This window comes from Erinaceus europaeus, chromosome 5 (genome assembly GCF_950295315.1).
Source record: "Erinaceus europaeus chromosome 5, mEriEur2.1, whole genome shotgun sequence".
In the NCBI taxonomy this organism is placed as follows: Eukaryota; Metazoa; Chordata; class Mammalia; order Eulipotyphla; family Erinaceidae; genus Erinaceus; species Erinaceus europaeus.
This window is the reverse complement of record NC_080166.1, coordinates 117,571,899-117,715,233: the sequence shown is the minus strand read 5'-3', so window position 1 is coordinate 117,715,233 and position 143,335 is coordinate 117,571,899. Positions and strand designations below refer to the sequence as shown.

The 143,335-nt window shown below is 43.4% G+C and overlaps 3 protein-coding genes and 2 long non-coding RNA genes across 8 annotated transcripts in view; 4 read left to right on the top strand and 1 right to left on the bottom strand.

Annotated features, from left to right (window-relative positions):
* The window catches only part of LOC132538726 (uncharacterized), a 14,782-nt gene extending 5,534 nt beyond the window's left edge, over positions 1 to 9,248 (top strand). The window contains exons 3-4 of the long non-coding RNA XR_009550082.1: positions 778 to 941; positions 8,478 to 9,248. This is a non-coding gene — a long non-coding RNA (uncharacterized LOC132538726). The remainder of the gene's footprint in view (positions 1 to 777; positions 942 to 8,477) is intronic.
* Positions 9,249 to 32,832: 23,584 nt separating this feature from the next.
* MEDAG (mesenteric estrogen dependent adipogenesis) lies at positions 32,833 to 57,303 on the top strand. Of its 2 annotated transcripts, none has more exons than XM_060191662.1 (5): positions 32,833 to 33,332; positions 47,878 to 47,987; positions 49,757 to 49,797; positions 50,271 to 50,556; positions 56,147 to 57,303. In XM_060191662.1, the coding sequence occupies exons 1-5, from the start codon at positions 33,049 to 33,051 to the stop codon at positions 56,269 to 56,271; spliced, it is 846 nt and encodes a 281-aa protein (XP_060047645.1). In that variant the 5' UTR covers positions 32,833 to 33,048; the 3' UTR covers positions 56,272 to 57,303. The 2 variants fall into 2 exon arrangements, with proteins under 2 accessions (XP_060047645.1, XP_007522465.1); XM_007522403.3 differs by having other exon boundaries at positions 32,842 to 33,332; positions 49,757 to 49,869.
* A 1,556-nt stretch (positions 57,304 to 58,859) lies between these two features.
* Positions 58,860 to 62,801, bottom strand: LOC132538647 (uncharacterized). The gene is made up of 3 exons (XR_009550008.1): positions 62,728 to 62,801; positions 62,398 to 62,435; positions 58,860 to 59,208 (listed from the first exon to the last, which is right to left on the bottom strand). It is a non-coding gene; the product is annotated as an uncharacterized LOC132538647 (long non-coding RNA).
* A 123-nt stretch (positions 62,802 to 62,924) lies between these two features.
* On the top strand, positions 62,925 to 107,827 carry TEX26 (testis expressed 26). Of its 3 annotated transcripts, XM_060191661.1 has the most exons (8): positions 63,112 to 63,130; positions 74,102 to 74,183; positions 75,784 to 75,849; positions 81,176 to 81,329; positions 87,648 to 87,798; positions 95,331 to 95,507; positions 98,206 to 98,367; positions 107,583 to 107,827. In XM_060191661.1, the coding sequence occupies exons 5-8, from the start codon at positions 87,723 to 87,725 to the stop codon at positions 107,642 to 107,644; spliced, it is 477 nt and encodes a 158-aa protein (XP_060047644.1). In that variant the 5' UTR covers positions 63,112 to 63,130; positions 74,102 to 74,183; positions 75,784 to 75,849; positions 81,176 to 81,329; positions 87,648 to 87,722; the 3' UTR covers positions 107,645 to 107,827. The 3 variants fall into 3 exon arrangements, with proteins under 3 accessions (XP_060047642.1, XP_060047643.1, XP_060047644.1); XM_060191659.1 differs by lacking the exon at positions 75,784 to 75,849 and having other exon boundaries at positions 62,925 to 63,130; XM_060191660.1 differs by lacking the exons at positions 75,784 to 75,849; positions 98,206 to 98,367 and having other exon boundaries at positions 62,925 to 63,130.
* A 10,510-nt stretch (positions 107,828 to 118,337) lies between these two features.
* The window catches only part of LOC132538725 (uncharacterized), a 31,180-nt gene continuing 6,182 nt past the window's right edge, over positions 118,338 to 143,335 (top strand). The window contains exons 1-4 of the mRNA XM_060191900.1: positions 118,338 to 118,514; positions 126,579 to 126,819; positions 140,984 to 141,037; positions 141,361 to 141,444. Of these exons, the coding sequence (XP_060047883.1) occupies positions 118,453 to 118,514; positions 126,579 to 126,819; positions 140,984 to 141,037; positions 141,361 to 141,444 (441 nt within the window). The 5' untranslated portion in view covers positions 118,338 to 118,452. The remainder of the gene's footprint in view (positions 118,515 to 126,578; positions 126,820 to 140,983; positions 141,038 to 141,360; positions 141,445 to 143,335) is intronic.

Sequence of the window (143,335 nt, the reverse complement as noted above, 5' to 3'; positions counted from 1 at the left end):
CAGAAGGGAAGGCCTGATCATCACACACACCCGAGGCTTCAGTCAGCCAGAAGTCAAAGACTGCAGACCAAGTTTGTCTTTGTGTTGCTGGTGGCTTCCATTTCAAAGGCTGCACCAGCAAATCAGAGTCATTCCTGGCACCTTCTGGAGTCTCCATGGTGATGACTCAAGTGGCCAGAGTGAAGCCAGCCTTCACTTTGCTTTCCAGCTAGTTCCTCTTTTCTGTTCCCCTTTTCAACAGAGAACAGAGCTGGCTGCAGTTTTAGCTCTAGGAATGTTTTTCTATTAATCACAAAATGGGAACTCCTGAAGCTCTATTTTATTTTATTTAAAATTTTTAAAAAATATATTTATTTCCTTTTTTGTTGCACTTGTTGTTTTTATTGTTGTTGTAGTTATTATTGTTGTTGCTGTCGATGTCATTGTTGGATAGGACAGAGAGAAATGGAGAGAGGAGGGGAAGACAGCGAGAGGGAGAGAAAGACAGACACCTGCAGACCTGCTTCCCCCCTTGTGAAGCGACCCTCCTGTAGGTGGAGAGCTGGCAGCTCAAACAGGGATCCTCATGCCAGGTCATTGTGCTTTGAACCACATGTGCTTAACCCTCTGCACTACCGCCTGACTCCCCTATTTTATTTTTTTAAAACTTGTTCCACAGTAATAAATATTCTGATTTTTACTTTGACTCTTGTTTAGTCCAAAAAAATAAAAAATAAATGAAAGATAAAATAAATAAAACAAAAACTATGCATTTCCTTTTTCTTTTCTTTCTGAAAGTGCTTTTAAGCAGGACCTGATTTCCTTGCTTACCTTAATGAAAAGATTCTGGGGAGAATGTTCTAGTCTGGAACTGATGCCCTCAGCATCAACCCAACATGGACAGCCTTTCCTCCTCCCAGTGCACACAGAGCCTAAAAATATCATCCAATCAATGACAGCAGGTGTGTGTGTGTGTGTGTGTGTGTGTGTGTGTGTGTGTGTGTGTCTCGCAGCACTGCTTTTTGTGCTAGGATGCGTACAGAAAACTCTAGCATCTTGGGCCCATTATGGAAGGAACACTCCCAATAATATTCTGGACATAAGACTCTGCGATAATCAAGGGGATTTTTCGGGGTGGAGGGAATTGAATGCTTATCAAAGTTTATCAGTTTGTAATGAGAAATGAGCAGTGCATTGGTGTAAGTAAAATCTTTGGGTTACACATCCTGAGTCATCCTAGTGTGTCACTGAAATGTTCTCAGGTCTATGGGGAGAAATGACCTGAAAAGACAGGACAGGGGGTTCTGACTGGCTCTGTTGTCTTACTACTGAGATGGTGATGGAATGTTCACCTCCTTGACACTCACTCCTGGCTCCCCAGAGTCTCCAGAAGCATCTCTTTTCTTCAGGGTGCTATGTAAAGGGGTAGAGAATGGTTTTCTCTGCTTGCAGGCTGCTTTAATCATAGTGATTAAAGTCCTGAACCCTCTCTCACATGAACCCCATTCACAGTCAAACCCAGTGAATCTAGGCTGGGGAGACAGCATAGTGGCTCTACAAAATACTTTCCTACCTGAGACTCTAAGTTAACTAGGTTCAGCCCCTGACACCACCATAACCCAGAGCTGAGTGGGAGTGCTCTGGTTTCTTCTTTCTTTCTCTCTCTTTCCCCTTCTCCTTCTCCTCCTCCTCCTCCTCCTCCTCCTCCTTCTTCTTCTTCTTCTTTTTTCCTTTTTACTCAGCTCTGGCTTATGGTGGTTAGGGGAATTGAACCTGGGACTTTGGAGCCTCAGGCATGAGAGTCTGTTTGCATAACTGTTATGTATCTACTCCTGCTCATACTCTGGTTTCTCTATCTTTCTCTCTGTATCCCTTTTTCATTAAAAATAGTAAATAAATAAATAAAATACTTTTTCAAAAGAAGACTTCTCACTTTCTCTCTGTCCTATCCAACAACAACAGCTGCAACAACAATAACAACATCAACAACAATAACAGCAACAACAACAATGGTCACCAGGAGCACTGGATTCCTAGTGCAGGCACCGAGCCCCAGAAATAACCCTGGAAGCAAGAAATAATAATTATTTATTTATGAGAGAGAGAGAGAGAATCAGATGGAACTCCAGACCTCATGCTTGAGAATCCAACACTTTATCCACTGTGCCACCACATCATTGGAGTATATATATATTTTTCTTTTTCTTTCTTTTTTTTTTTATACCAGACCACTGATCAGTTCTAGTGGTGATTGAACCTGGAACTTTGGAGCCTTAGACAATGAAGTCTGTTTGCATAACCATTATGCTATCTCTCCTCACCCCCTGCCCTGGAGTATATTTTTAAAGGCCATCCATGCAGTGAACTTTTTGTTCTATTTTTCCCTCCTTTGTTTTCTTTGCTGGGGAGAAGTCCCCCATAAAGCAGATTTTTTCTAGTTGTTCTCTACCTGAGGTTCCTAGATGTTGAGATGGGACCATATTCTTTCCCTAGCTCTGCAGTTATGAACTGCTATACATTTGGTGCCTGAAAGTGACAGACATTGTTCTCTAGTAGTCAGACTCACACTGAAGATTCCACAGGATAAACTGTCTTTGCTTTTTCCCAACTTTTGGAGGTTTCAGGTATCTTTGACTTGTGGCTGTATCATTTATCTTTCTGTTTCCATTTCTACATCACCACCTCCTTCTCTTATGTGTCTCTTTGCATGTATTTCTCTCTCTCTCTCTCCCTTTCCTCCTTCCTTCTTTTCCTGTCTCTCTCTTTTTCAACCAGAGCACTGCTCAGTTGTTATGGTGGTGCTGGAGATTGAACCTGAGACCTTGGAGCCTCAGGCATGAAAGTTGTTTATATAACCACTAAGCTATCTCCCCAACCATCTGTGTACATTTCTTATTAAGACATCTGTCACTGGATTTGGGGACCACTCACCCAATGCAAGATAATCCCATCTAAAGGTCATTTTCAGAGGTCCTTTCTGCAAATATCACAGGTTACAGGGATGAGCATGTGACCTTATCTTTGGGGAGGGATTTAGCCCGTCTCCATATTGTTTATTGATTCAGTATATCCCCAGCTTCTACTCATCCCAGGTTCGCAGTGCTTCCCGAGCTGTTTATGTATTTGCACTCAATAGTTTGCAATCTAAACTCGGACTGAGGCGCTCTTTCTGCTCACTTCTGAGTGAAGGTTTGTGTTTGGAATAAGCTCAATGCCTTAAGCATGACTCGACTATAGTAATAGCTAACAGACTGAGTAAGTCATCTTTCAGGGATTTCTGTTACAGTATTTTATGCATTGCATTTTAAATATGCAAGAATTATCTAGGAAGAGAGAAAATATACTCGAAGATCTCTCTGTTCTCTAAAGTGGGTTTGCTCAGATCCTTAGTATCTGAAAATACATTGGGTTGTATTTTATGAGATCACTTCTGATGAACATGTTTTACAATATTTGTTAGAGTAAAACATGCATTATAGATGTGCAACTACTTATTTATATCTGTCTGATCTTGTTTCTGGCATGTGGCATTTCATTGATACCTAATTTTAACTCAGATGTGTTCATATCGATGATGTGTGTGTGTGTGTGTGTGTGTGTGTATGAAGCAACATGTTTTTTCTTTCTTTAAAAATATAGCTGTTGTTATTCTCCTAATGTAGAATGAATAAATACAACAGGTTTTCCCCTAGTCTCCAATACAGAGTTTAAGCTTTCATATTCAAATGGACAATCAAATCACTTCAGCCTCACTATCTGGAACGGTTTCATTCGGTCAGATTGTAACTGGCAAAAAGACTGGGTTTCAGCAGCATTTTTTTTTTTAACAAGCTCTCCCTCTGTGTTTTCACATGGCACGTACCTTGCAATTTCATGCCTCTAGTCATATTTTATTTATGAAGTGTTTGGAATCTGGAATCCAAAATGAGAGAAGGTCCAAGTTCTTTGTTTCCTAGTCACAGGGTATTGTTTACATTCTATGTCCCTTTATCTGTAAGGCTAGGGGGATCTTTAATTAGTGCTTTAAAATGAGCACTTACTCACTCTTCAGTGAACAAGCACTAGAAGAGTCAGATGAAAACCAGAGGAAAAAGCAGGCTCCCTGTCTGCAACATTCCAAGTGTACCACATGTACTGAGCAACTGCACAAACACAAGCTAGATACTGAACCTATCAAGACACTCTGCCAGCACAGACAAGCTGAAATGGGAGTGTGTGTGTGTGTGTGTGTGTGTGTGTGTGTGTGTGTGTGTGTGTTCCAAAGTCTAAGATGCATTAGCATCAGGCCCTTACTTCAACTTCACACCGCAATAAAATACAGCGACAACACAACATCAGTCAGCTAAACAAGACTCCACTGCAAGAACCCTGAAGACAGATCCGGCTTCAAGTTGAAAGGACAGTTAACACTGCCTGCCTTCCCCTGGTTGTGCTCCCTTCTGCCGACACTTCCATTTCCTTTTTTTTTTTTTTTTTTTTGCCCCACCTGCAAACAGGCTTGGCTACCCTGAAAAAAAAGCCAGCTGACTTGTCTGCCACAGAGTTAGGAAGTCTCATTGGTTCAAAGTACTTCGCATGTGGTTTTTAAACTCCCTGACAATCCTCTGTGTTTTTAATTAGCTTCATTGAATCTGGTTATCTTAGATTCAAAGTGTTCCTGGATAAAACATGAACTTTGCCAGTTTGTGTCAGTGTGTATTTTAAACCTGTGCCAAGCTTCTTCTTTGCTATACACTGGAGGTGGTTATGTATCAAAGGACTGGCTTTTCTGCACATCTTTTGTGATAGATGCTAGCTGGGATGATTTTGTGTGAAGCTGGGCCTAGGGAAAGAACAACTGACTTTGACTTTCAAAATGAGCTGTGGTTGCCACTGCATGCTAGTGTCTACAGTGCTATAGTCCTCATAACTCTTAGCTAACATTGTGATACAGGCTTTTAAAAACATGACCCCTTAAATACCTTTAATGGCTAAATGTTGGGCCTTACCTGCTGGCTCTTACTATTTGCCAGGTGCATGGACCTCTTATGGATCCCAGACCATTACCGATGTCTTTTGAAACTCCCATGTGTGATGGAAATGTGGCTGAACTTCACCTTCTGGTGGTTCTCATAATTCCAGGAATAGTTTCTTCTTGGAGTCACCAATTACTTCCTTCTTGATTCATCCAACCTCGGCAGTTCACTATTTCAGATTCCAGAACTAGTCCCCCCCCACACACCCCTTTTGCTTACAGCATTCCTGTCTGTGGTTCCTATTTTTATTCATGAAGGTTCTAGTAATTTTTTAAAAAATTGCCACAAGGGTTATTGTTGGCTTGATGCCTTTACAAAAAGTCCACTACTCCTGGTGGCAACAACCCCTGCCTTTTTTCTTTTGATAGAACAGAGAGAAATTGAGAGAGGAAGAAAAAGGGGAGAGAGGGGCCAGCGGTAGTGCAGCAGGTTAAGCGCATGTGGCACAAAGTGCAAAGACCGGCCCCCGGCTCCCCACCTGCAGGGGAGTCGCTTCACATGCGGTGAAGCAGGTCTGCAGGTGTCTATCTTTCTCTCCTCCTCTCTGTCTTCCCCTCCCCTCTCCATTTCTCTCTGTCCTATCCAACAACAACGACATCAATAGCAATAATAATAACCACAACAACGATAAAAACAACCAAGGTGACAAAAGGGAAAAAAATGGCCTCCAGGAGCAGTGGATTCGTGGTGCAGGCACCAAGCCCCAGCAATAACCCTGGAAGCAAAAAAAAAAAAAAAAAAAAAAAAGGAAAAGGAAAAGGAAAAGAAAAAGAAAAAGGGGAGAGAAAGAAAAACACCTGCAGAACTTAACCATTTGTGAAGCTTCTTCCCTGCATGTGGGAACCAGGTGCTTGAACCAGTTTAGTGATTTTTTTTTTTTAAAAAAGATTTATTTCACAAGGTGTGTGTGTGTGTGAGAGAGAGAGAGAGAGAGGAAGAGAACGAGAGAGAAAGAGAGAGAGAGAGAGAACCAGAGTTTCAGTCTGCAATCGGAGGGACTGAATTTAGGGCTTCATGTTTGCAAGTCCAAGATTCTACCCACTGCACCACCTCCCTGGTGGCAATCCTAAAACTGTATTGTACCATTCCTGTGATGAAAGAGTGGCAAGAAACATTTTTCAGGGACTAAGCTCTGTCAGGGCTGCATTTTTAAGGCAGTTGCTTTCTATTTTGTTACATTTAATTTTTTAAAACATTTATCTATTTATTTATTCCATTTCGTTTCCCTTGTTATTTTTATTATTGTAGTTATTATTGATGTTGTTGTTATTGGATAGGAAAGAGAGAGATGGAGAGAGGAGGGGAAGACAGAGAGGGGGAGAGAAAGACAGACACTTGCAAACCTGCTTCACCGCCTGTGAAGCGACTGCCCTACAGGTGGGGAGCTGGGGGCTCGAACTGGGATCCTTCTGCTGGTCCTTGCACTTTGTTCCACCTGTGCTTAACCCACTGCGCTACTACCCATCCCCATTTTGTTACATTTTTATATGTAGCATCGTATTCAGAGCTGAACTGAGACCAAGCACAAATACTCAAGTACTGGAGTTAACAGTCCTTCTTGAATGGGTCAGCCTTATTTTAAATACTTCTCATGAGTCTTATTTTTTTTTAAAAAATAACATGAACTTTTTCATTAGTTTGATTAATAGTGGGTTACAAGATTGTAAGATTACAGGTTATAGTTTCACCCTGCACCTGCAACTCAAGTTCTGTGTCCCCTTCTCTCCTACCTCCCAAAGATAACCACCACAGTTCTCACAAATACTTAGAAAATTGAGGGCCGGGTGGTGGCGTACCTGGTTGAGTGCATATGTTACTGTGTGCAAGACGCAGGTTCGAGTTCCGGTCCCCACCAGCAGGGGAAAAGCTTCATGAGTGGTGAAGCAGTGCTGCAGGTGTCACTTTGTCTCCCTCCCTCTCAATTTCTGGCTGTCTCTAACTGATAAACAAATAAAAATTAAAAGAAAAAAAAGAAAATTGTTTATGTTGTTATTGGTTTTAATTTTTTAATATTTATTTATTCCCTTTTGTTGCCCTAGTTGTTTTATTGTTGTAGTTATTATTGTTGTCATCGTTGTTGGATAGGACAGAGAGAAATGGAGAGAGGAGGGGAAGACAGAGGGGGAGAGAAAGATAGACACCTGAAGACCTGCTTCATCACCTGTGAAGTGAGCCCCTGCAGGTGGGGAGCCGGGGCTCGAACCAGGATCCTTTTGCCAGTCCTTGTACTTCATGCCACTTGCACTTACCTGCTGTGCTACCGCCCGACTCCCCTGGTTTTTTTTTTTAACGTTTGCAAGTTCAAGTGTTTGAGTTCTCTAGATCCTACTTGTGAGTGAAACCATCTGTTCCAATCCATCCATTTTGTCTCATAGGACCCAAAGAAAACGCCATCATATGTTTTGATTGGAAAGTGGTATTCTGTGGAGTATATATCCTACAACCTCTTTAACTAGTCATCTGTTGATGGGCATTTAGGCTGCTTCCACTCTTTGGCTGTTGTGAATAATGCAGCTATGAACATAGGGGTATACATATCCCTTCAAATTAGTGTTTTGAGTGTCCTTTGAATAAATGCTTAAAAGTGGTATTGTTGGATGATAAGGTAATTCCATTTATATTTGTTTAAGGAATGATTCTTTTATTCTGGTCTTTCTACTGCATTCCTTGTGGAAATATTATTAGAAACAAGCATATAAAGAGGTTAAAGTCTACTTCCTTTAGAGTCTATTTCCTTTAGACTTTTAAAAATGTATTTTGATGGGATAAAGAGAAATTGGGAAAAGGATAATAGAGAAGAGAAGAGACACACCTGCATTGCTTCACCACCTGTGAAGCTTCCTCCCTGCCGGCGGGGACCAGGGGCTCGAACCTGGATTGTTGGGCATGGTAATATTTAAGCTCAACTGGGCACACAGCTTCCCAGCTTGGGAGATTAATGTCTTGCCATATTTGGCATTTGGGATGAAAGCAGACCAATGCTAATACTGGATATGAATGCTGTCTTTCTCCATTTCCGAATTGAGCATGTTTGGGTTGTGGAGCTAGAATGCTCATATTAAAGGCATGAGGTCCTGAGTTGTTCAAGCATATGGGAGCACCACAAAAGCACAGGGGTTGGTGGAGCAGTGCTGTGATGTCTCTCTTGTTTTTCTTGTCTCTCCCTTTTATCTCTTTCTCTCTCCTTCTTGAAATAAAAAAACCAAACCAAAACTGTGCAATCTTGTGCAAATTCCTTAACTTCTATGTGCCTGTAAGACAGGGGTATTAGTGATCCCTGCCATATCAGGTTGTCAGAAGGGCCGAGTTATCATAATATGATGTCAAGCACACAACTACTTAGTTTTTGTCATTGCTTAGGTTATACTTCCTATTTCACAAACTCTGGTGTGGTTTCTTTCTTTCTTTTTTTTTTTTAATGGTGTCACAATTTAAAAAAAAAGATTGTTGGCACACAAATACTAATGTTTGTTTTCCTATCAGTCCCTCTCGTGATGTCTCCTGGAGAATATGCCCTGAGGACTCAGGACCTTGACAGGACAGAATGACAAGACTGATGACTAGGCATCAGAGCACAGTAAGAAGGCCTCTGAGACAGGACGCAGACCCTCCTGTGTTCTGAAAGCCTAGCTGCTGGGTGTCACCTACAGAGCAGGTACGATCACATGGCCTTCATTTGTGGGTCTTCAGGGAAGTCAAGTCAGACTGGGAAAGAAGCATTCAGCCTCATTGCAAATGAGTGAAAAGCACTTGGTGTCAACGTGGCTGTGCACACCTGGCCAGGAACAGAAGGGGATTGTTGACAGAATTGTCTGATGTCCCTGAAAAGATACCTCATATTTCATTCAGTGGTAGTGAGACAGAAAGTGACAGTGACTGCAGGGAGGCAGAGGGACCCCAGACAGAAGGTCAAAAGGTTTCTGATTCCCATCAAGAGACATTCTCGACATGTCCCAATGAGTCAAACAGATAACACTTGTGGAGCTACGGAAGTTGCCACACACCCAGGTGTGCCGAGGACAAGATTTCCCCCTAACCCTTGGAGGGACCAGAGCAGAGGCTGACTGGGTGAATATGGGTGCAGCCTGAAAAACCTCCAGCTGGACCAAAGAGATAACTGAGCTCTTTATAAGGACCCCAGGTCCTTCCCCAGTATGGGCACCTCCCTCAAGGCCCCCATCCCATGTTTATAGGGGCTCCTTGCTTCATCTTCCCTCCTATCCCTTTCCTCCCAGGAAAACTCTGTTTCTAATAAACTTGCCCTGTAAAACCTCAATGCCTTGCTCTCTCTCTTTCACTTAATTCAACTCGGTAACCCCCACCATTCTTGAGGGCACAAAGCACATTAACTGAAGTAACCAGAACAGTATGGTAGATAACGTGGTCAGCTGCATGGAGGACACTCAACAGGCCACTGAATACAAAGCATGATCCCCTCATGAGAGACCTCAGTGGGGGGTACCTATCCCCTCTCTGTAAGTGTCTGGCACATGAAGGTCCACATCCATGCTGAGAGAATAGCCAGGCCCAGATACATACAGAAGTGACCATTAGCAACAGAGGTGATGTGCGGTTAAGAACAAAATCTCAGGCTGGAGAGACATAAGAAACCTCAGGACATGCCTTCTCTGAGGCCCTTCCAGGATAAAGGCTTAAAAAACTCCTCAGCTCTTCTTGGTGGGTTTGCTTGGTTATTGCATCTTGCACTGCTACTCTTTCTCACCCAAACTACAGGTGACACACAGCACAGGGTTGTTGTCCCAGGCAAAAAGGGTGTTCATATCCAGGTACATTTGTGCCTAGTGCACACCTTTGTCTTGTTTCAGGAATCCGCATCACTTTTTCTTGTCACTCTCTGCCACTAATTAGCAATATTTGGTTTCAGTTTATCCTTTGGGATATCCTTTAAGATTTGTGATTCTTAGGGGTCGGGCAGTGGCGCAGTGGGTTAAGCGCATGTGGCGCAAAGTGCAAGAACTGGCGTAAGGATCCTGGTTCGAGCCCCCGGCTCCCCACCTGCAGGGGAGTCATTTCACAGGCGGTGAAGCAGGTCTGCAGGTGTCTATCTTTCTCTCCCCCTCTGTCTTCCCCTCCTCTCTCCATTTCTCTCTGTCCTATCCTACAACGAACAACAATGGCAATAATAATAGCCACAATAAGGCTACAACAACAAGGGCAACAAAAGGGGGGAAAAATGGCCTCCAGGAGCAGTGGATTTATGGTGCAGGCACCAAGCCCAGCAATAACCCTGGAGGGAAAAAAAAAAAAAAAAAAAGATTTGTGATTCTTTCTTCAGCTCTGCTCATGGTGGTCTGTACTCTAAATAGTCCATCTCTGAGGGTCCAGTGGCTCAGCTGTTCTCAGTTAATTTTCATTTAGATCTTCTGAGTCCACCTCTACTTGGACTCTGGATATTAAAGTAGGAATAAAACTTCATGACCTTTAAACAGAGCTCTGGCTGCTTCTTCTCCACCCTTTCCCCTGAGGTCTAGTGAGCCATGCAGCCCACTTCAGCAATCTTGTTTCTGGATGGCTAACCTCTTTCCCAGCAGGGAGATGAGTAATACAAAAGCCACACATCACGCAGAGGTTTATTGGGCACATGAAATGCGCATTGGAAACTTGCTTTCAAGTGACTAGCTCTGTACTTGGAACCAAGGTTATATTGTGTAGATTAAAAAATGATCACTTTGCACTGACCCTTCTTCAGTTTCACCACCCCCTGTCACCTCTCCAGGCTGGGATGAGAAAGATTTTAGAAGTGAGAGGCATGTGATCTCAGAGTTCCACTAGTGCTATGTCAGAGCAGAGTGGAGGCATAAACTTATAGTCTAGATCTCACAATGGATTTCGTAGTGTTCCATGGTGTATATACAACACAATTTTCTCAGCCACTCATCTGTTGTTGGATGCCTGGGTTGCTTCCAGGTTTTGGAAATTATGCTGCTATGAACATAGGTGTACACAAATCTTTTTGGATATTTGTGTTTGGTTCCTTAAGATATATTCCCAGGAGAGGAATTGCAGGGTCATAGGGTAGGTCCACTTCTAGCCTTCTGAGAGTTCTCCAGACTGTTCTCCATAGGAGTTGGACCAATTGCATTCCCACCAGCAGTGCAGGAAGGTTCCTTTGTCCCCACACCCTCTCCAGCATTTGCTGCTGTTACCTTTTCTGATGTATGACATTCTCACAGGAGTGAAGTGGTATCTCATTGTTCTCTTTATTTGCATTTCTCTGATAATCAATGACCTGGAGCATTTTTTTCAGGTGTGTGTTGGCTTTTGGATCTCTTCTTCGGTGAATATTCTGTTCATATCCTCTCCCTATTTTGAATGGGGTCATTTTGGAAGCAGCTCTTCCTTGGCAGAAATAGCTGACTCCACTGTCCTTGTTCTAGTCACAAGGACTTCAATAGCAGCAACAGAGGGGTTACTAATGGGGTGAGGAGGTAGTTGGGGGAGAGCTTGCATCAGTGCTCTCTAGCTCTTTCAGCTCTGCTTTCCTCTGTGCTGCCCTTCCACCCAGGGACAGTGGCTCCGGTTTTGAAGTTATCACTACTCCCAATTTAATGGCCTGAAGGAGGCCAGGAAAAGGAACTCAGGAATGGTACAATCACTGTTTGATCAGTCTGCCAAACACTCCTGCTGCAGCCCAGCTAGTTGATGCCCTGCCATCCCCTTAGGAGGGAGAGACCTGGCTGAAGACATGCTCAGATGTGTTGTAGGAAATGGATGGAGCCAGGCTCAGAGAGAGGGAGAGAAAAACAGTGGGTTACCAGTTGTCTGAACAAATTGAGGGTGGATTTCTGGAGTGATGAACTAGGAGGCGGGCTGGAAATATTAATGGGCTAATTCCTTAAAGTGTGCTTTATACTGCAGGTCTTTTTTGGCTTAGAGAAACTTGAATAAAAGATTGGAGTTACTTTGATGAACGTTTTGTTCTCACGGTTGTGTCAGTTTCTCTGTGATGGTTCAGGTTGGGTAAAAACTACACTGATAGCAGATAGAGGGCTTTGCTCATCTCAGCAGGTGAACTGGAGGACAGGGCAAGCCTGGAAGAAGACTTCTCCCTGGACCGTGGGTTATAACAGCACAGTTAAAGGCCAGGGGGGATGGTGGGACTTGGGGTCAACTCACAATGGCAAGGAGTTGAGACAGTGGTAGTCTGGGTGGGGTGTGGTTCACCTGCGAATGTTTGGTATTAACTGAATATTTCTCTGTCAGGGCAGCTGGAGTTCTGGCCCATGTGGCAGTGGGACTTCACTTTATGTGCATCATTTTCTGTTCTTTTTTTTTTTTTAATATTTATTTTATTTATTTATTCCCTTTTGTTGCCCTTGTTGTTTTATTGTTGTAGTTATTATTGTTGTTGTCATTGTTGGATAGGACAGAGAGAAATGGAGAGAGGAGGGGAAGACAGAGAGGAGGAGAGAAAGATAGACACCTGCAGACCTGCTTCACCACCTGTGAAGCGACTCCCCTGCAGGTGGGGAGCCGGGGTTCGAACCGGGATCCTTATGTCGATCCTCGTGCTTTGCGCCACCTGCGCTTAACCTGCTGCGCTACAGCCCGACTCCCTCATTTTCTGTTCTAAGTGGCTAAAAACAGGAGGGAGCCATGGAAAAATACTAAAATTGAATTTTTTACATCGTTTTCATTGCTGGCATTGTCCTTCTGAAAAGAGATTTCAGTTTATGACTGAACAATTCCTATATGCTGAGGAGGAAAAGTCCTTCTGCTCCTGTGGGCCCTGACTTGTAGACTCTCAATTGGTTTATGTGGAAAGGAACGGATGGTTTCCACAGGCTGTTCCAAAAATGACTGAGAGAAATTAGAGCAAAAAAGTTACTGTTCTTCTGTCTGTCTCTTTCTTCCCACAGATGATTTTGAAATTCTTACTCTAGGCCATATGGAGTGGATATTCCAGAAGGAAATGATATATCACGCTCTCTGTTTCCACTCAACCACTTTTCACTTTGTCAAGTGGACCCTTTGAAGCAGGCTTCTCCTTTCCTCCAATTCTGACAGGAATAATTGTTTTAATTGCCTCTCAGTCTACACAAGATAAGGAGCCCTGTTTTAAAATTGTATAATTCTCTTAACTAAACAATAGCGGAACCACCCAGAGCAGTGTTCAAAGAAAGCAAAAGTATCCTTTACACATGTTAAGCATTTGATTCTTTTTAAAGTGCTTGGCTCTGCGTCGTTTTTGTTAAATTGGATAAATGTGAATGAAGCTCTGTGTAAATTATGTCATGTAGCCTGAAAGGAAGATTTTGTGACAATTACTGATTTAATTTTCCATATAAGGATCTGGGATGGAGGGGGAGGACTGCAGCCTAAATCACAGCAGTTAAAGGGGGTCCAGATGGTGGTCTGTATCCCCACTCTACGGTGCTTTCTGCCCCCATGGGCCTCCCTGAAAAGAGGACAAAGACCACCTAAAATCCACACTAGAGACCACCCTCCAAAAAAAAGGGTGGAGTCTGAAGTGGCTCTAATGGTATATTTCCTGGTCTGGGTTACCTCACCTTGATCTTGGTTTCTCTCCCCCACTCCCCCCAAAAGGCCTCAGGAAGGACTGTGTCTTCTTAATCATGCTTAGTTGCTCTCCATCATTCTTCAGTAGTGCACTTTCCCTCAGTCTGGGCAGAGAAGTTGTGACATTCTCTGGAATATGTGTGTGTGTGTGCGTGTGCGTGTGCGTGTGCGTGTATGTGTATGTATGTATGTAATCTTTTCCTTTAAAAAAAAATGTGTCCAGGGAGTTGGGCGGTAGCACAGCGGGTTAAGCATAGGTGGCGCAAAGCGCAAGGACCGGTGGAAAGATCCCGGGTTGAGCCCCTGGCTCCCCACCTACAGGGGAGTCACTTCACAGACCATGAAGCAGGTCTGCAGGTGTCTATCTTTCTCTCTCCCTCTCTGTCTTCCCCTACTCTCTCCATTTCTCTTTGTCCTATCCAACAATGACAACATCAATAACAACAATAACTATAACAATAAAAAAACAAGGGCAAAAAAAGGGAATAAATAAATAAATACTTTTTAAAAAAGTGTGTCCAGAAAATAAACTCACAATCCATTAAATATGTTTTTAAATTTGTTTGTCATTGCTGGGGATTCACTGCTCCAAGTTGACTTTTTTTAGATAGAAAGAAACACACACGGAGGGGTGGATCCACAGCACCAGTGTCCTCCAGTGCAGTGTGTGCCGGGCTTATACCCAGGTCATGCATGTGGTGGGTAAGGCACACTATCCAAAACAAAACCTGCTAGCAAATCCTCCTGGTAGGAAGCTGTGTAACTTCAGGGGTGTGAGGAGGATAGTGGAGGTGGCCCTGGTAAGGGACTGACATGACAGCAAAGCATTAGCACTCTGTAGTCCTCCCACAGCCAGGAAGGAGCCCACCTGGGAGGCAAGAGGACACAGGGCTGAGGAAGCTCCCAATCCAGATGGGATTCTGTAGGTTGCAGGGTGGCCTGAGAGAAGGAACTAGACACTACCGTGAGGTCTAGAAGTGAGGGCTTCGTGTGTATAGATGACACATGACAAAAAAGTGACAAAGTGGGAGTCGGGCAGTAGCGCAGCGGGTTAAGCACATGTGGCACAGAACACAAGGACCAGAGTAAGGATCCTGGTTCGAGCCCCTGGCTCCCCACTTGCAGGGGAGTCGCTTCACAGGCGGTGAAGCAGGTCTGCAGGTGTCTGTCTATCTCTCCCACTCTCTGTCTTCCCCTCCTCTTTCCATTTCTCTCTGTCCTATCCAACGACGGCATCAATAACAACAATAATAATAACTACAACAATAAAACAACAAGGGCAACAAAAGGAAATAAATAAATATTTTTAAAAAGTGACAAAGCAACCTGTAGAATTGGAGAAAATATTTGCGAATCATATACCTTGTAAGGGATTGGTATCTAAGATATGTAAAGTTTTTTTTTTTTTGTGGTCACCAAGGTTATAAAGGTTATCGTGGGGGCTCAGTACTGGTTCTACAACTCCACTGCTTCCCATTGTTGCTCTTTTTTTTTCTCCCTCTCCCTTTTGTTTTGTTTTTCTCTTTTTCTTTCTTTCTTTTTTTTTTTTACAGGACAGAGAGAAATTGAGAGTGGAGGGGAGGTATAGAGGGAGAGAAAAGTAGACACCTGCAGACCTGCTTTACTGCTCGTGAAGCTTCCCCCTTGCAGGTGGGACTTGAACCTGGCTCCTTGCTCATGGTAATGTGTGCACACCCGGATGTCCCACAGCCCAGCCCCTAAAGAATCCTTTCCCTTCAACAGCAAAATGACCAACAACCCAAATTTAAAAACCGTTCTTTCACTATACTTGTCAACTACAGATGGTAGACGTTTTTTGGATGAATGAGTAAGCAGAACTGTAATAATAAAAAGGATATCACACTTTGTTTTAATAAATAATTCATTTTCCCCACAAAAACCTATTAAGTAATAGGCATGCGACTTATGTGTTCAGATTAAATGCTTTTTGTGGTGCTACTTTTAGTGCAAAAGAAAACAGAGAACACTGTGTCTATACTATCCTAAAGGCCTCTAATTGTCAGGAGATGATTTGTATTTAAAGTTCTGCAATGATTTGCTAGAGAGGAACTTCTGTGTTTTGCAGTCTTTCCTTTTCCTCTTCCTCCCTCCCCTTCTTCTTTCCTCCTTTCCTTCCTTCCTTCCTTTCTTCCTTCCTTCCTTCCTTCCTTCCTTCCTTCCTTCCTTCCTTCCTTCCTTCCTTCCTTCCTTCCTTCCTTCCTTCTGTTTCCTTGTTTCCCAGAGCATAGACCACCTCTAATTTATAGTGTTGCAAGGGATTGAACCTGGGACAGTGGGGCCTCAGGCCTGAGAGTCTCTTTGCATAACCATTATGCTATCTCCCTCCTACCAATCTTCCCTTATCTACATCACAAAGTCATGGTTTCTGCCTTGTTCACCTGAGTGTGGATACTACTAGATAGGAAGCCACATCAGAATTTGTATGGAGTAGCAGCGGGGAAGCTTCGCGAGCGGAGGAGCAGGGCTGCGGGTGTCTCTTTGTCTGTCTCCCTCCCCTCTCAGTTTCTCTCTGTCTCTATCCAGTAATAAATAAACAAATAATTTATTAAAAAAAAAAAAAGAATTTGTATGGAGTAAGTGCTCAGTGTAGTTTGAACACCGTGAACATGTCGGTCTGTACACTTCTCCAGGTCTAAGTCATTCTCTAGCATTCTCTCATTCAGATCTCCAAGGAGTTATTAAGACTGAATTTTACCTTTTTATTTAAAGTTTTTTAATTATCTTTATTTATTTGTTGGATAGAGACAGTCAGAAATTGAGAGGGGTGGGGAGAGAGAGGGAGAAAGGGATACCTACATCACTGCTTCACCACTCAGAAAGCTTTCCCCCTGCAGGTGGAGGTCGGGGGCTCAAACCTGGGTCCTTGTGCATTATAACATGTGCACTCAACCAGGTGCTCCACCACCTGGCCCCTAAGACTGAATTTTACTCTTTTAGTAGATATCACAGCACATCAAAAATCCATGCTTCATGGATAAAAGCAGTATATAGATTTGAGACTGTCAGATTTAACTCTAACAAGAAATTAATAGAAAGACCACCCTGTGGGTGTGAGGCTGTAAACAAACAGGAAAATCCTTTGACCTGAAGTTCTTGAGGGAAATTAGATATGGCCAAGCAATTCAACTCTTTCTGTCTTGTAGAAACTCCCAAAGAACTTGTGCCGACTTTTATACAGCTCAGGACGACTGTGCCTTCTCTTTTCCTGTCTTGCACAAGAGCATGCTGGATGAATTTTTTCAAGCTTGGGAAAATCCTGAGTACTGGGAAAAGCAAAGGATTTGCATCTAGACAGAACAGGGTTCACAACCTACCTCAGAAAATTTAGACACATTGCTTAATCCTTCTGAGGTTCATTTTCTTCACCAGGAAAACAATGATGGTATTTGTCTTTATAGGATATTGCAACAACAAGAAACGAGTATATAAAGTGCCTCACATGTCATACCAGGCACTTAAGAAATGGCAGTCGTTAATTCGTTCTTTTTTATACAGCAGGACAAACTTGGACTCATTAAAATAGTCCTATCACACTCACTTCTTGCTTTTCTTATGAGGAAAAAGATGGATTTTCAGAAACTGTCCAACTGCACAGAGAGGAAAAAGCAAACACAAAACACATGGCACTTTTCTCAGAGAATCAAAATTTCTTACTCAAAATTCAGTCTCCATTGCCTAATGAGGAGGGAACACTGTTCTTTTGCATCTCTTGTTGCTAAATTTACTGGCATTTGTCTGAAAGAAAGAGGGAGGCATTTGTTCATATCTTTGAACACTGTTGCAAGTGTCTGATAATGCCCGGTAAGACCTTGAGCAAATGAGCAACGCAAGAGAGTCTCAGTATCTTTCCAGAAACTGTAAAAGCAGATTCCTAGATGCTCACTCATCAACTAGGTGCTGTTCCCCCATGGGTACAGGCTCTCATTTCTATAGCTGAGTTCACATCAGCTGTCAATGGCATGACTTCTTGTTAAGGACCAAAGGAAAGAGCAAAGTGATGGGGAGCTGTCGGCTGCCTTGGGAATGGATTCAGAGAGCACTGAATCCTGGTGACAGGCGCAAGGGTGGGTGCAGCTAGCTCTGAGCAGAATTAGTGGCCTAGGCTGGGAAAACACTTCCAGCCTTTCTTCCTTCCTTCCTCCCTTCCATCCTTCCTTCCTTCCTTCCTTCTGTCCCTTTTTTTTTTTTTTTTTTTGTGGCAGGTATGAACTTAGTGCCTCATGCAATCACATTACATCTGAACAGATTCTTGAGTCTAGAATTTTCATTGTTTTTGTACAGAGCAAGGGAAGAGAGAGAAAGAGAAGGAGAGGGGCTGGGTAGTGGTGCATCTGGTTCAGCGCACATGTTACAATACACATGGACCCAGGTTTGAGCCCCAGTCCCCACCTGCAGAGGGAAAGCTTTGCGATTGTTTTTTTTTTTTTAAGATTTTATTTTTATTTTATGAGAAAGATAGGAGAGAGAAAGAACCAGACATCACTCTGGCACATGTGTTGCTGGAAATCAAACTCAGGACCTCATGCTTGAGAGTCCAAAGCTTTACCACTGCGCCACCTCCCGGACCACAGCTTTGTGATTGTAAAGCGAGGCTTCATGCATCTCTCTGTCTCTCTTCCTCCCCTTCCCTCTCGTTTCTGACTGTCTCTATCCAATAAATAAATAAAAGATAATAAACAAATTTTAAGGGAGAAAGAAAGAGACAAACAACACCAGCCCAGCATCCACAATGGTCCTCTAGTGCCCGGCATGGAGTCTCACGTGATTCCTGGGCTCAAACCCAGAGCCTGGTACATGGGAGGCTTGCACTGTGCTGAGTGGGTTATTTCCCAGCTGCAATCTATTTCTTCTGTAAGATTTATTTCTTTGTTTTAATGGGGGAAAAGCCCAGAATACAGCTGAGCTCTGACATATAGTGGTGCCAGAAATTGAAACTGGAACCTCTGGGGCCTCAGACATGAAAGTCTGATGCACAAACCACTGTGCTACTACTCCACAGCCCCAAGAACTACACGTTTTGAAAAGCTACAAAGTTGTCACAAATGTTAAGGAAAAAATTATTCATACACACTCCCCCACCCCCAGCATTCTGTTACCTTGCTGACAGGCCTAGAGACTGGGACTGCTAGCCCTTCCTTGGAAAGTCTCACAAAGTTCCTTTCTTTCTTTCTTTCTTTCTCTCTTCCTTCCTTTCTTTCTTTCTTTCTTTCTTTCTTTCTCTCTTCCTTTCTTTCTTTCTCTCTTTCTCTCTTTCTCTCCTTCTCTCCTTCTCTCTCTCTTTCTTTCTTTCTTTCTTTCTTTCTTTCTTTCTTTCTTTCTTTCTTTCTATCTTTTTACCAGAGCACTGTTCAGCTCTGGCTTATGGAGGAGCAGGAGATTGAACCTGGGACTTTGGAGCCTCAGGCATGAGAGTCGCAAAGTATTCTTTTTTTTTTGTTTCATTTCTTTCCTTGTTTTCTTTTCTTTTCTTTATTTTTTCATTCTAGAAGGATTACTGTACTAGGCCTAGCATTCCAAAGACCTGAGTCTGGGATTCAAAAGTTCAGGCCTGATAGGTGACACTCCTCCTCCAACACTGTCCCCAGCCTGGCCAAATGCCCCATGTTTGCTCACAAACCCAGAGGATCTGGATAGAAGGAAAACACCCAGCCCACTTTTCTTTTCTTTTCTTCTCTTTTTTCTTTCTTTTTTCAAATCATTTTGACTCTCAAATTTTAAGAGATACTGGAGAGCCTAGAAATAATAGAGTGTTTCTGTTGGGGTCAGGGAAGATTTAGGGAGAGCCTGGAAACATGGACACTTTGCTGCACCACATCTACACACATAGGAAGTGGGAATTAGAGCACAAGATACCTTTGTACACTGTGGGAGGAGCTTAACAAGGTGGCCACACCTGGCAATTTCAGCAGGCCAATGGGAAGCTAGCCCAGGTGTGACATATAGGGTTTAAGAGAAGGAGGTGTTCACAGACAGAGGCCTTGTAATTATCCTCAGGTCCCCGACGACCTTTTCCCTGAGCTCTTCTCCACTGTGATTTCACTTCTGCACAGTTTCTACCTCACAACTACAGTAAAGAAGTTTGGGGGCCAGGTGGTGGTGCATCTGGTTGAGTGCATGTGGTACAGTGCACAAGGACCCAGGTTCAAGCCCCTGGTCCCCACCTGCAGGGGAAAAGCTTCATCAGTGGTGAAGCAGGGCTGCAGGTATCTCTCTGTCTCTCTCCCTCTCTATCTCCCCTTCCCTCTCAATTTCTGGCTGTCTCTATCCAATAAATAAATAAAAATAATTTAAAAAATTTAAAGAAAAAAGAAATTTGGAACTTGCATATCCACCAGGGAGTCCATCCTGCAATCCTTTCAAGGACTTTCCTGTGATGAACTCCTACAGGAGTGAACTGGTGGATGACCCCAGTTAGCTGTTTCCTGCCCCACAACATTTCTTGGCATTACAGTTTTAAAAATGAGAGAACATCATGAGGAGGAAGAAAGATTGTTGCTTTTTCTAAGTCTATATCAGCTCAGAGGTGGGCCTGATTGGATTCGTCAGAATAACACTGAGGCTACTGCCTCCCACAATTCCCTGGGGGCTGGTCTTTGCCTTGCCCAGAGCAAAGTGCTCAGCACACAGTCTGTTCTGACCTAACAGACAGAAGAGGGGTTCCAAGCACCTGACTGCTGGCAGGCCTGCATGGCTCATGCAGTTAAAGCTTAGAAGTGCCAGGACCCTGACCCAGTACAGTTATGGTCCCAAGTCTGTGCCTGACTATTCAGGCCAGGATCTAGGGCTAGAGGTAATTACTGTAGAACCCCAGATACTTTTTAGTCAATAAAGCATGAAGGTCAAGGGAATACATGAGCGCCTAAGTGAATAAATGTATAAATAGAACCACCATCAACTTCTCAAAGAAAATGCTATTTTTTATTTTTATTTATTTATTTTTTTGAGACAGAGGACTTGGAGATTCGAGGTCTAGGGTTCTGGGGGTTCTGTGAGTTTTATCCTCTTGTTATCTGAGTTGTCTTAACTGGGAGGGTATTTTACTTTTATTTTCTGAGCAAGTAAAGGTTTTTTTAATTATTATTTTATTTTTTTTATCAGTGATTTAACAGTGTTTTCCCAAATCTGGAAAATTTGGGTGTATAATCTCACAGCTGTTCATAATCACATGATCACTGTAAGTCTCTATACTCCCTCCACCAAAGTTCTCTGGCTACCTCCTCCTATAATATACACACAAGAACTACCATATTTTTCAAAGTCCAGGAGTCAGTTTGGTTACCTATTATTTATTTAGGCTTGTAAGTTCATTTGTTTTCATCATCTATATCACATGTATGAGTGAAGCCATCCAGTAGTGGTCCTTTACCTCTCATTTCACTTAATATAATCACCTCAAGTTAAATGATTGGGTCCTTCAAGCTAAGGAGAGAGTGAGGGGCAGACTGATTCCCAGAAAAAAGGAAACCACACTGGAGAGAAAGATTCAAGACAGCTATTCTGGGCTTCCAGGTTGGGACCTATACATTATCTCTGGAAAAAAAGCCAAACTATAAATACTCCAGCCTCCAGGGCTGCCGTAGGAACACAAAAGCAGCCCTATGTCAACAACTGAGTGTAACTGTGTTTGAATAAAACTTTATTTACATACGCTTAACGTAGAACATGCTATAATTTTGACTGCTAGTGAATTACTCTGTCTCTCTTTTTAGTTTTTATTTCCTGACTATTAACAAAAATGCCTGATGATATAAATACAAAATATGCTGTAGAGTCCAGACCAGTGAGAAGTGAGCTCTTCTGGCAAGTGTGTCAGCTCAGTGCCTGGGGCTGAGAAAAACCTGTGGAGAGTGCTTCTCTACTGCACCACAGTGTAGCTTGTGGGGAGTTGCTGGGTCTCTGTGTGCCTCTATTTTTCTCTCCCATAAAATGGAAGCAGGAATGTTCCTCGTTTGGAGGATTAAGTCAGACAATCCTCTGAAGGCACTGTGTCTAGCATAGAGAAGTCCTCCCTAAACATTAACCACCATCTGCTGTTGTGGCTGATGCTGTAACAGGTGCAGGAGGGTATGGAGATCTAAAACAGCCTGTAATACTAGCTTTCTCCAGCAGTAGCAATGATTTAAAATTCATTGTGGGGTTCCCAGGACCCTCTCTCAACTCTCACAATCTGAGTCATAAGTGTTGACAGTTGACTGCTTTCCACAGAGATTGGACCAATTTGCATTCCCATCAGCAGTGTGAAAGTGTTCCTTTCCTTCCACAGCCTCATCAATATATGTTGTTGCAATTCTTCCTAATGTATGAAAATTGAGAGCATTCTTTCTGAACTACTCATGCAACTTCTCATCCAAGGTGGGAATGCAACATCATTACATAGCCACCCCCATTCAAATGAGATCTCAACTGCATCCATTCTCATGAACAGCTCTGGAGAAGCCTTTGGTTGCTTTCAGCATCTAATCAACACTTGTTCCTGGGCTTCAAGGCCCTCTGTTCTCATGATGCCCCACTTAACTGACTGCTGTCATGTCCCATTCTCTCCCCTCCACACCCATTTCCTCCTACAATTAGTAGACTCTTATAGCTGTCTGGCCATATTTGAGGTCCTAGCCATTTTTATATTCCAGGCACCTAGCCTATCCAAGCACCTAGTCAGAGTCTATGAAATTGGATTGTACCTTTGTTGCCACGCTTGGTTCTAATCAAAAGAGTGCCTCTTCACCATCATGTGTGCTTCCTCTCTCCAGGTATGGATGTTTCTAGCTACATCCTAACCCACCTTCTCCTCAATGCCCACAGCACTCAGATCCCTACCAGCAGTGAGAGGGATGAAACTAAGGCACCAAAGAACTTTAACAGCCCCAGCCTGGGTAGGCATCCCTGTGTGAGGAGTGTTTACTTGAGTAGACAGGAAGTGGTGAAATCAGAGAATAACAGCCAGAGTGGATGAGGTCAGCACCCAGGGAAGGAAGTAAAACTTTCCATTTCAATTCAGCCATGACTAAAGTTGTCAGGAATCGGTGCACTAACCACAGCTGTCAGCTGATTTGCATGGGCAGCTCTCTTCACAATCCTGGCCTTTAATTTTCCCATGTGTTCCTGGCTTTCACAAGGCTTCAGCAGACACAATTGCAGGGGGGGAAATGATCTGAAGCCTTCTGACTATAATTATATTTACTTAATGAACACTGACAGTGCATATTATGTGTCGGGTACCACACTAAGAACTTTATAGAGAACCATGACAGTGCTGCCTTTCATTTACTTATTCGTTTGTTAGCACTAAATCAGATGTCTTCTCTGAGGCCATATTGCGGTAGAAAGAAAAAGGCCTCAGATACAATAGTTTGTTTTTGTTTTTCTATCTGTCATTGGTTTTGTTGGAAAGACAAAGAAATCAATAACCTCACTCTTGTACAAGGGACCTCATAGCATGTATTCTCTGTCCTGTATTCTCAAAGAGGTAGGGCATGCAGCTCAACTCCAGATGTTCATATCTAAGCTGCATCTGGAGAGGTGGCTCAGGGTCTGCAGAGTGAGGAGGGGCTGGTAAAACATACATAACCTGTGCACACTGAGGTCCTGTCTGCTTGCACCCTTTTCCCCCTTCCTTCCTTCCTCCTTCCCCCTCCAACCTCCCCTTCTCCCTCTCCTCCTCCTCCTCCTTCTTTTCTCTCTCTCTCTCTTTTTCTATCTCTCTCTCTCTCACTCTGTGTGTGTGTGTGTCTGAATTAGGGTATCAACATATGAATTTGGAAAGTGACACAATTCAGCCAGAAACAGGAGAGACTGTGTGCTGGGCTAGCATGGGGTTGCCTCTTCCCCAGGCTCGTGCTCTCTGGGTTGGAGAGAACTCAACCAGACTCAGCCTGGACTGCTACTCACTCAGAGAGGTGGGAGATAGATGACTCAGGAACTCGTGGCAGCGTGGTAATGCAAAAGGATCTATTGATCATACAGCCAATGCTTTTATAGGATAAAACCAGAAGTGGCAAGTCGGAAACGGAAATGGCTAGGTAGGAAAGGGGTGGAGAAAGGCAAAAGCAAGCTGGGAAGGTGGAAGCTTCCTTAGCAACTATTGCGAGGGTTTTAACCAGTGGGATTAATGTTACCCTGCAGGCGGGTCTCAAGGTAGAAAGAAGATAGATCAATGGGATGGGTGGGGATCTTTCAGGCAAAACAATGATTATGTAAATAGGCCACAGTATCAGCAATGCAAGATGGAGGGGGGTGCCTGGCTTAATGCCCGACAACTGTGGAAGTTGAGGCGGGTATAGCAGCAACTGTAATAGTCTAGGGGGAAAGGTGATGGAGGGCTGGTGACTGGGGTGAGGGTGGGGGTAGGAAGCAATATTCCTGAGCTTTGTGCAAGGCAGAATCTGTAGGTAGAGGTCATCAATTAACTGGGGGCCTGGAATTAAAGCCAATGAAGGAGGGGGTAGGTGGAGGGAGAATTTGAGACTGATGGTGCAATGAAGGAAGACTTCAAAGTTGTGGACAGAATCATGGGAGGCCCCCTGGAGTCAGAAATGGGGAGGAGACTATTTGGACCAGGAGGAAGGCAATGAATCAGAGGTGCCCATGGAAAATAACTTGGCAAGTTTAGCAGAGAGCTGTGCTTACTGTTCTGAGGATCAAGATTGAGATCTGGCCTGGAGGAGTGCTCAGCTCGCATGGGCTCATGGGGACAGTCACCTAGAGGAAGGAAAAGTGGCTAAGAACAGAACCCTGGGATTCAGGAAATGCAGTGACCTGAGAAGTAAGAGGAACCTCTGAAGGAGACTGGGATCTGGTTTGTATTAAATGCAGGTCTACTATGTGCCAGGCACTACGCTTGCATCTCATCAACTTCTTCCAGAAGTCCTGAGTGTGGGCATAAAGCGAATACTTGCACAGCACCACCACAAGATGGCCACTGCTCTGGGTGCTCTGATATCTTTATAGCAGTAACCCATTAAACCCTCATAAAGGCTGTCTTTCCAGGGAGAAAGTGAAGCAAGCATGTGTGGGTGCTCAAATCAGAGGCAAACGTAGGTCTCAAAACCAAGTGACAGGGCGGAGCTATTCATTGCCCACTCCCTACCTCCTGCTACCATGCCTCGTCTTACAATGAGTAGATTTTAGGGAGAAGAAAACTAAGGCTTAGAGAGGGTATGGCGTTTTGGTCAAGATGACATGGCTAAAGGCTTGGTGGTGGTGCACTTGGTTGAGTGTGCCTGTTACTCTGCTCAAGGACTTGGGTTCAATCCCTGGCCCCAACCTGTATGGGACAAGTCTTTCTGTATCTCTCCCTCTCTACCCCCTTCACAGCACTGGAAGAGTTGGTGCTGTAGTCTTTCCCTCTCTCCCTCTATCTGTCGCTCTCTGAGTGATGGCCAAGAGAATAAACCAAGTCAATCCAGACCAAACCAAACCAAACATGGCCAGTAACAGTCTGAAACCTGACTGTTTTAAACAGTCAGGTTTTAAAGTAAACCTTGTAAAGGGGTATCTGTAACAAATTCTAAAGTAAATCAATATATGTCTTCTTAGGAATAAATAAATATCAGGCTAGGTGGTGACATACCTAGCTGAACACACACATTACCATAAGTAAGGATCTGAGTTCAAAACCCTGCTCCCCACCTGCAAGGGGGAAGCTTCATGAGCAGTGAATCAGTGCTTTGAGTGTCTCTTTCTCTCCTCTTTCACCCCCTTCCCTCTCAATTTCTCTCTGTTTCTATCCAAAATAAATAAAATAAAATATTAAAATAAAAGGAAGAAGTAAATCCAAAGTAAAGCCTTGGCACTTGCCATTATTCTGTGCAACTTCTTCAAAAGCAGAGGAAGGAGAGAATTGTGGGGATAAATGTTATCTGTGACACTCATGTAGATGGAATCTACTAGCTGGTATCATTTGGCAATTATTAGGGACATGCCAGTCCGCTCCAGTGGTCTGATGGCGGAAGGCTGTAGGGTCCTGAGGAGTCAATAGCAGAGCGAGGATTTAGGTGACTCATTCAGGGAATTTGACTGCAGAGGTAAAGAGCCAGATGGGAATGGTGGTAAAAGGGAAGTGGGATGTAACACATATTCTTAAACACTGTGTTAGTAGAAAATTTAGAATATATATATATATATATATATATATATATATATATGAAATCCAATAATAGGGTCATGATCTTGGAGAATTTTTCTTTTCGGTCTGCTGTGGGTTTTGGGTAACTGGGATCAGGAATCTGATTCTGACAAACTTTGGATTTAGCAGAATGAGATGCTGACCCTATAATCTGGGGGTTTCTTGAATGCGCAGTAGCTCCTCTCCCCCAACTTGCACATGGCGGGGGGTGATGAGAACTCTATCTGGTCTTGCTTTAGCTGCGAACAACTCCACAGATCCACCAGTGGGTGACTGCTCTTCTGCAAAATCTAAATTTGAATGTCAGATCCATGGCCACTCTGTTAGCTGTATTTGCAACCTAAGAAATACAACTGGGATAAGAAGGGTACAGTTCCACACATTTCCCACCACCAGAGTTCTCCATCCCATCTCCTCCATTGGAAGCTTTCCTACTCTTTATCCCTCTGGGAGTAGGGACCCAGGATCATTATGGGATGCAGAAGTTGGGAGGTCTGGCTTTTGTAATTGCTTCTCCACTGGACATGGACATCAGCAGGTCGATCCATACCCCTAGACTATTTCTATCTTTCGCTAGTGGGGTAGGGCTCTGGAGAGGTGAGATTCTGGGACTCATTGCCCAGGGAAGTCAGGTTGGTGTCATGGTAGCATCTGCAACTTGGTGGCTGAAAAGCATTAAAACATAAAACAGAACAAATTGTTTAATAATCAGGAACCTAAAGGTAAGAGTATAGGAGACACAATTTGGGGTCTTCAAGTTAGAAGGAGCTAGGAAGTCTACTTGAGGTATATTCCAAGGGGCCCCACTACTTTGCTAATTTTTGCCTGAGCCCAATAGCTAACATGCAGGTGGGCTAGAAGAATTGTCTTGGGAGTTGGTGTCAGAGTTGGAAACAGGACTAGAAAGCTGGATCCGGGCAGAGAGTAGCTCCTTGGTATGGGAAATGTATGTAAATATTATTTATTTTTATTTAATTTTTAAGATTTTTTTACTGAAATCAATAAAAAAATCTTAAAAATTAAATAAAAATAAAATTACCTTATGACTCAGCAAAACCACTTTTAGGCATTTAATCAAGGGACGTTCAAACACTAATTCAAAGGGACATATGCATCCTTATGGTCATAGCTGCATTATTCAATAGACAAAGAGTGGAAGAAGTCTAAACGCCAGTCAACAAATGACTGGCTAAAATGTTATAGGATATATATCCCATGGAGTACTACTCTGCAATCCAAAAAGATGCTATGTGTCCTCTGGGACAAAATGGATGGAACTGGAGGTGATTATGTTTAGCGAAGTAAGTAGAGATGAAAGACAACTACCAGATGGTTTCACTCATATGGAATTTAGAGCTCTGATACACATAAACTTGAAAAACAAAACAAACAAAAAAACCAGAAGCAAGCAAACTGTTTTCTAAACTTGTGAGAACTCTGGTGGTTATCTTTGGGAAGTGGAAAGGTGGGGATATAAAACTTTGGTGTTCAGTGTGTCCTGGAGCTCCTCTTCCCCAGAGCCCGCCCCACTAGGGAAAGAGAGAGGCAGGCTGGGAGTATGGATCGACCTGTCAATGCCCATGTTCAGCAGAGAAACAATTACAGAAGCCAGACCTTCCACCTTCTGCATCCCACAATGACCTTGGGTCCACACTCCCAGAGGGATCAAGAATAGGAAAGCTATCAGGGGAGGGGATGGGATACCGAGATCTGGTGGTGGGAACTGTGTGGAGTTTGTACCCCTCTTATCTTATGGTTTAGTCAGTCTCCTTTTAAAAATAAATTTAAAAAAAAAAAAAAAAAACTTCGGTGGTGAATCTGGTATGAAACCATACACTGTGTTCTTACAGTTTTGTAACCTACTATCAATCAGAAACTTTAAAAAATGAAGACAAAATGAGCAAACAAAAAATCAAAAAGAAATTCAACTCTGCAGGAAGTGGGTGGCCAGGCAGTGGCGCGTGTGGTTAAGTGCACATATTACCACACACAAGGACCTGGGTAACCTCTGCTCCCCACTTGCAAGGGAGATGCTTCACAAGCAGTAAAGCAGATCTGTAGGTGTCTTTATCTCTCCTTCTCATTTTATTTTATTTTATTTTATTTTATTTTATTTTATTTTATTTTATTTACTTTTGCCTCCAGGGTTGTTGCTGGGGCTTGGTGCCTTGCACTATGAATCCACTGCTCTTGTGGCTATATCTTTGATTTTTTTGGGGGGTGGGGTGGAATAGGACAGAGAGCATTTGAGAGAGGAGGGGAAGATAGGGGGAGAGGCAGACCTGCCTCACTGCTTGTGAAGCAACCCCCTTGCAGGTGGGGGAGCTGGGGCCTTGAACTGGGATCCTTACGCCGGCCCTTGTGCTTCATGCTATGTGCACTCAACCTGGTGCCTATCACCCGCCCCCCCCCCCCCACCTACCCCCCATCCTCTCTCAATTTCTCTGTCCTACCTAATAAATAGCTAGGGAAAAAAAAAAAACAGAAAAAAATACAACTGTAAATTGTGGTGAGGTGCCATATCCTAGTACCAAAATTTTTAACCTTGAGAATCTACTGATGAAACGACAGTTTGGAGCAGCTCTTTTGGTAAATAGTGGTAAATATATCAAGAGCATTACACTTTGTCATGTCACTTGTACCAATAATTCATTTTCTGAGGGTGAAGACAGGATAAAATTAAAGATATTCAGTGTGGCATTTTTTAAAAAATAATTTATTTTTAAAATTTTTATTATCTTTATTTATTGGATAGAGAAAGCCAGAAATCAACAGGGAAGGGGGCTACAGAGCGGGAGAGAGACAGACAAACAACTGCAGCCCTGCTTCACCATTTGCAAAGCTTTCCCCCTGCAGGTGAGGCCTGGGGGCTCGAACCTGGGTCCTTGAGCACTGTAATGTGTACGCTTAACCAGGTGTGCCACCACCTGGCCCCCACTACGGCACTGTTTATGGTAAGTAAAAGCTGGAAACAAAAAGAGATTTAAGAGTAAACACATGTCTAGACAGACAACGGTTATGCATACTTGATAGAAAATAACAGTGTTTTAAGATACTTACAGTGGCTGGGCAAGGGCACACCCGGTTGAGTAAACAGAGCACCATGCACAAGGGCCTAGGTCGGAGCCCCGGTCTACACTTGCAGGGCAGGAAGCTTCCTGCGTGGTGAAGTAGTACTGCAGGTGTCTCTCTGTTTCTCTCCCTCTCTATCTCCTGATCCCCTCTTAATTTCTCTCTGCCCCATCAAATAATATAAATAAATCTTTTTTAAAAGCTACTACTTACAAAAGACCATTTTTGAAATGTGATATACACAGACAATTAAATAATAAAATCAGAGTGAAAGCTCTGTACTGTGGACACAATAATGTAAGCAAACCAACAGTATAAAAATGTCCAGACATATCTTCCCTAGTGGTGATTATTTTTTCCTGGTTGGTATTTTTATAATGAAAGGGAATTAATAGTGACTCTCTATGGTTCTCCACTGATTAGCAATGGCTGACATTCTAGTGAATGCTCCTTTTATTTTTTTCCTGTTCACTTTCTCTGGAAGCTCAGCAGTGCATAAATTGTCCTTAAAGAAATACAGGTGCTTTACTGACTGTGCATCAAATGAAACCTCTAGATAACTTCCCAGGGAAGCATCTTCACAATGTGTTCATTATTCTTGACATGATTTTTTTTTCTGTACAAAACAATACATACTCATTTGGAAAATGCAGGAAAAATTGTAAAAACTATGTGGCAACAGAGGGGGGAAAAACACACCTAATTCTTTTATTCAGATAATCAATGTTGTTATTTGGCTGTAAAGAGAGCAGATTCTGATGGGACTTCCATGTTCATTTTAACCAAGTGCATATAACGCTGACACAAAACTCTGATGTGACACTTGACTCCTTGAGAAGTCAGATTATCCACAGAATGTACAGACTTAAAGGCAATCAACTATATTGAGCTGGGCTGAATGTTCCTCTGTGATGGGTCTAGCTCGTTGATCTTGCTGTGTGGGAAAGGCACTTCTGTGGCTGTTGTAAAGAAAGTATGAAAAAAGAAAGAGGAGCAGGAGGAACAGGAGGAGCAGGAGGAACAGGAGGAGGAGAAGGAAGAGGAGGAGGAGTAGGAGGAGTAGGAGGAGTAGGAGGAGTAGGAGGAGTAGGAGGAGTAGGAGGCGGAGGCGTAGGAGGAGTGCAAGTTGTACACAAACAGAACTTGAAGCCAGCAATTAACCTAAACATGGTGCCAGGAAGCTCTGCAGATTCTGTGTTCTTCTTGCTCCTTTGGGGACAGGACCGTTTCTATTTACTTGGCTCTGAATCACCAGCACAGCACTGGTCCAGTGACATAGCAGGTGCTCAGTAAACATTTGCAGCAATAAACTCAACATTTGGCTTCATATTTCTACCTTTACACTTCTTAACTAGATAGGTGCTTCCATCCGGTTCTCTGGCTCCATCTTCCATTGTTGAACTAAGGCTGCCAGATCTCAACCCACAACCTGTCTTTGCTCCCGGAGCCAGCTAACTAGCTAGGCAGCTGGATGTTTCCACTGGGATGTTGCGTAAGTAGCTCAAGATCAGTTTGTCTCTACCTGCACTCATTACATTCCCTTTCCACATCTGTTCCTTCTCCCACAGGTCTATCTTCATTAATGGCACCATCTACATAAATGCCAAACTAACAGACTAGATGTCTCTTTCTCAGCCTTTCCCCATTCCCTCTTCTGTTTTCTTGCTCATGAAACCCCACCAACCCTAGCTCCAAAACATTCTGAATTCGTTATCCAGTCCCACAATGACCGTGAAAGGTAGTTCATACCCTCTTTCCATCTTAGCTGGATTATTACACTGATCTGCCAACTATTCTGCCTCGGACCTTCCTGCTTCAGATCTACTATGTGACCATAACCAAAGTTATCGATCTAAACTCAGGAATAATTCTAGCATGTCAAATCTTGAAAACATCCAACGAATCCATATTCTCTCCCCACTCAGAGCACCTGTTGCACCTGGCTCCAATTCCTCTTCTTTTTCATCTCATTGCTTAGGAACTTGATCCCTAGCACCCCAAGTAGGCATGATGGACATTAACCTTACAAAGCTTCCTACCTAGTTCCAGTTAGGCTATGCCAGTTCTCTTTTTCATAGGCTGCTCTAGATTTTTCTCTCTCAATTGCTTATTATTCTCGCTTCACCTGCGACCTCCTGCCTCATATTCAAAGCCCATTTGTCACCTTCTCTGATAAACCTCCCTGGGCCCTCCCAGAGAGTACTAAACGCCACCCCTTAGCCTTGCTCTCATAAAACTTAGTTCATACATCTCACACTTCATCCTAGTATTTGTCTCTAGTGGCAAATTTGGTTATAACTACAGGTGTGGCTATGGATACTGATGCTCTAAGAGAGCTTCTGATGGGGCACATAGCAGCAACTTCATTGAAATCTGGGACAAGGATAAACACCCACCCAGAGAATGATGGAACTAATGTCTGGCAAACCCTTTTCCTCCATGGCTGAAGACAGCTCCACTCACCCCACTCCCACTGCCTTCCGCTGTGGGGCGGTCCTCTGGGGCTGTGCTCTGCCTACAAAAACTCTCAAGTGTTTGCTTCAAGGGCAGGTTCCCTTTTCCTCTCTGTGCAAATCAGTTTGGTAGTGATCTACACCTGATGGGTGAGTTGGATTTGTTCAGAGCGACTCAACAATGGAAACTGATCCTGGAACAAAGGGAATCCCGTCTGGAGATAAGATCTGTGAATGCAGCACATTTATGACCTGAGATTTCCATCAACCAAAGCAGGACTCTTGCTTCATTTTGTAAAATCTATGCAAGGCACTCTGACAACACAGAGGCAACTGCTGGGTCAGTACTGTTCTAACTTCCTGCTCAGCTCCTCAACACAGGGCTGCCCCACCCTCTCATAAATATGTCAGGTTTCTCCTCAGTGGACCTCTTCCTTGAGTGCTTGGTGATTGCTGGCATGCTCCTTCATTTCTCCCTCTCCCAAGGAGCTGGGCAAGGGCAGGAGTTGTGTTGATTCATTCTAGTCTCAGAATCTAGCCTGTCTCCTAGGAGACATCTCAAAAATAGCTGCTTAATTAAAGTGAAAGAAGTTCCCCTCTATTCACATGTACCTCAGGTCACAATCAGTGTGTCCACAGCATGAGCACATCACCACACTCAAAGATGTGTAGGTAAGGGGCGGGGGGTTGGGGGGGGAGGAGAACACACAGGCACAATTCTGAAAATTGGGGAGCTCATGCTCTGGGGGAGATGAGGAGACAGGTGAGATGAGGAGACAGATGAGACTGCTAGGTCCTCACTACTCTGGACCAGCCCTTGCGGCCCACTGTGAAAGAGAAGAAATGAAGTGAGATCCACAAGGAACTCACAAAGGCTTGATGGAAAAGTGATAGGATAGGCAGGAGAAAGAGCATAATAGTTACCCAAAAAGACTTTCATGCTTGAGTTACATAGACTCCAGGTTTAATCCTCACCACCATCTCAAGCCAAAGCTGAGCAGTGCTCTCAAAAAAAAAAAAAAAAAGGAGGAGGAATAAACAAAAATAATACTAGGGTATTTTAATGCTTTTTGAAATTTCCTTTATTTGAGAGGACACAGAGAAATTGAAAGGGAAGGGGGATGAAGAGATAGACACCTGCAGCAGTGCTTCACCGCTTATGAAGACTCCTCCCTGCTGGTGGGGACCAGGAGCTTGAACCCCATTCTTTGCACATGGTGACCTCTGTGCTCAACCGCGTGCACCACTGCCCAGCCCTAAGGACGAATCTCTGTGTGGAAGGGACTCTCCAAGAAGAAAGTCGGAGAGAAGGAAAAATTCAGAGTGGAATCTGGAGCGGAAAAATGAGGTTAGCAATTGGCTCCAACTGGGGGTAACTGAGTGGGGGTGCATCAAGGTCCAGCGCTGGGCCCAAGGTCAGCTAGAACAAGTGGGTCAAGGGGTGCAAGCCCCCCTCCAATCGGGTCCGCAGAGCAGCCAGTCTTGCCAGGGGCGGGAGCTGGGCGCCCTCCCACCGCCAAGACCCCGCACCCCAGGACCGGCTCTGCCCAGTCCCCGTGGCTCGGGCGTGGCGCAGCCGACCCGAGGGGGATGAGTAACCCGGCTGCAGCGCGCCAAGCTCGGAGCCCTCGGGAGCCAGGCCGGGGAGCCTGGGGTCACGCCCGCGGGCCGGGAGGGGCGGCTGAGCGCCCGGGGCGCATATAAGGGCGGCGCGTTCTCCGCGCAGAGCCTGCGGCGCTCCTCCCGGGCGGGCGGCCCTGCGCAGCAGCTGCTCCCGGGGACCCGCAGCGTCCGGCCGGTGGCGGGGTGGCTGGGGGCGCCGGCGGGGCCCACGGACGGCGGGGTCATGGCGGGGGCGACGTGCGTGCCCCCCGCCCGGCCGAGCCTGACGTCCATCTCGTCGGGGGAGCTGCGCAGCTTGTGGACGTGCGACTGCGAGCTGGCCCTGCTGCCTCTGGAGCAGCTGCTGCGCCTGCAGCCCGGCGCCTTCCAGCTGCGCGGCGACCAGCTCGCGGTGCCGGGGCCCAGCGGGCCGGGGGCCTCGGCCGCGCGCGGCGGCTTCAACGTCTTCAGCGACGGCCTCGTGCGCCTCGACGGGCAGCTCTACCGCCTCAGCAACCACATCAGGAGGTGGGTGGCCGTGCCTGCCGCAGGGCGCGACCCCTGCCGGGGCGGGGGGGCACGCGCCCCACCCCCGCTTCTGGATTCTTCTCCTTGCTTACATTTTACCCGTGGGCTGCATAGCTCTCCCCACCCCTCAACCTACCCACCCACCGCGGGCTTTTTCTGCCGCTTTGCATTTTGCAGCAGTTATGGGAAGGCACCAGGGAGGAGGAGGCAGGGTGGGGAGCATAAGCAGGCGGAGGAGGCGCCATTCCTGACTCAGTTGGGTCAGATGAGCTCGAGTTGGGGGCACGCCTTGCAGGGGTGTTTAAGGAGTTGTGCCTCACTCTCTGGCTTTCAAAGAGAGCAGACAGGAAGAGGATGCTGGGCTTTGCGCCCCAAGGGGGAGATCAGTGCACAGAGTTAGTTCCGCGGATTCCATCTTTGGCCTCATGTAGTGCTAATAGCAAATGAATAAAGTAAGTATTTATCAATAGATGTCGGAGAGAAAGATACGGAGTGATAAAGTCCAGAGTACTGCCCAGCTCTGGTTTGCAGTGGTGCTGGGGATTGAACCGGGGACCTCAGGAGTCTCAGGCATGAAGTTCTTTTGCATAACCATTATACTCTCTCCTCCGTCCCACATAGCACTTTATAAAAAGAAAAACCATGGCTGTGGAAGAGCCAAAATCCATGAAGTCCAACCCAGAACAGTGTAGGTTGTATTGCGTGGATAAATTGGGGGTGAGGGAGGAAATAAGTTTATTGGTGTAGTAGTTACAATGTCTGGCTGATGCGGAGTTAGGACTAAAGCAAACTTGACAGAGGGCCCCAGGACAGTCCACTGCCGCAGCCCTGTGACTCTTTGATCAGAACTGAAGCTAAGGGTGTACTGCCTGAAGCTAGCTTTGAGGGTTGGGGGTTAAAAAGGATTCAGAGGTCACGGAAGAGTGTAGTGTGTGGAGGGGGTTGTTCTGCACAGCTGGTTCTGGGAAAAGGGCGCATAGCCTCGAGCTTGATTCAGGGGTGAGTCAAGGGTCAGCCACTAAAATCTCAGGCCGGTGCTATTTGGCAAGACAGAAGTGTGGGAGGGTCAAGCAGTCAAAGTGAGATATTTACAATGACCTCCCCCCGCCCCCCCCACACCGACCTCACCCCAGGGAAAGGCTTGTTTTTACAGATTTTTAAAAAAGAAATGCATGTTTTTCAGACCAGGCAGTGGTGCACCAGATTAGTACACATCCTGTATTTATGCACAAGGACTCAGGTTCAAGCCCCCACTCTCTATTTGCAGGGGGGATGCTTCACAAGAGGTGAAGCAGGTCTGTAGGTGTATATGTTTCTCTTTCCCACTCTATTTCCCCCTCCCTGCTCAATCTCTCTCTGTCCATTACATAAAATGGAGGGGAAGTGGCTGCCAGGAGCAGTGGATTCCTTGTGCTGGCACTGAGCTCCAGTGATAACCCTGGAGGCAATAAATAAATAAGTAAATGAATGATTTTCCAGCTTCTTTAGGGCTGCAGGTGTATCTTTGTCCCTCTTTATCATCCCTGTCCCTCTTGAGTTCTCTCTCTATATAAGTAAATAAGTTATTTAAATAAAAAAAACATATACAAAGGAAAAGTGATGATTTTTGCTCTTGTGCCACAGAGCTTTGTAGAATCACATGTGAAGCTTCCCCCTTGCAAGAGGGGACAGGGGGCTTGAACCAGGCTTCTTTTACATAGTAATGTGTGTGCTTAAGCAGATGTGACACCTCCTCATCCTTACCTTTGCTTTTCTGAAAATGGTCAAGGATTTGAGTGACTTGAGAAATGATTTCCCCAGAAAGAAGAAAGCTTTTCCTCTCCTCGTTGACAGTCCCAACCCATAAATATGGAACTATGGATGGAATTAAATTAAAAATCAGATTGAAAAAGACGCTATGTGTTGTATTTGAGTATGAAAGACTAAACTGTTCAGAAGTACTTAAAGTCCTAAGTTAGGTCTTTGACAGAGCAAACTGTGCTGCAAAATTTAAGATTATTTCAGAATTCAGTTATTGTATTGAATACCTTCCACATATAAAAAAATTAAGTGGTGTTGGTCTTCTGATAATAAGATTCTTAAATAAACAATGACCAGGTGACAGACCAGAGTGCCAATAAGAACCAGGAAGCTCAAAGTTCCCATTGTCTAGACAATCTTGAAAAATAGCAAGAGACATCTGAGAACAATCTCTGTGATGGGAGGATTGACTTATCTTTCTCTCTGGGGAGAAATGCTGGGGCATGGGGAATAGTTTCTAGAATGGGGCATTCTTTCAGTCCTAAAGTATGACTGGCAGGCTTCCTGGTTTGAATAGAGACAGGCTTCTAGGAAGAGACTGAAGACTGGGTTGGGGCTAGCAGCAAGAGGCTTGGTTTGCCCCAGTCAGAAGCTGGGTCCAGAGTTGGAATTCAGACATTTGTAGCTGTTGCTTCTCAGATCTGATATATTTGCCCAGCTGACTTTGGCTTTGGGGATTGAACACAACTTCATCTCTCAAAACATTGCTCCAAAGCAGTGATTTGTTCCCTCCCTCCATTCCTCTGCCCTCCTACTTTCCTTTCATTCTTAAACAAACTCTGGTGAGTCTCATTAAATCTTCATGATTTACTCTGTAACAGCCTGCTCCGGCTCCCTTCTAAAGCTAACAGAATCCCCAAGATCAGTTGCAGCCAGTGCACATACTGCAGCTCTCTGCATGCTGCTCTCCTCCCAGGATTCTTCCTTCTGTTGTGCTAGGCAGTGGATTCAGCCAGAGTGAAGCATAGTTCAGATTTCCTTCAGGTCATCAGTTGTTGGCAAGGGTGGCGCTTTGCTTTTACCTGGACTATCGTCATCTTCCAAGTCTGCGCCTATTAAGTATCTATTTCCCGTAATGTATTGGAACCTAGAGTTGAGAGGCCCCAGTGATATTTTCACCTTCTTTGCTGTCATATCCCTGCATTGGGTATGAAATGGCTCCCAACCAAGAGCAGCCAACATGATGTTTGGGGAGGAAGAAAAGAAGAGTGATGGAGGGAGCCGCAGCAACATGGAGTGGTGGCACTTATTCTGTAATGCACAAGGACTCAGGTTCAAGCCCCTGGTTCCCACCTATGGGGGGTGGGAAGGAGGTTGCAAATCTTCATAAGCACTGAAGCAAGGCCACAGGTGTCTCTCTCTCTCTTTCTCTCTCTTTCCCTATCACCCCTTCTTGAGTTCTCTTTGTTTCTATAAGTAAATAAATTAATTCAATAAAATATATAAAAAAGAAAAGTGATGATTCTTAACTCTGTTGAGCCATAGAGCTTTGAAGAGTCACATGTGGACTCCCCCACCCCAGAAGTATGCGAACATCCACGTGCCTGATCTTTGGGATGGGGTTACGAGGTTGGATCTTGGTTAGAACTCCTTCTTTAGTAATATTTCTCATTCAGCGTATGTTTTGGGTATGTGTAAGTCCACCATGGAAGCAGAGCTTCTTTTTTTGACCTCAGAAGTCTGTGCTGTGACTTTTGAGAGGTGCTTTCTAATGAACTCGATCCTGACAGTCACATAAGTCACTTGCTTAGAGCGAGAGGATGACTTGACAGCTCAGCTGACTATAGTTAGCTTCCTGATACTTGAATATTTTTCTACATTGATGCTTAGTGTATAAAAACTAAGAAAATCTTGAGTGACAGGGAGATCTTTTAAAAAGCCTTCAAGAGTTTGCTTTAAAAATATTTGTCCTGGGGGCTGGGCGGTGGCGCAGTGGGTTGGGTGCACATGGCCTGAAGCACAAGGACTGGTGTAGAGATCCTGGTTCGAGCACCCAGCTCCCCACCTGCAGGGGAGGTCTCTTCACAGGCGGTAAAGCAGGTCTGCAAGTGTCTATCTTTTCCTCCCCATCTCTCTCTTCCCCTCCTCTCTCAATCTCTGTCCTATCCAACAACAGCAATGACGACGACAACAACAACAACAATAAACAACAAGGGCAACAAAGGGAAAAAAAAAGCCTCCAAGAGCAGTGGATTCATAGTGCTGGCACTGAGTCCCAGCAATAACCCTGGAGGCAAAAAAAAATTGACCTGGGGCCCGGTGGTGGCACACATGGTTGAGTACACATGTTACAATGCTCAAGGGCCTGGGTTCAAGCCCCCTGTCCTCACCTGTAAGGGGAAAGCTTTGCAAGTGGTGAAGCAGTGTCACAGGTGTCTTTCTGTCTCTCTCCCTCTCTACCACTCCCTTCCCTCTCTATTTCTGGCTGTCTCTATCCAATAGATAATAAAGGATATATATATATATATCTGTAGGGCAGACAGTGGTGCACCTGGTGGAGTGCATATGTTACCATGAGCCAGGACCCAAGTTCAAGCCCAGTCCCCATCTTGTGTGCTGGTGGGGGTTTCACAAGCAGGAGTCTTTCTTTCTCTCCCTTTCTCTTTCATTACTTCCCCTCTCCACTTCTCTCTGTTCTATCAAATAAGATAAAAAGGAAAAAATAGCTGCAGGAGCAGCGGATTCATAGCATCAGTGCCAAGCCCCAGCTATAACCCTGGTGGCAAAACTAATTAATTCAATTTGAATTATTTGTCTTTGTGATACACACAGTTGAGCATTCATGTTACCCTCGTGAGAACCTGGATCGAGCCTGTGATCCCCACCTGCATGGGGGAACCTTCACGAGTACTATAGGTCAGTTTATCTGTATGTCTCTATTTCTCCTTCCCTCTCTGTTGTTAAAATTCGGAGGCTCCAGCTGGCCAGGCTAGCTTCACAGGCGGATAACAGAGACTACCAGAGACATACGGCTGGGCAGGGAAGCTGTATTTCTTTATTCAGGAACAATGATTCATAAACTAAACCAAACTAATCACCAAACAGAACTCTCCTGCCTCCTTCCCCCGCAGCGGCGCCAAGCACTCTCTAACTCTGCAACTCTGGAACTCTCTCGGGGTTCCTTGGGGCGGGGACAAGCGGGCCCGTGAAACTAGCAGGACTGAACCAATTTTCTTGGCAGGGGGAGAGCTAGAACAACCCAATGTAAAGCATACAACAATTTCCCCTTTTCTTTTTAACTAAATGACCACAGTATCAGTGGTGTGGGGTGAACAGAAACCTCTATCATGCAGGCATTTTTAAAAAAGAAACTGGCACAAACATGGAGAAACATGTAAGCAAGTAACAAGAACCAGTGTGCTGCTAAGGGAAGGCCTGGGGGGGCCATTTTTTGCCTCTGTGGGCAAAACTTTATCAGCTTAAAAAAAACATTTCTTGCCTCTGGGGGGCGTACTTGCCTCGACAGGCATTTGCATGGGGTGGGGAACAGTCTAGAGTCCCAAAGGCAGCTGGCTGCAATTTACTTACTATGAAACAAAACTTGTTATTAGCATAACCACAGCACAATCTAACGTTTCTAATAGAGAAGGAATTTGAGACTTTTACATATCAACAACGTCTTTTAACCTTTTTTTACACCCATTCAAGATGGAGACACACCCTAGGTGTGCACAGGAAAGGAAACCTCAGGCATGAGAATAATTAGCATAGCCATTGTGCGATCTACCATTTCTAATAGAGAAGGTAATCGAGAGTTTTACATATCAACAAGTCTATTTAACCTTTTGTTTAGACCAACTTAGTTAAAATATATTGATTGCTAACTAATTTTCACCTCAGACTTTAAATGTAAGTTAATTTTATCTTTATGAGAATTACGTTGAAAACCTTTTTCATTTAACTTTGACTAGTAAGAATTTAGCCTTAAAGTTACTGTTTACCAAACTTTAAACATACACATAAACATGGTCATTAATATACAAGGAGAGAATCCTTTGTTACGAAGACATGTCATTTCAAACACGAATTTAGATATGTACTGTCTTAGTTGTTGGGGGGGTGCATTGTCCAGTGGTGGTCTCTTGGGCAGCTTCACTTCTAGGAATTGCAGGTTGCGATCTCTGTACAAATCTCTGCATACTCCAGCTTGTCTGCCTTCAGACCGGACCAGCAGCTGGAGATCTCGTGTGCCCAGTTTCGGTAGGGAGCCCGGGGGTCCGGGAGGTCCGGGATCGTTCCAGAATTCATAGCACGAGGGCGGGCGGGCCAGCCTTATAGAAGGCACGGGCCGACGCGGCCCTGCCCCATGGCCCTGCCATGTCTGCTGCCCTGTTCACAGTGGCCGAGCAGCGTGGGAGGGATCACGCGTCCACTGCCCTGCGCCAGGCGGTGGAGAGCCGGCTCCTGTGGGCTGGCCTGCATGCTGGCATTGGGCTCCTGCGTGTTGGCATTGGGCTCCAGCGTGTTGGCATCGGGCTCCAGCGTGTTGGCATCGGGCTCTTGTTTGATGGCGTCAGCCTCCTGCAGGCTGTGGGGCTGTGGGGCTGCAGGGCTACAGGAGCATGGGGTTGTCTGGGCGCAGCCGGCTGGCTGGCTGTTCCACCAGGTGGAAAAGGCAGCTCCGTGCCTCGCCTTTTGCCCGCTGGCTCTTCCCGACTCATCTGGCTGTTTTGAGTGCACCCAAGCGCATAGAAACCACAGAGTGGTCCAGAGATAAATGTTCTAGAAACAGCGAAACAGTCTCGTGAAGAAAGAGCATTGGCCTTTGGAGATCTCTTCACAAGCAGAAGAGAAGGCCATAGTACATAGGTAGCCAAATTGTCTTCACTTATCTGAGAGATGTGCAGGTCAAGTCCACGTGGGCGCCATTTGTTGTTAAAATTCGGAGGCTCCAGCTGGCCGGGCTAGCTTCACAGGTGGGTAACAGAGACGACCAGAGACATACAGCTGGGCAGGGAAGCTGTATTTCTTTATTCAGGAACAATGATTCATAAACTAAACCAAACTAATCACCAAACAGAACTCTCAATTTCTCTGTCTCTAGCCAAAATAAAGTAAAACAGTAAAACAATGAAGTAAAGTATATCTCCACTTTGCAGTGGAAGTGCTTGCTTCTGTCTCCCCCCTACCCCCAGGGTGACCTCTTGAAGGGGCTGTTGTCCATCCATCTATGCCTGCAGTGCTGTCACCCTCAGTGGGCTCCTGGCTCCTGTCCTGTCCTTGTGACCAGGGCTGTACCTCTGCTCCTGTGTCTGAGCCTTGCACTCAGTGCCCTGCCCAGGACAGCAGTGCACTCACCAGGCACGGGGACACCGAAGAGGAGGAGTCATCAGGCACAGCCCGTGCTAGGGGGTTTTGGGGGCTTGCAGCAATGTGGACAGTCTGGCGTCAGGACCAGGCTACCCGCAGCCTAGTTCTGCCACCTACCATCTGACGTAGAAATTTCTGTCTCCCAGGCTGCGAGTATGGATTGACCTGCCAACGCCCATGTTCAGTGGGGAAGCAATTACAGAAGCCAGATCTTCCACCTTCTGCATCCCACAATGATCTTGGGTCCATCCATACTCCCAAAGGGTTAAAGAATAGGAAAACTATCAGGGGAGGGGATGGGATACGGAGTTCTGGTGGTGGGAATTGGGAATTGTGTGGAGTTGTACCCCTCTTAGCCTATGGTTTTGTCAATGTTTCCTTTTTATAAATAAATAAATAAGAAAATTCTGTCTCCTCAGTGATCAAAGAGGAATCACTCAACACCAACCAGCGTACAGGGTTGTCACAAATAATAGTTCATAAAGCTCTTAGAACACTCCCAGGCATATGCTCTAAGTTGACAAGTAGCAGTTTCTATTGTTGTCAAATTTTTTTTTTTTTAAGAAAGATAGGAGGAGAGAGAAAGAACCAGACATCACTCTGGCACACGTGCTGCCAGGGATCAAACTCAGGACCTCATACTTGAGCGTCCAAAGCTTTACCACTATGCCACCTCCCAGACCACTGTTGTCAAACTTTTGAAGGCAAAAATCTTGCTCAGTTTAATCTTGAATTTTTTTTTCCTTTTTATCATTTTATTGTAGGAAGCCTAATGGTTCACAATGCAATTGTTGACACATGAGTACAATTTCACATCTTCTTGTGGTAGATGTCTGCAATATACTCTCACGCCCAACTTGACCCCTTTTCCACTATCATGTAGCAGGACCCAGCATCTTACCCACACCCTTCCTTCCCTTCCTTCCCCAGAGTCTTTTGCTTTGCTGCAATATACCACACCCAGTTCAAGTCTTGCTTGGCGCTTTCCCTGTCCGTCGTTGTTTCTTAAGTTCCACCCATACGTGAGATCATCTGGTATTTATCCTTCTCTTTTTGGCTTATCTCACTTAACGTGATTCTTTCCAGTTCCACGCAAGATGAGGCAAAGGAGAGAACAGTACTGTTTTAAACAACTGAGTAATATCCCATTATGTATATATACAACAGCTTTCTTAGTCACTCATGTGTCTTTGGGTTACTTCCAAGATTGGGCTATTATGATTTGTGCTGCTATTATGAACACCTTTGGATAGGTGTTTTTAGTCCTTTGAGTAAATCTTCAGGATAAGAACTGCTGAATCATAAGGCTAGTGCATTTCTAACATTCTGAGAAATCTCCAGACTGTTTTCACAAAGGTTGGACTAATTTCCATATTAAGCAGCCCCAGAAGTCAAGCGCTTCACGTGTTATTTAATCTTGTAACCACTTTGTGTGGAGCCTATTGGGAGCTGATTTCCAAGCTGAGGAAATGAGGCTTGGCAAGGTAGAAACCCTTGCTTAGGTCACAGAGACAGAAATTCAACCCAGCTTGATGATTTGTAAGCCATGGGATCCCCCTCTTTTCCTTTGGAACTCCACTTAACCTGGCCACCTACTTCCAGCTCTCTTGTCCCTCAGACACAGTTACTCCATTGTCTCCCAAGCTTGCCCAAGCCATGACTCCTCCTGACAGATGCCCCTGTCTCCCTGCCTTTACACCCCTTGGCAGGAAGTTCGCCTGCCAGACTCTAAATGTTCCTGCCTAGTGTCGGGTTCTGCTTTGTAAATGGCTCTACCTCCCATCTCCTCCCTCACTTAAGTAACCAGGACATAGCTCCATGGAGCTCGCACACCTGGGTGGAAGCAACTGTGCTTTCATTTGGCATTTATCTATCAGTATGTGCAATAAACTAGACTTTTAGCCTCTGTGTGTGATGGACCATATCTTAGACCACTGCTTTTCAGACATTAAAGAAGCTTGCAAACCTTCCTGCTTATTAAAAGGCAGCTTTTGACAGAGAACTGGGGGGGTGGGGGGGGCGGAGGGGAGAGGCAACTGGGATTCTGCAGTTTTCTTATTTCTTTTTTTTAAATATTTTATTTATTTATTGGATAGAGACACAGATATCAAGAGGGAAGAGAGTAGTGGAGAGGGAGAGAGACAGAGAGACACCTGTAACACTGCTTCACCATTCATAAAGCTTTCCCCCTGCAGGTAGGGACTAGGAGCTTAAACCTGGGTCCTTGAGCATTGTGAGATGTACACTCAACCAGGTGCACCGCCACTTGGCCTCCTGCAGCTTTCTAAGTTCATGAGTAATGCTGACCAGGTGCCGGTGCAGCTGGTCTCCCCTTTAACACCACAGTGGAAAAGTGCATTTTCTTCCCTGTTTCTTCCAATAGGCTGCTTTTTGCATTTTGAGAGCAAGACTATTTCTCCTCTTGGTGTTCACAGGTCCAACACACAGTAGGTACTTGGTAAATGTTTATCACATGAATGACAGCACACTCATCTCTGCTTCACATGCACTGGACGTCAGTATTTGATGAGTGAGTGACTGAGCCAATGGACCTGGAGCAATAAGTATGAAAATGTTTCTTGGTTTCACTAGAGTTGGGAAAGGAGGAAGGAAGACAGTGAAAGAGGAGGAGCTGTTTGAACATTTAGGGCGATGCAATGCTATCGTGCTGACACTGGAAACAGCACAGTGTCCCATGTTCCGAAGGGCGTGACCTCACTGCTAGCTCGCCCTGATTGTCACAGCAAATGTGACGCCAAGTAAAAGCAATTTCTGGGCTTTCTACTCAAGGACTATTCTGATTTGCTTTCCTCTTTTTTTTTTTTTTTTTTTTGCATCATTTCCCATGTTTGTTTGTTTCTTGAGTTACTTTTATTCTTTTTAATTTATTTTAACCAGAGCACTGGTCAGCTCTGGCTGGGGATTGAACTTGGGGCCTCAGAGCCTCAGGCATGGAAGGGGCCTCAGAGCCTCAGGCATGGAAGCCTTTTGCATAACCACCATGCTATCTCCCTGACACATCTATCATTAGAGGAACCCTCACTCATACAAATACGCATGCACTCCTACCTTTGGATAGAAGTCATGGGTTTGAATTTTTATTTGTCTTTGAACATCAAACCATCAATATCCAGGAAAATTGGAGAAAGCTTTTCAGATCCTGATATAGATGATGTGAAGCCTGAAGGGACCTCCAGAGACAGGAGGGTGGTGTTTTTGCTTGTTTGTTTGTTTTTTCTCTACATTTGACTTTCTAGAAGCAGAAACATAGTATTATTTCTTGGCCCCATCTTTCAGAGATTGTATGTAAGAAGCTGTTTCTTACACCCTTTCAAGTTGAAAGGGTTTGGAAAGAATCTGAAACAGATGGGAAACTCTTGCTCACTTATTTTTTAGATAGTAATGTTATCCTCCTTATCTGGTGGCTCAAACAGGCACATCCTTGGTGTGTGTCAGGAGCTTATAGAACTCGTCCAAGGCCGGCAGAGTTGGTCAGGATAAAGGACATTCATAATGCCCATCAAGTGTCGCTTCTGGACCCAAGTGCACGTGTCCACACTGCATGAAGTGTACCGACTCATAACATGGAAAGCTGTCCTTTCCCCTTTTACAGATGAAGGAAAAAGCTCAGGCGGGTTAAGTAGTGCAGTCAAGGTCAGCGGGAGTTGTGGCTCTGGAACTGAGTTCACACAGCCATTCAATTAAGACCTGAACTGGATCCTCTAATTTCCATTTGCTCTGCTCTTCACCACATTGTTCTGCTTTTCAGTCTTTGGATTGAAAGCCAGGCGTAGAAAGCCTCAACCTAGAAACATTTTAGGGTCAGGGTAAAAGCAAGGAAAGAAGAAATGAGAGTTAATAGGCATGTCTCTAGCTGTTTGCTTTCTATCCCTAATGATAACTTAAGAAGAATATATATATATATATATATATATCTAACACACAGAAGTGATTTGTATTAGCAGCTCAAAAATGTGCATGACTAGAGATGAAAGGACTAGCCCCCCCAATGCAGCTAAGAAAGCCTTATCTCAAAGCCAGTGATTACAAATACCTGGGAGATATAATAACTAGGTTCTCAGTCTTTTTGCACATCAGTGACATATGAATCTGGATTTTCCCAAAGGTGAATTGAAAAGGAATGCACACAGTTACTTACTTTATAAGGCTTTTGAGGCCTTTCGTATGTGAGAGGCTAGGGATAGATGAATTAAGGTGTTAATTCTTACTTGTGACCTGGTTCAGATAGTGGGCTGATTAAACAGGACTCTCACCACCATCTCGTGTCTGTAAGTTCTGTACCAGAGTGCTCATATAAGCAGTGTTCCTACATATACCCACAGTGCTGTGATGATGTTTATAACCCCGTTAAGGTGCTAAAAGTGCCTCTAAATCATCAAAGGAAGATTAAATTATGCAGCACATTGTCTTATGATTCAGAGCATCATATTAAATTCAGGGTTCAGATAGAAAACTCATCTGTAGGCTATTTACTAGCTCAGCATCTGACTACTCATAAGCACTCCTCCAGCCTCTCCTCTGTTCATTCCAAATGATGGCTCTTTGAATGCTGGGGCATTCCGGAAAGCTTTCTACAGAATTCTGGGGACACCTGATTATTTTCTCAACCAGGGATAGTTTCTTTCCCCTGATTCTTCTCTTCCTTTCCTGCCTCTCTCCTCTCCCTCCTCCCTCCCCTCCCTTCTCCTCCCTTTCCCTTTTTTAGGTAGAAGCTGCTGTGAGGCAGAGAAAGCTTCCTTCAGTGCATTGGGAGTCAGACTTGAGTTGGGGTCTCACTGTCCAAGTGAGCTCATTTTCCTGCCCTCGGGGATCATTTCTAAGTCAAGATTTTTGTCTTTCCACCGTAAGCTGTAAATTCACTGGAACAAGTTCAGTGATGCCACCAAGATGATGATACCTTGAAATGACAACTGATTGTACAGGGAAGTGTTGCTCTGCCATTTGTGTCATCAGAAAAAGTGATGCTTCTTGCAAAGGCCATGTGCATGCCCTGGAGAATGACATTCAGGCTGTGGGTATCCAGAAAGCAGGGGGGCGGGGAATGCCAAGAGGAAAACATGAAGTGTTTACATGACCATAAATTGACTCCACAGAAAAGAAGGTGGAGAAGGGGAGAATCCACTCTGGATTAGAGATAGTTCCTGGCTCCAGCTGTGGGATTGGACATCTATCTTTTTGATGTTTACTCCATCCAGACAGTTACTCTCTGTTGCTACAATTCTTTGCTTCCCCCTCCTTTCCTCTGCATCTCTCCACCTCCTCACCCCTGCAGTTAGAGAAGTCTCAGCCTCTCCTCATGCCCATCCTAGGTCATGCTTGCCTCCCCGAGCCGGGCCCTGGGCATGCCAGAACGGACAGGAGTTCCTCTCTCCTGCCAACCTTTGCCTCATTGCCACTTTCTTGAGCTCACTGGCTGTCAGAAAGGAGGTGAGCATGCCTTGTTGGTGCTTAGGGACACATGCTGAGTGTCGGTGAGTGAATGAATGGAGAGAGGAATGAATGAATGCGAGAGTGCACGAGCCCAACATGGTGATCTTCTTCTTTCTTCTCCCTTGTTGGATAGTTAGGAGATAAGGAAAACCCTTGTCTGATATGGAACACAAGCACCCCTCACTTGCAGTGAGCCCAGCTCACCCCATTCTCACTCCACATTGTTCTCAGGTGAGAGAGGTGTGGGGAGGGAGGAAAGAAGAAGAGCCTGATAATCCTGAAGTCCGACCCAGTTCTCCCTTCCCTCAGTAAGACACTGGGTACCTTGGCTCTGCACCTGCCTTCCTCTCCCACTGCCCTGAGCTTCAACCCTGTACCCCCTTCCTTCCCAGAAAAGGGCCATCTCTGTGTGTGCCCCCCCCCACCAGTGCCGATGGTTGACAGATGGGGACTGCATTAAAAGCCTAGTGAAATAGATGGCAAGAAGGATTTCAGAAGCGCCATCAGGGGTCATATTTTAAAAGCACTCCAAATTAGGTTTGACAAGCCCGGAAAAGAGATAATGACACAAAATTTGAAGAAACCAAGCTGGGATGACAGACAGTTGGAAGTTGTGTTTGCTGACCTGGGGGGAGGGGGTATTCAGTTACCTGCTTTTGACCCAGACTTGGTTCATTGTGCTGAGCTCTGCCCCCCCCCCCCCCCCCCCGCCATTTGATTGTGGGGTCAGGTGGGGGAGGCTGAGAGGGGACCACAGCTTCCTGCAGTGGGGGCACTTGCTCAGGCTGTGATTTTCCTGTCAGGCATTGGAATGACAAGGAGCCGGATAGAATCCCTGGTGTTCTCTTTTCCTCCCGATTATCTGTGACTAGAGCAGGCTGTGCTGCCAGCTGGCCAGCCCATCCATTCACTCCCTGCCTCTCACTGGGGAGGCAGCCACTGCAGCAGTGGTGTGGCAGATGTGTCCTCCAGCCTGCCGGATGTCACACAGCCTGCCTGTGTCCTGTGGCATCTGAGCCTGGACTGGATGAGGAAAAAATATGGCCAGCTCCTTGAAGGATGCTCATTTGCACGTGGATATGACTCTTTATAGACCACGTGGGTAGACAAAACAGAAAGGCTGCTTTGGGAGAGGAAGAGGGGGCATGGGTGGGGGAGAGTGAGCTAGCTTATGTGCTGGATGACAGAGCCAGAAAGCAAAACAGGTGGCATGTCCAGTTGTGCACACACATTACCATCTGCAAGGACTTGGGTTTAAGAGCCTGCTCCTGACCTACAGGGGAGAAGCTTCCTGAGTGGTGAAGCAGTGCTGAAGGTCTCTCCCCCCTCCCCATTTTCCCACTCTCAATTTTTCTCTGTCCTATCAAAAATTTATATATGTCAAAGCAAAATAAGAGCAACAAAACCAAAAATCAGATTTTCCCTTCCTTGCTAAGCCCAAGGAAGCTAAATTTAATAGGGCCATTAGTAAATTTTTCCCTATTAGTTGCTTTTGTTTTTCAAGTTGTGCAAACTCAAAATCAGCGAGATGTGACTTCATATGAATACTAGCTGATTGTGGTGTGTGTGTGTGTGTGTTGGCCTTTGAAAATCAAAGAGTAGAGGAGAGGGAAAGGAGACTGTCAGATTGACCAATTAGACAGCTGAGTGCCTTGGAGAAGACTCAGTTAATTCCATTTAGTAAGTATAATCCATTCTCGATCCAGGGAGACATAGAGCTCTGACAGCCTCACATGAATTCCTGCAGCCCCAAAGAGAAATGATGTTCATGATCACTGGAAATGGTTACCCCTGAGAGCTGAGCACTGATGTCAGGTTATCCAAAGGACCAGGGTTACATTACACTACATGCAATGTGGAATATGGCTGCCTCCATAAGGACACTCAAAGGACAAAGGTGGCAGTCACAGGTACATCCCTTCCTGACTTGATAGCGGTTACCATATATTTACAATTATCTCTGCTTTTTTTTTTTTCTTTACAGATATGTGGAACTGACCAATTATTGTGATTATAAAGACTACAGAGAAACTATATTGAGCAAACCGATGGTGTTCTTTATTAATGTACAGACTAAAAAAGACACCACAAAAGGTAGGTATAGAATAATCTTTGGTTCCATGCTACCTTGTTAGGTGGTAGGGTGGCCTGCTGATGAAATAGAAGCTGAGCCTGGAGAATGTGGGGTGGTTGTGAGCTGGTGACAAGGCTGTGAGCAAGAAGCCTGGCGAAGGAGACCATCTGGAGCACGGCACAAGCCTACAGAACAATCCTCTAAATGAGCTAGTGGGAAAGTCGTCTGTCTCCGAGATGTTTTTATTTTTTCTTATTTGTGATTAATAGTAGGTTACAAGATTGTAAGATTACAGCATATATAGTTCCACACTACACCAACCACTGAAGATCTGTAACCCCACCTACCACCATAAGCGAGAGCTAAGCAGTGTTCTAGTAAAATAAATAAATAAATAAATAAATAAGCAAGCAAGGAAAACAGGTAAGAAAATTGAGATAAGGTTAGCTGAAAAATATATTCAGGGGCTGAGCAGTGATGTGCCTGGTTAAGTGTCCATGTTACTGTGCATAGGACCTAGATCCAAGTCTTCAGTCCTTCCTTGCAGAGGGGAAGCTTGACAAGCTATAAAGCAGTGCTTCAAGTGCCTGTATCTCTCCCTCTCTGTCCCCTTTCCCATTAAATTTCTCTCTGTCCTGTCCAATAAAATAAAATAAAAGTTAAAAAAATAAGCCAGGTAGTCAGGTGGTAGCACAGCCTTGTACCCTGGTCTTTGTCTTTACTGGCCTAAGGATCCCTTTTTGAGCCCCTAGCTCCCCACCTGCAGGGGAGTCACTTCACAGACGGTGAAGCAGGTCTGCAGGTGTCTGTCTTTCTCTCCCTTTCTTTGTCTTCCCCTCCTCTCTCCACTTCTCTCTGTCCTACCCAACAACAATGACATCAATAGCAACAATAGTAACTACAACAATAAAACAACAAGGGCAACAAAAGGAAGTAAGTAAATAAAAAATTAAAAAATAAATAAACCCAAGTCCTTTTAAAAAAGAAAAATATATTAATTCCTCAAATTTGTTACACATGTCATTGGTGGACCACAGACTTGTCTAAGTCAATGCAAAATGTTAGTTCGCAAGCTCACACTATAGCTGGCCTGTGATCTTTAAATGGAGGATGACAATGAGTAAATAAAACCAAGGAAGTTAATTCTAAGGGATGGGCCATTTTGGAAGTGGGGCAGGAAAGAGGTCCATCTCAGACTGTCAAATCAAATCCTCACTGGGTCCAGATGTGTCAGTGCTCTAGACTGATCCTTTGACAGAATGGATGCCAGATCTTTGGAGATACTGATGAGAACTAGAAAGATAGGAGGAGACATGAGACGGCCTTGCACCCTGGTCTTTGCTGATTTGCTGCTTTGCAAAAGGGGACGTGTTGATGGGAAGCTGAGAACCAGGCTGAAGTGTGAACGATCTAGCAAAGACAGTGACATGAAAAGCAGTCACCTGAGCTTTCACTTCAGCTGGACATGTGTGACAGAGCACGGGCCTCCTCCTGCTAGTGACAGTGTGGGGCGTGGGATTTCTGACACACAAGTGACAAACTGCTACCATGGTTTTTCCAGGCTGTGTCTATAGTCTCTCTAAGCTGCTCTCAAGACTACAACATCTTCAGAAATGTTTCTGGAAATCTGTCTAGGCCTTGTGGTGAGGGCCCAAGGGAACAGCGAGGTGGGTTCCAAATGAATAAAATCGCCAAATAAAGTTGGAAACATGACTGGATCAAATGCTAGAAATCTTGTCTGTCCCACACATGCATACTTCTTTTGTGAAGTCTACTTCTTAATTTCTAGAAAGAACATATGCATTTCTCGTGAACACAAGACATCCCAAGGTAAGAAGACAGATAGAGCAGGGGATGGACACTGTCATTTCCTCTGTGATTGGAGAAAGCTACCGACTCCAGGTAAGCCTTAGCCTGTCTCAGTCCAGGGCTGCTGGGCACAGAGTAAGGGGTCAGTGCCTGGACCTCACTGGGTCCAGACGTGTCAGTGCCCAGTACTTCTTTATCACACCAGTGCAGGCAGCTTCGTTTCTACCAACTACAAGTCATTATTCAAAATGTGGTGTAAATAAATACAATTTTAGCCAAGTAGTTCAAGGTCAAGACTAGAATGGAATATGATTCAGGTGCAAAGACTTTTGTTAATAAAGGGAATGATTTTTATTATTTTTTTTTTAAAAAAAACGTCAAATTGAAATAGAATTAAAGTTTTTTTTTTTTCACAGTTGGGCAATTAATTCTATTGATGACATGAGGTCATAGTTATATCCATGAAATTAATTAAATGCTTCTCTCTCTTGCAGTTTGATTTTCAAGATGCAGTAAAGAATTTTTTCCCTCCAGAAAATGAAGTGGTTAATGGAGAGAATTTGAGCTTTGTGTACGAATTCAAAGCTGATGCATTATTTGATTTTTTCTATTGGTTTGGGCTTAGCAATTCTACTGTAAAAGTGAATGGGAAAGTAATGAACTTGTCAAGTACAAGTCCAGAAAAGAAGGAGACGATTAAATTGTTTCTGGAAAAAATGAGTGAACCTTTAATCCGAAGAAGCAGTTTTTCTGACCGAAAATTCAGTGTGACTTCCAGAGGTGGGTTGACATTCTAAAAAACCCAAGGGCAGTAGTTGGGCAGTAGTTGAAAGGCAGAAGGATAAACAGGAAAGAACAGTCAATTAATTGAAATAAAAAGGCCTCTTGATAAAGGGAAAATATTATATTACATAGTTCAGAAAGTAGGAAGGGAAAAATATTTGCTGCGCAAAAGTTATATAGAAGCTTTTCCTCTGGGACCAGGTGGTGGCTCACCTGGTTAAGCACCCACATCACAGTGTGCATGGATGTAGGTACAAGCCCCTGGTTCCCACCTGCAGGGGGAAAGCTTCACAACTGGTGAAGCTGTGTTACAGGTGTCTCTCTGTCTCTCTCCCTCTCTATCTCCCCCTCCCACAATTTCTATCTATCCAATAATAAAAATATTTCTTTTAAAAAGAAGCTTTTCCTCTTAAGGCTTTTTAGTTTTCTAGCATAGCATTCATATTATACTGCATGCCCAGAAAAATTATATTTTTCTTTTTAATGAATTTATAATGAATTGCTAATCAGATGCACGTTAATATTTGTTTATATATTTACATATGCTGCCATCAGAGTTCTCTCTGGGGCTTGTACCTGCACAGTGACCCCACTGTTCCTTATACCCATTTTATCTCCTTCTCTTCACCATTTTCTTCCTCATCCTCCTCCTCTTATTCTTGTTCTTATTCTCCTTCTTATCTCCCTCTTAAAAAATAGAGACAGAGAGGAGTTGAAGGAAAGGGGAGGTAGAGAGGGAGAGAGAAACAGAGATACCAGTAGCACCGATCCACCACCAGTGAAGCCTCCTCCATGTATGTGGAGAGCGGGGGCCTGAACCCAGGTTCTTCCATTTGGTGACTTGTGTGCTCTGGCAGGTGTTCCGTCACCCACTCCCCACAGTAGCACTCATTTAACTCTTAGGAACAGTAATTTAAATATTCAGAAAGAATGATGTTTCCCTTATGTGCACATTTAAGGCAACAGGATATTAACTTGAAGTTCAGTTCAAGATGTCTACATGGTCTAGAGGTAGTTCTTTCTTTTTTTCTTGCCCTGCAGGCTGTTTTTTTTTTTTTTTTTTAATTATCGTTATTTGTTTATTTATTGGGTAAGGACAGCCAGAAATCAAGAGGGAAGGGGGTGATAAAGAGGGAGAGAGACAGACACCTGCAGCCCTACTTCACCACTTGTGAAGCTTCCCCTCTGCAGGTGGGGACTGGCGACTTGAACCTGGGTCCTTGTGCATTGTAACATGCATTCAACCAGGTTTGCCACCACTTGGTCACCTAGGTAGTTCTATCTTTGAAAATATTTGAAAAGGTTCTCGAGAATCTGTAAGACCCAAAAAAGAATAAATTTGAGGCTGCCTCACTTAACAAACTACAAATTCCTGATAATGGGTCCTGGGCTTTCATGTCCAGGCCGTGCTTCTCAGGAATTGGTGAGACTTTCCAGTCTTGTGACTGAGACAGAGTCTGTGACTCAAGCCTTGCCTGGATTTGACTTCCGCTGAGCCCATCTCTCTGATCTGTGCCAGTCTGGGCTGGCAGGTAACTTCTTTGAATAAAGACTCTTGCTGTTAGTTATAAAAAATAAATATAGAAGGGGGCAGACAGTGGTGCACCGGTTGAGGGCACACATCACCATGCTCAAGGACCCAGGTTCCCGCCTACAGGGCAGAAGCTTCACAAGTGGCACAGCAGTGCTGCAGGTGTCTTTCTCTCTCCTTGTCTTTCTTCCCTTTCCCTCTCAATTCTCCTTGCTATCAAATAAATAATATGGAAATATTTTTTAAAATACATAGATAAGTAAACCAAACTACACAACAAAGATGCTCACCCTATGAACCTGCAGTTTTCAGGGACTTTTGATATGAATGTCCTCATTATTTATATTTGATGACTCTTATTATATTTTCCTATATCTGTAACAAAAAAATGTTAACTCCTACTTATTAGCTCCTATGGTGCTTTAAAAATTTATTAGTAAAAAATTATTAGTGATTTCTAAAATTATAAGATTAACAGACATATAATTCTGCACCATTCCCACCATCAGAGTTCTGTGTCCCTATTCCCTCCACTGGAAGCTATAGCAGTTCTCCTAAGGTTACAGATACAGGTTAACTATTATTTCTACAACTATCGGTCTATACTTGTATATATTTGCCCATTTTTTTCTCATGGTACCATCTTCTCTTTCTTTCCAAGTCATGCCTATTACTACTTTCAAATGTCCCTCCCTTTTTCCTCCTCTCTCCGGGTCCTGATAAGAGTTGGAGTTCAGAGCCCTCTGGTCATGTTCCCCCTATCATTTCTCCCCTACTGGGAGTATGGACCAAAATTCTTTTTGGGATGCAGAAGGTCAGAGTTGTGGCTTCTATAATGGCTTCTCCACTGGACATAGGTGTTGGCGGGTGGATCCATTACCCCAAGCTTGTTTCTGTCTCTTCCTAGTGGAATAGGGCTCTGGAGAGGCGAGGTCCCAAAACATATTGGTGAGGTCGTCTGCCCAAGGAAGTCAGGATGGTATCATGGTAATAACTGTCTGTAACTTGGCTGAAAGGTGGCAAGATATAAAGTATGACAAAATGATTAATGAATGGGAACCAAAAGTAGGAATAGAGCAGCTGAGAATAGGGATCTTTGGGTAGAAAGAAGTAAGGAAGTCTATTTTAGGTGTGTTCTTAGGGGTCCATGACTATCATTTTTGCTTGAGTTTGATGGCTGGCATGGAGTTGGACAACAATATTGTGTGAGAAGATGCTGTCAAAATTAGACTAAGGCTAGAAAGTAGGATTAGGGCAGAAAGTAGCTCCCAATCTTGAAGAAAATCTATGAATGAAATTAACTGTTTATCCCATCCACCTGGCTCAGGACCCACATATATGTAGCACAGGAGCTTGTATAACCTCTGAGTCCCTGTGGTGTTGTTTTTGCCGGGCTGGCTTCACGGGCGGGTAACAGACGACCAGGGACTCATGGTTGAGCTGTAGGCAGTGATGTTGTTGAGCCAGATGTTGTTGTGCGTGCGCGGGCCGCGGAGAAGAGAGAGGGGGTCCGGAGCGAAGAGGAAACACAAATCTTTATTTGCGCTGGCACCTCAGAGTTGGGTGCTAGAGAAGCAGGTTGGGCCACGTGGAGGTAGTGAAAATGGCCGCCTCACGCAGTAACCTTTCCTGCGTCTGAACACCGGAGTGAAGCGCCGGCAAGAGAGCGAGGTGCGGAAAACAAAGGGTTTTTATAGGAGTAGCTTTCACGAGAATGGGAAGGGGGAGGAGTAACTAGAGCACTCCAGGATAGGATGATAACTCTCGTGAGAATGGGAGGGGGTGGAGTAACCAAAGCACTCCAGATATCCCGGGGATATAGACAATGCCCTGAGGGCATAACATGGCGGAACAGGCACTCCGAGAATGTCCCAACTCTCGTGGGAACTAGCAGTAGCCTGAGGAGACAACATGGCAGATGTGACTGCATGGGCGTAATTTCCCAGCACTGTGGGTCTGAGCTCATAGTCCATGGTCACAGCTGGAACGTTCTAGGCTGCCCTCATTTCAGGACCAGTCTTCCTCCAGTGACAGGGCAGGCTGACCCAGCCTCCATCAGGAGAGTGGAGCAGTCCCTACCATTGCTGCTTTATAGTGAGGGCGAGATCCTGGAGAGGCCCACAGGAGGGCTTATGCTGATGTTCCTGATGGAAGTGGCCACTGATGGCAGAGAGAGGGATCTATTAGAGGTCTAGGCCCATCATATCTGTGTGGGAATCCAAGGATTCCCTAACTCTTCCTAGGATACTTCTAAATAAGGTACTCTCTCATCTCTTTTCTTACTCCTATATTTTCCCTTTTCCCCTTTATTCCTCTTCCCCTTTGCTTCTTGTCTTCTCATTTTTTTTTAAAAGTCTTTTATTTATTTTATTTTTGAGAGAGATGCAGAGAGAGAAAGACACAGAGAGAAACACCAGAGCACTGCTCAGCTCTGGCTTATGGTGGTGCGGGGGATTGAACCTGGGACTGCAAAGCCTCAGGCATGAGAGCCTCTTTGCATAACCATTATGCTATCTACCCCCACCCCTCATTTCTCTTTCTTCATCGTCTCTGTGAACAGCCTAGGGCCCACCTCTCTTCCCTCCACACCACTTTAGCTTCTGTCTGCTGGCTCATTCCAAAAATACCTTGTTGTTGCACTCCCCTGAAACTAAGTGATGGGTTGTGGCTGATCCTTTCTCAGGGAATTAATTAGCCCAGTTGCAATCCAGTCTCAGGTGTCCCATCCTTCCTCTGACATCCCTCCAACCTCACTCACTGGCCCCAAGGACTTGGGCAAATTTGACTCTTTCACCACTCCTCACCTTCTGTTCTGTAGGCTGCCTAGGGTATCCCCTAGTCCCTCCCCTGTCATCTCAGGAACACCAAGAGGTGCTGAAGTCAATCACTGCTTCCTAGTAAGTTGACCCTGGACCAGCCCTGAGGCCACGTGCACTCCCAGCTGTGGGGAAGGACTCTTCCAGGTCAAGTTGAGCTGCCTTCATGCTCTGCAGATGTCACAGCTAGAGTGTATCTGCTGCTCAGGCCTCACTACTCTGTCCTGCTGAGTCAGGTAGCCTATCCCAAACCAATCTTTGTACTAGGCATCTGTTCCCCAGATGTGGGCCTTTCTGTCATCATGGGGGCAGGGGCAAGTCCTTGCAACTCACTGAATACCTTACTCCAGTTCTTGGAGAAGAACATAGCAGGGAACAGGCAGTGGCACTCTTGGTTATGCGCACATTATCATATGTAAGAATCAGGGTTCAAGCTCCCAGTCCCCACCTGCATGACAAACGAAACAAGGCTACAGGTCTCTCTCTTTCTCTCTCCCTCCCTCCCCTTTAAATTCTGTTTATCCTGGGCCAGGTGGTTGCGCACCTGGTTGAGTGCACATGTTACAATGTGCAAGGACCCAGGTTTTAGTCCCCATTTCCCACCTGCAGGGAGAAAGCTTCACAACTGGTGAAGCAGGGCTGCAGGTGTCTGTCTTTCTCCATCTCTATCACCCCCTTCCCTCTTGATTTCTGGCTGTCTCTATCCAATAAGTAAAGATAAAATAAAAAATTGTTACTCAATAAAGAAAAATATTTTTAAAATATTTTAAATAGGTCAGTCTCCCGGCCGAGGACAGTTTCCTGACAGCAAAAAAAAAAAAAAGAAAAAGAAAAATATTTTTAAAAATTTCTCTATCCTATTGAATAAATAAGTAGAAAAATTTAAAAAACATTAATTTTTTTTTTTTTACAGAAATGGAGAGAGGAGGGGAGGGGAGAGATGGGGAAAGACCTTATCCCGGTCCTTGCGCTTAGTGCCACAAACATTTAACCTGCTGCGCTACCGCCCAACTCCCGAAACATTAATTTTCTACAAGTACAGAGCTATTCTTGTCCTCCTGGTAGAGAAATATCAGCACATTTCTGTTTAGCTGTTTCTGTCTTCCTAGGGAAGCCAGGATTCTCTGTCACTTGTTGCCGTGGCTGCTTTGTGTTGTCAGAGTCAGACAGGTGCTGCTGGGCCCTTTCTGTTGTATTTTCAGTGGCAGTGATCATGTGTGCCTTTTTTTGATTTCTCCAGGTTCAATCGATGAAGTCTTCAACTGTAATCTGTCCCCCAGATCATCTTTGACAGAGCCTCTCTTGGCAGAATTGCCATTCCCAAGTGTTCTGGAATCTGATGAGACACCCAACCAATTGATGTGATTAGACTGAATGTTTCACAGTGATTCAGCTGCACCTGGAGGCTGAGGGGGCAGGAAGGCTGTTTGGCGGTGCAGTTGGAGGAAACAGGAGGTCCACGCTCCTCTCTGTCTGTCCATCTTCTGTTTCTGGGCAATACCCTGGCAGGTTGATGCTGCTGGCTTCAGAATGGGAGGATGTTGAATTTATAAGCTGTGTGTATGTAGTGGAGGGGGGGCAGGAGGAGGTGGGTCCCTTTTTACACTTCTCCGAAGTAACTGAGGAGAGTGGCAGAGCTCTGCCATCCTGAGTTGTTGTTCAGACACCCATTGATGGAGAAGGTGGACTGGTGGGGGTGACCTAAATTGGAGTTTCATCTTGTGCTTGGGACTCAGCAGGCATGGAGTGAGAAGTGCAAACTGGGCTGCACCAATGTCTGGGGCATCTTTCTACTGGAAGGCAAGTCCATTTCTCTGGCTATTTGTTAGAAGAATCATGCATGCAGGGTAAGGTTCCCTAGGGAAATGGCTGCCAGGCTGATGGGATGGTAACCCTGCCAGTTTCCATCTACAGTCTCAGCTCCTGAGACTCCTTCCTAGCAAAGTGACCTGTGCAGAGAGGGGCCATGTGATGGGGCGCCACACAGTGACAGGGGAGGGCAATGTATGCAGCACTGCCCTCTTTACTGAAAGCATATTACGTCAGTCGGGCATTTAAAATAAAACAAGCTTTTAGCAGTCCTGACACTAAAAGCAAAATAGAAGAAAGCTTTAGCATTACCATAATACATTGTTACAGCACCACATTTTCATCTCACAGCCACATTGGAATTCTTTAGAAAAAGAAAAAAAGAGAGCACCCTATCTACATATAAAAACCAGTCTGAATGAATGGCTATATACATGTACAATGAGGAAGATTTATGGGTCTTGAGTGTAATTGTCTATCCTTTTCTCCCCAGTGTCTTTGTATTATACCTTTTGATAGCACTACTGTCTTTTATATTTGAAATGTTGCCGACTACATTTGTGCTATTAAAACATTTTTTTCTGAGCATTCAACAAAGAACTGATTAAATTTGTCAGTGTGTGTGTGTGTGTGTGTGTGTGTGTGTGTGTGTGTGTGATCTTTTCACTGTGGTTTGCAGAAGTCTGTGACACTGAAGTACAAGAATTGTGGCTTTCATCGACACTTTCTTAAGAAGTGTCGGTGAAGAGCTTGAAGAAACACATTTACAGGGGTCACTCAGGAAAGAAAAGTGGAATACTTAAGAACAAGAAGATAAACATTTATTATTTGATTCAGTGAAATATGAAATTAACAGTAATAGTAATGTTTTCCCAGTACAAGCAAACCTTAAGGAAAGATTAAATATTAAAGGATAGGCTTACAAACATGGACAAAGAAGTTTTTTTTTTCTTTTAAGTAACTGAATTGAGACTAATCAACAATAGTCAGAGGCATAGAGTAAAAATCTGAAGAGTTTTGTTTGCTTTTTGTCATTCAACTTTGTTAACTCTGAACCAAATGCATTCAGTATTGACGCAGCAAAGTCTTAGGGTTGCCTACCAGGAAATAAATACTGTGCTAGTGTATTTTATTAGCAAGTATTTTGGATATAATGTCGGGTGATCTTTAAAATGAATAATCCAGGGACCGAGTGGTGGCACACTAGCTAGAGTGTACACATCATCATGCTCAAACACCTGAGTTCAAACCCCTGAACCCCAGCTATAGGGGGAAGATTCACGAGTGGTGAAGAAGTGTTACAGTTGTCTCTTCTCTCTGTCTCTCATCCTTTGTCACAGAAATAGAAGAAAATAAGAACACTGTGAGAAGTGGAGTCATCGTGCAGATACGAAACCCCAGTGACAATAAATAAATAAATAAAATCCTGGTGGCAATAAGTAAATAAATAAATAAAACCCACAGGTATGCATCTACATGGGGAAAACAGGGTTCATATAAAGGTGGCCTAAATACAAAATGTGAACAGTTTAAGATCATGAAAAGTCTAAGTATCAGAAAGCTAGCTCACCAGGTAGGGTGCCTGCCTTGCCCCAGCACCAAATGACAGGTGTAGTGGCAAGGAAGGAAGGTTTTTGTGCTGTCCTGCCTCCCCCTTTCTGTCTCTCTTATCTGAATGAAAACAAACGGTGACATATATGCAAGACCCTACTTACCCCCCCTTCAAAGAGATCCATAGGAGAACAAACGTAAGTCATTCATCCATTCATCGATTCATTCACTCAACACACATGGTTACATGCAGAGCCCGGGCAGGGTGTTGGGCTTGGTGCTGATGGAGGGAGGCGCCTAAAGCAGGGGCTTGCCTTTCAAGGAGCTTTTAGGCTTGTAAAGGGTGACAGGTATGCCAGCTAATAAGGACAATAAGTGCTGTGAGAGGACCAAGAAAGGGAAGCATCAGAGACCTGGGATCTGATTTTGGAGATAAAGTGTGAAGTTAAATCTTAGTTTTATAACAAATGTCTAAGACTTGATGTAGCTAAGTGATTGAAGCTGTCAGTGACCTTGGAGGCAGTCTATCCCAACAAGAACGTGAACTTGACATTATCTATGGAAGGAGGGAGGATTCTTCTTCTTACCTCATGGCTATAGTTTGATTTGGGGCTTAAAGATAGCAGCCTTTTTGTTTGTTCCTATTGTGGTCACTGGGGTGTCACTGCTCCAGGTTGACTTTTTCATACAGAAAGAGGGAGAGGGAGAGAGACAGGCAGAGAGAGGAGAGGGAGCTACAGCACAGCACTGAAGCTTCCCCCGTTGCCATAGTGCTCCTATGTAGTGTACTGGGAGCTCAAACCTGACTCACCCACATGGCAAAGCAGGCATCCTCTCAGATGAGCTATCTCACCAGTCCTGGCAAAGTCCACCTTGGTCCCCTACAGTGGTTATCAGTTTGAATGTCTTCTTTGTGTGCTCATCTAAGGAATTCCAAAGAATCTACATCAATTTGTGGAGGATATTTCAAAAATTTTAACACGTTTTAGGCACATTTAATGGGGGTATCATTAACTTAAAGTGAAGAAAAGAACATTATTTTGGATAGATAAATGCTGGTAATAATAGATGTTAAGTGAGTGTTGACACTTGACAGCCACTGCCTGAAGAAATATAAGCAAAGGAAAGATACAAAGGCTCTAAGTTAGGAACGTCGATCTAACAGATTAAAGAGTGGATAGGGTGCGCTGCAGAGTAAATGAGGCTTCAGTTGAATTGTCTGACTAACTCTTTGGCCATTGGCAATTGAAATTGATGTCCAGGGGCTGTATTAAGTGCAAGGATCTACATAAGGATCTGGGTCCAGGCTCCCCACCTGCAGGGGGATGCTTCACAAGCAGCAAAGCAGGTCTGCAACTGTCCTCTCTCCCTTCCCTCCCCTCTCAACTTCTCTCTGTCATATCCAATAAAAAATAGAAGAGAAGGGGGAAAAAAGAAAAAAAAAAAAGGCCACTAAGAGCAGTAGATTCATAGTACAGGCACTAAGATCCAACAGTAACACTGGAGGCAAATAATAATAATAATAATAATAATAATAATAATATCCAGCTCCCCTTCCTGAAAGTGGAGAAAGTGGGAGGATGGGGAGTCAGGCAGTAGTGCAGCAGGTTAAGTGCACATGGTGCAAAGTGCAAGGACCAGCTTAAGGATCCCGGTTCAAGCCCTGGTTTCCCACCTGCAGGGGAGTCACTTCACAGGTGGTGAAGGAGGTCTGCGGGTGTCTATCATTCTCTCCCCCTCTCTGTCTTCCCCTCATTTCTCCATTTCTCTCTATCCTATCCGACAATGATGACATCAACAACAATAATTACAACAACAATTAAAATAACAAGTGCAACAAAAAGATAATAAATTATTTTTTAAAAAAAGAATAACTGGATGGGGAGTTGGGCAGTAGCGCAGCGGTTAAGCACAGGTGGCGCAAAGCACAAGGACTGGCGTACGGTTCCCCACCTGCAGGGGAGTCGCTTCACAGGCAGTGAAGCAGGTCTGCAGGTGTCTTTCTCTCCCCCTGTCTTACTCTCCTCTCTCCATTTCTCTCTCTCCTATCCAACAACAATGATATCAATAACAACAATAATAACTACAACAATAAAACAACAAGGGCAACAAAAAAGGAAAATGAATAAATAAATATTTAAAAAATTTTAAAAAAAAGAAGAACTGGATGGTCTGAGGAAGGAGTCTGGGATAGTGATCTTTTAAAGATAGTTATTATTATAGTGATTATTTAAAGATAGTTGTTATTGATGTAATTGTTGTTGGATAGGACAGAGAGAAATGGAGAGAGGAGGGGAAGACAGAGAGGAGAGAGAAAGAAGCTTGAGAGCTCACTAAAGTAGGTGCTATAGTGTGGCTTTTTTTACTGGTCAGGAAACTGGGGCTCAGAGAAGTATCTGCCCCACCCCAAAAACCCCAGATTGAAAGCATAGGAAGACACTCTGGCTTTCGGTGCATTGGTTATCCTGCCATTTCACAGCTTTCCAAGAGGAGACAAATGCAAGATATTAATAACAATGCACTTCTAACATTCTGTATAGTCACTGCTCCACTTTAAAAGTATACATCTATTCAATTAAGCTATGCTAATTAGTCCTACCACTTCCAGACAGTAATCTGTTATTGGGTGCTTGCTGCTTTCTTAATTTAGTTGCCACTAGAGAATCCTGATTTAGATACCTTCCTTTTAATAACATTGCCAGAAGACTGGCTTAAAATGTGTTCCACCAGTCATTCATGACTTTAGTGCCTGAGAGTCTAACAAGTCTTATATTCATTCCATTATATGGATAGGAACATACTCCCAGGAAATTCTAGTTCATCTCTTCATTTTTTTTTTCCCTCCAGGATTATTGCTGGGGCTCAGTGCCTGCACCATGAACCCACTGCTCCTGAAGGCCATTTTCCCCCCTTTTGTTGCCCTTGTTGTTGTGGTTATTATTGTTGTTGTTGATGTCGTTCATTGTTGGATAGGGCAGAGAGAAATGGAGAGAGGAGGGGAAGACAGAGAGGGGGAGAGAAAGATAGATACCTGCAGACCTGCTTCAAGGCCAGTGAAGCGAGTCCCCTGCAGGTGGGGAGCTGGGGGCTCCAACTGGGTTTCTTAAGCTGGTCCTTGCGCTTTGTGTCACATCTGCTTAACCCACTGCACTACCGCCTGACCCCCAGCTCTTCATTTTTAAAGAAATTATTTGGGGAGTCAGGTGGTAGCATAGCGGGTTAAGCACAAGTGGTACAAAGCACAAGGACTGGTGTTTGGGTCTCAGTTCGAGCCCCCGGCGCCTCACCTACAGGGGAGTCAATTCACAAGCAGTGAAGCAGATCTGCAGGTGTCTATCTTCCTCTCCCCTCTCTGTCTTCCCCTCCTCTTTCCATTTCTCTCTGTTCTATCTAACAACGATGACATCAATAACTACAACAACACAACAAGGGCAACCAAAAAAAAAAGGGGGGGGGCTGGAATTATTTTCAGGGGCCAGGTGATGGCACACCTGATAAGAGTATGCAGGCTGCCATGGTTTGGAGCTCCTCTTCCCCACACCTACAGTGGGAAAGCTTCATGAGTGCTAAGCAGAGCTGCAGGTGTCTTTCGCCCATGCTACCTCCCATTACCCCCTCAATTTCTTTCTGTCCTAGAAAGAAAGGAAGAAAGAAAAAAGTGAAGAAAGAAATGGGGGGGGGGGGGAATGACAGAGAAAGAAAATCTTAGCATATATGCCTGATGCCTTTACTTTGATGCTTATTCTGTCTTCTTTGAAAGTCCCCTTTTGTTACACTTGACTGCCTACGCAAGACTGTAGACCGGCCCCTTTAAAAGTTAAGTTTTCCTTTTTTCTTTTTCTTTTTTTTTTTACCAGAGCACTGCTCAGCTCTGGCTTATGGTGGTGTGGGGGACTGAACCTGGGATTTGAGAGCCTCAGGTATGAAAGTCTCTTTGCATAACCACTATGTTCTACCCCCACCCTTAAGCGTAAGTTTCTGGAAAAGTACCATCCAGTTTTTGGCTTCTTCTAGTATCTATGTGGGACTAGCTGCCTCCCCATCTAGAATTATTCATAAATGCTAAATACTTATTCCAAGTCAAGTGACCAGGTGGCCGCCAAGAATATATATGAAGAGAATTGATGCTACCTGTTCATAACATACATGGGGCTGAGAGACCGGTTTACCTGCGGTGGGAGAGGAAAAAGTAGATGGACAATTACACATCATGATTGTTTGTGACAGGGATACGGGGAGTTGAGGAGAAAAACATCATCCTTGCATCTCTGTTCACTCCTCCACTCCAATTTCCAAGCACTGGCTCCACTGTCCTGCTGTTCTCAGCGCCCCTCCAGGGGATATGGGGTGTGTGTTGGGGGAGCGAGGCGCGGGAAGGCATCCTCTGGTCTGAAAGCAGGAAACTCTGGTTCTCATGCTACTTCTACAGGATAATTTCTGTACCCGTCCTCTAGCTGTTACCCAATGACTGCAGGATCCGAGACAACATGCGTCCCAGGTTCACTTAAGCTGAAAGTGGTGGACAGATGAAAATGTGCAGCTGAAAATCTGACAATATTATTTTTCTTTTCAGTCTACTCTCCTTTTCGCACACAGAACAACGTGTGCGAGAGGTTCATTCCAAGAACAGCGCAGACACCCGAAAGTGGAGTGACTGCACCCTGAGAATCCGAGCCCGCGTCTGCACTCCTGCAGCCCAGGGGCCCGGGAGCCTGGAGCCCAACCTCGTCTCCATGCGACACGTCACAAAGTGGCCCACAGCTCAGCGCACTATAGCTGGCGGCCCCCGGGCCTCTGCAGGCAAACATGGCTTGGCGATGTACCGAGAATCCATGCTCTGTGCACCAGCGCAAGTTCCGGCTAAGTAAGGAGGGACCTCAATCAGCCTGTGGGGGGTAGGGACGCGCCCCTTGGGGTCCTGTGAGCTCTTGAGCTGAAGCCGCCTCCGTCTGTAAGGGGTTCCTCTCCTCTCCGTGGCTGGGACTCAATTATTTCCCCCAGCTAGCTCATTTTCCTTTTCCTTATCTTTTTTATTTTACTTTTTCATTTTGTGGGGGCGGGGTTAATGGTCTAACATAGTAGAATTTCTCATCCCCCATGATAGGTGTCTGCAGAGCACTGTCGCCCAACTTGGGTTCACTTCCACTATCATGCGCCAGTACCCAAAGCCAGAGACAAAAAGGGAAAATACAAAGTAAGTGTGGGGCTGGCTTCAGTGTATCGCACCCAAGCAAAGGGAGGCCGAGAGTCGGGGAGAATGAAAGGGAATTCTTGACCATCGTCTTTTCCACCCCTTCACCTGACTTGCTGCCACGCCCCTTTCTAAACAAACAGATAAGCAAATAAACAAAACCTTCAAGTGCCTTTGAACCCTCCCAGGAAATACTTGCCCAGGGGACAGAAGAAGGCAGAGTCAGCTACTTGCCAAAACAAAGGTGGGGGGGGGGGCGGGGGAAGTTGAGGGGGATGGGACAGAAAGGTTTGCATAGTCCTGGGGGAGCAGACCCAGTGGGAAGCACCGCAGCGCACAGGATCTGGGCGGCAGCATCATCTAAAGGGAGGAGGCACCAAATGCAGAGGACACCAGCCCCAAGTGGATGCCTAGGCCGCCTTTGACAGAATCTTGCCGTTCATCTCTGGCTTCTAACCTTGCTGGCTTTTCTTTCAAAGTGATTTGTATTTATTGGATGTCCTGCATTTCCTACTGCTTTTGCATGCAAATGCAGCGAGTGTGCTGACTCAGCTGTTCGTAACCCGGAGGGATTGCAGCTGTAATTGTGATGTTCTGCCAAGGGTTCCTTCCAGTCAGTTGCAGCTGTACTCACCCATCAGAGCAGGTCTGCTTGGCCATTGTGGTTCCACTGCGGTTACAGGATGGTGACAATTGTTCAGTGCAATTTCCCAGAAAATGCAACTCCACCAGAATGAATGAAATGTATTTCCCCATTCCATTCATCCCATCTTAAGTGACGGCTAGTAAAAAAAAATAAATAAATAAAAACAAATGTAATTTGAACAAAAACTATTTTGTACGAAGACACCCAGCTTCTATCTGAGGGCCAGTCAAAGAGGGGAGAGGAAGGAGGGAGAACCCCCCCACCCAGGAGCTCCTGCCCCCTTCAGAATTCCTCCCTTTCTGGTCACCCTGTAAGGTCCTTTTGCTTGAATGGAATTGTAGGAGTCCTTCTAGACTTGTCTTTCTTGGTTTACAATTCTACGTGAGTGACCACATCCCACCACACCTTTCAAGTCTATATAACACTGCCAGTAACTTTGGAATCTTTTGTTAAAACTCAAGCCATTCCTTCTAATTTTCCATCAGGACCCAGAGAGTGAAGAGGAAAAAAGGAAGGAAATTCAGAAGTAATAATAGGTGTAGGTGTGACTTAGAAAGGAAGAGAAGGTAGTACCATAGGAAAAAAAAAAGTCATATATATATATATATATATATATATATATATATATATATATCAACCTGTTAAGTTTGCATTCTACCCCTCCACCTCTTTGAGTCTCTTATGCCCTCCCACTCTGGCAGCTTTAGTTCTCTGACTCAAATCCTCCAAGGATAAATTTTGAGCTGGTTTTGTCTGATCCCTTTCTTTGTCTCTTTATATCCCACATGTGAGAGCAATCTTTTTCTTTCTGACTCGTTTCACTCAGCATTGAATCCTGCTGCTTCATCCATTTTACCCCAGATGGCAAATTTTTTATCTTTGTTTATTTTATTTTATTTTATTTTTTTATTGCCTCCAGTTGTGGGGGCATGATGCCAACACTATGAGTCCACTGCTCCTGGCAGCCGCTATTTTCATTTTTCCCCTCATCTGATTCAATAGGACAGAGAGAAATTGAAGGGAAGGTGGAGATAGAGAGGGAGAGAAAAAGACACCTGCAGACCTGCTTTGCTGCTTGTGAAGTGTACCCCCTGCAGGTGGGGAACCAGGGGCTCAAACCTGGATCCTGGTGCTTAGTAGTATGTCTGTTTAAATGGGTGTGCCACCACCTGCCCCCCATTTTTGTTTATAGCTGAGTGGAATTCAACTGTGTATATTGACCACCTCTTCCTGAGCACGTGGGTTGTTTCTGTTTCTTGACCCTTGTAAATAGTGCTCCAATGAACATAAGGGCACCTAAGTCCTTTCAGTAGTGCCATTATATTCTTTGGCTAGATACTTAGGAGTGGAATTGCAGTTGGCATTCTTGGCTGTGACCCCCTCATCCAGTCAGTTTCCATGGTAACACTTTTTTCCTCTTCTGTATTACATCTCCCTCTGCTTCTCTCTTAAAAGGCATTAGAACTGTGTGTGGGGTCTGCTTTATAATCTGAGATGTTGTTCTCATTGTCAGGAGCTTTAATGATATATGCAAAACCCCTTTTCCAAATAAGGTGCTGTCTATAGAAACCAGGGACTAGAAGTGGAGGTGCTTTAGGGGCTTGGCCGAGTGCAAGTGCTTCACACTGACCTCTTGCTATAACCCTCGCAACAGCAATGTAGCCTCATCATGTCCTGCCTTATTGTGAGAACAAAGTGAGATAATTTGTAGAAACAGTCTGAAATGTGTTATACAATAAAGATAGGTTAGTTACTGTTTCATAATTTTTTAAATGTTCTTAACTGCAGACACCTCCAGAGGGTCCCTGGATTTAACAGAAAGTAGTCTGAGGTTATAGCAAGACAGACAAGATCTCACTGAGCTGCTCTTGGCCATTTCTCCCTTCCTTCCCTTCCTTCCCATGAGGTATGGAAGTCTGTGTGCCTCAGACTTCCATACCTCATGCACGGCCTCTGTAGAATACTTCCTTCCATGTCTTCCTTGTGAAAGTCAGTAAGTACATTACCTTTCAGCTCAGGTGCTGTCTGCTCTCTGATGCCCCTCCCTTGCTGCTTGCCTTTCATCTAAGCAGAAAGAATTTCATCCCCTTTGGGGCTACAGGACATTAGTATTTCTCACATGCTCCTCACTGGATATTTGTTCTCCTCTGTTTTCGACGGGCTGGCTTCAGCAGGCTGGGCTAGCTTCACGGGCAGGTAACAGAGACGACCAGAGACATACGGCCGGGCAGGGAAGCTGTATTTCTTTATTTAAGATCAACGATTCATAAACTAAACCAAACTAATCACCAAACAGAACTCTCCTGCATCCTTCTCACATGGCGGCGCCAAGAAGTCTCGAACTCTGTCACTCTGGAACTCTGTCGGGGTTCCTTCCTGGGGCGGGGACAAGCAGGCCGCCAAACTAGCAGGACTAAACCACAATCAGCTAGAGATGGGGGGGGAAGGGGACCAAACCACTATGAAGAATTGTTACTCGCTTACATGTTTCTCCATGTTTGTGCCAGTTTCTTTTTTGAAAATGCCCGTATGATATAGGTTTCTGTTCACCCCACACCCTTGATACTGTGGTCACTTAGTTAAAAAGAAAAGGGGGAATTGTTGTATGCTTTACATTGGTTTTGGTCTAGCTCTCCCCCTGCCAGGAAAATTGGTTTAGTCCTGCTAGTTACTGGCAATCAAACTTGTATCCGATATCTTTAGATAGCCAATGTGTTGGAATTGGGGAGAGGAAGGAAACTCGTAGCTCTCTCTCTCTCTTAAGGAGAGAGAGAGAGATCCTAGAAGCACCCACCATGTCCTCCTGTTCTTGCTGTCTTTTGGAATAGAGACTCAGCAGTAAGAGCTGCCAGCCACCAGCCACTGGCCTGCCCTCAGAAGGAAAAAAAAGGCCCATTTAGGGGCACTGATGGATGGGGAGATTGCTACCTATGATGCTTTTGAGCCAAACCTGACCCTGACAGGAAAGTAGACTAGGCAAGTGCAGTTTTGTTTTTTGGGGAGGTGAGGGGAGTGGGGATGGCTAGGGGGAGATGGCCAAACAATGTGTGTTCTCTGTGTAGAGAGTCCTTCCTGACTCTTCCAAGAGTCAAACACCAATTCGAATTAGGTGACATCAAGGTTTCTAGTCAGAGCTACACTGATCTCACAATTTCTCCCCACATTTTTTGTTGTTGTCGTTGTTTTAGTGAGGGGGTTGTCACTGACACATGCATCCAATTTCATAATGTACCAGGCCCCTGAATTTTTCTTATTTTTAAGTTTCCTTTTAAAAAATATTTTTATTTCTGTGATTGGATAGAGTCAGAGAAATTGAGAGGGGAGGGGGATATAGAGAGGGAAAGAGACAGAGAGACACCTGCAGCCCTGCTTTACCACTCATGAAGCTTTCCCCCTGCAGGTGAGGAAACCTAGGTCCTTACACACTGTGTAGTTTGTATGCTTAACCAGGTGAGCCACTGCCTGGCCTCCACCCCCAAAGTTTTTTTTTCTCCCCTCCCTCCCCAGAAGCCTTTCCTTTGGTGCAATACATTATGTCTAATCTATATTTTACTTTGTGTCCCCCTCCCTGTCCCTACTTAAATCCAGCTAATAATGAAGTCATTTAGTATTTGTCCTTCTCTTTTTGGTTTATCTCATTCAGCTTGATGTCCTCAAGTTTCATCCAGAGGATGCAAAGGAGATAACTTCATATTTTTCCTTTCTATTTTTTTATTTATAAAAAGGAAACATTGACAAAACCATAGGATAAGAGGGGTACAACTCCACACAATTCCCACAATCAGAACTCTGCATCTCATCCTGTCCCCTGATAACTTTCCTATTCTTTATCCCTCTGTGGGCATGGACCTAGGGTCATTATGGGGTGCAGAAGGTGGAAGGTCTGGCTTCTGTAATTGCTTCCCTGCTGAACATGGGCATTGACAGGTCGATTCATACTCCCAGCCTGTTTCTCTCTTTCCCTAGTGGGGCGAGGCTCTGGGGAAGTAGGGCTCTAGGACACATTGGTGGAGTCATCGTCCAGGGAAATCTGGTTGGCATCATGGTAGCATCTGGAACCTGGTGGCTGAAAAGAGAGTTAACATATAAAGCCAAACAACTTGTTGACTAATCATAAAACTGAAGGCTGGGGTAGTGCAGATGAAGAGTTGGGGGGGGGCGTTCCATTTTGTAGATAGCTAGTAGGCATATATTAGTTATATTCCAAAGGGCCTGTGGCTATACTAGCTTGTTTTTGTTTTTGTTTGTTTCTTTGTTTGTTTTCCCCTGAGCCTGAAACCTGATATGCAAGTGGATCCAAGTTATTTTCTGGGACGATGATGTCATGGATGGAAAAAGGACCAGAAAGCTAGATCAGGGAAGAGAGTAGCTCCCAAATATGGGAAAGGTATATAAATATTGTTGACTATAAACTCCATTGATTTGATCTGATCTGGGGCCTATATTCAGCTTAAGAGCCTATGTGACCTCTGCATCCCTGTAGATCAGAGCTCACATTCTGTGGTCATGAGTAGGAACGTTCCAAGCTGCCCCAATTTCAGGACCCATCTTCCTCAGGTGTAGCATAGAGTATGTTGTCCAGACTCCCTTCAGAGGATGTAACATTCTCTACCATTGTTGGTCCACTTTGAGAGCAAGGTCCTATGGGTGCCCACAAAGTGGTATGTTTTGTTGTTCCTGATAAAGATGACCGGTAACAATGGAGAGAGAGATCTATTTGAGGTCTAGGCCCGTCATGTCTGTTGGGGAATCTCAGGACTCTCCGAATAGGACCCCAGCTGATGGGGTGGCCTGATAATGACTAAAGAATCATTATTAAAGGATGCCTGTCTCTTGCCCTTATTCAGCTTTTGCAGTCCTTGCTTTGATAAGGTTAGCTTGGGAGTGAGTGAGGGAAGTATAATAGGAAATAAGTGAGGAATAACTTCATCATTTTTAACAGCTGAGCAGTATTCCATCCTGTATATATACCACAATTTTTTTTAGCCACTCATCTGACACTGGGCATCTGGGTTGCTTCCAGGTTCTGGCAATTACAAATTATGTTGCTCCTGAGATTCCCAAACAGACTTGATGGGCCTAGACCTCAAATAAATCCCTCTCTCCATTGTTGCCAGTCATTTCTATCAGGAACAACAAAATAGGCCCCTCTGTGGGCCCCCATAGGACCTTAACCTCAACTTGGATCAATAACAGTAGAGAATGTTCCATCCACCAAAGGGAGGATGGACAACATACTCTTTGCTACACCTGAGGAAGATGAGTCGATACTACTGGGGCAGCTTGGAGTGTTCCTACTCATGACCACAGAATGTGAGCTCAGATCTACAGGGATGCAGAGGTCACACAGGCTCCTAAGCTAATTATGGGCCCCAGATCACATCAAAGCGATGGGATTTACAGTCAACAATGTTTATACCCCTTTCCTATATTAGGGAGCTACTCTCTTCCCTGATCCAGCTTTCTGGTCCTTTTTCCAGCCATGACATCATCTCCCCAGACAATAATTAGGATCCACCTGCATATCAGATTTTGGGCTCAGGCAAAAAAAAAAACAAAAACAAACAAACAACAAAAAAAACCCACTGCTAGTATATCTACAGGCCCTTTGAAATATAACTTAAATATGCCTACTAGCTATCTACAAAATGGAGGACCCCCAACACTTAATCTGCACTATTCCAGCCTTTAGGTCCCTGATTGTTCAACAATTTGTTTGGCTTTGTATGTTAACTCTTCTTTTCAGCCACCAGGTTCCAGATGCTAGCAGGATGAGACCAGACTTCCCTGGACAGCCAACCCCACCACTGTGCCTTGGTGCTCAGCCTCCCCAGAGCCCTTCCCCACTAAGGAATGAGAGAGACAGGCTGGGAGTATAGATCGACCTGTCAACGCCCATGTTCAGCGGGGAAGCAGTTATAGAAGCCAGACCTTCCACCTTCTGCATCCCACAATGACCTTGGGTCCATACTCCCAGAGGGTTAAAGAATAGGAAAGCTGTCAGTGGATGGGGATTGTATACAGAGGTCTGGTGGTGGGAATTGTGTGAAGCTGTACCCCTCTTATCCTATGGTTTTGTCAATGTTTCCTTTTTATAAATAGAAAAGAAAAAGGAAAACAAATTATGCTGCTATGAACATACGTATACACAGATCTCTCCTGATAGGTGTTTTTGTTCCCTTTGGGTAAATCCCAGGAGAGGAATTGCTGGGTCACAGGGCAAGTTCATTTCTGTTTTTCTGATAAATCTCCAGATTGTTTTCCACGATGGTTGGACCATTTTACACTCCTACTAGCAATGCAGAAGTGACCCTTTTCCTCCACACCCTCTCCAACATTTCTGTCAGAAAGATGTATGACATGTTCACAGGTGTAAAGTGGTAGGTGTCTTGTTGTAATTTCTCCCCACTTAATTGCTCAGACTTAAGATTCCCTTAAGAACGTTTACTTCCACTATTGGAATGAAAATGCTTGCTGGCAGAAGTAACCACCCCCACCCCCACCCCCCATTAAAGCAGAATGTTAAAGTCTAATGTCTTTTCCCTTTGGGTGGGGTCAGGCACCTGTGTTCATAGCAGCAGGGGTGGGGCATGCAAGGACTAAGGCTTTAGTGGCCTGGGCAATCTCTGGGCAGAGGGGATCCTCCACCAGTGCGAAAAGCAGCTGGGACAGAGTCACAGATAAGCAGATCCAGCTGCTTGGCTGTATCTTTGGATCCATTCAATTAAAAACAAAGACCTGGTGGGGAGAGGTGGGGAGATGAGCAGTGAGAAGTGCACAGATGGCGAAAAGGAAGCGTTTGCTCAGCTCTGCGTATGCTAGCCTGGCAGGGAGTTTTTAAGGCCATGTAGAAATCGCTTTACAGCATGTGGGAAAGATGCTTTACAGTGACTGTGTTTAGGATGTGTGCAGGAAGGGGGTGGCTCTGTGTTCTAGAGGTGAGATGATTGAGCCCAGGCTGATGATTATTCAAACATTGCACCTTCTCTTTCATCAGTGGTGGTTGGGAAATCGGCTTGGAAAAACGCCACGTGTCTGTGTGCTTTGATTCAATTGATTCAAGCTCTACTCATCAGACTTGTGTGCCCGAGGTTCCCAGTTTAATCCTACCAGAGTGATGCATTGGCTTGTCTCTATCTGTCTCTTTTTTCTGTCTCATGTGAAACTCTCTCTTCCTCTCTCATGTGATAAATCTTTTTTTTTCCTCCAGGGTTATTGTTGGGGTTCACTGCCTGCACTATGAATCCACTGCTCCCGGAGGCTTTTTTTTCCCCTTTTGTTGCCCTTGTTGTTTATCGTTGTTGTTGTTTTTGTTGTTGCTGTTGCTGTTGTTGTGGCTGGATAGGACAGAGAGGGGGAGAGAAAGATAGACACCTGCAGACCTCCTTCTCCGCTTATGAAGCGACTCCCCTGCAGGTGGGGAGCTGGGGGCTCGAACCAGGATCCTTATGCTGGTCCTTGTATTTTGTGCCATGTGCGCTTAACCAACTGCGCTAGTGTTTTACTTTTAACGAGAGAGATAGAGAAACCCCAGAGCACTACTCAGCTCTGACTTATGGTGGTAGTGGATATTGAACCTGAGACCTCAAAGCCTCAGGCATGAGAATCTTTTGCATAACCACTATGTTGTCTCCCTTGTCCAAGAAAACTTTTTAAAAGAAGAAGAATTAAACTTGAAATTCATACTTTCAGGAGATCTGATAGTAATCTTAGCAATGGAAATTGAGGTGGGTAAATTTTGTTGCCCATCTCTAGCTTACTGGGGGATTCTGTCCTTATCTTCCTGGACCCAGCAAGGAGCCATAGATGTCCCCACCCTCCCCTCCCCTACCCCTCCTTACCCCTGCTGAAATACTTTCTTCCTTTGCTTTCCAGACACCATCATTGTCTCCTGCCCTTCCCCCTCACCGATCCTTCTTCTCATCTTTCACGGGCTTCTTCACCTCCCCAACCTCTGATACTGGGGTGCCCTGAGCTCTTCAGCCTGTGGACTTTACTGCCTCTAGATATGCTCTCTCTCTCTCTCTCTCTGTTGTTATGAAGAGTCATTACAAAGAATGAATCAGAGCGGGAGTCAGACGGTAGTGCAGTGGGTTAAGTGCAAGTGGCGCAGAGTGCAAGGGCCAGTGTAAGGATCCCAGTTCAAACCCCCAGTTCCCCACCTGCAGGGGAGTCGCTTCACAGGTGGTAAAGAAGGTCTGCAAGTGTCTGTCTTTCTCTTCCCCTCTCTGTCTTCCCCTCTTCTCTCCATTTCTCTCTGTCCTAACAATGAAGACATAAATGACAACAATAATAACTACAACAACAATAGAAAACAAAGGCAACAAAAGGGAAAAATAAATAAATATTAAAAAATTATTTTCCCTCCTACCTTATGCTTTTGTTCACTAATCCTTTCTTAAATAAAAAATTTAAAAAAATAAAAATAAAATAAAATATTTATTCCCTTAAAAAATTATTTAAAAAAAAGAATGAATCAGAGCTATATCCAGTGACTTGGAGTAGGTGTCATATGGCTCTGCCAAATGACAGAAGCAAGGGACATGTCATGTAGTATGAACCCAATTTTTTTTTTAGTAGAAACAAAATAGCAAGAACCACAACCCTCTATGTCAGTGTATTTATATATGTCTATTTGAATCCAAATCTGATTATATCAGCAGGTATGAAAATAGGGCAGGAAAGTTAGAATTGTTTGCTTGGGCTACCTGTGAGGATGGTGGAGGGCCAGAGGAAGAGGAGAAATAGGGGGAAGAAGAAGCAAGGAGCAGGTGTCCAGAAAAACAAAAACAAACAACAACAACAAAAAACCCTGACATGTAAAATAGGAAGCCTTTTTAATAAAAATTTTTCACGTGTTTATAGGTGTATCAAATATGACATATGAATAGGTTCTCCCTAAAACAATAATAGTGAACAATCTAAGATGAAAGATTTTTAGATGTAATTTCTGCTTTACGCCCCCCCACCCCCAGTGAATCACCAGCTTCTGGGAAGGATAGGTTTTGAACCTGAAAACTGTCTATCTCAGAGTCCACAGGCAGAGCCAATACTCCAGCCTGACAGTGTGATCTGCCTTATATTTTATGTAGTGCTTGAACTCCTTAAAAAGAAAAATAATAGCATGTATGAATTCCCAAGAAAAACAATAGAATTATTTTAATTTAGGGGAAAACTCAAATAATTAAACTGAGCTGGATGGGAAAGATAACACAGTAGCTATGCAAAGGATTTTCATCCCTGAGGGTCTGAAGTCCCAAGTTCTATACCCAACGCCAGTATAATCCAGAGCTGAGCAGTGCTCTGGTTAAAAATAACAGCAACAATGAAAAGACAAACCAAAGTTTCAATCAAGCTTCCCTCTCCTAGAGGCCACAAGCTGACCTTTGTTTCACGAGACTCAAATTACAATGTGAGATATTTCCTCTTGTAAAAATGATTCTTGTTATTAAAGCGTTTGATCAGAAGTGACAGGTCTGCTTCCTTTAAAATTTGTGTTCTATACAAACAGCGTCAACCAAAGAAGCATGCACATTGGAAAAGGGAAGACAAAATGATCAGAGCAATATGAACAATATTGGTGAACCAAGGCCAAATAATGAAAGACTAGATACTAGACTAGAAACTCTAAAATCCTAGTTTTCCCCTTCAGATTGGAACCTGAAGGAAAAGTGTTGGGTAGAATGAGTCAGGAAGAGAGTGATAAATACCAATTAACCTCACACATAGGTGAAACTCTGGTGACAGAGTCAGAAAGGGTGAAACTTGGCCTGGGGGTGGGGTGCTACAGAGAAACAAGGAACTCTGGGGAAGGAACAGAGAAGGCAGTTTAGAGGGGGGAGCCGAGGCTGAGGTCCTAGGCTGGGGGTTGGAAGTGTATTGCTGACACCCATGATGCAGAGCTGGGAAAATGGTGCCAATGTGTAGACAATTGTGCTGTAAACCATTAACCCTCTAATAAAATGGAAAAAACAAAACCTGTGTTCTACTTTTTGCAGGTGATAACAACTGGGATTCATATACCACCACCATGAAAGCTGCATTCACACCAAAGACAGGAACCAGGACCACCTCACTTCGGTAGGATCTTTGAGTCAGACTGACGTACATACTCTTTGTCTTCTGCTGCCTTTTGCTGTCTTCGGCCTCCAAACTCCATGGAAAGAGGAAACAGCAACGACTGGTGAAATAAGCTCTCAGATAGGACCTACTGTGTTTGCAGTTTTCCTCTAAGCATCAGAGAGAGCCTCCTCCTCTTCCTCCTCCTCCTCCTCCTTTTTTTTTTTTTTAACCTACAGGGTTATTGCTGGGGCTGGGTGCCTGCACTATGAATCTATTGCTCCTGAAGGCCATTTTTCCCCCTTTTGTTGCCCTTGTTGTTTATCGTTGTTGTTGGTGTTGTTACTATTGTTGTTATTGATGTCATTGTTGTTGGACAGGACAGAGAGAAATGGAGAGAGGAGGGGGAGACAGAGAGGAGGAGAGAAAGATAGATACTTACAAGACCTGCTTCACCACTTGTGAAGCGACCCTCCTTCAGGTGGGGAGCTGGGGACTCCAACTGGGATCCTTATGCCAGTCCTTGCGCTTTGCGCCATGTGCGCTTAATTAACCCATTGAGCTACCGCCCAGCCCCCAAGAGTACCCTTCTTTAAACAGTATTCAAGCCTACTGGAAAACTGCCATGATTAATACAAACCGACAAGTTACACGTGCCATATAATATAGTCAAGTCTTATAACAAATCTATGGACTCTATTAATAAATGTGCTGTTTAAACACTGAGTATGAATGAATCTGTTACTTGATAGCCAGTAGTAGGTAAGTAGACACAACTGAATCAATGGATGATGTGTTTAGCCCTTTCTTCATCAGCACTAGTCTTGGCAGCTGGAATAAGGCCCTAGTCCTTTTTTCATTATTCTTTTTATTGCTTCCTAAAACAATGTTGACTTGTAACTTTGGCAGTCCCTCCTGAGGTGAAGGTGGTAGGGATTCCCTACTACCAGTTATTTCTCTAAACTCCCGGGTGCCAGGGGGCATAGGGTAGGGCGATCAGAAAATGAGAGAAGGAAAGTGCTGCCATCTTCCATGGTATTGATGGTGACTGGGGAAATCAGCATAGAGAAGTGTCACTTGCCTATTTATGCTCTGTGAATCGATTCCAGTTAAGAGGCTCTTTTTCATCTAAAGGGTTCAAATTCTTGAGCAGTTGATTAGCGGATTGGCAAGACCCTGGCTACTGGGTCAAGCATAAATGGGTTCTAGCCCCACTGTCTACTCCCTTTATCAGGCAAGTAATAAGCTATCTGTAGCTTTGTTTCATGGATGACCAAGTGAGAAGGATGATGCCAGCCTGAGGTGGCTGTTCTGAAGACAGAATGAGAGCATTAATACGGTGACTAGCACAAAACACTTAACTAAAAACATTCCCCCTCCCAAGCACATGATAGACTTCCAAAAAGTGCAGGACTGCAAGTCTTCAGACTGACTATTCAACCTTGTCACATTAAGTCCCTTCACTGGGTGACTTCTCATAGACAGTAATGCTTAGCCCAGCTTCCCAGGCAGTAATAGCTGCCAGAAGAAGAAGCATTTGGGCTTGAAGCCAAAACCAAATGGGCTTACAGAATCTAGGTCAGTGGACTTCAAGGTCAAATATTTGTTTTTAACTTTACAGAAAACATTTCATCATAAATGCAAGCAGTTTTTAAGAGATTCAGCTTCCATCTCACCCAAATTATTGGTATGTTGAAAGTAATCTGTTTGATAGTACACAGGATTTACCAACTTGAGGCCCTAATTTGATCCCGGACACAGCATATGCTAGAATTGAACAGCTCTCCCTCTCTCTTTCTTTCTCTCTCTTTCTCTTTTAAAGATTTTTTTTTTTTTGCCTCGAGGGTTATTGCTGGGGCTTGGTGCCTGCACTACAAATCCACTGCTCCTGGAGGCCATTTTTCCCATTTTGTTGCCCTAGTTGTTGCACTTGTTGTAGTTGTTATTGTTGTCATAGCTGTTGTTGTTGGATAGGACAGAGAGAAATGAGAAAGGAGGGGAAGACAGAGGGGGGGAGAGAAAGATAGACACCTGCAGACCTGCTTCACCACTTGTGAAAGCAACCCCCTGCAGGGGGGGGAGCAGGGTCCTTATGTTAGCCCTTGCACTTTGTGCTATATGCGCTGCACTACCACCCAGCTCCCCTTTTAAAGATATTTAAAAACTTTTATTGATTTAATTTGATAGGATAGAGAGATTGAGAAGGAAAGGGGTAAAGAGGGAGAGACCGAGACATACATGCAGACCTGCTTCACCACTTGTGAAGCTTTGCCCCCTGCAGGTGGGGACTGGGGCTTTGAACCCAGGTCCTTGCACATGGTAATATGTGCACTTAACTTGGTGCACCACCCAGCCCTCCCTCCCTCTCTCTCTTTCATAAATATAAAAAATAAATCCAAAACATTGTTAAGAAACCATTAGGCCATTTCTTTAATAACAGATAGACAATCTAAACACCAATTTTTATAACAGACCTGGTATTAACAGTCATATTTTACAACATATGTAGTCTGCAGATTAGTAGAATATACTACTGTGAATTGACACTCATTATGACCCTTTAAAAATACAAAAACCAGCTCTTAATTTATTTCGATTGTTTTCCTCTTTACATTCTTATTCCCAGTCCACTTCCTCCATTGAATTTTACCCTGCTATAATATATTTTATGTTTGAAAGCAATTTATCGATCACTCCATTATGTCTTTGCAACTCTACTAATATATTAATTGAGATTAATTTTTAAACCTGGTATGTGACCCAAAGAATTAAGTTACCACAGTCATTTTCAGTATGCAGTTGCTCAAAGCAATAAATACACTGAAAATGTAAATAATTGCTAAATACGAGAATGCAGAGTCTCTGCAGCTGCAGCCCAGAGAGACAAACGGGGCTGCTTTGTCTTCAGTCAGTTTGTGCTTCCAATCCAGAATGTTTCCACTTTGGGACTGAGGCTGCATTCACAATCCATTTTTTTCCTGCCTTTTTATTTCAGTTTTTAAGTGTGAATGTTGAAGAATTTTGTTCGTCTAGATAAGCAGATTCAAACAAAAGGACTTTCAGTATTGTAATGGAATATTCTGGACTCTCTCTAAAGACTTATATATCAAACATCTCAAGGTGATTTTTAATGATTGATCGGCTGTCAACTTGGTTGGGTATGCTTTCAATTGTATAGAAAGCAAATAATTAGACGATTTGTCATTCAGTTATTGAATTATTTCCTATCTCATTTCCTAAGAAGTTTACTGAAAAAGCAGTTCTAACAAATGCCCATTGTATTATGTCTATTACTCTTTCTCTTGGAGGTAGCTTGCCACTGTTATATACTATGGAAGGGCTTAGAAAAATGAAAACGTTGCTTTCAATAAATGTCTCCCAAGACATTTTAAATACATTATTATCAAAATCTTGGAGCCAATAATTTAACTCATACAATTTATATAACATTTACTTAATTGATAAAATCAGTCCCTGTTGTCAAAACAGCATGCAAAATATGTTATAGAATCTGACTATATTTCTAATGCAAATAAATGTTGATATATGCTTTAAGATATAAACATTACCAATAAATTATGGAGTGCATATTTCAGAAAGGCTATTGAAAGTATGTAGATACATATAAAAAGATTTGATTCTCGATGTAATTATTTATATCCAAGTAGTAACTCCATGAGGGGCTGAGCAGTGGTGGACCCAGTTGAGTGTTGACATTACCATGTGTAAGGATTCTGGTTCAAGCCCCCAGTCTCCACTTGAAGGGGGGATGCTTCACATGTGGTGAGCAGATCTGTAGGTGAAGTACAAATAGTACATCACTATTATGAAATAATTGATTTGGTGGAGGAAAGTTCTCTCTACAAAAGTATCCTAGTTAACGAAAGGGAGAAAGATAAGAATCAGGCAAGTACTGGTTTGTTGGTTTATAATGAATCATACATACAGGCTTATCACTCACAACTCAAGGAGAAAGATCACTAGATAATATGTTTCTCTTTTTCTCTTCCTCCCCTTCCTTCTAAATTTCTCTCTAAATTATCAACAAATTTTAAAAAGAAAGGGGTAAAAATCTGCCAGCAGCAGTGGGTTCCATGTGCAGGCACTGAGCCCTAGCAATAACCCTGTTGACCGAGTGATGATGATAAGAGATGTGTAGCTAAATACATGTTATCTGTGCCAGGGGTGGATGATTAAAAATATATGGGAAGGTGAAAGATAGCTTGCCAGGTAGAGCACATGCTTTACCATACACAAGAACCCTTGTTTGAGCCCTCAGCCATTGGGGGGGGGGGGGGGACACCATGCAAAGGAGAAGCTTCACAAGCAGTGGAGCAGAGCTGTGGTCTCTCTCCCTCTCTCTCTCTCTCTCCCTCTCTCTCTCTCTCTCTCTTTCTCTCTCTCTCTCCCTCTCTCTCTCTCTCTCTCTCTCTCTCTGTAAAAAAGAAAAAGAGTCCACTGTGGAAGTAGTGGAACTGAATAAGCACAAAGCTTCACTGACGTTCTGGTGGCAAAATTAGCTCATTAATGGCTAGGAGCTAGCCCAGCAGGTAGGGCATGCGCTTTCCCACTTCTTATAATGCTATTAGTGATACACTTCTCGTGTTCTTATAAATTGATGTTCAGAGATTTCATATGATTATGGCTGGGTCCTTAGGTAAACTAATTTAATAGGTGATGCTAAGTATGCTCACCTACAAAACATTATCTAGTGATCTTTCTCCTTGAGTTGTGAGTGATAGGCTTACATGTATGATTCATTATAAACTTGCATTATTCTTATTTTTCTCCCTTTCGTTAACTAGGATACTTTTGGAGAGAGAACTTTCCTCCACCAAATCAAGTATTTCATAATACTGAAGTACTATTTGTATAGGAAAGCACTCAGGCTTTTTTTTTAGTTTAAAATATCATTGATTTTCAAATGTAGTATACTGGCTTCTCTTTCATTCTAGACCTCGTCTACTTTTGTTAAGAGTTATCCTAAGACACATTATACAGGATAGAGAGCTTATTTTTATTTATTTATTTATTTATTTATTTTTAAGATTTATTTATTTTCCCTTTTGTTGCCCTTGTTGTTTTATTGTTGTTATTGATGTCGTCATTGTTGGAGAGGACAGAGAGAAATAGACAGGGCGAGAGAAAGATAGACACCTGCAGACCTGTCTCACTGCCTGTGAAGTGACTCCCCTGCAGGTGGGGAGCCGGGGGCTCGAACTGGAATTCTTCCACTGGTCATTGTGCTTTACGCCATGTGCGCTTAACCCGCTGTGCTACCACCTGACTCTCTATTTTTATTTTATTTATTGATTCATGAGAAATGATAGAGAGAGAAAGAACCAGACATCACTCTGGTATATGTGCTGCTGGGGATTGAACTCAGGACCTCATGCTTGAGAGTCGTGCCTTATTCACTGCGCCACCTCCTGGACCACTATTTTTATTTTTTTTATTTTATTTATAAAAAGGAAACACAAAACCATAGGATAAGAGGGGTACAACTCCACACAATTCTCAATTCCCACTACCAGAACTCCATATCCCATCCCCTCCCTTGATAGCTTTCCTATTCTTTATCTTCTGGGAGTATGGACCCATTGTGGGATGCAGAAGGTTGAAGGTCTGGCTTCTGTAATTGTTTCCCCGCTGAACATGGGCGTTGACAGGTCAGTCCATACTCCCAGCCTGCCTCTCTCTTTCCCTAGTGGGGTGGAGTTCTGGGGAATCAGAGCTCCAGGACACATTGGTGGGGTTGTCTGTCCAGGGAAATCTGGTTGGCATCATGCTAGCATCTGGAACCTGGTGGCTGAAAAGAGAATTAACATATAAAGCCAAACAAACAAGTTGTTGACTAATCATGGACCTAAAGGCTGGAATAGTGCAGGTGAAGAGTTGGGGGGTCTCCATTCTGTAGATGCCAGTAGGCCTATTTTAGTTCTATTCCAAAGGGCCTGTGGCTATGCTAGTTTCCTCTCTCTCCCTCTCTCTCTCTTTTTTTTTTCCCCTGAGCGTGAAATCTGATATGCAGGTGAATCCAAGCTATTGTCTGGGGCGATGATGTCATGGATGGAAAAAGGACCAGAAAGCTGGATCAGGGAAGAGAGTAGCTCCCAAATATGGAAAAGGTGTATAAATATTGTTGACTGTAAACCCCATTGATTTGATCTGATCTGGGGCTCATATTCAGCTTAGGAGCCTATATGACCTCTGCATCCCTGTAGATCTGAGCTCACATTCTGTGGTCATGAGTAGGAACGTTCAAAGCTGCCCCAATTTCAAGAACCATCTTCCTCATGTGTAGCGGAGATTATGTTGTCCAGACTCCCTTTGGAGGATGGAATATTCTCTACCTTGTTGATCCAAGTTGAGGGCAAGGTCCTATAGGGACCCACAAAGGGGCCTATTTTGTTGTTCCTGATAGAGATGACCGGTAACAATGGAGAGAGGGATTTATTCAAGGTCTAGGCTCATCATATCTGTTTGGGAATCTCAGGACTTCCCAAATAGGGCCTCAGCTGGTAGATAGCTCCTTTGGAGGGGGGCGTCTGCAAATCAAAATACTTCTGTCATCAGTTATTTTTCCTACTTATTTATGTACTTAATTATTTGATAGGACAGAGGGAAATTGAGAGGGTGCCGGGCTAGTGTGAGGGAAGGAGAGAAAGGGGGAAGGGAGAGGGAGAAGAAGAGGGAAAAGGAGAGGGAAAAAGAGAGGGAGAAGGGAAGAAGAGGGGGAGAGCAGAGGGGGAGGGAGAGGAAAAGGGAGAAACATACCTGCAGCTCTGCTTCACTGCTTGTGAAGCTTCCCCACCTGCAGGTGGGGACTGGAAGCTTGAACCTGGGTCCTTCTGCATGGTAATGTGTACATTCAAGCAGGGGCACCACCTCCTGCCCCCACCAATTCTTAAGTCAAATTTTAATTAATATATGAGTAAATTTATTGTTGTGTGCACCATTGTGAGATCTGACATTTAATTCCTCACTCTAATTTCCACTGTCTTTTCTTGTAGCCCCAAAACTATCAGATCAGAAAATCCATATACATTTGGTTTCAACCAGACACATTACAATGAAGAATATGTTTGGAAAGCACGTTCTAAAGAAGATTGGATCAAAACAGGACCTATAAGAACCATCAAGTATCAAACACCTCCCTCTAAACAAGTAAGATAAGTACATACTTGTTAAATTTATCAACAACTCATAAAAGTGAGATGATTTTTATTTTAATACATCACAAAGACTGTTAATCTTCTAGTCCTTACTAGACTATTTACTGGCCACTCTATAATATCTATTTTTAATTACTTCTCCACTATCCCCACCTCCATTTAAAAAATTTTTTTTGTTATTGGATAGAGACAGAGATAAATTGAGAGATAGAGAGGAAGAGAGACACCTGCAGACCTGCTTCACCACCTGTGAAGCAACTCCCCTGCAGGTGGGGAGCCGGGGGCTTGAACTGGATCCTTACACAGGCCATGGTGCTTTCGCCACGTGCGCTTAACCAGCTGCACTACTGCCCGACTCTCCCACCTCCATTTTAAAGACTTTCAAAAACTGCTGTTGGGTGTGAGAGTGTTTTGCAGACAACTGTCCTGGCTAGATAAGAAATTTTGCCCATGTGCCAGCAACTGCACTGTAAGCAATTAACCCCCCTACACATACACAAACTGAAATGAAATACACGTATGATAAGATGAAATATTTCAACCTGAATGGCTTCCTGGCAATTTGTACATTCATAATTTTGTGTTCTATCTCATTCTAAAAAAATGTCCAGCATCCCCAATGGATTTTTTTTAAATTTTTTGTGTTTATTTCGTGATTCATAGTAGGTTACAAGATTAGTGTTTGCATTATTGATTTGGAATGCCTTATTCTAGCCTGCCACTCAGAGCTTCTGTGTTTGTCTCTTTTCAGTCACTCTTTTGTCTGGTGAATTTCAACCATTCACATTTAGGGTGATTGCAGATAACTATGGTTTACTTATGACCATACTGACTTCTTGTTGAGGTTGTTTTGTGTTCTTGTTGACTCTTCCTGTTTGTTACTTGATGTGGATGGCTTTCTACAAGTCTTGCCTGCTGTTTATGTGTTTCCTATTTGTCTTTGTGCTGCATCTTGTTTTGTGGTTATCATGAGTACTATGTCTAATCTATAGTATCTACAACAGTCTTTTTTTAAGTTGGCTCTGGTTCACCAGCATTAGACTATCGCTCTGTGAGTTTTGCTTCCCCCTTTTCTGGGCTTTCCTGTAGTGTTCCTGGTTCTGTTCTAATACTGATCATGTCATTAAAAGTTGGAATTTAAAAAAAAGTTGGAATTCCTTTGCTGCTTCTTTTCATGTAGGGACTCAATAATTCTTATAAGGCAGAATTTCATAGTGGTGAATTATTTCAGTTTCTGAACGTTGAAAAAAAAATCTTTACTTCTCCTTCATATTTGAAAGGTGATTCAGCAGGATACAGAATTTCTGTCTGGAAATTCTTATCTTTTAATGTTTTGAATATGTCATTCCAATCCCTCCTTGCATATAGGGTTTGGGATGAGAATATGATGAAAGCCTGATGATTCTGCCTCTGCATGTGTTTATGCCTTTCCCTAGTAGCCTTCAATATTTTCTCCTTGTCCTAGGTTTCAGATCATTTCACTAAGCTGTGTCTTGCTGTATGCTGTTCTGGGTTCAGTATTTGGTTGTGCATTCATTCAGCTTTCTGTATTTTATTTGTTTGCTTTGATTTGAACATTGTTCATGTATGGAACATTTTTCTGCTATAGTTTCTTTGAATACGTCCTCTGTTCCTCTCTCCCTCTCTTCTTCCTCAGGGATTCCAACTGTCACTTTTGCCTTTCTGATAGTTTGCTGTTTTATTGAGAAGTGCTTCATTTCCCCTAAACCTTTCCTATTGAACCACTTTAAATTCACAGGATGTGGTGGTTGTGTTTCTAGTGTTAATATTCTCTCTTCTACTTAACTTAGTCTGCTTCCTAGGCCTCTTACCTGAACCTTGACTGTATTCAAAGTGTCTTTCATACCCTTCCACTCTGTTTGAAGCTTTTTTTTTTCCTTCTATTTTGCATTTCTTTGGTAAAATGATCTCCGAGTTCATGAATTTGTGTCTGTACATCAAGCTCAGTTTCTTGAATTGATTTTGTAATGAGTTTTATGAAGTACAACTCTGTCATTTTTTCCATATATGTGTCTGTGTGATCATTGGAGTTTCTGTCATTGCTGCGTTTTTCTCTGTTTCTGCATATAGTGTGGCTTTTGTTGTGCCAGCAGGAGGTTCTGTGGCTAAGGTGTTGAATTTCCCTTTTTATATATCTTGGTGAGGCAGAAGAGATTATATTCTGTGTCACCAGGCCAGCTTAGTGTCTGTGATGTCAATATAGGATCTACCTGCTATAGTTCTAGCCTCTGAGGGGTAACAGCATGGGAGAATTCCTTTCTTCTGAGTGTTCAAAGAAAAAGCAGGATTTGGGGGCCAGGCGGTAGTGTAGCGGGTTAAGCGCACATGGCGCAAAGTGCATAAGGATCCTGGTTTGAGCCCCCGGCTTCCCACCTACAGGGGGGTCACTTCACAAATGGTGAAGCAGGTCTGCAGGTGTCTGTCTCTCCTCCTCTCTGTCTTCCCCTCCTCTCTCCATTTCTCTCTGTCCTATACAGCAACAACAACAGCAATAACAACAACAATAAAAAAACACAACAATGTTAAAACAACAGGGCAACAAAAGGGGAAAAAATAGCCTCCAGGAGCAGTGGATTTGTGGTGCAGGCACTGAGCCCCAGCAATAACCCTGGAGGCAAAAATAAATAAAAGAAAACAAAGAAAAAAGCAGGATTTATTTCCCTACTTGAATGATAGTGCCTATGTAGCCCATCAGGATAAGTTCTCAGTCAAGTTTTTGCCATAAATCCTGGTCATCTCTGTGAACAGTTCAGTATCTTGGTGCCTCTGAGTTCAGAGTTTAAGAACCCCCAAATTCCCTGTCTTACTTATACCAACTGTGTTTTCTGTTTTATAAGCACCAAAATGGTACCAGCTGTCACCAGGCATGACTTGTTATATTTTGAGGGCCTCTCCCTCATTTCTAAGCATATTTGCCTGTACACACCTGTGGCTAAGTGAGTTACTTGCATCATAGTTGTAAATTGGTGAGTTTTTAATCCTAAAAACCTGTTTTAAAACTAAAAACCTGTTTGTGTTGCTTTAACTTGATTCCAGGAGTAACATCATCTTATTGCCTTGCCATGCCACTGGAAGTTGGCTGGGGTTTATTTTTCTAGCTAGCTGTGAGAGCCTGAGCAGGGCTTTAATTTCAGCCAGATTTTTCCTTTACACACTGTGGGACCCACTGTGTAGTGGGTCCTTGTGGGAAGTTCAATTTCCTATTGCCACTAAGTTCACAGATTAAATACCCAGACCTACTTCCTACCACCAGCAATGTGCTCTGCTGTGTAAGTTCCAGTTTGGTGCCAGTCGTTACGGAGTACAGCTTTCTGACTCCTGAGAATCTCGTGCTCCTTTTTCCATCTCTTCCTCTTTCTATCCACTAACCACGTGTGTTTGCACTCACATGTGATTTAGCGAGCTTCTGAAAAAATCCTGGTTGTATTTTGTTGAGTTTTCAGATGATGTTTTATTGCTTTTTCTAGTTGAACAGGGGAGAGATGTGAGGCAGCTGTTAATCCACAGCTATGGCTCCAGAAGTTCCAAAAGGAAATCTTGACTCACAAGAAATTATTCCCTATTCTCTTCTCCATTACCCCCTGGAAAACTCTCAATTCCCTTTTTATCTCTGTAGACTACCTTTTCTGGGTGTTACATATGTAAATCACATAACATGTGACCTTCTGTCTTTTGTTTCTTTCACATAGCATAATGTTTTGAAGGCTCATCTATGTTCTCCTTCAAGTTGTTAGTCCTTTTTTTTTTTTTTACTTTTAATGGCTGAATACTATTTTATTGTATAAAACACTATTTTTTCATTCAGTTATTCACCGGAGGGAATTTTGATTAGTCCTACCTTTTATCTTCTATGGACAGTACTGCTATAAAGAGATATTTGTGTTTTATTATTATGTGTGCTTGTCAAATCATCAGATCATTGCCCATTTCCTTAATTCTATTCAGAATAAAAATAAAACAAAAAATACTGCTAATTTACTATATTAAAATTAAGAGGTGTCACTGGCCTAAGATAATTTGAACTTAAGTGAAGATACTATATGTTTTAAAAATTGGGCCATTTACAGAGGATGGCAGGAATCTAATTATCTTAAATACTAATAAAGGGGAAAACATCAGGCTTTTTTTCTTGATTTTTATATAGAAACTGTGGTATTCGTTTACCAAAAGGTATATAATGGGACATGTCTTTTTCAAAAGATATGCTAACTAAAAAAATAAAAATATTATAGTATTAGGTTGTCATTCCTTTGCATCTTTTAATATAGACATTGAACATTAACCGCAACTAATGTCACACAAAGAGAAACAACTATGCACTTTATCTTCCTGAAGTTTTGTCAAAAATCACTTAGAGTTTTGTCAACATGACCCAACATGAGTTTAAGTCTGTTTTAGGAGCTAGTTGCCAATCTTCAGTAAACATAGGAGACAGAGGAACTTGTTAAACTGCTCACTGAGTGTGCAATCAACAAAATCCAGATGATTGACCCTCTAAGCATCAAACAACTTGGTTTCTTTGGTACAAAAACTGGAAGGGAAAGAAGAGGATAGTGGGGGCACTTGAAAACCAAGAGAAACTTAAAGATCAATTTAGTACAATGAATACACAGAAATGTATGGGGGGGGGGGGGGATTGGGCGGTGGTGCAGTGGGTTAAGCGCATGTGGCGCAAAGCGCAGGGACCGGAGTAAGGATCCCGGTTCGAGCCCCCGGCTCCCCACCTGCAGGGGAGTTGCTTCACAGGCAGTGAAGCAGGTCTGCAGGTGTCTATCTTTCTCTCCCCTTCTCTGTCTTCCCCTCCTCTCTCCATTTCTCTCTGTCCTATCCAACAACGAATTGCGTCAACAAGGGCAATAATAATAACCACAACGAAGCTACAACAAGGGCAACAAAAGGGGGAAAAATGGCCTCCAGGAGCGGTGGATTCATGGTGCAGGCACCGAGCCCAGCAATAACCCTGGAGGAAAAAAAAAAAAAAAAAAAAAAGAAATGTATGAGGGGATTCCAGTGTAAAGGGAAATTGAGAAATACCTTTGTAGGAGAAAGTAGGATGAAAAGATGGGTTCTTTTTTATCTTTTTTTTTAATGACAAGAAATAAAAACAAACTTGGGTTGTGTTGCAGTGACCCAGTAGAAAGGAAGAATTGGAAGTAGCAATGAGGAGTGAAGACCCTTGTAATGATGTGCTGGAGTAGGCTAAAGGCTGTGGGTTCTAGTCATGAGTATATGGCCAAGGTCCTGGTAGGAACATCTGTGCCCTCCCCCCATTCCAGTGGTGGTGTGGTGAGGGCTGTCTTCAGATAGTTTCATTTTCTTTTTTTTTCTTTTTTCGTTTTCTGCTAGGACCTTGTGTATGTGAGACAGCACTGCTCAGTGGTGCCAATATGCTCACTCTTGTATTTTAGAGAGGGAGCATGATAGAGACAAGAAGGAGAGACTGGGAGTCCGGCGGTAGCACAGCGGGTTAAGCGCATGTGGCACGAAGTGCAAAGACCAGCGTAAGGATCCCGGTTCAAGCCCCTGGCTCCCCACCTGCAGGGGAGTCGCTTCACAAGCAGTGAAGCAGGTTTGCAGGTGTCTGTCTTTCTCTCCCCCTCTCTGTCTTCCCTTCCTCTCTCCATTTCTCTCTGTCCTATCCAACAACGACAGCAATAAAAACAATAATAAAATAACAAGGGCAACAAAAGGGGAGAAGAAGCAAAAATTAAAAAAAAAGGAAAGACTGAGATGCAGGAGAGACATCATAGGATCACTCCACAGAGTTTTTCCATTGCTATCTATGGAGCTCTTGTGTGGTGCTGGGTCTCAAACCCAAGGCCTTGAGCATGGCATGACATATGCCCTTTGGGGTGAATCATCACTTAATCTCTATTTGTTTGTTTGTTTGTTTTACTTAATGAGAGAGAAGGGAGAAAAGAAGAGCACTGCCTTGCTGGGGATCAAGCCCAAGGCCTCATATGTACAGAGAATGTGCTTGACCCACTAAGCCAACTCCTAAGGCTGCAGGATGGCTTCCGTTTTTGTGAGAAAGTAGGAAGCAGTATCAAGAGAGAAACAATGCAAAGAGGCAGGGGGGTGTTTCAAGCTTTATTACCCAGAAGTCACCAAGGACCCATGTTACAGTAAACCATGGTGCTTGGTGGCCGTCCCCTAAATACATGGCAACTCCTGTGTGCTGACTAGGTGTCAAGATCTCATAGGAAGGCTTAGACACAAACACACTTCCTCCTTATTCTGTTCCGTGAGTCTGTGGGGCTCCCCTTGAAAACTGTGTTTGCATTGATAGGACTTCTTTCTCTGGACACTGCCTCAAGGCAACTCAGCATCAGTGAAGAGCACGTGCCCTTGGAAATTTGAGACTATGGAGAAGATTAAGAAGGCAATAGCTAACCAGTTTGTTTCCCACACTCGGAGGGACTTTGTGGACAGAGCCAACGGTAGGCACATTCACTCATTTCTTTCTGTTCCCTGGTGACCTGCTGGGTGTTGTGGTCTTGCTCCTCCTTCAAGAAACATGCTACCTTGGCAGGGCAAAAAGGCAGCCAGGCAAACAAGAGCAGACAAGGATGAGCAGGTGCACACTGTGAGGCAAGCAAGGTGCTGTGGATGCCTGGAGTAGGTGCTTTGTGGAGGGAGGTCAGGAAAACTTTCTCAGTCCAAGGATGAGGCTAAATTAGCCAGGTGAAAATAAATGTGCTCTGGGGTTGGGTTTTCACAGTATATCAAACTTAGGATCGCATGCACACACATAGACTCCATGGCTGAGCTGCTTCCTTTTTTTTTTTTTTTTTAACTTTTTTTTTGCTAAAATAGAGATAGAGATAGGCTGGGCGAAAGAGATGGTAAAATATGTTCCCATCCCTCATGGAGTTATTTTTTAAAAAACAAGTTATTTAGTTACTTATTTATGAGAAATTGAGAGGAAAAGGGAAGATAGTGAAGGACAGACACCTGTAGCTTGACTTCACCAGTCATGAAGCTTTCCCTCTGCAGGTGGGCTCTGGGTGCTTGCATCTGGGTCCTTGTGCACTATAACATTCACTCTACCAGGGGCACCACAGGCTGGCTCCCTGTACAGAATTCTAATAGATTTTTGTCTTGATTGCTGCTGTGCTGACTCACTTCCACTGAGCTCATGCTTTTGTTTCTCCTCCTCCTCCTTCTTCTTCTCCTTTTTCTCCAGAGCCGGGACCTTATGCATGTGTGATCTCACCCCTTTCAGAACAACTTTTTCAGTTAGGTAGAGAGAGATGGAGAGACACCACATCACTGGAGCATCCCCTGGTACACTGGCACCCCCAAGTGGTGCTGAGGCTCCAATCTAGGTCACACATATGGTAAAGAGTGAGTCCTACTGGGCAAGCCGCTTCTCTGAGCTGTTTTCCCAGTTCTTACCTGCTTATTTGCCATTTCTAACAGTTGATACTTTCTGTTAAGCCAAGGCAGACATGTATTTAAGTGTCTCCTAACAGCTCATGCTCCTTAGTCTAGCTCTCACCACTCCCAGGCCTACTTCCCACTAGTGAGCCATGTCAATCTTTTTAACTATTTCTCCTTACATGGCCATCCCTATTTTAACACAATATGCTTAGACTTATATTTGGGATTTATGTCAAATCATGAACATTCCTGGTGTGGTGGTGGAGGAATTGCCTCTCAGTTCCCCTTCACCTACCTTTTCAATATGACCACACTGCAAGTAGCTGGTGTTTATACTGTGATATGGTAGATGAAGTGATATACATGACAGTGATGTGAGCATTCACTCGCAAATTGCGATTATATAAGCAGCCACTGCTGAGCCAGGTGGTGCTTTGTGATTGTTCCCTTTCCCTTTTTGTCTTCTTGTTCTAACCAGATCTAATAAATGATTCATATATATTTAGTTTTTGGTATTCCTGTCACTTTTCTATTCAAAGACTTTGTCACATATCACTACTTGCCAAGATTTCCCCCCCCAAACATAGCTTCAAATATTCTTATCAGTTGTGACATTTTCTCCCTGGGGACCATCTTTCTGATCCCACCCCTCATTGTCCTCTGCTCTTGGTAGATCTGCTCCCCAACAAAGACTTCCTTTGTCAGCATTCCCGGACTTTCTTTGGCTTCTCTCTGCCACAGATCTGTTTCCTCAGTCCAGGCCTTCCTGTCCTTTGTTCTCCTTCCTTGTTTTACAGAAGCACATCTTCCTGTAGTTTCCTAGGAACTGGTGCACGGAGGTATTTTGCTTTGTTTTTTTAATCACTTTCTTAAGGGAAATGATGATTTACAAGACTTGTTGTCACATGTGCATAGTTTTAATCTCTCCACAGCAGGTGTCTGGCCAATCTTGTTTGAGTGTGTTCTTTCTCATCTGGAAGCACACCTTATTTACATTTAAACAAATGGTTGCTGGAAATGGAATTCTGAACAGCAGCCATATTTTCTTCAGAATGTGTTCCTTCAATTACCTTCCAGCATCCAGGATTTCTGTGAACAAGACTGGTGCTGATCTGATGTCTGACCCTTTCTGTATTTGTTGCATGGAAGTCTTTAAGATCTTCTCATTATCCTGGGGTGGGTTGGGGGAGAGTACAGGTCCTGGAAAAAGGATGACAGAGGACCTAGTGGGGGTTGTATTGTTATGTGGAAAACTGAGAAATGTTATGCATGTACAAACTGCAGTATTTACTGGCATTACATTAATCCCCCAATAAAGGAAGAAAAATGTAAAAAGAAATCTCATTACCTATGATGTTCTGCAGTGCCACGATTCATGAGAACCTTCTGTAATCATGCGTCCCATGCAGATCAGGCTCCTTCAGTCTTAGAGGCTCATGTTCTACAACACTGGGAATTGTCTAATTCCCTGTGTAATTCTTAATATATTTTCAATATTTATTTATTTTGTGAGAAATAGAAAGAGAGGAAGAGAGAGACAAGGTGAGGGAGAGTGAGAAAGAGAGAGAGGGACCAAGACCAGAGCACTAATCCTACACGGTGGTTCAGAGAATGGGTTGGGGTCTCATGCATTTGAGTACTGACTCCACCTGCTAAGCCACTTCCCCAATGATCATTGTTCATGAAATTATTGTTCTGCCTGTTTACTCTGCTTTCTTTTAAGATTTCTCCTAGTTAGACCGATCCTCCAGTTCTCTTACTTTTTCTCTGATAGTACTGTTTTTTTCCTTTGTATATTTGTTCTGTTTATTTGAAAAGGTTTTCTTTTATTTTAACTTTTTGATTTAATTTCCTTTGAGCTCTCTTTGTCTTAAAGGAACATCCTAGTCTTCCTGTGTAAAGGCAGTAAGTTTCTTTTCCATCTTAAGATATGTATGATATATTTGAATTTCATAGCTTTCGTCTGTTCCTTGCATTGTATCTGTTTTCTCTGAGAAATGGTCTAGCAAAAATTTACTTTTCTTTCTGTATTTTCATGGAAATGAAAGTAGATTTATTAAGAAGCTATAAAACTTGAGTCTCTTCTATGGACTCTTCTGTATTGTTTTGCCTCCAAGGTTATTGCTGGGGCTCGGTGCCAGCACTGTGAATCCACTGCTCCTGGAGGCCATTTTTCCCTTTTTTTTTTTTTGTTGCCCTTGTTGTGGTTGTTATTGTTATTATAGCTGTTGTTGTTGTTGGACAGGATAGAGATAAATCAAGAGAGAGGATGGGAAGACAGAGAGAGAGAGAAAGATAGACACCTACAGACCTGCTTCACTGCTTGTGAAGTGAACCCCTGCCAATGGGGCTCGAACCAGGATCCTTATGTCGGTCCTTGCGTTTTGCACCATGTGCGCTTAACCCGCTGCACTACCGCCCAGCCCCCAACTCTTCTATATTTTTAATACAATTGTATCCAGAATGTTATGCTCTTGGGTTTATAAAACCTATGAGAGAAGTACTTACATTTGCATAGAAGCTACATAGAGATGAAGATTTCTGGCTGGTGCTTGACTGAGATGTGTTTGTAGATGTTTCTCCAGAGAGGTGATAGAACAAACTGGGGAAAGAAGCTATTAGCCTTTCTCTTTCTGGCTCACCATTTCACTACCCCCACCTTCTTCTACTCTGTTTGGCACCTCCAAGTCCAGAGATTGTTTATTGGTTCTGAAGGGAGAGTGATCTGGTGTCAGGAAGATAAGAAGGTGTTCTAGGGAATGCTCACCATGCTTGAAATCTCTCTATCCCGGCTTCCACTGGGCTTCTTGTTTCCCGTCCTGAATCTCACCTGAGTTTCATTCTACTGGAGTTCTGTGGTGTGGAGTGTGGTTCAGATTAATTGCTAATCCATAGCAATTAGGTTTCTAAGTTTTTCTTTTGTCCACTCAGTAGTAAATATTTAATGAACTCTAATGCTGTTGATCAATGAAAAAGAAGACAATCTATATCTCCAAAGAAACTCAGAGTAAGTCTTGATATATTATTTTTCTTTTTCTTTTTGTCTTCATCTTCAGTTGTTTCACTTCTGTGCTAGTCCATCCTAGTCCTCAGGGCCAGCCCCTCAAGATGCTTCACAGCCTGGTTCCTAACTTCCTTCTCCTTCATCCCCCAGGGACTCCTTCCTGTCACTGTGCAGACTCACATTCCCACCAATCACCCCACTTGCTAGGAGCCCTTTTGGCCTCCCTGTGGCCCCACTATCAGAGCACACTCTGCACTATGACTATCTTTCTTTCTTTTTTTTTTTTTTTAGCCCCCACCCTGCCCCTATGATCATCTTTCAGCTTTTGTCTGCCTTCCCTTCCCTGAGCACAGCTTAGCTCACTCTCTGGGCCTGCCCAGCACCTTACATAATGTTCTGAGTGAATGATTCTTAAATATATTGGAAACCTGTTCATAAGGGAAGTGTCTGGGACCTTTTCTGAAGATTCACCATGTCCAGGACAGGGCTTAGCAGGTGTATTTCAGAAAAAAATGAGCCAAGCCTTTCTGGTATCCATTATCCATGTGGGACCCATGGTCGCTGTATCACAGTTGCAAGACGGCACAAAGTGCAAGGATTGGCATAAGGATCCCGGTTCGAGCCCCCGGCTCCCCTGCGGGGGAGTTTCTTCACAAGCTGTGAAGCAGGTCTGCAGGTGTCTGTCTTTCTCTCCCCCTTTCTGTCTTCCTCTCCTCTCTCCATTTCTCTCTGTCCTATCCAACAACGAACAACATCAACAATAACAATAATAACCCCAACAAGGCTACAACAACAAGGGCAACAAAAGGGGAAAAAATGGCCTCTAGGCAGACTGGGAGTATGGACCGACCAGTCAACGCCCATGTTCAGCGGGGAAGCAATTACAGAAGCCAGACCTTCCACCTTCTGCAACCCTCAATGACCCTGGGTCCATGCTCCCAGAGGGATAGAGAATGGGAAAGCTATCGGGGGAGGGGGTGGGATACGGAGATTGGGTGGTGGGAATTCTGTGGAGTTGTACCCCTCCTACCCTATGGTTTTGTTAATTAATCCTTTCTTAAATAAAAAAAAAATTTTTTAATGGCCTCTAGGAGCAGTGGATTCATGGTGCAGGCACTGAGCCCCAGCAATAACCCTGGAGGCAAAAAAAAATGTATCTTGACTTTAACCCCTGACTTTTCTCTTTTCTGTAGCCTTGTCTTCCTATTGGCACATGTATGAGTCACTGGGTACCCAGGCCCTCTCCTCCTGAGTCATTTCTGGTCTAGACAGCATTTTAAGTGAATCAGTATGAAAACACTTGTGTGCCAGCAGATGACATCACATAGGGTTTGAACTACAATGTGTATCTGAATTGATTTGAAAAGACGTGTTGAATACCTGCTTTGGAGCCAAACTTAGCATCAGTAGCTCCTTACTGTTGGGACATTGCTTATCAAATTCTTGTTTTTACCCCTTTTTAATATTTTATTTATTTACCTTCCTTTTCATTGCCCTTGTTGTTTTTATTGTTGTAGTTATTATTATTGTCGTTGTTAGATAGGACAGAGAGAAATGGAGAGAGGAGGGAAAGACAGAGAGGGGGAGAGAAAGACAGACACCAGCAGACTTGCTTTACTGCTTGTGAAGGGACTACCCTGAAAGTGGGGAACTGGGGGCTCGAACCCAGATCCTTACACCAGTCCTTGCACTTCGTGCCACGTGCACTTAACTGGCTGTGCTACCGTCCAACTCCTGTTTTTACCCTTTTTGTCCTGAATAAAGTTGGTATTGTGTGATGTACTTCTGACCCTGCAAAAAAGACAATCTGTAGCTCGAGTTAGGAGTAAACCCATTTGAACTCAGGGGCATTGTGACTCCTTTGTAACCAGATAGTGCCATGCAACCTGGCAGTTAGTCGGGTTTTCAGAGGTGCTTCATGCCTATATATTTCATTACTTTTTATCAGAGTTAGTTCAGGGAAATAATGATGTCACTGTTCACAGATGACAGTGGCGTTACGTAATCCTCAAGCACAGGGGATAAGCTTCCAGTGGGTCTTTTACAGGGATAGTGGATAAAATGTGCTGCCCTGTCTGTGGTTGCCAGATGTGACAAACACAAATAATGAACTCAGTACCTGCATGACTCTACCACTTCTTACGGATATTTTTTTTATAAAGGGCAAAAGATAGACATACAAAGAAAGAAAGAAGGAAGTAGAGACACCTGCAGCACATCTCTGCTTTATGTTTACAAATGTAAAGCACACCCCCCCCCCCGCAGGTAATGAGCATGGTAATGTGTGCATTTTACCAGATGCAGCACTGCCCTGTCTCTTTATTGTACTTGTTTATTTACTTTGGCACTGGAGTTATCACTGAGGCTAAGTGCCTGCACCACTCCATAGCTCCCAGTGACAATTTTTCCCTTTCCTCTACAGAGGGAAAAGGAGAGGGAGAGGGAGACAGAGGAGAGATACTGAAGATACTTTGCCTCTTATAAAGCTCCCCTCTTCTGATGTTCCTCTGTTGTGACTCTAGGTTTGAACCCAGGTTCAGATAGATGGTAACATGTACATTTTCTGAAGTGAGCCACCTGTTAGCCTCAGTGCCCTGTGCTTTATCTAGTAACCCTACCTCTACCTAAAACCTTTCACTCTGCCTTCCCCTCCACCCCAGGGGCAAGACAGGTGCACCACAAAAGGGCTGTCTCTTCTGTCCAGTGAACAGAGGAAGAGGACAATCCTGACATGAAGTCTGTTCCATGGAAATGACTTCTAATCATGTGAGCACATACTTCTTGTGCTCAAAAAAGTGGACAGTTATTTCTGGGTTAATATATCTTCTTAAAAAATGCACACTGGACTGGTGAAATAACTCACATGGATAGTGTGTGGGTTTTTTTTTTCAGTTATTTCATTATGAACTTTATACTGACTCACTACAGCCTAATGTGCACTTTTGCTTTCAGATACATATATTCGCCCTAGTTTATGGATACATGTGAACATAGGCTCTATCTCACGGGACCTGGTCTATATCTAGGTTTTGGGACTTTGTTAGGAAGTGAACCTCCTGGAATGGAATTAGAGAATCCTATGAAAGGAAAGGTCTCACCCGAGTAATAAGGTTGAAGGGTTGACAGTCCACGCCTGACATCTCTGGACACAGTCTGAAGTGAAGCATGCTGAGGTGGTACTTGTTGGGTTGATTAGGTTGGCATCAGTGGATGCAATTTTATTTGGTATGATTGAGAGAAGCATGCAGGAAAGTGAGCCCCACCCTAGAGGTTCCAGGACTGGGGGAAATATAGGCTCTATAAGTGTGTGGTTTTATCATGGGCTCAGTCCAGGTCGTGGCCTGGCCTCTGCCACATTGAAAAAAACTTTCAGGGCTACGGTGCCCTCCTCCCCCTCCCTCTCTCTCCCTCTCTCCTTCCATCTTTTTTAAAAAAAGTAGAACATTGACCATTCTTTAAATACAAGAAGCATAAATTTTAGTGTGATTCGCTGGAAGATACCTACCATCAGAAGCAAAGAGAAACAATAGTTAGAAATAAGCCACGAGGGTTAATTATTATTTTCCATTTCTGCACCCACCCCAGTTCAGAACATGAAGAAAATACATCAGAAATTTCCAGATTGGAAAACGTTAATTCCTCGACCTGCAGAAACTGAGTTCCGACGGAATTACCAATTTCCACCTCATGTCCCTGAGTTTCAGGATTTCAGTCTTAAATATGGGTGCTACTCAAGCCTGCAGTTTCCTTCTCGGGGTGCAGGTATGTACAGCTGGGGCTTTTAAAACAGCTTCTTCACAGGTTCTATCTTCTTGCTCCAAGATTCCTCAGCACAGAGGGACATGTAGACAATGCCACTGATCCTTGCTTGAAAGTCACACTATGCCTCAATGCCCCCTAGCCTTGAAGCCAAGAAATGAGTAAATCTGAGGAGAGAATGAACTGCAGAATGTGTTATGTTGCAGAATGAGTATGTGTTCTGTCTGGAAGGGACAGCTGTAGGGAATCAAAGTCAGTCCTCCTTTGTAAAATGAAAGGAAGGATTCAGTTGCTATAAAAATGATGGAAAGGGGAGTTGGGAGGTAGCACAGCGGATTAAGTGCAGGTGGTGCAAAGCGCAAGGACCAGCATAAGGATCCCGGTTCAAGCCCCCGGCTCCCCACCTGCAGGGGAGTCGCTTCACAGGTGGTGAAGCAGGTCTGCAGGTGTCTGTCTTTCTCTCTTCTCTGTCCTCCCCTCCTCTCTCCATTTCTCTCCATCCTATCCAACAACAATGACATCAATAATAACTACAACAATAAAACAAGGGCAACGAAAGGGAATAAATAAATATTTAAAAAAAAATTTTTTAATGATGTACAGAAGGGAGTCGGGCGGTAGTGCAGTGGGTTATGTGCATGTGGTGCAAAGCGCAAGGACCAGCGGACATAAGGATCCTGATTCAAGCCCGGGGCTTTCCACCTGCATGGGTGTCATTTCACGGGTGGTGAAGCAGGTCTGCAGGTGTCTGTATTTCTTTCCTCCTCTCTGTCTTCCTCTTCTCTCTCCATTTCTCTGTCCTACCCAACAATGATGACATCAATAACAACAACAATAAAAAACAAGGGCAACAAAGGGAAAATAAATTTTGAAAAATGATGTAAAGAGTCCACTTGACAAGTACCCTCATATAGCACACCCTTCAAGGACCTTCCAGTTTAGTACCCATTCGATGTACATGTTCTTTCAGAATCTGGGTTCCTATTGTTTTCAGCATAAATATATGTATATATTAACACACTACCTCCAAGCTATTGGTTTATCATTTGGTCTCTGTCTTAGATATTCTCACTTAGAATTTGAATCCAGTAGTACTTTGGTATCAGAGAATAGAAGCTCAGCATGGAATCACCCTAGAACTTACCTAGTCTAGGTTTTTATGCCATGTGGAGTCCTTTCTACCTCAACCTCCACTATAGGGTGACATCAGCCCGGCTTAAACTCCTCAGAGGAATGTCCCATCCTGGAAGGTGGCCCCTTTATTCCTAGATACTCCAGCTGTTTGAGAGATTTCAACAGCTGAATCTTGCTGAATCTTCTAGCCATTCAGTTCTACTTTTCCAGAGGTTAACTAACATATTAATCTGTTATTCTACGAGAACTTTATCATATGTCTTCTGACTCTTCCCCACTTCAGCCATTTCTGGTCCCAGCACACACTCTGATCAGGCTGTAGAAGCTAGTTCCTTTACCAGGCTCCTGCTCTCTGGACAATGGTTCCTTTGAAAGGACCCCTGGAACTGAAAGCAGTACTTACAGGGGTTTTTTAGTTCACAAAAATTGGGCAATAAAGGTGTGAAACTATATTCTAAAAATCTTGCAAATATTGTAAATCCATATCACATCAATAAAAAATGATAAGTAAGGTAATAATTTCATTTCATTGGAAAGTAAAGCAAACATCAGGGAAGTATTAGAATTAGGTTTGGGGGCTAAGGAGACAGAATAACGGTTATGCAAAAAAGCCTTTCATGCCTAAGGAGGCTCTGTGGTTCCAGGTTTAATCCATAGCATCACCATAAGCCAGAACTGAGCAGTGCTCTGGTCTCACTCTGTGTATCTCTCTCTCTCTCTCTCTCTCATTAAAAATGACAAAGACTTTTTAAAAAGAAGAAATTAGGTTTTGTATTATATCTTCATTCATTTCTTTCATGGTAACCTTCTGAATTATAGAACCCACAGGCAACTGAGTCACACTTACTGTGGGTGAGCTTGGTTTTGCCTGTGCCTCTGTTAGTCTGGATGGCAATGATCCCTGTAGATATCATCACTCTTCCAAAGAGCTCACCCTAGGGGAGACCTCTTACCATGTCACTCCAGCTCAGCACACGAAGTGGCATGAAAGGGAAAGATATGTCTAGGGATATATATATATATAACATATTTATTTATTGGTTGATTGATAGAACAAAGAAATGGAGATGGGAGGGGAAGCCAGAGAAAGAGAGAGAGACACCTGCAGTCCTACTTTATCGCTTGTGAAACTTCTTCTCTATAAGGTGGGGACTGAGGCTTGAACCCAGTCCTTGTGACATATGTGCATAACTGGGTATGCCACCACCTGGCCCCAGTCCCTATATATTTTTAACAGAATCTTTTTTTTTTTTTTTAGCTAGACAGAGAGTATTTCTCTCCTGACATGCTGATTGCAAATTAGTCCATCTTAGGGAAGAATTTCTGGTGGTCAGTCAGCTTTCCTTCCACCATTCTCTAATCACACCCATCCCCTAATGATGGTGACAGTAGAGCGCCATGGTTCCTGGGAGGAGTCCGTTCCTGCAGAGCCTCACTTTCCCACATCGTCATTAAGAATGAAGCTCCATGTTGGACTCAGTGCGCCCAGTGGCCTCTCTAGCAAATAAGGACGGGAGTGCCTTGCACACTGGCCCCCTCCAACTCTGCTTCTCTTGCATTTCCCTAGTGCCTTCTGTGCTCTACAGCCACATGCGGACTCAGGAGCTCACAAAAAGGCAGACTATTTACCAAAGCGATTACGGGAAAACCTGCCTGGATCTCTTAACGATTTTGAACACAGTTACTCCCTCCCAAGTCCAAGCATACCTTCAGAGTGTTTCCTACAGGGGTAAGATGAGATCCTGGGTTTTTTGTTTGCTGAAACTATGGGTCATACTATACACTGCTTTCCACCAAACAGAAGTCATCCTGGCTCTCAACTGCATTGGAGCCAAATACTCACAGAATTTAAAAATATTACCAAAAACAAACAAACAAAAAACCCACAGTTCTGTGCAGAACTCAATTCCCATTGAAAACTTTTTTCTATGTTGTTTTTTTCTTCTTTATTATTATTATTATTATTATTACTCCCCTTCACCACAGGTTTGGGTTTGTACAATTCCACCTCTCTTGGCAGGATTTTTTTTTTCAAGATAGAGGGTGAGAGAGAGAGAGGGACCAAGAGACATATAAAGAGAGACACCACAGCACCACTTACAAGACTTCCCCTATGTATGATGTTTCTATGTGGTGTTTGGGGTCTAGAACCTGGGTCCGTCTATATGACAAAGTGTGTGCTACACCAGGTGAGCTATCTCCTGACCCACCTCTCCACAACTGGGACGAGATCTAGTTGCAAGCAAAGTAACTAGCATTTGTTAAAAAAAAAAAAAAAAAAAAAAAAGAGTTGCTAGTAACTATATCCCATTGGCTAATAGGGAAATATGTCTCCTTTTTGCTCATTCCTTGATCTTCCCTTGCTTGTGGTTGTATCACTCTAGGATGACCTCTCTTTGCAGTTTATTAACTTCTTTGGTGGAGTTTATACTGTCTCCTGGCATTATTTTGACTAGTCTTTATTTTCTACTTGCTGTTACTTACACTGTGACATGAGAATCTTCATGTAGCACATCCTTAAAAAAACAGATGCCATTGCCAGGACACAACCTGGCCAGCACAAGTCACAGCAGTGATAAGAATGATGACCTGAGACTCGGATGGAGAAACAGGAAAAACAGGGGAGGCAAGTGGTGGAGAACTGAGTGCTTTGACTTGAGTTTTTATACTATATTTATTAGAATCAGAATCTTAGAATCAGTGTTTATACTTATTACTATATTATTTCTAAAGGCATGTTTTGCAGTTCCACTTGCCCTATACTGTGACTTCCTGCTAGCTAAACAATATTTGTTCTATCTGGCTTATCTAGTTAATAAGCAAAGCAAAAGCACACTATGTATTTCTGCTGTCTTCAGCAAAGGAAAAACAACCTATTGTTTCTATCTGGGCAGTCTTCTGCCTGGAAAGAGCAAAGCACTGCAATTTCTTTATCCAAGATGACTTCCGTATGTTCTTTTTCTTAACTTCCACACTGTGCTGTGCCTTGTCAGACTTCCCTCAGACACTCAGAAACCCTCCAGCTGCTGCTCTCCATCTCCTACCTGATTCTCTCAGGTCTCTAGACTCTGTGCTTTGCTTGTCCCAGTCACCATCAGAAGAGGCTATTCCTACAACATTCTTATCATAACCTTTCTATTCTGCCCTCACAAGGCATGGTGTGTGTGTGTGTGTGTGTGTGTGTGTGTGTGTGTGTGTGTGTGTGTGTGTTAGGGGAAAGGGTGTTTGCCACTTTTACAGACCAAGAGCCAATGGCTCAAAGGCCAGAAATGCTTGAATATTGGGATTTGAGGAAGTCAAGAAGCAGCTGCCTTAGTTCAGACTGAGGCAGGTTCTAAAGTCCCGGTTTCCTCCAGGGAGCCCCATTCCCATCAACAGAAGCCTCTGGGCCATTTTTGACACTTGAGAGGGAAACTGAGCGGTTGCCTGCAGTTGGCTGGCCAGACCTTCCCTGGAAGCTGTGTGTTCCTCCTCCCAGTTTGCACACAGTAAGGGAAAGCCATCATCTGCATTTATACAGTGCTTTTTGCACAGACAGACCCACATCTGCTTGATCTCTCTGAGAATGTTGTAGTCTCACCCAGCAGTTGCTGATGTCTGCCCAGGGGCCCATGCTACAGACAGAGCTGTCACTTCTCTGCATGTGTGGGCACCCAGGTGGCTTCGGGCACCTCAGCCTCTCTTATCTGTATGCCATTTGTAGTACCAGCTCCAGCTTGGTCCCATGGGTGGGGTGGGGGGGTGAGCTAAGGGTTCCTTGGAGCTTTCTTGAAGCCTCTGCTCAACTTACAGCTCTTGCTTCTAAGATTCCTAGGTTATATGATCTTTCACATGAAAGCACTGTCCGTGTGTCCCAAAGCCAGACAATTGGAACAAGATCTAGTTGCAAGGAAAGTAACTAGGATTTGTTTTGAACTTATTTTTATTATTTTTGTTTTTACCAGAGCACTGCTCAGTTCTGGCTTATGGTGGTGTAGGGGATTGAATTTGGGTCCTTGGAGCCTCAGATGTAAACACCTTTATGCATTACCATTTGTTGTTACAATCAGCCCGACACCAGACCGCCACAACAACAACCATTATGCTATCTCCCCAGCTAGTTTGTTTTGTATATTCTTAGTGTTCCAGCTTCCCTGGTGCCCTCAGGCAGTGTGTGTGTGTGTGGGGGGGGGGGGTGGAACGGGACAACGGGACAGGTAGTTGAGTAGCCACTCCCAGAACCTGGCCCATGTGGGGTCTGCTTTCATGGGACACTGCTTCTCTGTCCCAGTTTGACTTTAGAACTGCCTGCTCTTCAGGCCAGCTCTGCTGGGGGCTGACTAGAAACTAGGAAGTTCTTTATGAATTCTTGCCCCACAAGCCTCTTGTCATTTTGCCAGGGACTGGGGCAACAAGAATGAGTTTCAGCTGGTGAATATCTCAGCTTCGTCTGCTTGTGGTGGGGCTGAGTGGGGATATAGGAATGAAAAGCAGCAGATGTGTTAGGCTGAATTCTTACCACCTCAACTTCACTTGGTTTACTGTACTGTCTGGCTTTGACAGTACAAGACTCAAGCAGGTACATTTTAGAAGAGAGAGGGGAAGGAGCAGATACGGCACACTGGTCTAAATCATGGGGACAGAGACACAGCAACGGAGGAGAAGGGATGGAGGAAACACTGTTGGTATACATGAGACCCTTTCTGTTTCATTTGGTTTAAATCCCCCCTGCTTAACACTATTCTATTTACATAACCACTGTTAACAAGTTCCACCTCCCTCCAGGGCATTTGTGGTTCAGTGATAGGATTCTCGCCTGCTCCACCCCCTCCTTGTCACAGCCTGATCCCTTCTTTGTCACACTCTGATTTTCACCAGTCACTTTTCTCTCCACCCTCTCTATGTCACATCCTGTTTCCACCTTACTTGGCAAGTACATATAAAGACAGCATTGTGAGTTTTACTGTACTTTACCTTGAGTTTAGCTTAGCTCGTCTTAGATTGTGCTGTGTCCTGCATGAATAAAGAGATACTGCCTACAGCTCAACTATGAGTCCCTGGTCGTCTGTTACCTGCCTGTGAAGCCAGCCCGGAAAAAACAACCTAGCCCGTTGAAAACAACATATGGCGCCACAACGTGGGACCAGACCTGCGCAACTCCCAGATAAGTGAAGACTTTGCCTACCTATGCACTATGGTCTTCTCTTCTACTTACGAAGAGGTTTGCCAAAGCCTCTACTGTTTTATTATGAGACAGTTTCTCTGTCTCTGGAACATTTTACTCTGGGCCACACTTCGGTTCCCTCACCGGGAACTTTGGTTTCTTATGACCGGGATCATAGAGCTTGGGAGATGCACAGAGATTTCTCCTTGGACTTTCTGGATTCCCTCTCTCATGTTTCCCGAGGAAAAGGACTACATTTTGCTCCAGGCCATAATTTCGTTCTTTATGACCATGATCGTAGACCTTGGGATATGCATGGGGATTTCCCCTGGAACTTTCTGGACTTCTTCTCGAATGTTTCCCATGGAGAAGGACTACTCTAATTTGAAGAGCATTCTCCAGTACCCTGGCAGTTCCCAAGTGTGGAGTCACGTGGTTAGTTCTACTCTCCTGATTGGATTCTTTCTTCGATGGGAAGACACTTTGAAAAATGGGTGCCTGAAGCAATCCAGCAGGAACAGTCCAAAGCACCCTAAATGGAATTTCGAAGAGCTTTTTGAACTAGGTCGCCCTCCAGGGATTCTTAATCCTACATGGTGAGATCTTGATAATCTGGTTCAAGTTGCGTTTCATAAGAGAATGATTTGAATGAATTTTTGTTTGACATTGACTTAAAAAAAAAAAAAAGCTGGACGCAGCCATGATTTCTAGAGACATCCAGAAACAATCCAAAAAGTTGTTTTTTCCCTCCTTTGATTTCTCTTTTATGTCTTGACATGAATCTGAAACATTTAATCCTGAAAACTGTATGAGTTATGGGTGGGGCAGATAGTGCAATGATAATGTTAATTATTCTCATGCCTGAGGCTTTTAACCGTGGTTCTTCTGTTTACCTTTCCACATTTTATTGAGTTTAAACTGTTTAAACAACCTTAAAATCATACTAGAAACGACTTCCAATTATAATGGAGTTATCAATTATAGTAAACTTCTAATCTGCTACAAGTTTTGTTTGACAAGTAAGTAAATTTCAGCTGTCAAAGTCTTCACATGAAAAAGCATCTACTCAAATGGAATTCCTGGAAATCCATTTGGATCCTGTTCTCTGACATCGCCCCTGGAAACCAATGAGGTGACCTGGCACGACCTGAAGAAACAGATTCACAGACTCCAAAGATCACTCTCTACAGAAAAGCAAAATTCTGGTGGCCAACATTCCCCATCGAGACAGACGTGCAGCGTTTCATCCTCCGGCATTTTCTTCTGTGGTCAGCTACTTTGGACTGACACCTCCATCGGACTTACTGGTACACGCTGCTGTGTTTCTCAAAGACTAACTTCAGCCAATTGCCTTGAGACTTTATAGACCATGTCCCCTCGCCTGCAGGCTCTGTCCCAGAGGCAGAAAACTCCCCCTCCTTGTTAGGTTATGCCCACAGAGGCATGAAGCGCCCCAAGAGGCAAGAGATGCCCACAGAGGCAGGAAACGCCCTTTGAGGCAAGAGATGCCCCCAGAGGCATGAAGCACTCCAAGAGGCAAGAAATGCCCTTTTGCCTGCTAGGCCTTGCCCTTTGAGGCAAGAAAAGCTCCCCTTGGCATCACACTGGTTATTGCTGTTCACCTATTTTGTTTTCCATGTCTTATGCCAGTTATTTTGAAAACGCCTGTACGATATACGTTTCTGTTCACCCCACAATGGCCATTAGTTAAAAAGAAAGGGGGAATTGTTGGTATACATGAGACCCTTTCTGTTTCATTTGGTTTAAATCCCCCCTGCTTAACACTATTCTATTTACATAACCACTGTTAACAAGTTCCACCTCCCTCCAGGGCATTTGTGGTTCAGTGATAGGATTCTCGCCTGCTCCACCCCCTCCTTGTCACAGCCTGATCCCTTCTTTGTCACACTCTGATTTTCACCAGTCACTTTTCTCTCCACCCTCTCTATGTCACAACCTGTTTCCACCTTACTTGGCAAGTATATATAAAGACAGCATTGTGAGTTTTACTGTACTTTACCTTGAGTTTAACTTAGCTCGTCTTAGATTGTGCTGCGTCCTGCATGAATAAAGAGATACTGCCTACAGCTCAACTATGAGTCCCTGGTCGTCTGTTACCTGCCCATGAAGCCAGCCCGGAAAAAACAACCTAGCCCGTCGAAAACAACAAAACACCAGGACCTAGGACCCTTGTCTGAGGAAGACAAGCCGTGAAAAATGAGTGTTTTGGCAGCCTCACCTGATTGTTAGTGTTTGGTATTGAGTTTGTGTGCTCATCACTTGAGCAAATTAATCTAAATCTCTGTTATTTTTATTTATTTATGTTTTTGTAGTGCAGTGCTGACATATTTTAACTCAGGGCCTCCCCTATGCATGATGTTATTCAACAGCCTCCCAGATAAATTTTCTAGTCTAGTTTTCTAGTCTTACTCATTCCCAAACTTCTCATTCCCTCTAATAACAACCTTAGTTTTCACAAAGTCTGAGTCAGTTTATTATTTGGGCCAGTTTGTTTGTTGCTGTTTCTAATACTCCACACATGAGTGAAACCTTAATTGCCTTTTACTTTTTATTTCACTTTGCACAGCTACTTCTAGTCCCATCTGTTTGTTTCAAAGAGCACAATGCCATCTTTTTTTTTTTTTTTTTTTGGTATTCTTTGTTTTTATATATTTGTAAACATTTTTTTAATTTAAGAAAGGAGACATTAACAAAACCATAGAATAAGAGGGGTACAATTCTGCACAATTCCCATAACCCGATCTCCATATCCCACCCCCTCCCCTGATAGCCTTCCCATTCTCTATCTCTCTGAGAGTATGGATCCAGGGTCATTGTGGATTGCAGAGGGTGGAAGGTCTGGCTTCTGTAATTGCTTCCCAGCTGACCATGGGCGTTGACTGGTCGATCCATACTCCCAGCCTGCCTCTCTCTTTCCCTAGTAGGGTGGGGCTCTGAGGAAGCAGAGCTCCAGGACACATTGATGGAGTCGTCTGTCCAGGGAAGTCTGGTCAGCATCCTGCTGGCATCCGGAACCTGGTGGCTGAAAAGAGAGTTAACATACAAAGCCAAACAAATTGTTGAACAATCATGGACCTAAAGACTGGAATAGTGCAGATGAAGTGTTGGGGGGTATTCCCTGCATGCTCTTGTACTTCTGCTTTCAGGTATATATTTTTCCCCTAGTTTATGGGCACGTGTGAACCTATGCTCTATCTCAGGGGACCTGTGCCGGGCTGAGCTTCACTGACGGGAGACAGACGACCAGAGACTCATGGCTGAGCTGTACGCAGTATCTCTTTATTCATGCAGAACGCAGCACAATCTAAGCCATTTAAAACTAAACTAAAACTAACAATCCTGTCCTTATATATACTTGCCAAGTAGGGTGTAAACAGGATATGATGTAGAGAGGGTGGAGCAAAAAGAGATTCGTGAAAAATCAGGGTGTGACAAGGAGAGGGGGCGGAGCAGGCAAAAATTCTACCACTGAACCACCAATGCCCTGGAGGGAGGGTGGTGCTTAGTTAACAGTGGTTTATGTAAATAGATGGCAGCTTTGAGTGGGATCAAACCAGTGCCATGCAGGCATGCCAGTGTTTAGTTAAGCAGGATTAGAGATAGAAGCTTTAAGCCAGGGGAGCTGCCATACTACCCAACAGACCTGGACTATATCTAGGTTTGGGGATGTTATTGGGGAGTGGACCACCTGGAATGGAATTAGAGAATGCTATGAAAGGAAAGGTCTCACCGACTGATGAAGCTGAAGGGTTGTCATTCCACACCTGAAGTCTCTAGACACAGAAAGTGCAGCATGCTGGGGTGGCACTCATTGCGTTGATTAGGCTGCCATCCGTGGATGCAATATTATTTGTTTGAATTGAGAGCAGCATGCAGAAAAGTGGGCCCCACCCTCAGGTTCCAGGACTGGGGGAAATATAGGCTCTATAGTGGAAATGTGAGGTTCCTGCTGTCTTAGGATTCAAGAAGACAATGGGTAGTTATTGTTATCATCACATTATTTGGTGATTGGGTTAACTTTGGAAAGTCCCTTTGTTAGGGTCCGGGGTATAGTACCCAGCATCTTGTATATAGCTGTGCTACCGGTTGCTTCTGTTCTCCCTGGTCTAGGCTTTTGGGAGAGACAACATATCAAAGACTCAGCCTATGTATCTTCTAATGAACATGTAGTATCCCCTTGAGTATTCTGTTACCAATTAATATATATGAATAGGTCCCACAACTTCTCTATCCAGCTATGAACAGTTAGCTTGCTTCTACACTTTGGCTATATAGTAAATAGTGCAGCTGTCAACATTGGGTACACATAGCCTTTTAAATTAGTGTTTATGTTCATGACCTCTGAATATGTGCCTAGTAGCGACATTACAAAATCATACGGCATTTCTGTTTTTATTTGCTCAAGGACTCTCCATACTGTTTTCCAGGGGGGGGCTGCACCAGTTCTCATTCCCACCAACAATGTGCCAGAGTTCCTTTTCCCCCATATAGTCACCAACAGTGTTTTTCTTTTTTAAATAAGTGATTCATTACCAGTGATTTAACATCCACACATCAGTTTACAAAATCATCCGATTTCAGGAGTAGTTTCACACCTACGTATTTGTGTGCTTAATTCACCACACGTATCACCCAAGTTCCTGTGCCCTCTCTCTCTTTCTCTCTGATAACCAACATGGTTTGCACAGTCTGGTTACTTCCCCCCACCTCCCACCCTCAAGATTTTGCTTTAGTTATGTATATTACACATAGGAGTGATGCCATTTAGTATTTATCTTTCACACTTCTTCTTACTGCACTTAGCATAATCACTTCCAGTTCCACTCATTTTTATCCCAAATGATTTTTTAAAAAATATTTATTTATTCCCTTTTGTTGCCCTTGTTTTATTGTTGTTGTTATTGATGTCGTCATTATTGGATAGGGCAGAGAGAAATGGAGAGAGGAGGGGAAGAGAAAGATAAGACACCTGCAGACCTGCTTCACCGCCTGTGAAGCGCCTTCCCTGCCAGGACTCGAACTGAAATCCTTACACTGGTCCTTGTGCTTCGTGCCACGTGCGCTTAACCTACTGCACTACCTCCGACTCCCTATCCCAAATGATTTTTAAAAGTTCAACAGCACTTGTTTCTAATCTTTTTTTGCTGCAGGTTACTCTCACTGGTGTAGTGTGGGATCTCCTTGTGGTTTTAATTTGCATTTCTCTGATAACAAGTGTTGTTGGACATCTATAAGCATCTATTTGTCTTCTCTGGGGAAGTATCTATCAGATCTTTTGCCCACTTATTTGGTTACTTGAGGTTTTTGTTTTTTTGTTATTATTGTTTCATTCCAAAGTCTACACTCTTCTTTTGAATATTAAGCTAGCTTTTAAAATAAATGATTACATATTTGCCCTTTATTTAAGCTATTAAAGAAAATGTTCTGGGACTGGGTGGCAGCGCACCTGGTTGCGCACACATGTTACAGTGCTCAGGGACTCAGGTTTGAGCCCCCAGTCCCCACCTGCAGGGGCAAAGCTTCACAAGCTGTGAAGCAGGTCGGCAGGTGTCTCTCTTTCTTTCTCCCCCTCTACCTCCCTTACCCTCTCGATTTCTGGCTGTCTCTATCCAATAAATAAAGATAATAATAATAATAATAAAGAAAATGTTCTTTGATTATTTAGGTCTCATCGGATTTGTATACAGAGCTCTATTATCAATATGTTTGTCCTTTCTAGAATTTATTTGACATGTAGATAGTTAAACAGCCGTTTTCATCATGTTTTTCTTAATTTTCAGACAGAGAAATTCTTAATCGCTTTATCCGCTCTCACTGTGACTTTGGTGAAAAAGTGAAATGAAAAGGAAAATAGTTCAAATGAAGCAAATCTGAAAAATCAACAGAAGCACTGGGGCCTTCTGATTCATTTTCTCAAAACTTGGGAAAAATAACATACAGATTATTACAAATATGCTGTGATATTTATGTCTTTGTGTAAATTTATTTTATTTTCAAGCAATAAAATTATTTAAGGTTATAGGTTTTCCTTTCCCCCACTCCTAGTATACCTTTAACAGATTTCATTCTAATACAGTATCTTTTTATTATTTTGTGGTTTCAGTTTTGATTTCCTCTTTGAACCAGAAATTATGTGGAGGTTGTTTATTTTCCAATAACTAGGGGATGGAAGTATTTTTATTGTTGACAATGAGTTTGAAAATAAAAAAGAAATTTCTGTAAAACTTAGCAAATTTTTCTTTAATGCCAAGTATATGATTATTTTGTGTGTTACATGAATAAAAGAAGAAAAAAAGAGTTGGTGAACTGCACCAAAGTGAAAGACTCTGGGGTGGGGAGGAGGGTTCAGGTCCCAGAACATGATGGCAGAGGAGCCTCTAGAGGGGGTTGAATTGTTATGTGGAAAACTGAGAAATGATACACATGTACAAACTACTGTATTTTACTATTTACTGTAAACCACTAATCCCTCAATAAAGAAAAAAAGAAAGAAAAAAACATATATCCTTTTATGTTTTCAAGTATTGTTATTTTTACCTTAATTATATACTTGAACTATTTAATCTGAAAAAATATTATTAAATAGTATCCCAGTATCTTCTAGTATTTACGTGATATTTAGGCATATACTCAAGTGTGTATATATATGTATATATAATCCATATTGACTTTGAGGTAAATATTTTTACATTCAGAAGGAGAAAAATATCACAGAAAATAACAGAAAAGTAACATTTTAAAATAAAGTGAAATAAAGAAGTTTATTGAAATTAACGTAAGATATACAATGAAACTGAACATAGATCTGAGAAATTACTAGAATACTTCAAAGGTAAAGAACTATCTTTTGAACTTTCAGAGGAAAAAAAGAATCAATCATTATGGCAATTAATCAGACTAGTATCTGATTAATTATACTTTAAATGAAAAGACAATGGGTTGACTGTTGAGAAAATTTGAACAAGATCCAAGAATTCCATTCCCAGCTAAGATTGTACTTAAAGAAAAAGAATGACATTTTGAGGTCAGAAAGGATCTAATGTGTTGCCATCCTGTAAACCATCAGAGGAAATATATGGAAACTGTTCTAACCAGATGAAAACCAATCAGAGCCTGGAGCTAGTCCTGCTTTGGGAAAGCCAGATTACGCAAAAAGCAGTGAAGGACGATTATGGACAATGATAGATTGATGGTATCAGGCCCGGGTGGTGGCTCACCTGGTTGAGTGTACATGTTACAATCCACAAGGAACCAGGTTTGACCCCCTAGTTCCCCACCTGCAGGGTGAAAGCTTCACAAGTGGTGAAGCAGGGCTGCAGGTGTCTCTGTCTCTCTCCCTCTTTCTCCCCCATCCCTCTCAATTTCTGATAGTCTCTATGCAATAAATAAAAATAAAGATTAAAAACGAATAAAATTATAAACTGATGGTATCAACACTCTGGAGATTTTTAATGTTCCTTAAGCTCTTTTTATTTTATTTATTACTGGATAGAGACAGTGAACTTGAGAGGTAAGGGGGAGTTAAGAGGGAAGCCCTACTTCATGCCACTCATGAAGCTTTCCCCCTGCTAGTGGGGACTAAGGGCTTCAACCTGCGTCCTTGCACACTGTAATGTCCTTGTACGCTTAGCCAGGTGTGCCACAACCTGGCCCCTAACGTTCCTTAATCTCTTTAACCAGAAAAATAATGCTTATTAAAAGCTTGAAACAAAATTCCAAATTATCTCAACAATGAAGTGTGTCTGTGTATAAAAGAGAGAAGAGAGAGAATGTGTGTGTATAGTTGTTGATGCAGACATGCTGAGAATGGAGTAGGAAGTATACTTTGAAATAGAGAAGCAGCAGGTGCCCTCTCAGTAAGTGGGGGTGGGAGGGACTGTGAAGGAAAAATTACTGGGGGGGGGGGCAGTGGTGCACCTGGTTAAGCAAACATTTCACCATACGCAAGGCCTTGGGTTTGAGTCCCCGCTACCCACCTGCAGGGGGCTTGCTTCTCAGGTGGTGAAGCAGGTCTCTCCCTCTCTGTCACCCCTCCACTCCCAATTTCTCTCTATCCTGTCAATAATATGGGGGAAAATGGATAAATTACTGCCAGAAACAGTAGATTAATCATGCAAGCACCTGGGAAAACTGGGTTGAAACATATAGAAGAATGAAACTGAACCACCTTATCTAACCAGAAACAAAAATCAACTCCAGATGGATCAAGGACCTGGATGTTAGAACAGAAACTGTTGTTTTCGCCGGGCTGGCTTCACAGGCGGGTAACAGACGACCAGGACCTCATGGTTGAGCTGTAGGCAGTATCTCTTTATATTCATGCAAGACGCAGCACAATCTAAGCTGAGCCAAGCTAAACTAACAACTAACTAAAACGAACAATGTTGTCTTTATATATACTTCCCAAGTAGGGTGTGAACAGGATGTGATGCAGAGAGGGTGGAGAGAAAAGTGACTGGTGAAAATCAGGGTGTAACAAGGAGAGGATCAGGGTGTGATAAGGAGAGGGGGTGGAGCAGGTGAGAATTCTACCACTAAACCACCAATGCCCTGGAGGGAAGGTGGTGCTTTATGTAAATGTAAAAGTGATTTATGTAAATAGATGGCAGTGGTTATGTAAATAGAATACAGTGGTTATGTAAATAGAATGCTGCGTTAAGCAGGGGGGATTTAAACCAAATGAAACAGAAGGGGTTTTTAAAAGCAGAATTAGAAGATACCAACAAGAAACTACCAAATACTTAGAGGAAAACATTGGTGGAACACTTTCCCATCTAAACCTCAAGGACATCTTTGATGAAACAAACCCAATTGCAAGGAAGACTAAAGCAGAAACAAACCAATGGGACTACATCAAATTGAAAAGCTTTTGCACAGCCAAAGAAACTATCACACAAAGAGACCCCTCACAGAATGGGAGAAGATCTTTACATGCCATACATCAGACAAGAGACTAATAACCAAAATATACAAAGAGCTCAGCAGACTTACCACCAAAAAAGCAAATGACCCCATCCAAAAATGGGCAGAGGATATGAACAAAACATTCACCTCAGAGGAGATCCAAAAGGCTAACAAACATATGAAAAACTGCTCCAGGTCGCTGATTGTCAGAGAAATGCAAATAAAGACAACATTGAGATACCACCTCACTCCTGTGAGAATGGCATACATCAAAAAGGACAGCAGCAACAAATGCTGGAGAGACTGTGGGGACAGAGGAACCCTTCTGCTCTGCTGGTGGGAATGTAAATTGGTACAGCCTCTGTGGAGAGGAGTCTGGAAAACTCTCACAAGGCTAGACGTGGACCTTCCTTATGACCCAGTAATCCCTCTCCTGGGGTTATACCCCAAGGACTCCATTAACACCCAATCAAAAAGAGGTATATACTCCTATGTTCATAGCAGCACAATTCATAATAGCTAAAACCTGGAATCAACTCAGGTGCCCAACAACAGATGAGTGGCTGAGAAAGCTGTGGTACATATACACAATGGAATACTATGCAGCTATTAAGAACAATGAACCCACCTTCTCTGACCCATCTTGGACAGAGCTAGAAGGAATTATGCTAAGTGAGCTAAGTCAGAAAGATAAATATGAGTATGGGATGATCCCACTCATAAATAGAAGTTGAGAAAGAAGAACAGAAAGGGAAACTAAAAGCAGGATCTGACTAAATTGAAAGTAGGGCACCAAAGTAAAAACCCTGTGGTGAGGGGGAGGATGGACATTTGGCTTCCCGGATGGTTGGTTGGGGGTGGTTGGGGGTGGGAGGGTGGGAGAGAACACAGTCTTTTGGTGATGGGAATGGTGTCTATGTACACTCCTATTAAATTGTAGTCATATAAATCACTAATTAATATGAGAGGGGAAAATTAATTGTATATCTCGAAATTTTTAAAACACAGACTAAGTCTTTTTAATGCATAGGCTGAGTTTTTGATATGTTGACTCTCTCAAAAGCCTAAACCAGGGAGAACAGAAGCAACCAGTGGCACAGCTAGATACAAGATGTTGGGTATTGTACAGCAAATCCTAACAAAGAGACCTTTCAAAGTTAACTCAATTACCAAATAATGTGATGATAACAATAACTATCCATTGTCTTCTTGAACCCTAAGACAGCAGGAACCGCACATTTCCACTATAGAGCCTACATTTCCCCCAGTCCTGGAACCTTAGGATAGGGCCCACTTTCCTGCATGCTTCTCTCAATTCATATCAAATAATATTGCATCTGCCGCCGATCACAACCTAATCAATGCAACGAGTGCCACCTCAGCATGCTTCACTTCGGACTGTGACCAGAGACTTCAGGTGTGGAATGACAACCCTTCAGCTTCATTACTCGGGTGAGACCTTTCCTTTCATAGGATTCTCTAATTCCATTCCAGGTGGTTCACTTCCTAACAAAGTCCCAAAACCTAGATATAGACCAGGTCCCGTGAGATAGAGCATATGTTCACACATATCTGTAAACTAGGGCAAAATATATACCTGAAAGCAAAAGTACACAATAGTCTGCAGTGAGTACTCCCCCCCAACACTTCATCTGCACTATTCCAGCCTTTAGGTCCATAATTGTTCAACAATTTGTTTAGCTTTGTATGTTAACTCTCTTTTCAGCCACCAGGTTCCAGAGGCCAACAGGATGCTGACCAGACTTCCCTGGACAGATGACCCCACCAACGAGTCCTGGAGCTCTGCTTCCCCAGAGACCCACCCTACTAGGGAAAGAGAGAGGCAGGCTGGGAGTATGGACCAACCAGTCAATGCCCATGTTCAGTGGGGAAGTAATTACAGAAGCCAGACCTTCCACCTTCTACAACCCACAATGACCTTGGGTCCATATTCCCAGAGGGATAGAGAATGGGAAAGCTATCAGGGAAGGGGATGGGATATAGAGATCTGGTGGTGGGAATTGTGTGGATTTGTACCCCTCCTATCCTACAGGAGGGATACAAATCCTTTTTAAAATAAAGAATTTTTTAAAAAATCATGCAACCTCCAAGTCCCAGAAATCACCTTGATGGCAAAAAAAAAAAAAATTACTGGAAGCCTAGGGATTTTGTAGTTTATATATACTAGTGGAGAAACTCAAATGAAGTTTGTATTTAAATTTTGTATGGTTAAAAAAAACTAGTATAATAAAAAATATAATTTGGGGAGGCAAGCAGAGGTGTACTTGGCTGAGTGCACATGTTATCATACTCAAGGACACTGGTTCAAGCCCATGGTCCCCAACTTCAGGGACTAGGAACCTTCATGAGTGTTAAAACAGTGCTTCAGGTATGTGTCTCTCCCCTTCTCTGTCTCTTTCTCTCCTCTCAGTTTCTATCTTATCAAAAAACAAAAAATATACTTTTTAAACTAATTGTGTAAGAAAAGATTTGGAAAATCAAGAATAGCGAGACAAACACAGCAGTAAATAAGATGACATCATAGTACATCAAGCTCCGTAAGTACTGTGTACTGACTGATTTCTCTCACCAAATGATGATACTTACTGTGTAACTATAAAACCCGGGTAGCAGGTACTTCTGGAAACACACCACAACACAATGAAAAAGACTGGGAATTAAAAAGGGGTAGAGATAGAGCCTTAGAGACACAGAGGAAAATAACTCAGCATGTTTGCAGCATTAAGACCAATTTAAAATATACTACAAGGTTCAAAGTATTGAGGAGGCTAAGGAGGAGTAACATATAACGAAGGGGAAAACATCAAGGACGCATTGTGCAAATCAGAAACTTTGGTAGATAATAGGTCAAGTCAGCCCAAAGAGAAGGAGCCTTAGGGGAAGGTTAGAAGGTTCCTCTAACAGGCTGAAAGAGGTTTCTTGCATCAGTGCAGACCCTGCCAAGTCTTGTGTACTACTCAGCTATTAAAATGGTGGAGTCACCTTCTTCATCTCATCTTGGCTGGAGCTTGAAGGAATCATGTTCAGTGAGAGAAGCCAGAAAGAAAAGAAAGAATGTGGGGTGATGTCACTCATAGACAGAAGTTGAGAAATAAGAACAGAAGGGAAAACACAAAGCAGAACCTGGACTGGAGTAGGTGTATTGCACCAAAATAAAGGACTCTGGTCCTGGAACTTGATGGCAGAGGAGGACCTGGGGGGTGGGGAGGGGAGAGCTGTGAGAATCTTAAGCCGGAAACTGAGAAATGGTACACACATATAAGCTACTGTATTTTACTGTTGACTGTAGACCATTAATTGTTGATATGCTTCTGGATTCTGCTTGTGAAACCTTCTGTTTTTTATCATCACATTGGATTAGCTTGTGTTGCTTGCGATGTGTTCCATTTGCACATCCACTGTTGGCTGGGTACCCCCTGCCTCCGGGATATTGGTTTGGTCTTCCCCACCCACCCCCCCACCCTACCCCCCACCTCTGGGACATTTGGTTTAGTCATCATTGGTTGGCGCTTCTTCTCCCTGCTCTCTATCCCCTATCATACATATTTCCTTGGTTCCTGACTCTTCCACTGGGGGAGCGAGATGCTGGACAGAATTGGGTTGTGATTAGATTAGATTAGTTTGTTGAACTGCTTCCCCGATCGTGAATAAAGATTGATCAGTGTTCTCACCTCAGCCATGAGTCTCTGGTCGTCTCTGTCTCCCTCCTGCGAAGCTAGCCCAACGAAAACGACAATTAATCCTGCCAATAAAGAAAAATAATAATACTCTGCAATGAAAAAAAGATGATGTTGTATCCTTTGGGATGAAATAGATGAAACTGGAGGTTATTATGCTTGGTGAAATGAGAGATGAAAGACAACTACAGAATGTTTTCAATCATGTAGAATCTAGAGAACTGATATACTTGAAGTTGGGGCAGGGGGAAGGAAACAGCAAACAGTCTCTCCAACTTTGTAAAAACTGAACAAGAACCCATGTTCAAGGCCTAGCTCCCCACAGGGGGAAGTTTCATGATCAGTGAAGCAGTGCTGCAGGCATCTCTCTCCTCTCTCCTCTCTCTCTCTCCCTATCTCCCCTTTCCCTCTCTATCTAATTTCTCTCTATCATATCTAAATCAAATTTCCAAAATATATTTAAAGTATTTTAAAAGAACTATAGTAATTATTGTTGGGAGGGTGGGCATAAAGCTTTGGTGGTGAGTGCAGTGTGGAACTATACCCTATAATCCTACAATCTTGTAACACTATTAACTACCAATTTAAAAAAATGTTATTAAAAAGGAAAAACTAAAAGTAAAAAAAGACTACATGTCCCCAAAGAAAAGCAGAGTTCTGAGACTACAAAATAAGTTCCCTGGATTCTTTGGGGTAAAAATGGTCCTGGCTCAACAAGCAGAGCACAGGACCCACATGTGTGAGGTCCTGGGTTGCTCCCTGGTGCTCTGTATGCCAAAGCAGGGTCCTGGGCAGTTCTCTCTTCCTCTTGTTTCTTGCTCAAGAAATGTATGAGGAAATCTTAATAAATAAATAAATAAATAAATAAATAAATAAATAAATAAATAAATAGGGGCCGGGTGGTGGCGCACCTGGTTGAGCACACATGTTCCAGTGCACAAGGACCCAGGTTAGAGCTCCCAGTCCCCACCTGCAGGAAGAAAGCTTTGCAAGTGGTAGAGCAGTATTGCAGGTGTCTCGCTCCCTCTCTATCATCCCTTTCCTCTTGATTTCTGGCTGTCTCTAGCCAATAAATAAATAAAGATAATCAAAAATCAAGAAGAAAAAAAATAAAAAGCAAACATAATCCTTTAAAACAGGTGAGTGCAGTAGTGATTCCTATATTTTCAAACCTGCCAAAGAGTGAAGGCGCTTTAAACACTGAACATTTCAAAGATCCTCAGGGGGCCAGTAGCCTCTACTTATTTGAATATGTCAAAGGATATGAGTGATAGCTTTAATAGGGTTCTTTCTCAGAGCAGATTGTCAAGATCAGATCAGTCAGTGCACTTGACATGAGTTAATTATGTAGTACTAGAGCCTCGATTATTATATTTCAAAGAGAACAATGTCTCATTGCAGACAATGATTCAGAATTTTTTCTCTTGTGGCAGTCCCTGATGGCTCTTTGATTCCCATTCGAGCCTCCTGCGAAACTTCCTTCTGCACACACACCCAGTCAGAAAAGCACATTTCTGTGTTTTCCAGAAACATCTGCTCTTTGTTTTTCATCTCTGGAGGAAACACATGTAAATATGTTTTAACTTATTCTATTTTTGTTTTGTTTGCTTGTTTGGTTGGTTGGCTTTTATGTGGCGCTGGGAATGAGTCCAGGAACATATATACTGCTGAGTGGTTTCCCCGGTCCAATCTTTCTTCCATTTCTTTCTCTCTTTCTTTTTCTTCCTTCCTTCCTTCATTTCTCTCTTTCTTTCTCTCTTTCCTTCTTCATCTTCTTTTTTTCTTTTTTTAATTTGAAAGAAAGGGAGAGAGGTGTGAAAGGAGAAAGAAACAAAGGAGAAAAATCATGGCACCAGTCCCTCACAATCCCCGGCAACACACATGCCAAAGTGGTGTCTGGTTCTTTCTCTCTCACCTGTCTTTCTCATGAATAAATACATAAATTCTAAGAAAGAAAGAAAGAAAGAAAGAAAGAAAGGAAGGAAGAAAGAAAAAAAGAAAGAAAGAAAGAAAGAAAGAAAGAAAGAAAGAAAGAAAGAAAGAAAAAGAAAGAAGGAAAGGCCACAATGGAGCAAGAGTAGCTGAGCTTTCTTTACATGCTAAAGTCTCCTCTGGCCAGGTGGTCAGTGAACAACAGAAGTGCTTTTCAGCCACACTGCACTAGCTAGCTTGACCTGCAGAGAGTTTCTTTTTACAGATTAGCCTATTTATCAGTGGAAAACAAGAGAAGAGAGAGACAGAGAACCAGAGCTTAACTCTGGTACATGGGATACCAGGGATCAAACTCAGAACCTCCTGTTTTTAAGTTCAGCACTTTAGCCACTGCACCACCTCCCAACCCCCCCCCCCCGCAGAGATAACCCTGGAGGCAAAACAAAACAAATTAAAAAAAAACTGCTGTGTACTACATATGTAATAAACCACATGAATATAAAATGCAGCTCTATGTTCAGGACTGTGAGTAGAAATGTGGCCAGCTAAGGGACTAAGACGTGGGAAGTGCTGTTTCTGGAAGGGTAGTCAGAAAGGTAGTCAGTCTATGAGACTGAAGTCACTGCTGACTGATGTGAAGGAGGAAGGGGCTTTCTGGGGGAGGGACCTTCCAGGGAGAGAGAACAAGAGCAGAGGCACTGTGTGTTCTAGCAGGTCAGTGGGTTCCCAGAGGAACAAGGAGAGATGGAATGAAAGGAGGTCAGATAGGTCAGAGGGTCCGAGGGGGAATAGTGGAAACTTGAGGCTTTTTTATGGGCTTTACTATCTATGGGCTTTACTTTGAAGGAGATGAAACATACAGCAGCGTGTTGATGGATGCACGTATTTGGGAGAGGTAGTGAGATGACACGAAGGGTTTTTCTTTGAGCCCTTTAGAGGATGGAATCGCTATCTGTGATTCAGAAGGTGGAGAAGTAATGGGATGGGTAATCAAAGTTCAGTTAGGAACAGCTGATAGTACCCAAATATAATTATTAAATGCACCATGCCAGGGTGAGATGATTAAGAGAGTGCCTTTAACATGTGTGCTCAATCAGGTATGCCACCACCTGGCCCTTTAAGAGAGTGCCTCGAATACCAGAGTTGTGTCCTATGGCAGTAGCACACTCAGCTGAGTACATATATCACCATGTGTAAGGAAGTGGGTTGTTGTTTTCGACGGGTTATGTTGTATTCGCCGGGCTGGCTTCACGGGCGGGTAACAGACGACCAGGGACTCATGGTTGAGCTGTAGGCAGTATCTCTTTATTCATGCTGGACGCAACACAATCTAAGACGAGCTAAGCTAAACTCAAGGTAAAGTAAAACTCACAATGCTGTCTTTATATATACTTGCCAAGTAGGGTGGAAACAGGATGTGACATAGAGAGGGTGGAGAGAAAAGTGACTGGTGAAAATCAGAGTGTGACAAGGAGGGGATCAGGGTGTGACAAAGAGGGGGCGGAGCAGGCGAGAATCCTATCACTGAACCACCAATGCCCTGGAGGGAGTGCTTTATGTAAAAGTGATTTATGTAAATAGACCAAAGCTTTGAATGGGATTAAATCTATCCCTATATAGGCATATGGTTAAGCAGAAGCCAGGGGGAGCTGGCATACTATCCAACAGTGGGTTCAAACCCCGGTACACCCCCTCAGCAGGAAGCTTCACAAGCAGTTAAGCAGTGCTGCCAGTATCTCTATTTCTCTCTCCCTTTCTACCCCCTCCCAATTTCCTTCTGTCCTAGCAACTAAATAAATAAAATTTTAAAAAGAAAAATTTTAATGCCAAAGTTATCTTCCTCTTTGCTCACTCTTGGCAGTTCCTCGCCACTTCATACATGGGATTACTGTCCACTGGGGAGGGACAGAGAGAATGAGCTTCCCTGATGCTCAAGTTACAAACTTTGGCCCAGGGGCGGGGAGCCACCAGTGGGCAGAGCTCATCAGCACTGCTGCTCCCAACAAGAGAGCAGCAAGGTTTTTCGTCCCGTAATCATTGTCAAACGCTGAAGGGGACCTAAGAGACACGAATCTAGCACGAAAGAAGTATCTGGCAAGCTGTTCTGACTGATACCATGAACTGGAGAGGAAGAGCAAGCTCTGCTTTGGGGAGGCTAGAAACTTCTAATGAACCCAGGTAGGAGAAAAATGATTTTCATTTTGTGTTTAAAAAATCACATAGGGGGAATCAGGCGGTGGCGCAGCGGGTTAAGCGCACATGACGCGAAGCGCAAGGACTGGCATAAGGATCCCAGTTGGAGTCTCCAGCTCCCCACCTGTAGGGGAGTCACTTCACAAGTGGTGAAGCAGGTCTGCAGGTGTCTGTCTGTCTCTCCCCATCTCTATCTTCCCCTCCTCTCACCATTTCTCTCTGTCCTATCCAACAATGATGACACAATAATAACTACAATAAAACAACAAGGACAACAAAAGGGAGTAAATAAATACTATATTTTTATTAAATTACATAGGACTTTGGAGAATTCTACATAGGCTAGATGGAGAAAGGTGTTTGTTGTGGAAATGGGCATTGTGAGGTAACTGTTGACATTGTCAAGGAAGCAGATTCTGTTCCTCAGGAGGAAAGTAAAGGCTGTGCCTCTCCACCTCCCTCCCCAGGCTTGGCTTGACCGTCTGTACAAAGCACTGTGTGGGGTTCCCTGAGCTCCACCACCTGTTGCTATGGAATTTATCCCTGTAATCAGAGCCTCTGCCTTGATAAATTACCTTTAAAAAATACAGCGAATTTGAGTAATTCCAGAGATGATCAAGAGAGTGTTTGATTAATGTAAAATTAAAACTTTCAGAAATATTAATCAAGTAAAAAGAATACTGCCTGAAAAGCTGTAAGGACATCCCAAATCATTTGAAAATATAAACGCTACCATCTTTTTCTTCAAACCTGGCCAATACATACCATAAAGGCCATGGTGCCTATTCTTTTCCTTTACTGGGGGGATTAATGGTTTCTAGTCAACAGTCCAATACAATAGTCAGTACATGTGTAACACTGCTTGGTTTCCACATAACCTCCCACCTAGGTGCCACCATACATTTTTACTCTATCTTTACAGACATTGATGTTTCTATATGGTTTTCTTATGGTCCTGACCATGAGACATGCCTTCTTTCATCTAATATGTCCTTATCATGAATCTTTTCTTTTCCACATTAACAGGTGTATAGGTTCTATGCTATTACCAGCTCTTTCTTCCAATCTATCCATCTTGTGGGCCAAGTGTTGATGAAATGTCATTGTCATAAAACATCATGATTTAAAGTGATTCATGTCTTCTGAGATGACTAGTGCAAAAATATGCTTTTAAAGCTTGGAAGAAGAATTGGGGTTTTGTCTGTTGAACAATATAAGCTGAGCATATCAATTAGTTAGTATTAAAACTGTGGAGCAATACATTGAAAGCTTAGGCAACATACCCTCCCCCCAACACCCAAATAAGATCAAAGAAAACACTGAGTTGTGTGCTGAGTGTCACCATTAAGCCCTTGGCATAATCATGCTACCTAAAGCTAAGTCACTTTGCTCCCAGTATAGTAAAATTATGGGTAGTAGTTAGGATGCTTTGGGTTAAAAGTCATGGAAGATCCACTATACCTAGACATTTAGGGAAAAGGTGCTACATGACAACATATTTAGTGGGAGGAAGTTTTCCAAAGTTGGTTATTCAACAGTTTACAAGTATAACTAGACACTAATACATCTTGGATATTTGACTTCGTATTTGTTCCTGTATTTTTCCCAGTTGCAGGATGGCTATGAGTCTCCACCAAAAGGTCACACCTGAGACAGGAGAGGAACTCAGTTTTCTCCTTGTCCTCCCTTTTTAAAAAGTTGGATACCTTTTCTCAGAGTTCCTCAGTGGACTTACACTCTCATTTTTTTAAAATCTGTTTTATCTTATTTATTTTCTTCTTGATAGAGACAGAGAGAAATTGACAGAGAAGAGAGAGATAATGAGAGAGAGACCAACAATACCACTTCACTGCTTCACCACTTGTGAAACTTCCTGCAGCTGAGGGAAACCAGGGACTTGAATGTACACATTCTGCCAGGTGCACCACCACCCAGCTCCCCAAACTCCCATTGGATTAGCTAAAGTTGTATCACATGCATATAACTGAGGCAAAGAAAGAAAGAAGTGTGCATTGCTGTGGTTATCTTGACTCCATGCTCAACAGCCTGAGCCTAGGAGAAGCCCTGTCTCTCACAAAAGATGTGACCCCCAGTATGTGTGCAAAGCAGAGTTTTGTGACCAAGAAAAGGGAGGGGAGGTAGCTGCTGGTTAGGTGTGCGTAAGTATTGCCCACTCTGGATTTCCCAAGCTGCTTCTGTGGGATTCCCTTCCTCTTCCTCTGCTTTTCTTTAAAGCATTAGAGGGAGTTGGTTCAGCAGTGGTATACTTGATATAGCACACATGTAGCAGTGCTGCAGCTCTCTCTCTCTCTCTCTCCCTATCCCTCTCTCTCTCTCTTCTCTCTCTCCTCTCTTCTCTCTCTCTCTCTCTTCTCTCTTCTCTCTCTCCCCTCTCAGTTTGTCTCTATCCTAAATAAAATAAAATAAAATGAATGAAATATTTTAAGTCCCTTCTCAATTAAAAAAAAGAGGATTAGAGTTTCTTGGTGCTCACCTGGGCCTTTTTCTTGTCACTCTGTGTGCCCTCAACTTAGCAAGTCTCATCTAGTCCTGTCATTTCAAATGCCGTATACCAGCTGACAACTCTCTAAATTGCTATCTTCAGCTTCTCTTCTGAGAGTCATATCTGGACATCTAACCTCTCACTTGACAGTTCTACCTCCATGCCTCAGAAATTTCTCAAAAGTAACACTTCCTAAATAGAAATTCCTGTCATCTCCCTGCCAAACCAGCCCTTCCCAAGCCTGCCAGCCTTAGTCAAACATTTCAGAACAAAAGCCCAGGAATTGGGCTTGACTCCCTAACTGCTTATCATGGCTCATTTCTTGTGTTCAGTATGCCTTCAGCTTGCCACTCCATAGGCCTACTCTGCAATAGGGACTCAATCAATATTGGTCGAAAATGCATTAAACAAGCTTTTTGAGGTGGGTGGGGTGGTGGTGCACCTGGTTGAGTGCACATTACAGTGCATAAAGACCTGGGTTCAAGTCCCTGGTCCCACCTGCAGGGAGAAAGCTTCTCAAGAGATGAAGCAGGTCTGCAAGTGTCTGTCTATCTGTCTCTCATCTTCTCTCTCTCTCTCTCTTCTCAATTTCTCTCCATCCTATCAAATGTATAAATAAATATTTAAAAGCAATGCTTGTGTGGCATGGACATTGGCTGGAGAGTGGAGTAGGGAGGCTACAAAAAGTTTGAGGATCATAATGTCCATTTTCTGGTGATAGATGAAAAGAAAAGCTGAAATGCTTCCCAAGAAGTGTAATGTCATTTTTCTTCCTCACCTCAAACATGATCCCATCCATGTTTTTTTTTCTGATGGAACCTCCATGAGCACTAAAGGAGTGATGATCATGAAGTCTTGCAATTGACTTAGAACTTCTTGGATGCACTGATCTCTATGTGCCCCTGGCTGCAGTGTCATGCTTGAGGGCACCGTGCAGTAAGGGCTCTATGTGCATGAAAACTGTCATTCATGCTGTAGATTCTCTCCCAGCAAGGCCTATGACCAGTGACTACTGAAATACAGATCTGGGGATAGTGTTCTTATCCTTGCCGTCATCAGCATATGGCACTGGTCGCCATGGGATTGGAAAGACAGAGTATGACACAAGTCAGCTGCTGCTGCGTACCAAGCATCTCTGCAAAATCTTGGCAGCATAGAGCAGTGGGCACCTATTTCACATATATCAGCAGCGTAGTTCGCAAACGCTAGAAGAAGAAGCAGCGTAGTTGAAGTGACCACTTGTAATGAGCACTGCTGGGATAGTTCTTTTTCAAGATACTGGTCTGGCTGAGCCTGTTAGGGGATGTGTCCTGCCTCTCTGTGTATTCATTCTAGGTCCCTCAGATAAAGGAATCTAGTTCTTTTCACAGGGGTGACAAAGAACACAGGAGGGAAATTACAGTCACTTGGAACCTCTTAACTCAGCACTGGGACATTGTCACTTTGGCCAGTTAGTCAAAGCAAACTACAAGATCAAGCCCAAAGCCAATAGCAGCACATCATGCTTTTGTGGGAGGATCTGCTGAATTACAGAGCAAAAGTATATACCTGAATATATACTACACTTCAAAATCAGAAGAGGGAGCTTGAGTTTAGCTTGAACCATTCAAGTGCAAGGTGGGTCTCTATCTCCTGATGTTCCTGTCTGCCTCTCACTGTAATTCAGGCTACAACTGATGATCATTTTGGACCAGTCCAGCTCACAGAGATTCCCTTCCTCCCAGATCCACTCCACCTATTCTCTGTTCAGCAATGTGCAGACTATTTTCCGAGCTGCTACCCTAGATGTTGATGCCTCTAGCATGGTTGTTATGGGAAACATTTCATTTTACATCTGCTGACACAATTCGCTGTCTCTGTAAAATTAGAAAAGAGGAGGAGAGAGAGAGAGAGAGAGAGAGAGAGAGAGAGAGAGAGAGAAAGAGGCTCACACTATGATGGCTGCAAAGGATAATGAGCCATTTATTCAGAGCTATGTACAAATCAGGCTATCGCCTTACAGACAGAATCAATAATATAATTTTGAGCCCCCACATGTTTACAAATGCTAACACTCCCTTGCAGCTGGGTTGCCATGGGCAACTAGAGCATGCCAGCTTGAGGTCTGAAACAGGCCAGCATCTCCCTGCCTGGTAAGCAAGGGACAGAAAGGCATAAAGACTAGGCAAGTAAACACAAATGCTGGCAGTGGGCTAAGAAGCAGAACAGAGGGAGCTGATGTCGACTCTGATCTGGCCACCACACAAATGCCTGCCTGCCTGTGATAGTTTGACTAGTTCTTGTCTGAAATTGCTCAGCTTTTTTTTTTTAAACTCCTGTTTGCCCATGACTTGATCCCCCATCCCTTCTAAGCCTGTGTTTAGGGAAGCTGGGGGTACGAAGTGGGCAAATGTGTAAAGATATGTGTGTTGACTGTAGAAGGTGGTGAGAAGCCTTACCCATAGTGATTGGCTATCAGAGAAGTACAGAGGGTGTCAGGTCAAAGACTAGGGAGGCAGGCTGCTGAGTGAACTGCAAAGATGGGCCCAGAGGTTCTCCCCCAAACTTGAGCAGGTGGCAGGAGTTGATTATATTGGTTAGGGAAACAAGAGCAAGGAACAGACAGGCATAAAGATCAGACAAGTAAACACAAATGCTTGTGGTGGGGCCCTGTTGGAAGGGGTGGGGGAAGGGCACAAAGGAGTGGCCTGTGGTGGTGTCGTTTAAATAGGTCAACACAAAACTAAATCCATTGTCTTTGAAGTCTGATTCAATGTGTTTGAGTTGTGGTAACAACAAACATTTATTTTGCACCTCTCTTGAAGCTGAAAATCTAAACACTGGGGTAACATGGTATGGGTTTTGCTGCAAGGTTTTTTTTTTCTTTTTAAGTATTCTTTTAAAACTTTATTTATTTATTTATTGTTGAATAGAGACAGAGAGAAATTGATAGGGGCAGGGGAGCTAGGGAGGGAAAGACAAGGAGACACCTGCAGCCCTGCTTTTCACCACTCATGAAGCTTTTCCTCTTGCAGGTGGGGACTGGGGGCTTCAACCTGGGTCCTTGCACACTGTAATGTGTGTGCTTAACCAGGTGCACCACCATCTGGCCCCACTGCAAGTTTTCTAGACAGCCAACTTTTCCTTGTATCTTCACATTATAGAAAGAGAGACCATTTCTTGAATTCCTGCTTTAAAGGGCCCTAATCCCATTCAGAGGGGCTCCACCACCATGACCTGGTGAATGCCAAATGTCCACCAGTAAATACCATCACATTAGAGCCAGAATAGTGCGCTCTCCAAGTACACTACTCCCCCACCCCACACCACCAATAAAGTATGTTGTAAAAGGCACTCTCGATCACCCAGTAATCCTGATCTCTAATAGTGGCAATCTCCTCTGATTACTGGGGAAAGGAGGACCCAAAGTCGGTCTGACAGCCTACAACTGAACCTGTGAGGATAACTCATCTACCACTGTGTCTCTTTTCCTAATAACCAAACTACAGAGCCAACAAGATGAAATAAGATTACACACATCTTTTGCATTCTTTGGCTGCCTAAGAGATGTGCTTTTCTACAATCTCTACATTTCAAAAAGAACAAGCAAGAAAGATGTTTAAACCAAGGACTTCTGAGCAAGAGGGTAGCAGTGCTACTATAGATGCAAATATACAAGGAAAACAATACTTTCAAGTAAAAGTTTCCTTAATATGGAAATATTTGTATGGAAAACCGAGTCGCCTCTGGAGAATTTCCTGAGCAACCCCAATAACAGTATTGTGAAATTATTAGCAATTAGGATTGTTGCTTAAACAACTTGTCATTTATATCTAATTAGCATAGACTGCAGTCAAAATTATCATGATGGATTCACTTGGTGGTAGACTTTATTTCATTACAGTCCTTCACTTCCACAAATTCCATCTTAAAAGTTTACTGCAGGAGTCAGGCAGTAGGTAGCGCAGCAGGTTAAGCGCACGTGGCGCAAAGCACAAGGACCAGTGCAAGGATCCCGGTTCCAGCCCCTGGCTCCCCACCTACAGGGGAGTCACTTCACAGGCGGTGAAACAGGTCTGCAGGTGTCTTTCTCTCCCCCTCTCTGTCTTCCCCTCTTCTCTCCATTTCTCTCTGTCCTATCCAACAACGACGACATCAGTAACAACAACAATAAAAATAAAAGGGCAACAACAGGGAAAATAAATAAATATTTTTTAAAAAGTTTATTGCAGGAGTCGGGCATAGCTCAGTGGGTTAAGTGCAGGTGGCACAAAGCGTAAAGACCGGCATAAGGATCCCGGTTGGAGCACCCAGCTCCCCACCAGCAGGGGAGTCGCTTCACAGACAGTGAAGCAAGTCTGCAGGTGTCTGTCTCTCTCCCCCTCTGTCTTCCCCTCCTCTCTCCATTTCTCTCTATCCTATCCAACAACGACGACATCAGTAACAACAATAATAAAAAAAGGGCAATAACAGGGAAAATAAATAAATATTAAAAATTTTTTTTTAAAGTTTACTGCATGTTATATTGTCTGTTCAAAAATGAAAATAGAATTTTGGGGCCAGATGGTGGCACACCTGGTTGAGCGCACGTAGTACTAAGCCCAAGGACCCAGGTTCTAGCTCCCCAGTCCCCACCTGCAGGGGGAAACTTCATGAGTGGTGGAGCAGGACTGCAGATGTCTCACTGTCTCTGTCCCTCTCTGTCTTCCCCTTCCTCTCAATTTCTAGCTGTCTCTACTCAATAAATAAAGATAGTAATAAAAATTTTAAAAAATGAAAATATCTGAGGACAAGTTATTATCCACCTGCTTGAGAACATATATGACCACGCACAAGGACCAGAGCTTTGAGCCCCCACTTTTCACTTGCAGGAGAGATGCTTCATGAGTAGTGAAGCAGGTCTGCTGGTGTCTATCTTTCTCTCTCACTTTCTATCCCCACGAACTCTTCTCAATTTCCCTCTGTCCTATCAAGTAAAATATAAAGAAAAAAGGGGGGAGGAATGGTTGCTGGGAGTGGTGGGCTTATAGTACTGGCACCAAGCCCCAGTGACAACGATGGTGGCAATTAAAAATCTGAAAGAGATGCAAATAAATGGAGAGATTCCTTGCTCATGGTCTAGACAAATTAATTCTATGAAAATGCCCATTTACCCAAGGCCATCTACAGTTGCTGTACAATCCCATATCAATATTACAATGCTCAGAGGATCTTATATCTTATAATGCTCAGAGGATTCTGATATATATATCAGAAACTAGGGGTGCAGGGAATTTATTAGGATTTCTTCTTTTTCTTTGTTTCCCCTGGAATCAGTATGAGAAGGGTTTAGCTTGATGTCTTCCGTCTTGGTCAATTAAAGAAGAAATCCTGCATGCAGCTTCCCCAGTCTTTTTGTACCCCCAAAGGTCCTTTCTACCTTTCAGTGCCACCTCTGAGAAGACAAGCCCTGAAGTTGCTCAGAAGGGAATTGCAAGTGGGGTTCTGGCCAATAAGGGTGGGAAGGGGCCCCGCACTCTTTACCAAGACCAATAATGGAGCTGTGTTTCTGGGTGGGGTCCCAGCAGCATCCTGAATGCAGCTGCAATTCTGGGAGAACCCCTAGCACTGCGGGTACAGACTTGCCCGGCTGGACGTCCTCCTTCAAGAGAATCAGAACTGCCAAGAGCCGACCCCCCAGCCTGGCTGCTCAGGGCCTGCCTCACACGACAGAGGATGCGCAGTCACTCCATTGGAATGGAGGACCTTGTCCAGGGGAAGACGCCACCCCACCACACAGACTTGGCTCGGAGCCTGAGGGTGGAAAAGGTGAGTGAACAATGAATGGACCACCCCTTAGAGAGTGAACAGACTCTTGAGCAAGGCTCTGGGATTGGCCTGAGATCCCATGACCCTCTCAGAGATAGGTCAGAGACCAGCCTTCCACTAATGACTTACTTATAGGCCTTGTCCTTATTATGTGTGGGCCTACCCAAGGTCCCACCTGCTTATTAGCTGCTGTAAAACCACTTCCTCCCACCATGAACATTCCTCTGAGTGAATCCCTATAACTCATCCTCACTTTTCTCCTTGTTCTGAGCCGATCACTAAATCATTTTGTGCTCAACTCCTACCCAACCTCATTTTAAAAAAAATATTCTACTTGTGATTAATAATTATTACAAGACTGTGAGACTATGGTGTATACAGTTCCACACCGCACACCCCACCAAAGTTTGTTGTCCCCACCCTCCCATCTCCCAAAGATAACCACCACTGTGGTCTGAGAAGATGTTGGGATCATTTCAATGATCTTGAATTTGTTGACACTGTCTTTGTGGCCTAATATATGGTCTATCCTTGAGAATGGCCCATGTGGACTTGAATAGAATGTGCATTCCACCTAAAGCAACCAGAAGGACTAAAATCACTAAGATTAGAGTGGAAATAAACAACATTGAAAATAAGAGAACCATACAAAAGATCAATGAATGTGCATTCCAGTTTCTTGGGGTGAGTGACTCTGAAACGGTCCAATAGTTCTATTTTATCTCTTCATTTAGCTCCCTTGTTTCTTTATGAATTATTTTCTTAGATGATGTATCAAACTGAGAGAGTGGGAAGTCTCCTACTATGACCGTGTTGCTATTAATATATTACTGTATCTCTTTCAGTAGATGTTTGATACGCTTAGGTGACCTCTCATTTGGTGCATAGATGTTCATAATTGTTAAGTCTTCTTGGCTGACAGATCCTCTGAGTATTATAATACTGATATGGGATTGTAGAGCATCTGTAGATAGCTTTGGGTAAATAGGCATTTTCATAGAATTAGTTTGTCTAGTCCATGAGCAAGGAATCTCTCCATTTATTTGCATCTCTTTCAGATTTTGTCACTACTGTCATTGTGCTGTCAGTCTATAGTCCTTTCACCTTCTCAGCTAAATTAATTCCTATGTTTTTTCTGTGCAATTGTAAATAGAATTATTTTCTTAATTTTTCTTTCTCATAATTCATAATCGGCATTTAGAAACCCAATAGATTTTTGTATATTGATTTTATATTCTGCAACTTTACTGAATGTATTTATTCAGTATTATCTATGTTCTTTTGATGGAGGTTTTTGGAGTTTTTTAAAAATATTTTTTGTTCCCTTTTTTTTGTTGTTGTTGTTCTTGTTTTTTTTTTATTATTGTTGTAGTTATTGATGTCGTCATTGTTGGATAGGACAGAGAGAAATGGAGAGAGGAGGGGAAGATAGGGAGGGGGAGAGAAAAATAGACACCTGCAAACCTGCTTCACCGTTTGTGAAGCAACTCCCCTGCAGGTGGGGAGCCGAGGGCTCGAACCGGGATCCTTACACCGGTCCTTGTGCTTCTTGCCATGTGTGCTTAACCCGCTGCACTACCGCTCGACTCCCTTTTGGAGTTGTTTTTTTTTTTTTTTTTTTATCGTGTCCTCTGTAAAAAGACTTGTTGTTTCTTCTTTTTTGATTCAGGTTCCTTTTCTTTCTTATTTCCTTTCATTTTTTCCTAATTGTTTTGTCTAGGGCTTCTACTACTGTGCTGAATAGAAGTGGTGAGAATGGGCATCCTTGTCTTATTCCTGTTCTTGGAGGAAAACTTCTTTTTCTTTTTAATTTATTTTTTATTTAAGAAAGGATAAATTAACAAAACCATAGGGTAGGAGGGGTACAACTCCACACAATTCCCACCACCCAATCTCTATATCCCATCCCCTTCCCTAATAGCTTTCCCATTCTCTAGCCCTCTGGGAGCATGGACCCAGGGTCTTTGTGGGTTGCAGAAGGTGGAAGGTCTGGCTTCTGTAATTGCTTCCCCACTGAACATGGACGTTGACTGGTCAGTCCATACTCCCAGTCTGCCTCTCTCTTTCCCTATTAGGGTGGGTCTCTGGGGAAGCGGAGCTCCAGGACACATTGGTGGGGTCTTTAGTCCAGGGAAGCCTGGCTGGCATCCTGATGGCATCTGGAACCTGGTGGCTGAAAAGAGAGTTAACATACAAAGCTAAACAAATTGTTGAGCAATCATGGACGCAAAGGTTGGAATAGTGGAGAGGAAGTGTTGGGGGGGGGGTACTCACTGCAAACTCTAGTGTACTTCTGCTTTCAGGTATATATTTTGCACTAGTTTATGGATATGTGTGAGCATATGCTCTCTCTCACAGAACCTAGTCTATATGTAGGTTTGGGACTTTGTTAGAAAGTGATCCACCTGGGATGGAATTAGAGAATACTATGAAAGGAAAGGTCTCACCAGAGTAATGAAGCTGAAGGGTTGTCATTCCACACTTGAAGTCTCTGGACACAGTCTGAAGTGAAGCATGCTGAGGTGGCAGTCGTTGCATTGATTAGGTTGTGATCAGCAGATGCAATATTATTTGATATGGATTGGGAGAGGCATGTGGGAAAGTGGGCCCTATCCTAAGGTTCCAGGACTGGGGGAAATACAGGCTCTGTAGTGGAGATGTGAGGTTCCTGCTGTCTTAGAGTTCAAAAAGACAATGGATAGTTAATGTTATCATCACATTATTTGGTAATTGGGTTAACTTTGAAAGGTCCTTTTGTTAGGTTTTGCTGTACAGTACCCAGTATCTTGTACATAGCTGTGCCACCAGTTGCTTCTGATCTACTTGGTCTAGGCTTTTGAGAGAGTCTGCATATCAAATACACAGCCTATATATTAAAAAAGACTCAGTCTGTGTTCTAAAAACTTCGAGACATACAATTAATTTTCCCCCCTCTCATATTAACTAGTGATTTATATGACTACACTTTACTAGGAGTGTACATAAACACCATTCCCATCACCAAAAGACTGTGTCCCATCCCTCCCACCCACTCCCACCCCCCACTGTCCCAGGAAGCTGCATGTCTACCCCTCACCACAGGATTGTTACTTTGGTGCCCTACTTTCAATTTGGTCAGGTCCTGCTTTTAGTTTCCCTTTCAGATCTTCTTTCTCAACTTCTGTTGATGAGTAGGATCATTCCATATTCATCTTCATCTTTCTGACTTAGCTCACTTAACATAATTCCTTTTAGCTCTGTCCAAGATGGGTCAGAGAAGGTGGGTTCATTGTTCTTGATAGCTGCATAGTATTCCATTGTGTATATATACCACAGCTTTCTCAGCCACTCATCTGTTGTTGGGCACCTGGGTAGCTTCCAGGTTTTAGCTATTATGAATTATGCTGCTATGAACATAGGAGTACACACCTCTTTTTGGTTGGGTGTTAATGGAGTCCTTGGGGTATAACCCCAGGAGAGGAATTACTGGATCATATGGAAGATCCATGTCTAGCCTTGTGAGAGTTTTCCAGACTGCTCTCCAGAGAGGCTGGACCAATTTATATTCCCACCAGCAATGCAAAAGGGTTCCTCTGTCCCCACAGCCTCTCCAGCATTTGTTGCTGCTGTCCTTTTTAATGTATGCCATTCTTACAGGAGTGAGGTGGTATCTCAGTGTTGTCTTTATTTGCATTTCTCTGAGAATCAGCGACCTGGAGCAGTTTTTCATATGTTTGTTAGCCTTTTGGATCTCCTCTGAGGTGAATGTTTTGTTCATATCCTCTGCCAAGTTTTGGATGGGGTCATTTGCTTTTTTGGTGCTAAATTTGCTGAGCTCTTTATATATTTCGGTGATTAGTTTCTTGTCTGATGTATGGCATGTAAAGATCTTCTCTCATTCTGTGAGGGGTCTCTTTGTTTGTTTAATAGTTTCTCTGGCTGTGCAGAAGCTTTTCAATTTGATGTAGTCCCATTAGTTTGTTTCTGCTTTAGTCTTTCTTGCAATTGGGTTTATTTCATCAAAGATGTCCTTGAGGTATAGGTGGGAAAGTGTTTTACCAATGTTTTCCTCTAAGTATTTGATTGTTTCTGGTCTAGCATCCAGGTCTTTGTTCCATTTGGAGTTGTTTTTTGTTCTGGCGAGACAAAGTGGTTCAATTTCATTCTTCTGCATGTTACAACCCAGTTTTCCCAGCACCATTTATTGAAGAGAGCCTCCTTCTTCCATTTAATGTTTTGGGCCCCCTTATCAAAGATTAGATGTCCATAGGTGTGGGCAGAGGAAAACTTCTAACTTTTGTTCTTTGAGTATGACATTGGCTATGAGCTTGTGATTCGTGACCTTTTAGTATATGCAAATATATCCAGCCCTGGAGGGCCTTAAGCATCTAAGGCCAGATAACCAGGAGGTATTATATGTCCTATGTAGCAGTCACAAAAAAGCAGGCCTCCAGATAAGTGAGTCAACTCCTCTCTGAGAGATACTGGTGAGCTATAATAAGGCAGAGGACCGGACTGCTCAAAGTTGGTGTCCCCCAGCCTCTGTCCCAGATGGTCCCTCCATACTTCCTAGATATGTTCCAAACCAGAAGACTGTCCCTCAGGCCAAAACTCCAAAGTGAGCAGGTTGACCTCTTTCAAAGGAAGACTGGGAGTGAGTTTCAATCTGCTAGATATGCATGCCCTGGGAGTAGAAGCCTGCCGAACTGTCTTCCCTCTTGTTGCAGAAATGTAACAGGAGTGTAAGATTCTAGGAAGATAGCCTCTACACCACCCCAAACAATAGAGCCAGGAAATCCTTTGAGTCGCACCCACAGAATCTAGAGAGCCAGATGAGGAAGAAACAAGCTCCCTTCCAGGAGACCCTGGTTCTCTGGAGTGCAGCAAAAGATGACACTGATGATGAGACTGGGTCTCCCACTCTCATAACTGTTTGAAGATGACTTTCTACTAGTTCATTCAATCTGTAGGAGTCACTGAACTAATTTTCAGGGTTTGCTGTTTTGCCCCAGAGGAAACTGTTCCATATGTCGCTGGAGAGTTGTTATGTCTATGGTGGAAGGTGGTATCAGGACCTTTCCCTATCACCACCTCAGACTGGAACCCAGCCTGGGTTTAGACCCTTTGCTAATTGGGCTAACCAGCTTTAGCAACTGTAGTTACCGTAGCCATATTGCTTACTGATGGGATTGTGTTTGGCTGAGTGCCTCTGAGGCCTGTGGCGCTGTGTTGCCACCTCAACACAGTGACAGGATGTGAGGCTCCTGGCATGAAGAATGTGTGGGATGGTGCAGAATCCAGGCTACTCAGAAAGTATGAGATGATGGTACTCTGAAAGGGAAGGAGGTAGCCTGAGCTGCTCATATTTAAATTAGCTGCATGGAAACAAGCTCACAGTAGCTATTTTTAATTTGTGTTAGAAACTCCAAGGGCCAGAGTTGCTCAGAGAACAGAAAACTGACTGTGAATATAGAAGATAAAGCTTTTTTCATTCCACCACTAGCTTTGCTGACAGCCCCTGAGAAAAAGCCCTGAGAAGACAGTAAGTTGGTGGTGTGAACTGCTTCCGGTTTATCACTGTCTCCAGTCTCTGCCCTCATTCTCATGTCATCCTAGGCCAGTTCCTTCAGCCCCCCACTCTCAAGGCATACTCTCAGGGAGAAAGCTGAGAGTCTCTTTCTGAGTAAGGTGCAAAAGATTAGTATTTATTGAGATTTGCCTTTGCAGAGGAAGAAGTACCTCAGCAAGGCTGAGGGCCTATATGCAAAGGGGAATTCTCCAGCTGAACTCCTTGGCATTGCTCAGTAAGTAGAGCATTTTTCATAGTCTTGGGGACCTTCCTGACATGATTGAAGCACAGTATGTAGGTAGTTGCTTATTCTACCCACATGCACACTCAGATGTAGTCAATGGTACTTAACACCAGGTTTTTTAATATGGAAGAAAAAAAAAAGAACCAGTTTCCTTCCTTTAAAGATAAAGAAACTGAGACTCTAAACATACTATCAAACTGATGGCATCAAGAGAGGGGACATGCCTAAAAAGTTTGCCAATATTTTGTTTGTTTATTGCGACCAGGGTTGTCACTGAGGCTTAGTGCCTGTAGGACAAATTCCAAGCAGCCTTTTTTCCCCCCTTTTTATTATTATTTATTTGACAAGACAGAAATAAATTGAGAGGAAAATAAGAGCTAGAGAGGGTGAGATGCCTGCACTGCTCCACTGCTGCTGGAGCTTCACCTCTGTACGTGGGAACTAGAGGTTTGAACCCAGATCCTTGTGTATGGTAACACGTGTGCTCTTTCGGGTGTGCCACCACTTGGATACCTGCAGGCACTTTTCTAAAGCTTCTGTTTGAACATGTGTTCTAATGCAAGTCACCCAGCCCAGTCTTGAAACGAGATAGGAAGCATGGTGGTTTACTTAGCAAAAAGTATAGTCTTTTTTACAGTCTATCACACAGTGAACAACAATTGAGATTTACTCTAATTGCCCCTGTTTGTCTCTGGACTATTAGGATTTTTTTTTCTCCTTTTTAAATTTGTGATTAATAGTAGGTCACAAGATTGTAACATTACAATGTATAGTTCCACACCAAACCCACCACCAAATTTCTGTGTGATAGAAAGAAGTATCAGGGGTCAAGACTCAGAGGAAGAGAGAGACAGACACGTATCTCCAGTTGTCAAGGCAAGTTTATTGAGATAAAACCTCAGAGGGACTGGCAGACAAAAGAGTTAAACTGATATCCTCCCTTATAGACTAGAAAGCTTTATATCTGGTTAAGAAGGGGTCAGGGAATAAGGGAAGGAGGTTTAAATGCAGCAAGGGTGGGTGGTCTAGTGTTGTAATTTGGGTGGGAGTGGAGGTATGCCTGGGGCGGCTCCATTATATCTAGATAGGTCTCTTTGCCCCTAGCTACATCCTATTTTTGTTCTGACACCCCAGAACCACAATGACTATCTTACCTCAGTTACATTTTATTTGTGGCAGCCAGTTCCTCATTCTGGAGAGGTCTCTCACTGTGTCCCCATGCTTCCACCTCCCAAAGATAACCACCAGAATTTTCACAAGACTTAGAAATAGTTTGCTTGCTTCTGGTTCCCCCCCCAGCCCCAAGTTCATGTGTATCAGTTCTCTAGATTCACATACGAGTGAAACCATGTGATAGTTGTCTTTCATCTCTTGCCTTATTTCACTAAGGATAGTCATTTCCAGTTCCTCCATTTGGTCCCACAGGACACAATATCATCTTTTTTGATTGCTAAGTAGTATTCCATAGAAAATATATCCCATAACTTCTTTTGGACTATTAGCTTTTTACTCTCTGAACTTGGTTGTCAACATTGGGCACTTAAAACTCCAGAGCATGTGGTGAGAGTCTTGTTCCCTTCAGCCAGCCAACAAGTAAAAGAATCGCAGGTAAGAGACTCCCTCAGAAGAGTGAGAGAGAACAAGTGTGATACAGGATATGAGTGCAGGGACCTGGTGTCCGGATAAGGCAGGGCTGAGGTGGAGAGCACTTAGGAGAGAGAATGTGAGAATGTGAGACTGGGGTTCTGGGAACATCCTTGTTCTTCCAACTCTACTCAGTTCAAAAGGAAGTTGTTGCCAACTCATTAAGAGTTGTTAAAGAGATAGATAGTGTTAAAGGTCGGCTTAGGGAAAGCAGCCCCTCCCCCTGCACCCTGCAGTTAGCCAGGAAGAAGGGCTAGAAGCTCCAGAGTGTCTGCGCCCTGCACCAGCACCCCCCCCACACACACACACACACCTGAGTGTCCGGGCCATAAAATGCAGATGGAAGCAGATGTGAACACCTGAACACAATGGCTGGAGCCCATCCCCTCCAGTCCTGCACGTTCCCAGAAGCACTATAAAACCTGGAAGACCAGGAAGCCCAGGACCCCTTGATCACCTTTCACCCCTCTCTCAGGAGTCTACATCCCTCTGTGGTTATACTTTCTTCTCCTTTTCTATCCCTCCTTTCTCTCAATAAAGAGAAGAGTTAGGGTCCCATTTTCTCTTTTTTCTTTTAATTAACTTTTTTTTTCATTTCATTTCATTTATTTTAGATAGCGACAGAGAGAAATGGGGGGGGAACACCTGCAACACTGCTTCACTGTTAGTGAAGCTTCTTCCTTGTAAGTAGATACTGGGGACTTGAACCAGGTCCTTGAGCATGGTAACATGAGCACTCTACCACATGCACCACCACCAGGCCCCGAGTTAGCCTCATGTCTAATGTGAAAAACAACCAGGCTTCCAATCTTAACACAAGTTAGTGATGTGACCTTTAGCCAGTTTTCTGTTTTCTCTGGGTCTTAGTTTCCTTGCTTTAAGGAAGGGGTGAGTACATGGGCTCTAAGATGCCTCACAGATGAGCCTTTCTCTGTTTCTTCCCCCTTTGCTGTGCTCATAGGACAGATATTGCCTACTGTCTCCCTCTTGAGCCCTTGGCAGAGTGAAGCCATTCTGGCATTTTCCTTGCCAGCAGTGACCATCGTATCAGAGCCCCTCTCAACAACACACCCAGCCACTACAGTCAGTCAGTACACACACAGCAGCTTGGCTGTACTAACTTGATTAGGTTGGAGAAGGTTTTTTTTTTTTTCCACTAGGAATCCATGGAATCTACCCAAGCAGCTAGAAAGTAGTGATGTATTTGTTTTGGATTAATTAAGAGAAGCAAATTAGAAATGCTTGAACTGCAACACATTTGGGTCCTCTTAAAAGCTTACATAACCTGTAAAATATTCCAAATAGTAGAAAGTCTTTAATACTCACTGAGGAGAAGGAGAGGGTTTGGCTGTTCAAATGTCACTTTTAAAGATGCCAAAGTGAGAACACCTCCAATTAAATAGAGATTTGAAGTTTGTTGTTATGGGGATCAATAACTTGGAATGAAATATTCTGCTCTGGTGTTCAGAGACTCTGGAGAAGAGACATGGGTTAAGAATAAACATTAGAGGTCTTGAAGACCACACCCCTCTATAGTCTACAAAACTGTTATGGGACCTCAAGTAGAGAGTGGGCAGTTGGAAGCAGGAATGGTTGTCCATGCTGGGATTCTGGCACTTTTTAGTTGTGGCAAGCAACCCTAGTTAGTTGACCTCTCTGTGTCTCAGCTTCCTGATCTATGAAATGGGGGTCATAAAACTGGCTCCACAATGGCCTTAGTAGGTGGTGTGCCTAGTTGAACGCACACACTACATGTGCAAAGACCCGGGTTTAAGCCTGTTTCCTTACCTGAAGAGGGAGCAGCTTCACAAGTGGTAAAACAGAGCTGCAGATGTCTCTCTTCCTCTCTCCCTTTCTCTCCCTTTGCTTTCCATTTCTCTCTGTCCTATTGCTGCAGAGGAAGGAGAAGGAGCAGAGCAAAGTTCCCTTTCAAGCTCTGCTGGAAAGGTTCTAGACTCACCTCTACACGGAAGAATCACAAGAGAGACAATCATGTTTCAGGGAGATGAACATTTATTAAGAGAAAGTAGGGCTAGAAAAGGAGAAGAAAGTATAACCACAGAGGCATGTAGATCCCTGAGAGATAGTTGAAGGGGTCCTGGGCTTCCTGGGCTTCCAGGTTTTATAGTGCTTCTGGGAACGTGCAGGACTGGAGGGGATGTGACCAGCCATTGTGTCCAGGTGCTCACACGTAATGTATTAAAAGGGCTATCATTTTGCACAGGCATCATCTGAGTGAGGGGAAGCAGCCACTGAGCTCCGGGGAACCCCGAATCTGCATTTTATGGCCCATGGAGTCAGGTAGGGATGGGGTGCTGGTGCAGGACCCAGGCACTCTGGAGCTTCTAGCCCTTCTTCCTGGCTACCTGCAGGGCGCAGGGGGAGGGTTGCTTTCCCTAAGCAGACCTCTAACACTGTCAATCTAAATAAATAAATATTTTTTAAAAGATTAGTTCCCCAGTGGAGTCATGGGAAGATAAGTGGAAACGTGCAAACAGAGCACGCAGTAGCCATCTCTGATAAATCCAATAAGGATTAGATGTCAGTAGCAATGCATTAACTAGCTCAAAGTTGAAGCTTTTTTTTTTTTTTTTTTTTACAATTTCCTACTCCTAACATGGCTGCAAAGACAATTAAAGAATAAAAAAATCTTCATTTTAAAGATGGCTCTGTTTGCTTTTCTTTTTCTTTGTTTTTTCTCTTCCCTTGGTCATACAGTGATCAAAACATGGGTGCTTTCACTGTCCAGGTCCTTGGAAGAATTCCCCACAGGTAGCTTTTCCCTAATTTATGTCTTCATCGGGATCACCTGCCTTGTGGTCTCCAAAGTTCAGCCCCAACAAGCTCCTCAAACCTTCTGGAGTAACTTATCTCTTGTGAAATCTTAAAACTACAGGACCAGATCTATTTTCTGAAGCTGCAGGGACAACCACTCAAGGAACAGATTTTCAAAAGGATACTTTATTCGATTAATTAGCCAATTCCCTTGTCGTGGATGTAAAATTGCCTCTAAACCATGCCAGCTAAGGGGACTCTTAGAATGAGAAGCCAAGAGATGTGGGGCTATAACAATAGGAGAGCTGATTTGCAATGCAAATGAGCAACCAGCAGGCAAATGAACCCTTATGGGAAAACCACTCCAATCATTAAAAAAAAAAAACTGCTTTGGAAAGACTGCAGTGTAAGGACAGGGAGAATCATAGCTTGTGGAATCCTTTCTGAGAAAGAATATTCAAATTATCCAGGTAGTTTTCTAGGAAACTGCATTTGAATAAAGCAAGTGCATTGCTGGGCAGTAGATAATATGCTTTAAAAAATGATTCCATGATTGCAGATTGAATTATTTATGATTGTCACTCTAGCTCTGATGGTTGGGAAATAAAATAGTCAGGCTTTTCGCTCTGTTTTTTATTTGTAGGAAAACAAGTCATTCAAGCTTTTTAGTGATACAATGTGACTGACTTGCTGTAGATGGCAGTTATAAATTTTCAAGTCCTGCCAAGCCTAGGAGTCCCCCAGAAGGGACATATGTTTTCTCTGCTTTGTGTTCCAAATTTGCCTTAAAAACATGCAATTATGTGAAGGCTTGATTTATATTTTCAAGGAAAAGCACAATAATGACTCTGTATTTCTCAAAAAAAAAAAAAGTACTTATATTGCTGCCTTTTCACAAGAAGTTGGCTAATGATCATTGGGTTTGCACTTTCCATCAAGATGTATGAAAATTTGATGAGGTCTGAGAGATTTAAGGACTCATTTCTTAAGTGTGATGGAAATGTAGTTAACAGAGTTTTGTAGTGCATGTCTGGGAGAAAAGTCTGTGGTTCACATTTCATTCATATCCTTTTCTTGCTTTTTTTCGTGTGTGTGTGTGTGTGTGTGTGTGTGTGTGCTGAGAGAAGAAAGAGAGGCAAAGATGGACTAGAATGACCAGAATAACTAAGCAAACCTTGTGGAACACTAGAAGTGTTTCCTACACTATCTACTAGTTCTACACCATTCTGGGTGTAGGTGGAAGTTGGGGTGGGGTAGGGTGGGATGTTTTTTGGGAATAAAAGAATAACTCTGAGGAGAAGCAGGAGAGAGAATGAGGTTTGGGGGGGGCCTGATATGCAAGCATGAGAATCACTGTAAGGCCCTTTGTGAAATATCTAATCACTCTTGACTTCGAAGACTCTGCCCTTCGCTGTTGTTACTCACTGTGGCTTTTCCTCCACTGTTGGTAGTTTTTCTAGTAAATTGATTGATTAGAGATGAGTTAGTCTCTCTCTGGATTGGAAAGCCCTCTCCTGGGAACTAAGACTATTTTGTTGTTGTTATTGTTGTTGTTTCTATTTGGTCTTTCTCAGTGATGGAGGCAGAGAAAGGTGAAAGGCTGATTTCACATCAGAAGGTCGTTTGTGAATGAATAATTATCACAGTGAAAAAAATTCAAGAAATTTTAAAGCTAAGCAAAAAGGTACAGGGGCAGTATAAAGACAGAAATTGGCAGTAGGAGAAACATATGAAACTGTTTTAATTGTTTTTTATAAATCTAGAGTTAGTTTGTTAACCTAGGAGTATAAATGCCTTCAGAGCATTCAGACTCACAATATTTTTATATTTTATATTACAGGGTTAAAATTGCAACAACAAAAAAATAGTGTTTGTTTGCCTGTTTGTTTGTTTTCCCAAATCCCAGTGTTATTGTTGAGACTTGGTGCTTGCTCCCTGCAGTGGGGACCAGAGACTTGAACCTGGGTCATCATACATTGTAACACATACACCATGACTGCCAGACCCCTCACCCCAACCAATTTTTGTTTGTTTGTTTGTTTGTTTGTTTTAGTATTACTCAGATCTTGCCAGAAGAGCCTTCCAGAAAACTTTCAGTTAGTTTACACATGCACAATACCTGGATCACAGTTTTTACTTAGAAAGAGAGGGAGAGGTGCACAGCACCAGAGCCTCCATCAGGCCTTGGCACTCCCATATGATGCTGAGGCTCACATCTGGCTCCTGAACGTGGCAAGGCATGTGCCCTATATGGTGAGCTCTCTCCAGCCCTGGAAGTTCTAAATAGCTACTTTAGGCTAAGTGTTTTTCATTTTAGAGATAAGTACCTAGTTATTATTCTTTGAAAAAGTAAAGTTTTTTAAGTAATTATTGAATTCTCTAAGACAGAATTTGAAAAGGGTTTTTATTTATTTATTTTTATTTTCTGCCTCCAGGGTTATTGCTGGAGCTTGGTGCCTGCACCACAAATCCACCGCTCCTGGAGGCTATTTTTTTCCCCTTTTGTTGCCCTTGTTGTTTATCATTGTAGCTGTTGTTATTATTGTTATTGCTATCACTGTAGTTGGATAGAACAGAGAGAAATCAAGAGAGGAAGGGAGGACAGAGGGGGAGAGAAAGACAGACACCTGCAGACCTGCTTCACCGCTTGCAAAGCGGGATCTTTATACCAAGTCTTTGCACTTTATGCCATGTGCGCTTAACCCACTGTGCTACTGCCCAGCCCCCTGAAAAGGGTTTTAATGTTATAAAATGATGAGACTCCCCATTGCCTTGACAGCAGTTTAAGACATACTTATGACCATTAAGATTTTAGAAGAGGACTTTATTGAGAAAACAGCTACTTTCCAGCCTTGCAATCTTGCTTGGGGCTCTTAAGATGATGTAAGGGTGTCTAGTACCTGACTTAACATACTGATCTTCCACATGTAAGATTTCACTGTTTTCAGTCTTGTCTTTATGAGAGAGAGAGAGAGAGAGAGAGAGAGAGAGGCACTACAATGTCAGAGCTGGCCCTGATGTTATAGCACTTCTTTGTGGTTTTGAGACTCCAGCCTGGGTATCACAGCATGGTAAATCATAGTCCTGTCCAGATAACTATCTCTCTGACCCTATTCATTCATTCTAAGCTAGAAGTTTTGAGATTTTCATTTATGAAAGCCAAATTATTAAGGTTGTAGCAAAGGGAAAGGGCAGATAATCTCTGGTGCCCTGTTTATTGAGCTAAGCCAGGTGGCAAAGAGATAACTAACTTCCCTAACACCAACAGTACTACAAATTTCTGGCCATAGTTTTAGAAAATTCATCCCAGGAAAAGAGGCACATCCCCCTTGGGTGTCCAGCTAGGTGAGTAAGATGCACTTGGGAACAAAGAATGGGGAGGTGGCAGCTCTAATACCTAGTATTCTTGCCAGGGATGAGTCTTGGGACCATGATGCTGCAAAATACTGTCAGTTCTGGGGCCAGGCTGCAGCACAGTGGGTCAAGCACACATGGCACTAAGTATAAAGACTAGAGTAAGGATCCTACTTCCATAGTACAGGCACCGAGCCCAGCGACAACCCTGGAGGCAAATAAAATAAAATAAAATAAAATAAAATAAAATAAAATAAAATAAAATAAAAATACTGTCAGTTCCTTTTTCCATTTCACTCCAGCCTCTGCTTTTTCTCTCCCAAGTCAATGATTGTCTCCTCTCTCTTCTCTCTACTTCAACCCTTTTTTAATTTTCTTCCTTCCAGTCCAATCAAGTCAAACTGTGTCCTAAAACTGGAGGCTAAGGAATCAGTTGAGTTACAATATATAAACTAGGTAACACAAAGGTTGACATATCCTAAGTGATAACTCATTGACCTTCTTATAAAGAGAGAAATTATGGGTTTCCAGGAATTGTACTTTATGGGGATTCCAATTAACACTATGTTTAAAATTTCTTTTCTTTTTGTCTTGATGAGATTGAGCATGAAATGACCCTTGAAGAGCTCCAAGATTTACATGCCCTTTTTCAGGTAGGTGTTGATCTGGGCACCTGTCTAAATATTCATCTGAATAATTCCATTCTCTTTTGGGTGGTTTGATTTTTTTCATGAAAATTACAATCCTTTTAATTCCTGTAAAATAGTAATGAAAAATAAATTTTCTTTAATTGTCACTTCTCAGTGAAATTAGAGATGAATTTGCGAATGCATCAGAGAAGTGAACAAAAGGGGTGGCATGTTAGAAGTTGGCAGAGTTTAGGTAACTAATTAGACAGTCAATTCTATGGACACTTGCTCTGAGACTAAACAAAATGCAACAGTGTTCAGAGCTAATTATTCTTTCTTCTTCCTAGGATTATGAAAAGAAAGGAAGACAGCTGCTGGATATGGAAACTTTCAAGTGCATAATGAAGCAGAGTATGAGGTCACAGAACAAAGTAAATGGGTTTTTATAAATGTTGGTTCATTGAAACCACAGTTAAAGCTTTAACCACGTGGATCAATTAGGCTCGCTGATCTAAGTAAAGGATTGTTCTCAACTTTGATTTCTGCTAACTGAACAACTTATATGGGGAAAAAATATTTTCAGGTCACTTAGCACACTAGACCAACAAGATGGTTGTTGGAAAAAGTAGATTTCTGGTTACTTCTATGGATGTGTTGTTTCTAAGGACACTGAGCATTCTCCCACCACCACCCACCCCCAATCAACTGAAATTAAAGATTGTAAGCATTCTCTCTGCAACCTTGGTGGGCCACTTAATAGTCTAGAATATGAAATCTCAATGTCTAAACCTGCTCAGACTGCTATTACAAAACCCCACCGACTGGTATTATGGAGGTGATTTATAAGGAATAATTATTTATTTCTCACAAGTCTAGAAATTAGAAGTTTACTAGCTGGTCGCCGGCATGACGAGGAGAAGGCCCTCTTTCAGCTCCCACCTTCTCTAGCATCCTTGTGTGACACCAGAGGACTAATGTGGGAACTCTCCTGGATCCCTTAGTAGCATATGTTGTGGGATCAGGTAGAGTGCACACATTAGCACTGTGTGGCTACCCAGGCTCATCTCCAGTACCCACCTACAGGGGAGAAGCTTCACAAGTAGTGAAGCAGTGCTGCAAATGTCTCTCCTCTTGGCCTCTCTCTCTTTCTATCTATGTATCTCTTTTTCTCTCTCTGTCTTATCCCCTATCAAAACAGGAAAAAAACAAAAAAAAACGTGGCCCCTGGTGTGATGGAGCTATGTAGGCACTGAGCTTCTGTGATAATGCTGCTGGAGGGGCGGGGGAAGCATGTATCCTATTCTTTTAAAAAATATTTTTATTATTTATTGTTGGATAGAGACAGAGAGAAATTGAGAGGGGAGGTAGAGATAGAAAGGGAGAGAGACAGAGAGACACCCACAGCCCTGCTTTACCGCTTGTGAAGCATTCCCCCTGCACGTGGAGACTGGGGGCTTGTACCTGGGTCCTTGCATACTATAATGTGTGCGCATAACCAGGTGTGCTATCACCTGCACCCCACAGATACTGTTCTTGAGGTTCCACCTTCATGAACTAATTACTTGTCAAAGGTGTTGCCTTCTAAAACCAAATACTTCATGAATTTTGGAAAGACACAACCCTTCAGACCATAGCAACAGATGAGATTGTTATATATATCATAGAGCAGAGATTGTTTTCTAAGATTTCATTATTATACTTGAGCATAGAAAAAATTATCCAAGGCAAAGAAAAGCTCTGTAGTCTTGTCACTGGGATTTTAGCAACATCTACTTTTGTGAGGCTGTAGACTACAGTGGAAGCTTTGTGTGTGTGTGTGTGTATGTGTGTGTGTGTGTATGTGTGTGTGTGTGTGTGTGTTGTCATCTGCTGTGGAAATGACTGTTAAAGACAGCTAGTTTACGAAAGTCTCTACTTCATTTTTGTAAACAAAGATGAAAAGAGAAGAAATGTGTTTAAAATGGGTCAATATAATCACTGATGCTTTTAGAATGGCTATCTGTCTAAGCATCTATTCATTCTCCTAATTCATTAATTTAGTCATTAGCTCACTCTCTCATTTAGTATTTACCAGGGCCATACTTACTTAGTCAATATGCACTATCGCTTTTTTCTTAGCCCCTTTGACATGTAAGTCTGTCAAAATAAGCTCTGTGCCCATCCTCTGCACCGCCCCTCCCCTGCCACACACCCACCCACACCAGAGCCATCCTAGAATTAAGTTTGGATGCTATAGAAACATTCAACTCTTCATTGTTACCGGTATTTCTATCAGGAACAACAAAACAGACCCTTTTGTGGACCCACATAGGACCTTGCCCT

Excerpts from the sequence above, each read along its gene's own strand:
- MEDAG (XM_007522403.3), top strand. The coding sequence starts at position 33,049 with ATGGCGGGGGCGACGTGCGTGCCCCCCGCCCGGCCGAGCCTGACGTCC. Across the intron at positions 49,870-50,270 it reads GAGAAAGCTACCGACTCCAG|TTTGATTTTCAAGATGCAGT; the intron begins GTAAGCCTTAGC and ends TCTCTCTTGCAG. Across the intron at positions 50,557-56,146 it reads ATTCAGTGTGACTTCCAGAG|GTTCAATCGATGAAGTCTTC; the intron begins GTGGGTTGACAT and ends TGATTTCTCCAG.
- TEX26 (XM_060191659.1), top strand. The coding sequence starts at position 63,073 with ATGGCTTGGCGATGTACCGAGAATCCATGCTCTGTGCACCAGCGCAAG. Across the intron at positions 63,131-74,101 it reads CCAGCGCAAGTTCCGGCTAA|GTGATAACAACTGGGATTCA; the intron begins GTAAGGAGGGAC and ends TACTTTTTGCAG. Across the intron at positions 95,508-98,205 it reads GTTTCCTTCTCGGGGTGCAG|TGCCTTCTGTGCTCTACAGC; the intron begins GTATGTACAGCT and ends GCATTTCCCTAG.